General features: G+C 39.1%; 2 protein-coding genes across 2 annotated transcripts in view; one reads left to right on the top strand and one right to left on the bottom strand.

The window, feature by feature from the left end:
- Positions 1-17,690, bottom strand: part of FHL2 (four and a half LIM domains 2) — a 105,271-nt gene extending 87,581 nt beyond the window's left edge. Inside the window, exon 1 of the mRNA XM_083855510.1 lies at positions 17,658-17,690. The gene's annotated coding sequence lies outside the window, so the exon portion shown is untranslated. The remainder of the gene's footprint in view (positions 1-17,657) is intronic.
- A 35,661-nt stretch (positions 17,691-53,351) lies between these two features.
- Positions 53,352-138,031, top strand: NCK2 (NCK adaptor protein 2). Its single transcript, XM_083884686.1, has 5 exons — positions 53,352-53,629; positions 85,375-85,446; positions 105,664-105,905; positions 124,317-125,038; positions 134,291-138,031. Exons 3-5 carry the CDS (start codon positions 105,680-105,682, stop codon positions 134,483-134,485), a joined length of 1,143 nt encoding a protein of 380 aa, XP_083740812.1. The 5' UTR covers positions 53,352-53,629; positions 85,375-85,446; positions 105,664-105,679; the 3' UTR covers positions 134,486-138,031.
- The last annotated feature ends 6,148 nt before the right edge of the window (positions 138,032-144,179 follow it).

The following is a 144,179-nucleotide window of genomic DNA, read 5'->3' as shown; positions in this document are numbered from 1 at the left end:
GCTTCAGCGGTGTTTGCGTAATAAGTTTGCTCAATAATTTGTTCTATGTGCTGAAGTTACATTTTTTGAGCTCTAGCTCCTCAGACTGTTCTCCACCTTCTAAAAAGGTATGCCATATTACCATTTTACCTTTTTCTAAGGCATCCCATAATGGCTTCAAGATAATTGTCAGAGAAACACAAATTGCTTCAGCAAGATCTGCAAGTTTGCCAATATGTGTTTCATTGGGTGTTACCTATTTGAATGATTCTGCTTATCTAAATGTTGTTTACACTGTTCTTTGAAAGTGCAGCCTGCATTTCTGATCCGTTATTAAAATAGTGATAGATATCTAGTCTTAATTTACCTTGTTTAGTGATGAGTGAGGCTGTCGAATGCTTCCATCCTTGTTGCTCTTCACCTTTGTGACTTGGTGAAATTCTGATTTTGTTTGTTCTCTAGCTTTCCTTGTGTTCCTCAAGGTTCCCTCTGCTCCTTGCTCTTTATAAGGCATTTTACAGCTTGGCCATTCTGAATTTAATATTACATATTGTGGATGTGAGGAGAGAAAGATTGTTTTTCCTTCCTGAGAACGAGACGCTGGATTCAGTTACTATTAATATTATCTGACAACAGTATTGAAAACCAATGATGTCAGGTTTTGGCTTTAGTGTATCAGTGCTATATTGCTGCTTGATTACTTCAGTCTTATGAATGTAATGGTGTAGGATTGCTTTTTTGCAGGCTGTTTTGAAGCAGTCTTTATGTAGCAACAGATGATATGAGACAAAATTAAAGGTTGCAGGCAATACCCCATATATAAACATATTTAGTTTTGGATCTTTGCTTCCAGCATGTGCTTTCAGGTCACTGAGATAATTTTGCTCTCATGTTTTCTCTTGTACTCACCTCAAATAGGAATATAGACATTAAGCTATTAAACAAGGTCATTTAAGAAAAAAATATTTAGTTTTGTTGAGGGGTGTTTTTTTCTTCTCATTGATTGGTTTTGGTTTTTTAGTTTTTGATCAATTCCAAATGTTTATTAAAATTATAGAATTTTTTTGACTCATTGAAAATGTTGAGCAGCAAAGGAGAGACACATTTGCTAATGGCAAGTAGCCCATCATTCAGCATGGTTGTGATTAAAGCTTAAAATGGTCTTGGATGCAATCTTTTGAACTCCAAATTATGGCTCACATGGCAGATTGATTCAGAAAAGGTTTATACTTCATTATGCTGTAAGATGATGGATAAGCTTGCAACTGCATTTGATCAGTGAAGTGTAGGAACAGGTCAGATGAAGTAGCAGATGGAGCAGGTTGAGAAATGAGGATAGAAAGTTAATTGTGGCCAAGATTAATTTCCTTTATTTGACTATGTGGGAGAAAGGTTTGAAATTGTTTCAAAGGTGTTTCTAATTTCAGAAGACAATAGAAGTATTTAGCACTGCACATGACTTTAGGCACTAAATTTAATCTGTAGATTTCAAAGCACTTCACAAGCACAGCTGTTAATCTACTTGCTTGCATCTAGAAGAAGAGGCACAGACAATTTACTGAACTGTTACTCCACTCCAACTTTTCCACAGCAGGTTTAATGCAGTCTGCTGTCCCCAGTTAACACATCCTCAGACCACAGACCAGGCATAGAAAGCCAGCTCCTCTCTTAATGTCCTTGGAGAAAATTGTAAATGGGGTCAATTCTTCCTGGAATATCCTTTTGAGTCCCAAGGGAAATCTGCATGCAAATGAGTGGAGACAGGAGTGTCTTTGACCACAGCTTGGTGATGTGTCAGGATGACATCCTAGTACTTAACAGTTAATGAACTTGGTGGCACCTTCCAACAAGGGGCCCAGTCTGGACAGCTGGTTTGTCAGGATCTTAGAGCACACACATGCACCTGGCATGCAATTGTTCTTGTGCATCTCCTGAATGCAGAACATACAGCCATTTGTACAAAAGCATAGTGAAAAAAAATTAATATTTCCCATTAGGTATGTGGAAACTGGACAACTTTTGTGCATTTTTCCTAAGTTATGTATTGCCTTCTTCTTGCTCTTATACATTGCAAGGTTTCCTGCATGTCACTGGAGTTCTCCGTGCTCTGTCTCATAAATGTACGGGCAAGTCCAGTCTTCCCAAGTGTAGTTTGCAGTCCTCTGTAGCTTGTGATTCTCTATGCCCCTTAGAAATCACTGACTGATTTCTCATCCATTGAAATCAAATACCAAAATCCTTCAAAACTTCAATGACGTCAATGCTTTTTGTCTGTGAGATAGTTAAGCAGAAGCCATTTGACTTTAGATACTGGGTGTGTCATCATTCTGAATAAGCTGCCAAAAGGAAGTGAAAATGAACAGTTTTTCAATCATTTTAGTTCTTCAGCAAATCTGGAGTTGTACACAGACCTTTCAGTTTTCTCAGTATGTGTCCTGTCAGTTTGTCTCCTCTTGAGAGAGTTCAATATCGTAGGTGTCACAGTCATATTATAAAGCAGCCATTTCACAAAAAAATCTGATTTCACAATGTGATTGAAACATATTAAAAATACCATTTGCTGTATTTACAAATCCTGGCAGCTAACAGGGGCACTCACAAAGCAGATGGGAATCTCTTCAGCTAGTGTTTACCAATTTGGGGTACTTCACTGAATAAGAGATTTTTGTAAAAGAGTTTTTTATGTAGGGGTAGCTGTGTACTGATATTAAGTAGGAGGGTAGCTTTTCTTGAGCAACACAGTCAGATGTAGTTCTGATCATGACAACTAAATAGCACATCTCCTGGCACTCAGTAGCAATGCAAAAATGGCAGATTATATTTATTACATCAAAGGAACTGGAATTGGTACAGGGCACAGATCCTGCAGATATTACATAGGCAAAATAGCAGTGAAGTAAGTAGGAATTTTGGCTGAGCTGTGCCTCTTGTTATCACATGGCTTTGAAATCTGAAAATGTAAGGCTTGAGTCCAATCATTCACACTCATGCTAATAATAGGAAAATAAATGAACACATAAATAATGATATCACCTGATGGTATCTTCTCATATAATCCTGATTTCTCTGTATACTTCAGGTTCTGTCCATTTATACAAAAGAAAGTGTAAAAAAAAAAAAAAAGAGTATTACTGTATCTAAGCCCAAATTTTTAAAAATTATTGAAGGTATAGTCATGGTTGTAATAGCATCATACAGCAACAGTTTTGACAACATTTTTGCTATAGAATGTTACTACATCACAGAACAGTTACCTATATGACATAACAATGCATTACCTATTTCTTCTATAGCACTTATCACCCAGAGATATCAACATGCCTCACACAGAAGAGCAGTATTAGCATTGCTATTATAATTACTATTATCACTAGCCAACAAGAAATGTGCATGTCTGCACAGTGCAGATGAACCCAATCAATGCATGTGTACAGAACAGAAAAGCCTGTAAATATTAATGTGAAATATTATTTCAATAGCACATTTCATTGCATATCAACACAACTGAAGCTCTTGTTAAAAGGCCTAGGGAAATTTCTTTTCTACCAGTTTATTCACTCAATACAGATGACTGGAGAAAAAGATAATGACCATGAAACTAGAATTAATCTTCATATATAATTGATGATTTAATTGTAGTAGTCTTTCATGAAGCTAAATAATCACTAGTTGATACAGAATTGTTCTCAAGATTTACAGAATAAACACCCATCACATTTTAGACATCACACAATAGCCCAAGCTATAATTATCAGTTCATCATTAGTATTGTTAAACATATCACGTAGACACTGGAAATCAATCCCAAAATACCAAAACCTCAAGCAGCATCCTAATTGATATAAAACAACCTTCATATTCACGTTATTGACTGATTTAAAATTAGTATATTTAGCCAGAACTCTGGTTCTGCATTTAAAAGAGAAGCATGATCCAAGATTTTGAGGTAAACCATCATGTTGCTATAAAGAAAAAAACTGTCAAGATAATAAAACATGGGAAGTAACAGAGAGATGAAGTCCAGCAGTGGTAGTGCTAGAATATGTTATTAATTTTGGATTAGGTGTGAGTGATGGGTTTAACATTTACACTAAAGATCAGTATGGAAGGATTCCTTTCTGTCCTTCTGTATCCAAAAATGGCCCCCTTTTTTGACCTCTCTGAAGAGTGATATGTGAACAATTTATAACTAAACTATACAATGCTGCTAAAGCTCAGGCAAATAACAAAGGTTGTTGGCAATGATAAGTTGCTGCATGCCACAGAGAAATCTTAGTCAGGAGTTTGCCACCATTTTTCAAGAGATGGTGGGAAAATCTTTATTGAAATGGGGAATATATTTGAGAGCAGACCAAGTGATTACCTTGTTTAGCCAACATCTTGCCCATAGTGCAGTTGGTAACCATCTGCCTTTGTACTATTTGTCTGTGGCTCTGGCTGTGCCTGACCTACATGTGACACTTCTGAGCAGATGTGCATCAGGATACAACAGATGAGAGAATGCCAGCCCCTGCCAAAAGGACTCCACACATATTGAGAAGGATGAATACCAATAAATCAGGATCAGATGGGATGCATGGTATGGCATTTTCAGAGTAGAGAAACAGTTCAATTGTTTTATCTATTAAATTAATGGATAAAAGATTTAATAGTAATATGTCTTCCCAATGTATTTGTCTTAAGCAGTAACATAACATTTGTTATTATTTGTTTTATTTTCAGGGTATTAGAGACTGAAACACAGGTTTGATGTCTGGAAATCGAGATCCTCTAAAACTACATTAATTCCATCCTATTACCTTCCACTTACCTTCTATTCATACTTAATTTAACTTGTATGACTGACCAAGGCATATTATCAGAGTTCACAGGCTCAGAGTATATGTTTAAGATATTACAGGAAGTGGACGGGGGGGAAAAGGGGAGGAGGATACTTAAAAGTAATGAGTCGAATGCAAGTATGTTGGAAGAGGGACTCATGGAATCTATGCAGTAGCCAAGGCAGGAAAAGTGCTGTGCTGTCAACAAGCATCATGATGAAATGGAGATAACCACATGCTCAGCTAGTATGCCATATCTGTGTGATACAAAGCAGCCTGGAACCCTTTATTTGAATTGCAGGAAATGGCATTTTGTGCTAGGCACTTGTCCTTTGGAAGACGTGTTCAATTGGTTAGCCAAGGAGGGCTCATCATGAGGAATTTTTGAGAGACATGCTCATTGGTATTGAGAGTAACAGTTAGGGCTATGTATGGGACTGAAACTTCAATTTTACCATCTTTTCAATATTAGCTTTACAGTTCTGCTAAGTTATTTTCAACATTGTAGGATCTTTAATTACTACAGTATTTTTAATGAAGCCTTGACTAAAGATCTGTTTAAAACCAGACAATGTTAAAAATACTTGGTATAGTGACTTCTTTATACAAAGAATGAAAATAGTTTTCTTATCTAATGTCTGCATGTCATCCATCATCAGTGGATATATCACAGGCAATTTATAAGAATTTATAACAATGCAGTGAACTACATGATTTGAAATGTCAGAATTTTTCTTAAAGAGAACAAATGGGCAAAAATGAGAAGCAAAATTGATGAGAAAACAAAATACATTTGATTTAATAAGGACACATGCATCTTTTCAAAGGCAGATGAATAAATTTAGAACAGAGGTATTTGTGCCTTTTTGTATTATGATGATTATTCATATCAATAGTATTAATTTAGCTCTATGTTATTTTAATCCCAATATGTTTTCAGAATCAGAGATAAGTTTTAGACATCCTTGAATATACATTAAAGCTGCATATTTAGCAATAACGTTTTCCCTAGGACTGACTTCCTCACAATATGCTCTTAGAGATCTCTTTGTTTCCTGCTCCCAGTTCAGTTTTGCACCTGTTGCAGACATTAGTGAGAGCCAGAAATGTAAATGCTGTGATCTGAGGAGTGACTACTTCAATAAACTGTTACATGATAGTAAGCTGAATTAAGACTCTTTCCCTGAGGCATGCACTTTTCCAGGACCACCAGGTTTGATATGTGCTCTCAGAGTCCTTCCCCAGTGATGCATGGGAACTGAGGAGCAATGTTTCTCTCCATGCATGTGTTCAAAGAGTGGAAGAGCTTTGCAAATTGTGTTGTTTGGCTCACACTCTATCTCTCCAAGTGCTGATTGGTCATGCAGTTCTGGTTTAACCTTTCTGTTAACAGGTGACTAACACGCAGTTAATACTTGAGTAACATCACAGGTACCTGATCCCAGTTGGACAAGTGACTATCTCCCAGAGGCTTAGCTCTTATAAAGGGATAAAAACAGGCCCTCTAGAGATAAGCCTAGGGTAGCACACTGATGTTTGAGGGACTGTGTGCTAGAGATGTCTTTGGTCTGCCATCTCAGCGGAGGTAAGGGATGGAGATCTATGTGGCAGCTTAGACTGGATATTGATGTGTTAGAAACCACAGCAATGCCTGAGAATGGTCGTGTAAGGATTAGGGCTTCTTGCCCACAAAAATAACAGGATCAATAGCTCAAATGAAGTGCATTTATGCCAATGCACACAGCACAGGCAACAAACAGGAGGAGCTGGAAGCCATTGAAGAGCAGGAAAACCATGGCATGGTTGCTTTCAAGGAGACATAGTGAATGACTCACACATTTGAAGTGCTAGATGGCTTAACTGTTCAGAATGGATAGACAAGGAAGAAGATGTGGTGGAGTAGCCCTGTATGTTAGGGAGTGATTTGATTGTCTGGAGTTTAATGATGGTGATGACAGAGTTGAGTGTTGGTGGTTAAAAATAAGGGAAAAGGCCAACATGTCAGATATCTTGGTGGGAGTTTGTTATAAACCACCCAACCAGGATGAAGAGGAAGATGAAATACTGTATAAGCAGCTGGGAGCTGTCTCATGATTGCTGGCCCTTGTTCTGGCAGGGGACTTCAACTTACCAGATATCTGCTGGAAATACAACACAGAAGAGAGGAAACTGTTCAAGAGGTTCCTGTAGTGTGTGGAAGTTCATAACTTCCTGACATAGCATGTGAAGGCCCCAGCTGGGGAAGGTGCCCTGTTTGACCTGCTGCTCATGAACAGAAAAGGACTTAGGGGTGATGTGATTGCTGGAGGCCATCTTGGGCAAAGCAAAGGAAGTCACCCTCAGTCAGTTTTCAGGTGACAACAAATGAGTTAATTTCACCTTCTTGGAGAAGTAAGGAGGGGCCCAGCAGAACTGCTGCCTTGGACTTCTGGAGTGGCTGACTTTGGCCTCTTTAGGAGATGACTGAAGGAGTCCCTTGTGAGGCAGTTCTGGGGGGCTAAGAAGTCCAGGAAGGCTGGACATTCTTCAAGTAAGAAATCTTAAGGCACCAGAGAGCCCATCCCCATATGCTAAAGACAAGCTGGCAGGGAAGAAAACTGGCCTGATTGAACAGAGAGGTTTGGCTGGAACTCCGGAAAAAGGGAGAGGAGTGTTTACAGCCTTTGGAAGAAGCAGCAGACAACTCAGGAGGACTGCAAAAATGTCATGAAGTTATGCAGGGAAAAAAGTCAGAAGGGCGAAAGCCTAACTAGAATTTAATCTGGCTACTGCCATAAAGGACAATAAAAAATGTGTCTATAAATACATCAGCAACACAAGGAGGGCTAAAGAGAATCTCCGCACTCAACTGAATGGAGAGAGAAACACAGTGACAAAGGATAAGGAAAAGGCTGAGATGCCCAAAATGCCTTCTTTGCTTCAGTCTTTAATAGCAAACCCATTTGTTCTTCTGGCATCCAGCCCCCAGAGCTGGAAGACAGGGACAGAGAGCAGAACTCACATAACCCAAGGTGAAAGGCCAGAGACCTGATATACCACTTACACACACAAGCATTTGGGACCAGTTGGGGTCCTCACATGGATACTTAGGGAGCTGGTGGAAATGCTCACTAAGACACTTTCCCTCATTCATCAGCAGTCTTGGCTAACAAGGGAGTTTCCAGGGGTTTGGAATTTGGCAAATATGTTGACCATCCCCAAGAAGGGCTGGAAGGAGGATCTGAGTAACTAGAGGCTGTCAGCCTGACCTCAGTGCTGGGGAAGGTCACGGAACAGATCATCTTGAGTGCTGTCATGCAGCACGTAGAGGACAGCCAGGGGATCAGGCCCAGCCAGCACAAACATGGGTTTGTCAAAGGCAGGTCCTGCTGGACCAACCTGATCTCCTTCTATGACAAGGTGACCCATTTAGCGTATGAGGGAAAGGCTGTGGATGTTTGCCTGAAGTTTAGTAAAGCTTTTGACACCGTCTCCCACAGAATTCTCCTGGAGAAACTGGCTGCTCATGTTTTGGACAGGTGCTCTGTTCTTTGGGTAAAAAACTGGTTGGATGGCTGGGCCCAGAGAGTGGGTGGTAGATGGAGTCAAATTCAGCTGGCTCAGATGCCACTGGTATTTTCTGGAGCTCGAAACTGGGGCCAGTTCTGCTCAGTAATTTGATGACCTGGATGAGGAGAACAAGTGCTTGCTCAGTAAGTTCACAGATGACACCAAGGTGGGTGGGAGTGTTGATCTGCTGGAGGGCAGGAAGGCTCTGCAGAGGGATCTGGACAAGCTGGATCAATGGGCCAGGGCCAGTTGTATGAGGGTTAACAAGGCCAAGTGCCAAGTCCTGCACTTAGGTCACAACAGTCCAGGCAGTGCTACAGGCTCAGGGAAGAGTGGCTGGAAAGCTGCCTGGAAGAAAAAGACCTGGGGGTGCTGGTCCACAGCTGCTGGACAAGAAGGCAAATGGCATCCTGGCCTGTATCAGCAATAGTGTGGCAGCTGGACCAGGGCAGTGATTGTCGCCCTGTACTCAGCACTGCTGAGGTCACACCTCAAATCCTGCATTCAATTTTGGGCCCTTCACTACAAGATATTAAGGTGCTGGACTCCTGTGAGCGAGTCCAGAGAAGAACAATAGAGCTGATAAAGGTTCTGGAGCACAAATCCTGAGGAGCAACTGAAGGAGATGAGGGTGTTTAACCTGGAGAAAAGGAGGTTCAGGGGTGACCTTATCACTTTCTACAACCACCTGAAAGGAGGCTGTAGCCAGGTGAGGGTCAGTCCCCCCTCCCCAGTAACAAGTGATAGAACACCAGAAAATTACCTGGAGTTAGATTAATCCTGCATTGTTCACAAAAGCTACAAGGTCTTCTAGTTAACTTGATTTTTAAAGTAATAGCAGCAATTTGCAGAACCCAGGAATAAAATTACATCAGAATGATAATCTTTAAGGCTGAGCAACGAAAAATTATGATGCTTTCTTCTGCACTAATGATTTGAGATGTATACCTAGACTTTTGGGAATAAGGCTACAGAAATTAATTTTTTGTGGTTTCTATTGGCATAATATTCTTGTAGATTTTCATTATAGCATTTAAGTTCTGAGATTTCCTTTCAAATCACAGAACAATAGATTAACCTCAGCACTAAGGATATAACCATTTTTTTCCTGAAAGTTTTTTTCATAGGCTAGCTTTTGTCCTGTTAGGAGTAATATGCACAAGACAAAGCCTTGCCCTAACAGAAAATCTTTGACAGAACTCCAGCAACAACATTCAAACTATCTAAATGGTCTCAGAAAAGTGAGTAGTCCTTGAGATTTTATGCAATTTACACCAGGCACTAATTCTTGATCTTTCAGAGGCTGCAATTCCTCTCACCTAAATGTAGGCATCTACAAAAGAGATGTCTCTATCTGAGCTATTTTTTCTTATCAGCAGAAAGAAATGAGCCCTTCTCCCTTGTGATTCATCTTGTCCTGAGGTAATCATGCAAACCAGATCAGATGACTCATGAACTAGAAATGTATGCTTCTATCCATTAGTCTAGGAAGGGAACCCTGGTCTAGCTCAAGTGGAGACATCTACCTGGCAGATGCCTCAGGTTAGGCAAGATGAATGCTATCAAGTGTCTCTCCAGCATTTCTGTCCTTGGTACAGTAGACAGGAATAATTTGTCATAAAATTATTCAAAAGAAGCATTCAAAACAGGATTTTTCCATGTAATAGTTTGCTACAGGGCACGGTCCCTTTCTGAAAGGAAGGAAGAGCTGAAATAAGGCAGTTTCCCTGGAAGTGATAAAACATAAAAGGCAGAACTGGTCTCCATAAAAATTTAAGGATGCAATGAAATTGTACTTTGCTGGTCTAATGAAGGAGCCATCTTTCGGAATTCCAGAAATAAGTGAAAGGCAGCATGATAGACCAGTCCCCCATACTCTTCTCATCACTCTGCTCATTTAGGGGGTGGGGAGTGGCAGGTTCATCACCAAGGATTGTGTTATTAGAGGGATCAGGAGGAAAAGAAAGAACAATAAGACATTTAAAACTGATTAATAAATTCCAGGTGTATCTTTGAAGAATACTAAAATACTCTATTTCCTTTTGTTTGCAGTATATATCTTATTTTAAAATAGATCTGATGGGAAAAACAGAGCATAACTCCATATTTATTGCATTTCTGGAAATGTGCCTGTATTTATTACTGGCATCTGCTGTTAGTGACAGATCTTGAGTAGAGTCCAGAAGTCCTGAATAACACTTGGCTTTCTTTATTATGCTAAAAAAATTGCTCTTGCAGGCTCACTGCAATTAGCAAAGATTGTATTTTGTTCTGCATGCCCTTTACTAGCAGTAATCCAATATTGAATTGCCTCAGAGGGTCTCAGCAATAACTGGGTCAAACTCTCTCATAACTCTTTTCATTTGACCTGGAAAATTGACACTTCTATAGGAGTGCACAGTATATATTTATATGGTCAAATCACCATGTGTATTTCAATCTTGCACTCAGTTCTTCATTTATTCACCTTCCTTTTATGATTTATTTGAAGTTTGTCCATATCTCAATTTTCTTCTCAACCTATTTAGCCTCTAGATAAAGACCACTTAGCTTCTAGCAGGAGCAGAATTCATCTTCATACAGCATTTATACTGAGCATATTCTAATTAAGTCAGTTAAAGCAGCTATCTGCAATTCAGCATGTCTGAGCAGCTCTCCATTCATCAGTGATCTCCTGTAAACACTTAGGACATCTTGACCTTGACTAGTTGTGAGCGCAGAAAAGGAAACATGACTGAGATTCACGGGCTGCTTCTTGACAGTTAGAGTGGCAGTGTTTTAAGTTGCTTCTCCAAGTTGTTCCCAGTCATGAACTCAAAGGACCAGGAGGAACAGTGGCAACTCACGGAGACCACTGAGGCCCCATGGCAGGAATGCAGGGTGCCAGGAGGGGGAAATCTCTTGGTGGGGTCAGTGACATGATGTGGTATGATGTAGATTCTCTTACTACTCATGCAAGAAACTGGGTAAACCATATTTTTCCCCAATGTGAATGAAATATATTCTTACTTGGTTTTGTAGAAATCCAGTATGTTAAAACTAGGCCCGGATTCAACTGACATAATCTTTCCCCACCTACACATACTTTTTTCCTTTTAGCTGACTCTCAGAAGCTGGTACAGATATCATCAAGGTTTCCTCATTACCATGGTCTGAATGTTTCACTAATTCTATGTACTACACCCATAAATATTTTCCGTTTTGGAAACTCAATACATAAAGTTACCATTTTAGTAAATGTTAATACCTAGGCTTTTGAACCAGCAGAATAGATTACACTGAAAAAAATATGTGGTTTGCATGTGTGAAACCAGGACAGAGAAGTATTTCCACTCATGTTCCTGCATTTTGCCCAAAGTCCAAAGATTAAAGCAATCCCCAGAATATGTGAAATCCAGTTCTTATTCCTGTCATAACCAAAGTGGATCTGAGTCCACACTTACCTCCCCAGAGTGCCTAAGCAGGGTGTATAATATAAGGATCTTCTGTCAATGCCACTCCTCTTCATATCTAAAAGGTTATTGGGGTAAGAACGGGTTCCCTGGTATTACAAGTCCCGAATGAATGTCCCGACCTCTACTCCATCCATCTTTCTCTCCTGCCTCTGGCTCAATTTATATTTAACTACTAAGCCTTTGTATAAAACAAGCACTACATTCTTTACTTGCTTCCCTGCATTTTGAATGCTGTCTGTACTTCGCACTTCATTTCATGAGGGATTAAAATGCTTGAAATAGATTTGGTATGTTTTCCTTCAGCCTGAAGTGATAATTGATATAATTTTCTTCTGCAAGAGAAATTTTTTTAAGTTTTAATTTTGGCTCAGGTTTCATAGTTTCTGTTTTTAACTTTTTTCAGTTTGAGGGATGACCTAAAGAATCTTTTTTTGGTTTTTTTTTTTAGTCCGAATTTCTCTTTGTTCTGTTTGTTACACTATCTGTTGTCAACTGCCTTGAGGTTTTGGTAAAGCTTCAGACACTGGATGTCCTTGCCAGTGGAGACTAAGCTTAATAATTTAACAGCATTTTCAGTGTTCAAAGCTGGGAGAGTTTGATTTGTTAAGCCTGCTAGTTGAATCTGCTCGAAGTCCTATTACAGAGTATAAAATGCTCATAATTTTCCATCTATTAAACCAGTCTCATTGCATTTTGCTCTTATTCCCCAATGTTTAAAAAAATGCACTAATTAAGCAAAATGAGTGCAACTCCAGTTTTATTTAAGGGACTTTTCCTAAATTCCCCCAAATAAATTTTCTTAAACTACCACAGATAAAAACTTTGCAGGTGAGGTAAAGTAAGATAAATTTTAACTCTCAAGGAATGGATAAAGATATAATCAAGAGCTAATTACGACCTAGATATTTTTGGCATTCATGTATAGAAAGCAGATAGGTTTCCTGTATGTCATCCCTCTAGCAAAAGAGAGTTGAAGACACGTGGATTTTATAATCCTATCCTTACTCCACTCCCTGAAAGCAAAGGATCACGGTGAACGAAACATATTTTTCCCACAGAGAAATCACAGTAAGAGACTTCCTCTAGCAGCATGCTTTGCCTCTCCTCAATTGGCTAAGGATACATCTTCCCCTCAAGGGGTGAGGTTACGAAACAATGGGGATCCGAAGAGAGGTAGCAGCTTCAGGCTCTTCTACAAAGAAGCCCTGATGAACATCCTGTATTTTGCCTATTTTTATCTCCATTGTGCTCAAAAATTTCATAAAAACTCCTATTAAACTTCAGCAATAGAGCAGCTATAGGCAGGAACTGAAGTGTTGATGACATTAGGCTGAAATGATGACTAGACTGGTGAGGTGAGGTAACCTGGACAAAAAGCGAGTCTTATATACAAAAATAAGAAACACGCATACATAGAAGACCAAAAACCCCTCGCTGACAACTATTTGCATAAGTGGACTTTTTCCAAAAGAAAAAAGTGATGTGATTATGCTTTTGATCTCATTGAGAAGTAAAGGCTTTGGATAGCATCCTCTAAGTGCAGTAAGAAAGTAGAAAAACACCCCCAAACAAACAGAAGATGAAGGCCTGGATGAAAAGAAAAAGATATCGTGCTACCTAGAACTTTGTCACTGCCTAAGGTAGTATTTTCTGCTGCCCATGTGGCTGAGACCACACCCAGAGCATGACCACTGGCTACTAAGGAATTGATGCCCTGGCATATACATCTGGCATATACACAGGGTGTTTTTGCTATCTGAGAAGCCCTGAGACCCCCCGACACTGCTGCTCCAAAGAAGCATAACCCTGTGTGATGTCTTCCAGCCCCTCATTTTCTATCCATACAAATGATTCCAACAGTATTAGACACTTGCATTTAGTAGTAGAATTATAGAGAGGCCTAGACTACCACTGGCTGCAATGGTACCTGCATGTAAACAGTCACCTCTACATGGAGACCCCACAATGCAGTGGTCCTCAGGAATAGTCCAAACCTACTACAATCCTTAATCAATTCTGATGAAACTAACAAAGAATAGCAAGATGTTAAGGGAGCTAATGCTGATTATAAATTAAAGGGAATCCTATTTGACAACTAAATCCTATTAAAGTAAGGAGGTGGATTACAAACAGCATGGTTGATAATGAAATGGGCATGTGGAAAATGTTCTGTAGGCTAAAAACAAGAGAACAGAGAACAAGTTCTTAACACAGGATGAGTGTCATGGCTTACTAACAGTTCAGTTCAGTAATTGTGATGCCTGGTGCCACACATGATCATACAGGAGAAATTACATGGCATAAAAAGCAACTAGTCCTTTTATATGCATTTATTTGCTTTGTGATGGCAGGAGTCTGTCCACTAATCACCAAATGTAAGATTCATCAAATGCCCATGTCGCAGACAGCTGTATGTGATCTGGTCACCCTGTCATAAACTGACATGTCAAGGACACAAGTTCCCTCATTTGTTTTAGCTGTTCCTCTCAGGGTGGAAAGAAAGAGGCCCGGTCCCCTCCAGTGGTCTGCTAAGGTGGGCAGAGGGGTGCCACCTAGAGCTACCTGTGTGCTTCACAACTTGGCATCCTCTTACACTGGCAAACACCAAATTCAACAGGACTGCAAAAGCTCGAGAACTGAACCTTTATGCTAAAATGGGGCATCTCAATTTTGAGCTTAAGGCCTGTGTATTTTGGGTTCCTGGCTCTCAAAAACTGGCTATGCTAGGTGAGAAGACCTGTAGGTTCACTGAACCTACTTTGATCCAACCATCTCAGGTTGTGAGCACATAGCTGAAGTTTGGTGTGGCACTCCAAGGCACAACCATGACCATCATATTTCACATTGCTGGAGGCATCCTCACTGAGAAGCAGTGGTAGCTGTCCTGGCCTGAAGACCTGAGCATGTGCCACTTTCCAGGGCTCTGTGTTGTCATGAGTGTACACTGGTGTTCTGAGTGATGCCACACTCTCATAAGCTTTACAGACACCATCTGTCACAAACTATGTCTTACCACTATGTAAAAACCAAATGCCACCTCCAAGCCATCAGAAAAAAAAAAGCAAACCCCAGCAGCCTGACCTTTATACAACATCCCCACTTAAAAGCATGCAGCAGTAGACGAAAGGCAGGCTCAGCAATTGGTATTAAAGCAAAGGGACATTTGCAATGCAGTGGGAAAGGAAGACAGATGGGATGTCTCACTGTAAAAGGGCCCTGCTATGACAGCGCACAGCCATTTCACTGAGACAGATATCAGATGCTGAGGAGGAGAAGTTGCAGTCAGTGAAAAGGAAGTTACTTGCTGTGCTAGAAGATATTTGTTACACTATTTCCTGACTCTGTATGCACAGGAAGCACTGTTATGGGAAAAATTCATCCTCTCCGATTATATACTTTTCAAACCAACAGAGATTCAACAAAGATGGAAATGAATCCATAATATGTGTATTATGTATCTATGTTCCAAATCAATACTAGAGATGGGCTACCAGTGCGAAAAGCCAGAGATACAGGCCAGAGATGCATGCAGTATTACAAGGACAGAAAGAAATCTATATGCTCAGTGTATTTCTCTACATTCTATGCCAATATTCAAGCTAGTTTATTCATGTGAAAAATTAGTGCTACATAGTTCAGAGCGGAAGAACACATCAATAGTTGTACTGTGGAAATGTGTGCTAAATAACAAAGATCATCTTCTTGCCATGACTATCGAGTGCATCTATATTGTGCAGAGAAATTCCATAGTCCCACAAAATATTTAAGTTAAGCAGCCTTTTTTGAATGAAGGATATTTACACTTTCCTGATAATTTTTCTTCTAAACTTCATCAGGTGTGGTGAAAAGTTACTCACTCCACCTTAGTGTTTCCTACAGCGCTCATATGGTTGTCAGTGGCCTGGCTGGTGCAGCACTGAAGTGTCTGTCTCCACAGTGGCCAGACCTTCCCTCAGTGTCTTGCTTCCTTCTCTCATAACCAGCAGTGGCTTCCTCTTTCCACACTCCACTGCTTGCCCTGCCTTTGCTCCATTTTATGCAGAATCGTTGGGCTTTGCAGTTTTGCGGCACATGAAAAGGAGAGGCAGGTGAAGCCACCATATCCAGTTCTATGGGATTGGCTGTTTACCACTAAAACCTTCTTTTGCCAGCAGTCACAGCAGCATAGCTGGCACAGAGTAGGCACAGTGGGAAAAAGGTCTTCTCTTTACACAAGGCTTGCCCAGTCCCAGGTTTCCTTATCTTTGACCCTTGCACCCCTCACACACATGCTGATTTATTGCCACTCTCACAAAGGCTGCCTTCTGTGAGCACCAGGCTTGCACAAACTGCCCTGCCCTGCTGCTCTCTTTTATTCCCCCTCTGTCTTTGCAGACATTTTCTTCCTTTTAACTTATCAAAACCAGGAGGGGCTGGCTGATCTGAGCCCTTACCCTTTCTATGGCTGCGATCTTTCCCCCACCAACACCTGTCTCTTTCATAAATTAATCCAAAATCGGTCAATAACCCCATCAAATAAGCCATGTCTCTTCTTTTGCACACACTTTTATCTTGCTTTGATTAGTATCCCAACAATGAGTCACCAGCTGTTTAGCCTAATTTTGGGAACTCCACAATAAACCAGCCTTCAGAAGCTCACCGTTAATTTTCCACGTCAACAAAGGAGCCATTTCTTTAGAAAAAAAAAATACCCTAATGCTCCACTCAACACATTCAGGTCCTGATGAATAACTGTGCCCAAATAAGGCCGCTCCTTATTGAAATAACAAATAGCATGAGCATTTGAGGGCTGCTTATGAGCGACCTTGTAATCTTGTGCAATACCAGTAAATCACAGCAAATCTGTAAGGGAAACATATTCAAGCAGCCCTAGGAAACATTTCAGATATATTTTGTTGGGCATCTGATCTGGGCCTACTCCAGAACTTGAACCTGATAGGATTTGCTAAAGGTTCAGGTAAGAGTCTCCCCAGCTTGCCCCCAAAAAATTTCTTACGCCTCTAAGAATTAATACTCGAATGTAATCAAACCCCACTGTCTGCCTGGCTCTTCTAAATCCTTTTTACAATTAATTTCTTCCTGAGGGGACTGTCAGATCTGTTGTCTGGCAATGTTGCAGCTGTGAAGCCAGGAAAACTGATTTCAAAACTCCGGAAGAACAGACTCTGTTTTTATGAGTGTGGGGAGATGTGATAATTTTTATCAAGAGCTATATGTAACAGGCAGGTAGTTCATGTTTTCTGCCATAGGCACCGCAAGTAATGATGGAGAGAAGTGGGATATTGGAAAGTGCCAGACTCACGTATTACACTATTGGAAACTTGGTGATGAAGAAAACATACACCACTTATATTCAGGAAACATCCTTTTGTTCAAAGTATGTCTTCTGATTTCTGCCCATATATATCAGAAAAGAGCTCTTTTTTAGTTTTGTTTGGAGAGCATGTGATGGGTTCAGGCACTGGCCTGAGATCTGAACTCCTGGAGAGCAATTTCACATCAGATTCTCATATCTGGTAACTCTGTGGCTTTGGGCACGTCTGATCCTACAGGGTACTCAGCATCGTGCAAGACCCAGGTCCCAGTCCACCAAAGATCTTAAGCATATGATTAATTTTTAGTCCCTTCGACTTCACCCACTAAACTGCTTAGATGGATTCACTCCTAGGCACTGATCTTCCCACTTGAATTTCAATATTAGTAAAATGAGGATAATTCTTTCTTTACTATAGATGGGTACAGCGAGCATTAATTAGTTAATATATGTGGAGTGCTTTGGAGATACAAAGGCTATCTACATGTTAATTTATGCAGATATTGGAAGAAGTAGAGGGAAATAATTGCTGTCTCTCACCTGTGCAGGGTTTCAGAACAGCATTCATTCCCTCACCCGCTGTAGAACAGAAACTAAATGCTGAGACAAGCCCACGCTTAGGAGACACTCAGAGCACGCTTATCAGATTTAACACACTTTCCCATTTAAGGGAAGGCAATCAGCTCTGTATTTGCATTTCCCTTGCAAATGAGCCTCACTGACTCCTTAGGCTGGCTTTGCACTAGCTGTTTCTCGCGTCTCAGTGCCGTGGTAGCCAACTGCCTCAGCACTGTAACATGCTTTCATCTATCCTGTGTCTGTACTTAATGACGAATTTGGCAAGGAGGCTCCAGCACCAGCGATTGGCAGATTCTCACCCGTTCTTGTTTTGAGATGCTGAACTTGGGCCATGTGAGATCATGATTTGGCCACATGCTTACCTTGGATCTCTAGATAAATAAATAAAGCACATAAAACAGATTGGTTTATCTCATATCATTCTGTAAGTTGTTCATGAAAGGCTTTTTCCTAACAAGCTCTGTAAAATGGCTTTGCCAAAGATGTCTTTGCTGTTTGCTCAGGAGGTCTGTGGATAGCATTGTTATCTCTCCAGAGCTGGAAAGCCTCAGCAGCCCCTAGTTCACTTTCCCACCTGACAGAAGTAATAAACCACTGTTAACCATAGATCCAAGCCTCTTCTCTTATCAGCTGGAGAAAAGCTGAATGGCAGAGACCCTGGAGTTTCCATCAAGTCTTGGTGCTGGCATTTCTGCCTGGTGTTTGAAGTTCACTCCATCCGGCCGTGTTGCGGGTTTGGTTGTTTTTCCACTGAGAAATTATTTCCCCAACTAAAAATGGAGCGTGAACATAAATGCAAGTCTTTATACTCAGCTCTTTATCTGCTTGTGGACCTGAGGAAAGTAGGAAGAGACCTAAACAGGGCTAAATAAACTATAAGAGAAAAAAGACTGGGCAAATCCCTTGGAGATAAAAATTTCAAGAAACTCTTTCTAATCCTGAGGGAGTTAAGCCTGAAAATACCTGCTGCCTATCAGCTGGGAAACAGATTGAAATGTGAGGTTGGGGGGGGTCAGGTCTTCCCAACCCATCCTGTGGGATCAAATCATTCAGCAGGGGTTCTGGCACCTAGGGGAAGCACAGAGCTGGGACACAGACATCAGAGGGGTCTGGCTAGGGGAGTACAGGCTACAGTGAGAGCCCTTCATACATCTCTAGGCAATGTGACAGCTCTCCTGAGTGCAGAAATCATAAAATTCACCTTAAGTAAAGCTGCTACTGCCTGGAAAATGTTCCTTATATGTCAGAACAATGTCACATAAAACATCAACAGCAAATGTATGTACCTATACTCTCTGATTTATATCTTCTCTTTCCCTAATCAAGTTTTGTTGCTAGGAAGTTTGTTGATAATAGAAAACAAACACTGGATGAAAATGAAGAGAATATGTTTTTATTGTTTTTTTCTCCCTTGTTTACCAGTGCATGTTAGGTTCTGAGTAAACTTTTATTCTTTTCTAATGTGAATGCCAGCTATTCTAAATTACATCAATCATGTAGAAAATTACATTGATAATGCAGAAACTACATGAAACTTCTGACTGATAGCCTTTGGCTTCCTGGAAACTTGGACCTTGCCAGGAAGAGGGCTATAACCTGTGAGGCAATTGGTATCCAGTTCATGGAGATAACAGCCACATGTCCAGGATTATTGCTAACACAAGAATTTTACCTGCAGACAGCTCTGCTGACTGTAAGCAAAGTCACTTTTTCAGTCCCTGTGCATAGGACTTTATTCAAATATTTAAATACAGCAGACAGAGCCTGCAACTTTAAAAATATTATGTAAGAATCCATATAGTAACACCATAGGAAACTGTCAGTTAGTGCTTGCTCTACAGCCAACCCATTACACTGTTACAATGAGCCAGATTTTCTTAAAATTTATGATTGGTTTATCAGAAGCAAAGTACTTCAGTATTGGGTTTGGGTTTTTTTTTAAAACAGAAGTTTTCAAAAACTCAGCTGTGTATTTTGTTTTTGTTATGGTATCATCCATAGGCTCTGCTTGAGGTTGCTGGATACATTACAAACAAACAAATCAAATCAGAGACAATCAAATCATGATGGAGAGAAATCAAAAATCAGAAATCAGAGGCTGTCTGTCCCTCACAGAATTTATACTCTCAGGAGGTGTGGCAGATAAAGAGAGAGAAAAAGAGGCAGAGTAGTGCTAGAGAGGGTAAATATATGTAATGATGGAGGAGCAGTGGCACAGAGAGTTGAATTGACTTTGGCCAAGGTTGTATGAGAATCCTGAACACAGCCAGGAAATGAGGCCAGAGCTCCTGAGACCCTCAGCCACAAGGTAGTCCTTCCCACACTGTATATCTTTCTCTTCCTCTCTTTTTAAGGCAGAAAATGTTTCAGCTGAACATCTGCAGTTCCCCAAATTCCTTCTACTGTTTGCCAGTCTGGGATTTTGGAGCCAAGCAACCTCCTCTTTATCTGGGCACACCCTCATGTAGTCTGCCTGTGTTTGACAGGTTTGTTTTCAGGCACTGTACTGATGATAATAATCATGACAGTGAGCTTTTAAAAGTAGGCATGAGAAAATGACAATTTATTTGGCTCAGTTTCTCTGCCTAAACTAGTAAACAAATATTATCATTGCAGATGTGAGTAGGAGCGGGATAGTCTCCCGTTATGCAGCATGCAATTCCCCACCACAGAGACTGCTGCCTTTGGCAGTCTGCATGATTTCTAAATTCCAGTGTAAATGTCCATCACTGGGACAGGTGACAGCAAAAGCAGCCAGTACACTGGGTGGTGGGGGAAATGCACCATCCAGCACAGGAGGGATATTTCCAGCTCTGTTCATCCCTGCAGTCCCTGTGCTCTGTGAGCCACAGCCCGGACACAGATGAGCAACCGATAGCAGAGCAAAGGCATCCAGTTCTGGTTGACAAGCCAAGCAGTGCCCGTGCTGTGGTGCAAATGAAAGAGGCAAGCAGCCACAGCTGGGGAGTTTGGAAGTGGGACCAGCTGAATGAGGTTGACAGGTCTAAGGCTGTCTGGGAGCAAACATGCAATACCACCTGATGCACAGCAGTGATGTGGGAGCAAGATGTCACCCAACCCAAACCATCTGGTAGATGGCTTCTCAGCTTAGCTAAGCAGTTCAGAGGGAGCAATAGTGTAATGTAATTACAGCGATTCTGGGATCAAAGCTGCGTTGCACCACTGAGACATATCTGTTTGTAGCTGGGAGATCTGCAGCATGGCACGGCATGCATTGGATAGAGCAATCCCTGTCTTGCAGAAATGCATATGTATGTATGCAGAGTGAATGAAGCTGTGGAGCAAACCTTGTGAGTACCATACATGCAGCCAACACAGCTCTGGATCCCAACCCATGCAGGTGGTGCGGTCATGTTGCAACATTCACTTTTGGGATAATTAAAGGCACCAAGCGTTGCAGCAACTTGCAAGTGATTGCAGACAAAGCCTTTAGGATTCATGTTACTCATCTGTTCTAAATGCAAAGATATGTGGAGGATCAGCTCAACTAGAAAAGCAAGATATTCTCAAGGGGCATGGGGGGAAGGTATTCTAAATAGGGCTAGATAATATACAAGAGCAGAAAAATTACACTTACATGAAATAACAACTTACAATAGTGTTAAGGAAGAAAAGAAGCTTACTTCTAAATGCCATATTAGCACACCTCTCTAAGCAGTGTTGTATATAGGTTTGTTATTGATATTTGCAATACAGATGATGAAGGATGCCAAAGCAAGGACATCTATTGATACAATATTGAAAACCAGTGGAAATGAAGATCAGTAAAGAGACCACAGTTCTTGGTTCCAATAACTTTTGGATGTCACCCTTTGCCAGTCAGTCGTTAGTGTGCATATCAGTATCCAGTGACACCTCTGTCAACCTGTTTAAGCACTTGTGAATGCAAAAGGTACTTCACAGGGAATGCATTCAGTATTGCCACTAAAAGATTTGGGACAGTGTGGTTGAACAAACTCAGCCAAAAAGAATGTAATTTCTTAGGAATGTAGATGTTTGTTTGCCTCATCATAGCATAGGTGTGTCATTATAAAGACCTTTGGGGTTAGTAAATGTGACTATTTGGGTCCAACTTCATACATAGCACTCTTGATAGAAACCTGAAATCACTGAGACCTCAAGCCATCAGATGAAGTCCTTGCACAAAATGACAGTCAACAGGGGCAGGAAGGGCACATGACTATGAGTTGAACAAGGTTGTTTACACTTCCTTGGTGAATCACCTGAGCATCCACAGCTTTGCACACAAGCAGTCATTCTAACGAAATCTCACACTTCAGAAGTTCACAGGCAGCCTCAGTAGACTGCAGTTAATTAATGCATTACTGTCAGCATTACTATCATTTTGACTTCTCCTGAAATATGAGAAGATGACTTGCTCAATAATGGCTGTAGAATGGGTAAAAAGGCTTGTGAGCCACACAGGAAGTTTCCGTATACGCTCAGTCAACTAGTGGCCTTAACTCTGCAACCTGTTCTGTGGGGCTGGTGCAAAGTGCCAAACTTTCAGAATGACTCTTTTGCAAATGAACTGTATGCAACTTTGCAAACACCTGCTATGCACAGAAGGGATTATTTTGATACTGAATTTGAAGCTTCAAAAGTCAGGATGTGTCTACATAAACAGGTGTGGATGAATGCGTGTGCTTTGCATATTCTCAAAGGCAGGTGCAAGAGGAGCACATCTGCTTGCACACAGCTGGGCTACTTATTCTTAGATGTGTTCACACCATCTCCTTTCTCTTTTCCCCTCCAAAGAAGACTGACCAATGCTAGGTCAATGCTAGGTAAGTGGTTCGCTCAGTTTATTTACTATTTCACCCTCTTTTACCTCAAAAACAGCAATAGGTTTACATTTTTTCCTTTAAGCCTCCCCAAAACCAAAATCAATTTTCAGATGAATTTTCAGGCCTTTAAGGGAATATAAATGCAGGTGTTTATTACACATACAAAAATGGGAAGTTGTCTGGCAATTCTTTTGACAGCCTTAAATTTTTACTGTAAGACATAGTAAATAATGAGACAGCTGGTGAACTGTGAGGAATCTGTGGCTGACAAAACTTTGGTGCAAGAAAGCTGATTAGGTGATATTCACAGTGCTTCTAATCTTGACAGCGGCTGAAGCACAGCAGCAGGCTCAGCTTGGAGCATGGGCCTCCCATCTGTGATGACAGAGCAACCCTTTCTGGACAGGTTATTGCCCTGTACTGCATGATCAACACAGATGGGGGATCTGAAAGTGACTATTTGGTTTCCTCAGTCAGATAAACTTGCAGGGAAGTTATGCTAATTTTTAATTAGATAGATATGAAGAATGCAGTGTCATATGATGACTAGGCTTATCTTTTAGCCAAAGAAACTTCATGTGAAAAGAGGAGACTGGTTCTATTAACAAATCCCAGTGAGAGAGAGGATGGAGAGGGAAAGATGGATAAACGCAGAAGAGTGCCATCCTTCAGACCTATGCAATAGATTCTGCTTTATAACAGCTTACACTTTTGGATCAAGCTATATTTTGAGGTTTTTAGTTCAGACTACCCAATAACAAGGAGCACTAAAAAACACATCCTGCTTTATACAGAAGATGCAAGGAGAAGCTATGAAAATCCCATGGGCAAGGTATGATTTTGCTCCTGGGCTGCTTTTACTCCTGGGTTGTTTTTACTCTGTCATTTCTCTGAAACAAGGGCGAGGTACTATGGTTCAATTCTGCTGCTGCTGAACTCCTAACTCATTTCACATAACAACACTGGGACATATAACATGGTGCACAAGAAAGGGTTCTCACAGTGTCTGAACTGGATGAGGGTGGCAGTTTTCAATCCTCAGATTGAAAACTTCAGTTTTGAAATGAGAACATGACTTGAATGAGAGAAGCAGGACCTAATCCAGACAAAAGAGATTCTCACCTTCTAACCATTGTTTCTGAACACTCAAAGGTAGACTGGTGCAACCTCTTCTCTCAGTGAGCTATTGCTGCAAGGGACCAGATTGAACCAAAGTACGACAGAGTCTAAGTAAAATTTGAAAAGTTTACGCTGTCTCTTCAAGTGCTGGCAAGTTAGGTACATTCCCAAAAGGTATGGAAAGTATAAAATCAGTCAAGTTTCACTATGAATGGGTTTACTAATTTAGCAGACTATGATTGAAGACTTTCCAGTCTAATGCAAAATCTTCTCATTGCCAAATTCTTAAATGAATAAAAACAGTGATTTAGAAATAAAAATTCTATTCAGCAAAGACTGCAAGCTGTGATTCCAACTAGTAGAGGTAGGGAAAACATGGAAACCTTGTGAGAAAGGATTGTCTAACAGAACCAGTGAAATCCTTATATAGATGTGAATTAATGCTGAGTGCCTGGAGGCACAAAATGAGTGGAGGACCAATACAGGGCTATTGCAAGGCACGGGCTGCCCAGCTGCACCTTCATGCCACTTTTTGAACCACAACAGTGCCTTGGGGGTTAAACCAACAAACATGTCTATGTGCTTGTGAGCTCAGTTGGCATTTTACAGCAGCTCTGCAAGTTTGCTTCCAACCCACTATTGGATTCTAAAGCTTGTCACATTAAATGAGTCTCTGGATGTTCCATCCACAACGTGACCCAAAGCATTTTCTTCAGAGTGGCTGATACATTTCAACTCAATGCTACAGCCCTCAGTGCCATGCTTGATTGAACAACTTGTCTCCACTATTAAAATGCAGAGAGAACTTAGACAAGCATTTAGAAGGTTTGTCATTAAATAGTTTTCTTGTCAATTGATCTATCTTGTAGTGGAAAGACAACTACTAGATCCATCAATTGCCAGCAAAAAAACAAGGAACAGATCTTAGTCAATTAAATGGGCAAGTATTGCTTGACAGCTCCCTTTGGGAGATGGTTCATTTGGGGCCTGACTATTCAGCAAGATTAGCAACTTCAAGCACTGGAAAGCTGACCTTAACTGAAGGTGAGCTCACATCTACAATGTGTCTGTGGAGCAGCACTGTGCAAAGGAGCAGCACAAACCTCTATCTGCTCCCCTGCTGAGGACCGTAAAATCTCTTTGTTATTCCTTTGTTTCTACCCCTAAGAGTTTCATGCAGCTTTTAAGTGGTATAATTTTTCCGAAGCCTCAGTCTTTTCCCTTTCTGTTGGGAAAAGAACAACAGAATTCTTTATTATCACACATTTTGTGACTTATGGTGTTCATCTCAAGCCCTGGTAGCTCTTGTTCCTCCCTGGATGCCACACCTTGAACGAGCAGCAGCACATGTGGTCAGGGGAGTGCACTGAGATGGAATTGGGCACACAGACAGCTCACTGAGTTGAAATCACTTCTCATTGATGAATGGCCAAAAACTGCCACACACAGAGTGCAAGGGGAACACATGTATACCTACAGCTGTGTCACACAGGGGCTTCTCATTGAGCCATTCCCTGCCATTCCCCCTCCTGATACAGATTTTAAGCTTTCACTGTACACTGCCATTTTTTTCCCTAGAATTCCACATCTTCCAAATGTCCCAGGACACCTCCATGTTAGAAAAGCCTGGCATGGTTGTCACAGACACATTCCTGTCACTGTCCTACTCCGTGGGAAGCTATTTCCATCTCCTTCAGCATTAGAAATTCCTTGCCCTGACATTTCTAATGGCTGCTGCTAGCAATGCTGCTCAATCCCTGCTAAGAAAAGCCTCCTGGCTTGAAACAGGAGCAAATATCTTTCACCCATTTTACAAGTAAAACTCCTTAAAAGTTTCTCTGTCTCTTCACTGACTACCAAAAACTTGGTTTCTTCATGAGATTAGCTTGTGCAGGTGTGTGCAGAATGTGCTTAGAAGAAGCCAAGTGCTGAGCAGGACTTCTTGATGCACAAATACTTATAATATTTTCAACCCTGTCATCACTTTGCAGAGCTTGCCAAATCTGTTTTGCTTCTATTGCATGAAAGTAGAGTAACTCTCTCTTCCTGCCTGAGCTATGCCCCAAATGCTCTCAATGCACAACGACACTAATTATTACACTTAGAAGTAAGGCAGCCAACAGTCAGATACTGTACTTCAGGCAAAAATCCCTGTTGAGATTCAGCCACTCTATGAGAACATAGCAAAATTTAAAATGTTCCAAATTTTTAAAAGATACAAATTAATGCAAAAACTCAGATGAAGATCATGCCTATTTAGAGATGTTAAAGATTGATAAATCATATGTGCCACCCCTGCAATCAGTTCGAGTTTCAATTTAAGTAGAACTGAATCACCCAAGCATTTATTTCTATTACATATGGGTGGATTCAGGCTGTAAGGTTTACATGTCCAGATTTATTTTCCTCATGTTCTGCACCAAGTCATTCTCCAGACTAATAAAAGTTGCAGAAAATAGTATTCACAGTAGATGTGGTCCAAAAATTTTGAAGCTCTGATGTCCTTGAATACAACCAAATAATTTGGAAAAGTGATTTTCCATGTCCTAAATTAAAACTAGATTAGCGATGAAAGTTCAGTTGTCTTTCACTTAATGATGTCATCACAGACACTGAGGGACATGCTCAGCCGCTAATTACAAACATTGAGTTTACAAGGAGTCTGTATGGAGCTGAGAAATGCAATGGCCACTCTGTGGAAGGAATCACTGCTCATTTTCCCATTGCATTTATAGAAAGTGACTCCAATAAGTTAAGCAAAATGCAGAATGTTTCTCTGCAATCAGCCCTTTAACTTGTGACAATTGTAATAAATCACCTTTCAGCCAGGATAGCACCTTTTGATGTATTTTTTTACATCCTACTCAACACAGCATGGCCATAATCCAGGAGTGGGACTCCTTCAGCAATATCTGGAAGGGAGCAGCAGCTGCCAGGCGGTTGCAGCACAAGGGAAAACTTGCCTCCCTCCCACTCTGCACCTGGGGTGCTGCTGGAGGTATTCTTCCCTCCCCTAGGGGCACAGCAGACTGCCCAGCATGAGAAGTTTTGCTGTATCTCTGCTGAGGACTGCTTTTCAGAGAATCTCTGGAGAATTTTGAGGGGTTGTTATTTATTTTTTTTTTTTTTTTTTTTTTTTTTTTTTTTTTTTTTTATTTTTATTTTTTTTTTTTATTTTTTTTTTAATGGGGTTTTGGTTTGGTTTGGTTTTTTGGGGTTTTGTTGTTTGGGTTTTTTAATAGAAATGGAAAGCTCAGTAGCACTGCAGTCCAGTCAGGAGCTCTGTGAAATGTGATTGCATTCTCTGCTCAGGGATGCCTAGGAGCCCAATCACTGAATCCCATTGGATGGAGGAGATAGGCTGGGCTCAAGGTCTGAACTAAAGCCATCAGTGCCCCATTTTCTGGTGTCCTGCAGTTGGAATGTGGGTGAAGGGTGTCTTGCCACCTTTCCACCCATGGGGAAAAATCCTCAGAGTGAACGTGGGAGAGGCAGCACCCCAGTGAGACACTGTCTGTCAAAACCACTTCAGCCCTCAAGACCCATCTCCCAGGAGCTGCACATCCTGGTTGTTGGCAGCAGAGGACCCCCAGGGAGGCTCAGTCACAGAAACAGAAATGTTCCTGCTTCTCATTCAATGCAAAATAATTGCCTGAATCTGTGTGAGGAAATCTTCTCCCTGAAGCAGCTTTGGGGATATGACAGAAGGCATGCTCCACTTCTGGAGTGATAAAGCAATTTATCCTTCTTTTTGCCGTAGAAAGCCCTGAATTTCCTTCAAGACATGACAGTGGTGTATATTAGTACATGATGAGGAAAGAAATTGCAAGAAATTGTCTGGGGTGGTTCGGTGGATTATTTTTTTTTTTTTTTCTGGGCCACTGCAGGGCATTTTCTATCTACAGAGTTGTGTCAGCGATTTCTGTGAGTTTATCCCCACTCTGTCGTTGTTGATGTTGGTGGTGCTGTAAATCTGCCTGTAAGGCATGGCTTGCAAAAGCAGCATGTAAAGCAGAAATTTGTCCTTTGTATTTTGAGCAAACTAGAGGCAGGAATTACATAAACTGGCTCTCCAGTTCTGTCAGACAGTCAGGAGTCTGCTTCACTGGTCTCCTCTCCTTGCAAAAGTTTTGGGGTTGAGGTAGCATTTATACCCCGTATATATACACTTACATATGTGCATTGCTACAAGCATGTATGAAAATACAGATATATGCATATATGTGTGTGTATGCGTATATATATATATATATATATATATATGCTTCTGTGTGTACCTTTATATATGCATGAGACAGAGGTTTCAGATGAGAGGCTGTGTACCTATAATTATCTAGACTTGGTGAAACTTATTGAGCACATCTTTATTACAGAGAAAATGACTGAATGCATATTTTACATCTTCTTTTCTCCTCTTTTATATCTATCTTGTTTTATTTTTGTATTTTGTTCCTTCTTTTCCTCTCTGTTTTTTTCCCCTTTCTGTCTAAATGTATTGGGTGACAAATGGACTAAAAATTGACTTTGCAGCAATAGTGAGTTTCACTTAGGGAGGAAAAAAATCTTCTGAACAAGTGTATGTAATGAAGATGCATTTGAATATATACTGTGTCTCTCACCAGCAATGCTCATTGCATGTCTGCAGCTTAATGTAAAGATACCACTATGCTTACATGACGTGCTATGGCAGTGTGGTATGTAAGCATATATAGAAACATGCACTTGAAAAGAATGATGAAAATAATATAAATATTTGTTAGCATATTTAAAATTAACACCTACATCTCGACACTAGCATGTTTCTGTATGGCTACATGCGCTTTATTTCTATATGTATCAGCCAGCCTTCCTATGACTGCATGTGTGTGGGAGGAAAGGATAAGATTATGGATTTGCATAACATCCTGCATGAATGTAGACTGAAACTGAAAACATGGAGAAAATTATAGAATCTATTTTTAAAGTCTACATTACTGCAAATTTTGCTTCATCAAGCTCTTATCATTGCTGATTAATTATGTAGAATGAATGAAGATGAGTTCTAGCCTTATGTTCCATGTCTGCATTGGAGAAGAAATTTAAGCAGGGTGTTTTGGGACACTCACAAAGAGGTGTTTCAGCAGACAGTGGAGTACCATAACCTTATTTTTTTGTCCCCTGGACATTCCAGTTACTGGTGTCTCCCCTCATGCATGAGATTATTGATCTCCATGGTAGTAATGAAGGATGAAAAGGTCAATTTTTAAATGTGAACACTAGGGACCACTTGCTACTACAATGGCTGATGTAGGCAATCTGTGCCCATCCCTGTTGCAAAGATCTCCATTATATCAACAATATAGATCTACTGTGGGAAGATCTTGCTTTCCTATTTTTTGTCTTCATACCACTTCTGTCCAGGACTTCCAGAATGAAACCTTTTAGTTTTAATAACTCTCTGCTTCCTAATTTTCTTATTTTTCAGCATGGGAGGCACTTGTATTACGCCATCTGAAGCACAGCTCTTAGCTGTGCTGGTGCTTTCCTGATGGCTGCTGGAGGAGGTGACCCATCTGGAGGGCACCTTCCCCACTACAGCACCCCAGCCTCTCCTTGCAGCCCCCAGTGGTGCCGAACGGTGCCAGGACAGCAGAGTGTCCCTATGGCTGTTCTTGTAGGTGGGCTGTGCAGTCCAGGCTGCACCACAGGAGACAGAGGTGGGATTGAGAGCACTAATGTAGTTTGGTGCAATCAGATGAGGGAAAAGGGGAGCAGGATATGGGGAGTTAGGTTATTGTATTTTATTATTTAGGAAAAAGGAGTAATGGGTAGCAGGTACCAGGTATGAGAGCCCAACAAGAGAATCTGAGAAATCCCAGGAGTCACAGCCTCACATCTTGGGAATACAGGGACCAGGGAGCACCTCACTCTCATATCTGGGGTATGGCAGTTACAGCTACTGCAAATATAAAGGCATTTCTAAGCTGCAGACAAAGCTGCATCATGTTTCAAACAACAAACAGATTAAGTGCCTCAGTGTTGTCATCCATTTTTCCTTCCTTCCTTCCTTCCTTCCTTCCTTCCTTCCTTCCTTCCTTCCTTCCTTCCTTCCTTCCTTCCTTCCTTCCTGCCTTCCTTCCTGCCTTCCTTCCTGCCTTCCTTCCTGCCTTCCTTCCCTCCCTCCCTCCTTCCCTCCCTCCTTTTTCTCTCTTTCTCTCCCCCCCTCTTCCTTTCCTTCTCTCTCTCTCACAGATGCAGTGAAAAGTATAAAAGGATGCCTGCCCCACATGCTGAAAGAATTGGATCAAAAAAATCCTATTTTCTTCCAATGTTTTCTTGAACTCCCATGTTTTTTGTTTTTTTTTTTTTTTTAAACAGTATCACACACTTGTAGACAGGAAAATTGATCTGCAATTTTCTGGTTTTCTGAGGGTTTAGTGCAGCCGGAAATCTGTTAAGGATGATACTAGCCCACACTTATTTCTGTTCAGCAAGGGGATGTATTAGGTGTGCGAGAAGGATAGGAAAGTTTGATGCTGGTATTCACAGTGATTCAAGTTCAAGTACACAGACTCAAAAAGGCATTGTAGAGGAGACTCTCACTAATAACCAGAAGTTTTGGATTAGATGTTTAGTACAGGAGGTAAGAGGCACAGAAGAACATTTGGGAGGTGTGAAGAAAACTAGTCACTATGGTACAATGGAATACATCAACAAACGAGCCAATCCATGTGAGTTTCTGAGAAAGCTGGGAAACCACAATTGCAGCATGTCTGTCTATGTTCCCCAATACTCCCATCCCTGAAATAGAAAACAGAATAGAGGAAGAAGTAGGCAGTGTGCCTTTGGAAATCCTGCTTGTCAGGCTCTGCTCAAGTCCCTGGGAAGAGATAAAACTAGCAAGAAAACAGAAGAAGTGAAGGGCAGCCAAAGGGGCATCAGATAAGACAAGTTCAGTGCTTAAGAGGAAGCAGACCCCATTTTAAAGACAGAACTGAAATAAATTGCTGTGAAATGGGAATGATGAAGAACTATATTTAAACATTGTTTTATGTAAACTAAAATGAAGATGGAATGCTGGCAATTAGGAAGCATCGACAAAACTTTAGCTGTTGATAAAAAAGCATGTGAGACAGCATTTGGTAAATTAGCTGCCCCGACTAAATTAATCCATAATATTGAAGGGATTAATATTGAATTGCATATCATTTCTCATGTCTCAGAAAAATGGAAAAATACATTAAGATGGGGAAACAATATAAGGAAAGACTCAGTTTGCTGATTTAAGACACCCATAAGCAGGGAAGTAACTACAAACGATGGAGGCATTGAATGTCCCATTATAATTGGCAGCAATTTAGGGCTTTGTTCAGTTGCTAGCACATAGGCATGGCCTGATGGCCCCAGGGGACAGCAGACGTGCACTGGGGACTAACAGTTGTGTGACAGGAACTACAGGAAACTCATGTCTCTCTGGAGCATAGGACTGGAGGCTAGGCAGGAGAGGGCAGGCTTTGGGCATCTCAAAATGAACCAGGCACCTCTGGTTCACAGCCAAATCAGGAGCTGGAAGCAGGAGATAGGTCCAACTTAAGGTTCCATAATTTTTTTAGGTAGATTTTAGATCGCCTACTACATTCCTCTAGTGAAAAGTGGTTCAGTATAGCTATTGGCATCTAAACATCATACCTAAAGATATGTCAGCTGATCTAAGGTATGAGGACCTCAGGCCCTTGAGTGAAAGATGCAGCAGTAAACATCAGCCCAGCAGTTGTGCGATATGCGGTTACCTTCACTATCCTGGTATCACTTCAGACCTGCCCTTTAGAGAGGTTTATGTTTGAGCAAGCTCCCACCCCCCACCCCAGCTAATGAAGAAAGAGATGCATGGAGGTGCAATCCCTCTTGGCCCAAAGCAGACCTCTAAAATAAAAGGGATTCCCTTTCTCAAGTGCTTGTTGCTCTAAATGCTCTCTTAGCATTTAGAGCAACAAAGCCAGATTCCTGGCAGCACATGTGAAGGGAAAGCAGGTCTTTTTCTTCTCTCTGGGATTTGCAAGTGATTTCTCCTGAAGATGCCAGGTGGGCTCATTATATATGGCGAAATCAAAAAAGAATGACAACATGCCTAATTTTCATCCATGGTGTGTTAGCAACCATGTTGCAAAGTGAGCAGAGGCCTTGAGTCTCCTCCCTGCAGGGCTGGATCTCCTACAGAGCTGGATCTCTGCCCCAGGTCTAGCTTGTCTTGACACTCAGCATCCCATGGGTAGAGGCACCCACACCCATGGGGTTCTGCATGGGTCCCTGGTGAGGATGGGACACTCAGAGTCACAGTGTGACACCCTGAGTCACAGTGATGAGCCAGACCCAGGAAATGAGTCAAGCACTCATTTGGGTGGTGGTGAAATGAACCCCAGATTCTTCTGGGTGAGAGTTGCAGAAAGTGTGCCCACAACAACACAGTTGGATTGGGTGACGAAATGGGGGCTGATTTTTCAGAAGGGGTGTTGAAAATACTTCCTGCTGACAGTTTTGTGCCCTGGTGAAATAGGCATCACATCTCTACAACTCCAACTGCTGAAGAAGGCAAGTAAAATGCCAAGGGAAGGGAGGGAATTCCTACAACATATATGTATATATATATATCATGCAACTGGAAGGGATTCAATTTGCAGAGATTAAGGTGAACATTAGAGCAGAAATTCCATAAAGATGATGTCTATGAAATTACAGAGAGCAATTTGGGAAACTGTGCTTCTTAAGCACTAAGGGGAACAAGAATGCATTGTAAGGCACAGGATCTCCCATAGTTAATAGCTGTATTACAGTGATGTAGTGTTCATGCTATGGTTTAACATGAATCACAATGCTGACTGATGCATAAATACCATATTATTTTATATAGGCTATATATGCCCCATATCTACAACGTTATTTTTATCTGCCCTTTTAATGCAAATTTAGAACTTCCCTGAGCTAGTCAATAAGAGTTATATACAATACTGGGCAAAACCCTTATAATGTTTAATTTGACCAGTGGTTAAGGAATGTGCTAATTTTTTTTTTTTTTTTTTTTTTTTTTTTGCATTAGGATGAAAATAAAAGTTTCCCTTGACAGTAAACACAAGTTTATCTTCAAATAGTTTTGGACTATAATGCAGTATTTGTAAATGAAACTTTGGAGTTTCAGTAGTTATCTGGCAAGTGACACAGACTAGGGTTAAGAATGTGACCATCCACTATGAATAGTTCCCACTTTCATCTTCAGTATGTGTATTTATAGAACTACTTATTTTATGCTTAATGCATTTAGTGGTGGGATCGCTGGAATTTGTTCCTGGCCCCACTTTCCGCTTAGAAAGAAGCACAGAGTGCTGTCTTGCTTGGGGTTTGACAAGAGATAGTATTTAAAATTTATCTTGTTTACATAGATCTAAGCATTAGCCTGTCCATTTGCCAGCTGAACATTCAATCATAGAAGTTGCACAAACAAATTAGGCATACAGCTATAAGAACCTAGTTTGAAAAATTGGGCCATGCGTGGGTGTGTGCATCTAAATATTTTACAAGCTGAACAATTACCCTGGAGTATTTTAGGTTAGAGATAAATAAATGATATGTCCATCAAAATTTATGTTTAAGCAAAGATTCAAAGATGAATATGCATAAAATCTTTCAATTATCAGGTTTCCAGGCATTATGGGTGTCCTTATTTCAGAACAGTGCTGGGCATGTTCCATGCTTTTATGATTCAGTTATGTGACACAGAAGTAGCAAAAAGGCTACTGCCAGAATCCAGATTAAGAAAAAATATTTCCAATATCTATTTCATTGCTGCAGTATAGCAGGTGTTGACAGCGAAGAAAACACTCAAAAAGGTGAACCAATGGAGTAACTGCGAGAGGGGATGCCCAGTGCTGCCACTCAGCCACAGTGGGGAAGCTCACTGACAGGTTCAGGAGTTTGAGGGGAGTTTGTTCTCTCTCCACAGCATTACTTCAGCCCACAGGTCTCCATGCAATGCCTGGAGCTTAGTGATGTGGGACTTCCTGTCTGCTCCATGGTATACACATCCCTGCATGGCTGGACTTGGTCTCCTCTCAACGGCTTCACCTCCTCCTTGATGAGGGCACAGCTCCAGCAAGAAGAGTGATGAGCTTTACCCTCCTGAAGTAACCCTACCAAACCATTTTCTTTTCTGAATCCAGGACCTTTTCTTTTATGTTTCATGTTGTAATTACAGAATTTGAGTTACCGTCCCATGGAGGGTCTCTCAAAGGCAAATCTATGGCTAAGTCATGAGCAGAATTTGGGAATGGATTTGGAAACAGGCACTGGCTGAGACCAAAGGACATTGTTTGTATTCCAGCTGCTTAGTCTCACTGTTCAAGGGTGCTACCAGGATTTCCCAGGTGACTAACGTTACCTCCTGGCACCAAAGGCTTCCCTGCTATACTCAGTCCTACTACAAGGCTCATATCCCACATTCACTTAAGTTAATTATTACTTGTATTGAAACACTCCCTTTTAATTAATGGGAGAGTTGATGATCTCATATGTTTATCTGTTAGCAGTTTTGTTACTGTTTAATAACTAGAACCCTAGAATGACACAAACTCAACGCATCAAATGATGGTGCCTGATTGTCACCTCAAATGGTAGAGAGGGCTGTGGTTTGGGGAAAATCCTGCTATTCAGGGCCACGTTCTTCCATGTGGTGTTTAGTGTACACCATCAGCTAACAATCACTCTGAGACTCTTCAGGTCTCTTTGAAGAACAGGCAATGGAAGGGGAAAAAGAAAGTCAACAACAATAAAGTGGCAGCCTTTTACGTGACACACCTACGAGTCAGCAGTCCTCATTCCCAAGAGGCTGGCAGATTACCAGTTATTCTTGCAGCTGACTGAGCTGTCAGAAATTATGATTTTCTATTCTTTTCTTCAATGGAGTTTTTTTTATTTTGTCTGCTGACTTTAAAAAGCAACCCAGAAATATATTTCCTTTTCAGTTTCTGCTCATCAGGATGGGGATGCAAGTGAGGGGAAAGGAAAGAAAACACAAACAACTCCCCACATGTATTTCCTGGTAGTGTTGCCTGAACTGCTACATGTGAAGTCCAGAAATACAGAAGACAGAGCATACCAGAACTGCCTACAAACGATAACCTTTACCACTTTTCCAGCAGCATTGCCAACTTTACATTTCTCTGCCCAGAATTTTCCTGAACCACCAAGATTGGGAAAATCTGTGAGAAAAGTAATGAAAGCCCAAGCTACCTTATTTGCCCAGAGCAGTCCTCATGGACAGCACCTATGTGTGTGCCTCTCCTCCCCCTTCCCCTGCCCTGAAATACTGAAGGCTGGTGCCCATGGGTCTGGAGGGACCTACTGAATGGGCACTGCAGAGAAGGCTCAGCCCATTTCTGGGTGTGGGACAAAAGCAGATTGTCCAGAGAAGATCCCTCCTGGTGCAGATTTCAGAAAGTATGTTGTCTTCATCAGTAAACAAACAATGAGTCATTGGCTGTCACATGGGAGAAAATGAGATTACAAAGGATGTATAAGTAAATAAATTAGTTCCCGTTAGTCATGGCAACAGCTCAGTGTTTCCACCCAAGTGTTTTATTCCAATTCATCTTTCTGTCTTTATTTTTGTAATATAGTTACTCTTTTACTTTGGGGAATGAAATTCTAATAAGATTTCCTTGTAGATACAGTTTTTAAAATGCAGCTCTTGTGTTAGACTACTTTTGAGGACACGATCTTTATTTTTTGACATGTATGTTTTAGGATGGAGCTGTGGGGGAAGAAATGAAGCTGCACCCTCCTCTGCCCTGACAGTGCTGCAGGTTTTGCGTGTGGCCATTTGTCACTCAGCCTGCAAAAGGAGCTTTTACCATACAGGTGTCTGCTGCTCACCTCCCTGCCCCATATGTGGGTGCATTACACTTTATCTGTTTTACAGATGCCATACAATAGAGCTCTGGATGTTTGCTGACCCCTCTCCCCAGGCATCAATGCCAGAATACTGTGATCGAAAGAACTGTGCTTCTCTGAGGAAATGTCTACTTTAAAACATGCTTCTCCTCCTTTCCTTAACATCAGCATCTCAGAGTAGTTGATAAAAACTTTTTGTGTTTACCCCAGATCCTGCAGAGGTGGAAATCTTGCAGAAGAGACATGTTTTCATCTGTGGTTTTAATTTATTTTTTTTCAAAGACCTTATTTTGCTATCGATGCTGAATAATCTACAATTTTTATAGGTTGTTTTAAGTATGTATACTTAATAGAACTCCTATAATCTCTGTCTATGCCCTCCAAAGCAGGGGAAGTTGGAAACTGTCAGAGTCACATCTTGATTTAAATGTCACAGTTCTCATCTATAGGCAAAAGTGGTTGTTACTGTTTTCACTAAGATATGAAAAAGACTTCAGAAATTATTCCAGAGAATTGAATAATTTAAATATTACCATTATTCACAGATTTCCCTAAAACTATTTTCTGACTGCTTTTGTCCATTATTGTAAGATGTAGGAGGAATTTAGGGAGATGGGACCTTTTCTGGTACATTCTTCAATACATGCAACAAAGAAAATCACTTCATTTAAAATAATATCAAAAAGCATCTCTCTCCCTCTCTGAGTACAACTGCTTTTATACCTGCAGATGCTGTTAAATATATCTGTTCTAATTGTAAAATTCACTTCAAGCTATAAAGGTGATGGCATTTTCTTGGGGCAGCTGCTCAGGGGTGACTCAGGAGCCGCTCAGCAGGACTACAGAAGTATGCTCACAGCCAGCATTAGCAAAATAAACCTCTTCATACTGTTTGACTTGGTTGGAATTTTTAGGTCAGTGGACCAAAAATGTACTTGGACCCTTAGTTCCACTGTATTTCTCATATTTTCAATGACAATACTTTCTTTAGACTGTTGTCTTTAGTCACCCAGCAGAGGTGATAAGTGAGGGAAGGAGAGGAGGGAAGGCAGTGTTGAAGGGACATTAGCCCCTGTATGCACCAACAGGTGCTGCAAGGTTTGTGAATGCATCAGGTAGAGAGTCTGGAGCCACCTCTGGTGTTTATACAAGGACTCCTCTTAATTCTGTCTTACAAACATGTTTAGGCTGTAATAAATTTAAAGTTCTCTGTCAAATTCTCAAGGCTCTCAAAACTTGCAAGCAATGTTAGTACAAATTTAAAATAGGGGGCTTCACAGATTATTCATACCATCAACTTAAAAGGCTGTAGGATTTGTTCCAGTACAGCAGAGAATTTTTTCATTGTTGGTGCTAGCAGTAATCATAAGCTGAGGCCTGTGATTCAGTTGATGGTGGACTTAATTAATGATGGAAGACTTGATTTTTAACAACAAAAGTGAGAGGATAGCAAAATTCTGTTACAGGTAATAAACTCCACATATGCAGGGCTGAAGGCTGCTCTAAAGTATGAAAACAATCCCAAACAAATCTGTAAGGGTGATTGATTTTATCCTCTTTCTTTCCAACAGGTTAACGTTAAAGTATCTTTTTTAAAACTGACACTCTAAATGAAATAATTTAAATACTATAAAACTATGTTTAGTTCTGCTTATTGCTGTTGTCAAGGGCATTTCTACATGAAACCCAAACAAGAACAGGTCAGGTGGAGCAATGTGTGGGTGAAAGCACTTCCTCTACACGAAGTATAGCAAGACAGGATTGTATGTAAACAAGTACTGATTCATGGTTTTGTCTTTGAATGAAAGAGACAAATTTGTTTCTAAATTCTCTATCTTCACTTCTGACTGGAGAACTGATTCTCTGATGCTGGACTGAATAAATCACAGCTTGTGTTCTGTTATTTTGATTTTTGCTTTTATTCAGGGTTTTATTTTCTTTCAAGAATGAAAAGTAAATATATGAGTCTACAGAGAAAAAATAAATTAATTTCTTTCAAGGCAATCCATCTGATTTGAGTTGTTCATTTAACAGAGGAAAGTGAAGTTGAAAAGCAACTCTCCAAAGGCCAGCTCTGACAGAGCAAGAAGGTAAGAATTTACCCATCTCAACTTGTCAAGAGCTGACACTATTAATCTCTATGCTGCTGCATAACAAATATGTGAGGTTAACAATTAAAGGATAGCTATTTTCCTTCATTTAAATCATGGGTAAAGTAAGAAACTGAGGGCTAGGTTTATTTTTTTCAATACTTTTGAGACATCAAAAGCACTTGAGGCCAAATAATTTTGATTCTTATTTTATGAATATAAAAATATTTTTATTTTCATGTTGATACAGTGGGTGGGAGCAGTGGAATCAGGAGCTTTGTATTGAATTTCATCTCTGATAATGAATTCCTTTTTGATCAAAGGCAAGTCTCCTAACAGCTGTACGCTGTAATTTCTTTGTCCTAAATGTAGCTGTACATAAAGTATACCTGCCTCATGGGATATTTCAGCAATGAATAGAACTGTATATGTTGAAAGTACTACATAATGCCACTACAGCTGATATTTAGGTTGATGCTTCACAGCCTAGGTGCCCTAAACACTTTTCTCATTACCTCATTATTTTCTTTACTGTTTGTATGTGGTCTGTTCAGGCAGAACCCATTAGGCAGTGATAAGGAAAGAGGGAGAGATGTTTATAGTCAAATCACCAAAAAGTCTAGAGACTTTTTTCTTTATATATTTGAAATATTTGCAGCCAGAATTGGAGGGGGAGTGGGAAGGATGGGGCTTGGAGTTTAGGGGTTTTGTCTGGGTTTTTTTAAGACTCTGGTATCTGCAAACATTTGGAAGGATTTCATGGTTCCCAAGTGTTGTGTAGCTCAAATCAGTATATAATATGTAAATTTTCTAAATTTCTAAATAAATAAACATAATATGTAAATTTTCTATGCAAACCATCTATTTTCTGAGATTCTGGGAAGCCGCCGCAATATGGACAAGGGTTACCACCAGAGTCACATTGGAAATGTAAAAACTTGTGCACCCCAGAGTATTTATTTAGGTAAGAAAAGTTTATGCAGCTTATGGAAGAATTACTCTGCAGGTAAATTAAATTTCAGTAGCTTTTATATCTCATTTCCTTAGTTCCTCTGTCATCCCCTGAACTCAACCCTTTCTTTAGTAGTCCTGAGTGAGTGGGGAAAAACGTGTTGAATTTAATGGTTGGCTTGGGAAGTCTTCCCCAAAGCACTGTTTGTCCATTATAACTGGCTGTCTGCTGCACTTATTTTATTTTACTGGCTAAAAGGACATGAGTACTTACATTTGCTCTCTTTCTCAAAATATTGTGGTTTTGCTGAGTGGTTTAGACTAAACTGAAGAAATATATCAGTACTAGAGAGGATGGTTTATTTTGGTCGTTTTACCTGTGTGTTTTCAAATTCCATCTGTACTGTGTGCATCGGGCTGTGTGTGGGAGTGGTGCTGCAGCGGGCAGATGTGCAGGAGCCCTGATCGCCCAATTTTACACACACAGACACAGAGAAGAGTTTTCCCCAAATGCTCCTCTCTGTTGTAGAGATGGGAACTGGAGATGGGAGCAAGGCCAGGGACCTCCACACAGAAAGCTCAGTGTGCTGTGGAAAGGCAGATTTCACAGGGACTTAGCACCACGTCCCCCACAAGCACTGTGCAATTTAGCCGTAGGCAAGGCAGGGTTGACCACACTGTGACTTGCATTAGCACACCATCCGGACCGAGCCAGAGGAGAGATTGCAGGCAAGGTCAACCGGGGCTGTCCTTGCAGTCACCCTGGCCTCCCCCATGGCACAGAGGAGATGCTGAAGCCACTCACTGCCCCTTCAGCTTGGCTGGGGTGCACTGCTGTTCCTCGAGGACACCTTTTCAGTTGCACTGCACGGCTGTGCAGCTGTTCTGCTGAACAAAGGGACACCTCCTGTTCACCAGAATCAGTTTCGATAAAATGTTCCTTCCGAGGGAAAGTCAATATGCCTGGGCCCTTGCAGCTCCCCAGTGGCTTAGCCTCCACCTCCAGGCCGTGTGCTCTGGCAGCCTGTCTCCTGGTGCCAGGATGCCTGCTTGCCCATGGACAGCTGGGCTCGGCGCCTAAAGAAACCTGTTCGCACTCTGGCTGCAATGAGTCCAGCAGCCTATTGCTTGCTCCTTCTCTGGGAAAGACTACACTTAAGAGACTGGCAAAGCAGCCCTGAGCATGCTCCAGTCACGTGCAGAAAGGATTTGGATTACAACTCTCCAGCTGCATGCTCAGCCCAAGCATTCTGGCCTTCTGCAAATGCAGCGGACTTTGCCTATTGATCTATTTTTCCCTCTCCAAGAGGACTTTCTTAGGAGATAGTTGTTCAGAAATTAATTTGTGCTGCACAAGTAATTGTATTGTTATTCCTCCCATGTGGCTATGGATATAGATGATATTTTTACAGGAAATCATGAACAAAAGACTATTGCTTTGAGCAAGGCTGTAATTTAAAGTTATCCAGAGAACATGACCCATGCTTGTATTCTCACCGCTATAGCATTGCAGTGGTACAACAATGTTCTGACCTAGGTTTTCAACATGACCACGATTATTCTAACTGATAGGCTTAATATTTTAGACCTGGTTCATCAGCCTAAAGTATGAAATAGTGAGCACTTAAACCTGAGGCAAAATTTTCTTGTGTATGAATAAGACATGCAGGAGTCCAGTATAGGTACTCAGTGTAGAAATGCCTTCTCTCTTTCCTGCCTGAGATGCATGAGATGTGTGTGCAATTCATGCTTTTATTTTATAGAAGGTATATTTTATTGTCTCAGACTTCATAAAAATGAAAAAATCACTGATCATACTCAATTAATCTAAATAGCATCATTTCATCATTTGTAACAGGACACAACCTAAAAATATGCCCATATAAACTGTTTCTTGCAATATCTTTCTTTTATGTCATTGTAGTGTGAACATCCCCTTGAACACTTTCTTGTATTGGACATGTTGATTACACTGTTCATTTAGCAAGCAGAAAATGAATGGAAGTGCTATTAAACACACCAAATCATTTGGATCAGAATATATCAACTACCTTGGAAATGAAGGTTGGGAAGACCATGTAGGAATAACAGCAAACATGTAAATTCAGAAGATGCAGTTCAATCTGGGAGCTGAAAGTGGGGGTGATGCTCCTTGTCTGGCTCTTCCAGGGCTGGCAGCAGCTGCAGGGCAGGGTGAGCCCAGCCTTCTGCTCTCTGGGAGCAAAAGAAACTGAGTGGAGAGGATAGGATTACTGCCTGCTGTCTCTCCCAACCAGAATAAGGGTCAACCATGTTCCACCGATTTATTTGTGGGAGGCGAGTTAAAGGAATTAATTTACTAATTCTACACCCAGCCTCTCTCTTCCCTGACTGTAATCTTCCACAAATTTCCCAATATAGATTCCGTCTTCCTCTCTGCAGCTGTTTGTTATTTGCAATTTTTAATAACAAAATGCTATTTCCTAAGACTTGGATTCTTTTATTTCTTCATCAAATCCACTTCCACTTAATATACATAAAGGATTTGTTCCTAATCCATAAAAATCGGCAAACAAAAGCACTTGTAGTAGATTTTTTCTTCTATCAATTTAATCTGAGGAAATTAGACACCCGCTCTAAAAGTTAATGTATGTTCAAGAAAATTAGGGAGAATTAGAAGGCAAATTCTTCAATCACTTACAATCATGAACATATACTTTTTTGAGTAGCCCTGAAATAGCTTGCAGGAGTTGTTTTTAGGTGGCTAAAGATGGCTCACTGCACTCCTGTAATTGAGGCTCTACATGACATTGCTTCAGCTTCCTGATTGTATGACTGCAACTTAATGAGCTGCTTAGGGCTCAACCCAATGAAAGGTTTAAGTGACTAAAAAAGGGCTTATGTATTATTAAGATTCCTGTACTCAACATTGCAAATCCATACCTTCCTCTTTGATTTCATAAGTCTCTAAATGCTGCCAGCTCTGCACCTGCACGTGTCTGGGACCATCCCTGATTCTCTTGCCACGTCTGGGTGTGATTGCAACCCAAAAATGCATCACTTATTTGCCTTAAGGGCCTGTCACAGTAGGCTTGGCACACGACCATTGGATGGATACACCACAGGAGGCAGCAGTGGTTATGGAGCAGCTTTGGCTACGAATATTCTCCACCTTTGTTTTTGAAGGTAAAGGCAAATTCATGGGGCAGGAGACAGGGTGTGTAGTGCCACTGTGTAACATTGCATGGAAAAGAGGGAGTCAGTAAAATCCAGAGATCTCTATCTCCTAGTCAGCAAAGCAAGTTCAGGATCCCTTCATCCTGGCCAGAGGAACAGGGGTGGGATTTCTAAGAGATGCTCATGCACCATGTTTCTTGGCACCGCGTTGCTTCCTGAAGAAGGTGCTGGGTGAGAAAGTTCATGTTCTCATCCCTTTGCCCCAAGGATTTTGCACCACAAATCCCAGGGAGTCAAATAACCCCTTTGTGACCCCAAAAATGGAGATCCCACCCATCTCTCACACCCCTGCCACCACAGAGTTTCTCTCTGTACCTCACAGTGACACCAGCATTCACATGTTGGCTTTGTACTTGAGTCATCTCAGTTCAACAACATAAAACTAACAACAACAAATCCTACACAGCTTTATGCCACACTAGTGAGTCAAAGGGAGGGTCCAGTCAGGGGCAGAGCTGGTATAAGCAGGATGCAGGACTGGGAAAGGAGGAGAGGCACATGTTGCCTCTCTTCTTTGTCCTTAGCTGCACACTTTGGCACTTGCATCCACAGGCTCCACATGTGATCTACAAGGAACACACTGATGAGCTCTGGGTTTGGGCCCTGCTTGTTCATAGTGATAATTTCTGATGGTGAAAATATTAGCAAAGATCTGAGAAAGAAGACCAGTAAAAATTAATTAGAAAAAGATTAAGTAATGTAAGAATAGGCACCTGTACAAACAGTCACATACAGCTCAAATAGTGGCTCCCAGGGATGTGTTTGTATTAGATACATGATCTCGTAGCTTTGAATACATGTTTTCTCTCAGAGCATAAACTTTTATGATTTAATCTAGGAATGAACCTTAGAGACACCACAAATATCTAGGGTAATGTTAACCTTTGTCTCAGATAATCAATTGTTATTGGTCAGCAAATAATTAATCTGATTTAAGGAGTTCTTAGGTGACACTGGTCAAAACCACACACTCCTGCACTGCTGCAGGCAAAGAACTGTGACCAAAACACAGTTCTAAATGCGACAGGTTGCTTCCTCCTTGGCACTAGCTCAGCTGATGTATGTAGGCAGCAGAGATCAAGCTTACCAAGACCCCTCTGCCCACCCTGCTCTTCAGAAGGCAAGGAACTGCCAGATGAAGGCCCATAAGTACACCATAATTTGACCTAGAGATACATAAAACCAGTACAGCATTCACCTAACTGAGAGAAAATAATTGGTCGAGAGGTTCCTCAAGCTGCTTTATTCTGCTTATATAGAATATTACATTGATCGAAAACATAAGCCGGAAGTACCTGAGAAATGACAACTGAAAGGTGGATTTGCTATGGGTCTAAATTTTACATTATAGCAAAAAAGACATACAGGCCTATTTGAGGTAGAAATCCATTTTCATATGCATATTATTAAAGAGAAAGAAAAAGTGAGAAAAAAGGAATCAAAAGGAAAACAGGAAAAGGAAAAGGAGGAAAGAAAAATGTCTTTTGAGAGTTAATTCTTCAGCCATTTTCCTCTGGTTTTGAGCTGGCACTCCATGACAACGTTTCCATTATATGATGTCTCTGGTGTATTGCTATCGAAGCATACAGGACTTTTCCATTGAGTGGAAAATTGGCGAGCCTTTCTTGTTTACAACTGCAAAAGTAACAACTCTAATAAAGTAATGGACATAATTATGACACTTTTAGTCAAATTGTGGGAAAAATAATGTTACATTCTCTTAGCCTGGCTATTGCACCTGAATGTGTTACTCTTAAAATCAACACTGATGTTGCTTGTTAACAGCATCCCTGTTCAGAGAGCTGTGCACACTCAGTGACCTCCTGGCTTCAACAAATCATAGTAAAAACACTCTCTTGCAAGTGTAGCTTAAGGATTTTCACAGCAATTAGTGCTCTCAATAGGCTCAGCTTTGGAAGAAAAGTGTGAGATTGATTTCTAGAGGCAGCAAGTGAAGCCCTGGGCTAGAAGGGGACTGACTGGGCAGTTGTATTTATCTCAACAGAGTACCTCTGCAGTCCTTCCAGGCTCCACTGTGGACTGCTGCTTCTTCCCAACTGCCCTTAAAAGATCAAGTCCCATCTAAGGCTGAAATATAAAGGGGTAGATGCTGCACTGTTGTAGTGACCATGCCATCCCCATTATAAAGATTGACAGGCAAACCAATGTAGTGCAAGCCTCATTAAGAAAAACACTCTGAATGCAGTGTAAAGTAGATCTAAGCTGTTTAGAAGCACTTAAAAAACTATAGGATTACTATTCATAGAATCACAGAACCATAAAGTCATAGAATAAGTTGGAAGGGACCTATCAGGATCGAGTCCAACTCTTGGCCCTCTGCAGGACACCACAAGAATCCCATCATGTGCCTGAGACATTGAGTCCCTTCCTGTTCATCTCATAGTGCCTCAGGTATTGTAGGCTCTCTCACCACACCACTCCCTACCCATCCTCACAGCTCAGGGAGTCAAGCACTGCAAACTTCCCTGAGCATCAAGCTCCAGACTCCAGCAAACCCCTTGAATTGTCATCTTTTTAAGGCAATTCCCTAGGAAGCAGCCTATTCTTTTAATGCTTTACCTTTGTGGTTCTCAAAGCGCTTTATGAATGTTCACAAAGCTTATAACACCTGTGAGGGGTTAAAACATTGCTACTATCCCAAGGGTGGATAATGTGATTTTTGGGAATTCACATGGAGATGTGTGAAAGTTTCAGAGATACAAAATGCCCAGAACTACCAGCTTCTGGTACACATAACTTGTGACCCGAAATAAGCACTATTAAAAGTGCAGCGTTGGGCTTGCTTTTATTTACCTTTTAGTAAAAAAGAGTTTAGAAGTAACAATATTTTCAAGTGTGCCTCCACAGCTCTGAGAGTAAGAAACTTTTTATTTGCTTGTGCTTTTTTGCTTGAAGGGAGCTGAGACAATTTAACTAAAGATGCAATTCAAGCAATTTGGTCTGTAAGTAAAACAAAGTACACACCATATTGGATGACTCATAGTGATATTGCAAGAGCAGATGAAATCAGTGGGAGCCATGAGCTTTTCCGTAAACAATTTCAAAGTTACTGACACCAAAGCATGAGGCAGTGCAGTGTTAGACACCTGTTAGGGGGTGATACAATTAAAATACATGACATTGTGAGGCAATGTGTTGAACAGACAAACAGTAGTGTGGGGACTAGCACAAAACAGCATTCGTAACATCTTTAGACCAACGTGAACAACAGCATGTCAACATAAAGGTATATTTCATTCCCTCTAGATTGGATACTTCCCAGGAATTCCCCTCCTGGGGGTATTTCGGTGGAGAGGGCCCAATGACTAGGAGGTTTGGGACAGGAATGAGGAGAATGCAACCACTCCCCGTTATCATTTTCCCACCCACCCTCCCACGGTGAGAAGCTTTTCTCCCTCCCAACACTTTCACAGGAGCTCCGAAGCAGCTGGCAAGGGGAGGCATGCCAGCTACAGCTCTGCTGGCAGGGGCCCTTAAGGGGGGCTACAAAGGCAACTGACCTCAAGCTCTGACCCTCTGCAGAGTTCCCTGTGGTCTGCTAGGAAACTCCTAAGGTAACTTAAACTGTTCTTTGGGGTGAGGGCAGAGGAAATAGTCTTTTCCTGAGTGATCTGCAAAAGGACTATCATGACCTACCAGCGTCAATACAAAGTAAATGAGTTGTGATTAAGTTTGCCCTGTCAGCTAGGGACCTCACCTATCAAATTTTAAATCCCATGAGAGCATGTTACTGCAGCATTGAGCTCTACAGAAAGACAAAGTGTAGGTGATTTCAAACCTAGAATAGACATGATTGTTAGTATTGGGTCACATAACTCATTGATTGGACTGCTACTTTTTTTGTATGGCAGCTGAACAGCACTGTGCCTCCTGCCTGGCGTGCATTCACAGCTAAGGCAAGGAATCTCCACTCAGGAGAGGTTTGGCATTGAAAGAGATGCAATATTTTAAATTGAGATTTGAGGAATCATGTGGACCTTTGGTCTGAAATAGACTATTTCTTGCTGAATAGAAACTGGTTCTGTATTTGGCAGATGGCACTGACTCAGGTGTTTAACCAGAGTGCTCTGATGCATATGTCCATGCATGTTCACAGACTACAGGTAAACATGTAGTGACTTAGGTTAGTGTGACAAAGGTATTTGGCTAATGAGTGTCAAAACTACAAACACAACCAATCCTCTCAAAATTTGTTGAAGAAAAAATAGCACCTGATAAACTTCAGTTGGGTACTGGATTTGTCAGCTAAATCAGGACTTTGTTGCTGCGAGCCATAATAAACCACTTGTATAGGATGCCCTTTGTGCTTTACATCTACAAAATATTCCTCTATCATTCCAGTGAACTATTACTATAATCGTATAAAACTCAGGAATTCTATCAAAGCTTTCCTGACTGAGCCAAAGCTATACAGCACTTGGGTGACAGTGATAGTTGGAAAACAAAGACTAGGAACACTGACTTTGGAATTATTTTTCCTGTCTCTAGACAATTCTTGTATGTAATAGAGATCAGGTAAAAGAATGGTAGTGATGCACATCTGAGTTTACATACGCTCAGCCAGTTGTTATTGCTATGTTGTTGTCTTTGCAGTAGCAGCTTAGAAAGGGATTGCTCTAAAAAGCCCCATCCAAAACCAAGACACCTTAACTGTATTTTGAAACCCGATTATTTTGTCATAGCTCCTTTGTCATTACTAAAAAGCCTCTCCCTTAAAACAATTGTGATAAAATCAATATTTAAAATAAATTTTACTTTATTTCAGTTGACAACCCATAGTTATGATTTTGTATAGTTAAAATTTTTCTCCATCTCTGATTTAAGAATTCAATGTTTCCAGATTTTTTAATGTAATATCTGTATTTGACCACTGATTTTTATAATGCTGTCTGGTATTCAGTTTTTCTGTTATGTATAATCATTCAGCAATTTCAATTATGACTGATGGAGTCAGGAAAATTTCACTTTCAACCATATTAGTTCTTCACACTATTTTTCTCCCAGCTAATTCTAATTTTAATTAGATTGAGCAGAAATTGATTGTACTGATGTACTATTCAATTAATTCCACAGTGATGACTGAGGTTATTTGCTGAGTGACAGCAAAATACCGGAGTACACCAAATTTTACAATAATTATGTACCAGTTCTACTGGAAACAGTGGTCCATCATCTTGTATACACAAATTTTGATTTTAAAGTCACAACTATTTAGGTATTTTTAACCTATTTTCTATTAGAAAATGAAGATTACTTCATTTGTTAAGAATAGAGATCATAATCTCTGTAACATTAAGAAGGAACTTTAAAAACTGACCACAGGAAACATCTCTAATTTAAATTTTTCATCAGAGGCAGGTGGAGTCTTGGTTTGTTGTGTGCCCATTGTTCTTTGCCTCCCATTATTGTAGATCATGTAGATACAGGGAAAATCATCTAGTGATCATGCTACTTACGGTCTTGTCTTTTAATTCAGGATTGAAAAGTAAAATACAGATTACGCTTCTATATTTTCTGAACCAGAAAAAAACATATTCGACTATGAGCATTGTAGATGATGTTTGATTTGCAAGGATTGGACAACTGTCTAGACTGTAGACTAAAACCTTGTGCACGGATCAGTAAGAGTCTGCATTACCCATTCAAACAGGAAATGTTGCATGAAGGTAAAATTCAAGCCAGCATATAATAGCAGAAAATGACTTACACTGTCTGACCTAATTCAGAATCGTCAACCTCAAACACTCAGAAATTCAATCACGACACCAATCATGGAACTAATGTAAAATGCTGATTTAAAGCACATTGATTTTTCTTTTATCTACAGTTTTCTAAGTTCACAGAGAGCACACTTCCAGACTTTCCCTGGCAGTCACGAAGGATGAAAACATTGTTTTGAAGGTTGCACTTTTTGCACAATCTTATGCTTCTTGTCTCTCAGTGCTCTGAGAAACACATATATTTTGAATGACAATTAAAATCCTTGGCAAAACAGTTTTCAAAGGCAGGGCCTATGATTAGTCACCAGTTATTAGAAAGTAATTGAGAAGCCTAATGAGGAGCATTTGTTTCCTTCTCTGCAGTTAACTACAGCATTGCCAGTTTGTGAAACTGATACCAGTCAGACCTCTAAAGGGTGAAGTCAGTCCTTCGATATGAAGTTGATAATTAAGGCTGTAGACACATAGTAGAGAGCCAAGTAGGAACTTGAACCCAAGTCAGCATAATGTCACAGGATTGTTGTGCTGTCTTCACTCACACCTGCAGCTGCTTTTCCAACCCCTTGGCCCAACTCAGTGCTACCATCCCTCTGCTCCATTTGCCCAGGCTCTTGGGGTAACATGGTCCAGTAATGTATCTACGGATCTGCAACACATCCCTTTGCCACTTTTTCAGATCATGGCTGCTGGACCAAGCTGAGATGGGCCAGATAAGTCCTGTCCAGGCACATGAATACTGCAAGGTTGTGGCCGTGGGTCCTCAAGGAAGCTGCCATGGTACCTGGCCCATGGAGTTCAAGGGCCCATGGGATGAGCTTCCCTGCATCAGTAAACAACTACATACACTTGGAAAATGTTCCTCCCATGTAAAGAAAGCACTGCTCCCTGGCCTTATATAACTCATAAATTGGTCATGCAGTCTACTGGATCTCCAGGTAAGACAACCTGCTCTGTTTCTTTTCTGTTGCCTCTCCCTACATATTTTTTCCTCATGAGAGGGGAGTATCAGCCTGCAGTCCTGAGCAAAGTCCAGTGTGGGCAATCTCATTTTGCTGACATAAACCTACCACAGCAGTGGAATGCTATATTTTCACCACTGGCTCTGAACTGTTGCACAGCTGTGGCAAATATCAGGGGGTTGTGCTCCTCCCTTGAAATGGCTGCATCTCACGGCTGGAAGATGCAATGCCCATGTCTCTGCACTGTGCAGAACAGCCAACTCTGGACAGAATTTGGTATTTAAGTGCAAAACGGAGATTACACAGCAGAGTCGAAACATTTAACAGCAGTATTTTGAATTTCAAAACTGTATGAAAGATCAGGTTTAACCTTTGAATAGAGTTCAAAAGATGTCCCTCAGCACACTTCCACTTTTAAATAAACAGGAGAATCAAGGGCCCTGACATTTCCAAAGCCCAAAACACCGGTTTGTTTTCCTTACATAAATACTTTGAATCTCAGCAACTGTCTACAAAAGATAACGATAGAATTTGTCATAGTTAAATGTGATCTGCTGATAGATTTAGCTTGCAGTTTTACAGCACCTTTGGGGAGCTTTGGTCCATTGAATAGAAGAATTTGGATGTATTGTGAGCTCTAAGGACACGTTCTTCCCCTCAACGTTTTTCATAAATGTCATTGAGGATGCAGCAGCTATGCAGTAAGTAAGAAAAGCAGCTGCCTTACCGTCAGGCTGAATTAGAATCATAGTGCAAATATACTTAAGTGACTCAGCAGTAACTAAGTGAGTATTTGGTCTCTAGTCTCCCCTGGCAGTGGTCATGTAATTCCCCTTCATCTACATGGGAAAGGAGTATATGTTTTAAGCAGAAACTAAATGTGTAGTAATCTAAGCCCTTCAAGATTTTTTTGAGAGAAAAGACACTGACAGAAGCTTTCTGTTGTCTTCTGTTATTCTGTTGTTTGTTATTACAATGAGCATTCTTTTGCAGGTTAGGGAGAATCAAAAATCACTTCTTTTTTTCTCCAGAGTGTCCAGGGTTTTTTTACCTTTCCATTTGTTAGTGACACAGTATTAACAACCCCACATGTATAAATGGAGTTTATTAGATTATTGATACCTTTAATAGGCAGTTTTGAAAATCAGGCTTTTGAAAGAAGTTAATCACAGAATCATAGAACAAATTAGATTTTGGAAAGACTTCTCAGATCATGGAGTCCAACCTATATTAATTTAGATTTGGTATATTTCTCCCCAATGGAGTAATAGTGAGCAAACACCTTTGCTGTCCATCTCTGAACTGGACAATGTTGTTTTACAGATTTTCAATTTACCAGTCCCTCTGTCTCACATCCCTGCTAAAATATCTCCTTATGGGTATTAGCTCATATTCTAGGCAGAGCAGCTGGTGAGAAAACATGATGCATCTGGAGAAAAGATCAGGTATTTGCGCAGAAGGCAGAAGGAACCACATCGGGGAGGTGGTTCTTGTCTCCTGCCACAATGTGTGTAAATACATTAGTGTGGCTTGGATCTGCATGGCTGGGATCCATACGTTTGCATGCCCATCTTGTGGAAGTCATTGCTCTGCCAGGCTGGTGGGAAAGCACAAGCAGCACATAGGGGACAGAAAATGGACAGTCAAAAAAAAAAAAAAAAAAAAAAAAAAAAAAAAAAAGAACTATAAGCTAAAAGACACGCTATTGTTTTTTTAGCATCTTGTGCAAGACACAAACATCAAGATTAATTGACTGACATTATGTAATTGCAAAATAGATCTAGCACACAACCTCTGGGTCTGGGGTTTGCATATAACCCTGTTTGAAGCAGCACTATGAGGCATGCTGTTTCTTTGCCAAAGACATAGATATGTATTTCTATTACTTACCCATTTTTTTACTTTTTAGTATATAGTTATGGCCTTAGGCTGGGAAAAATATTTATGCTCTTCTCTCTGGTGTATATATTTTCTAAGGACAGCACCACTCTTATGCATATGCAAAAGTGGATGCTTTACATATTTACTTTCTTTATACAAAACAGTGTGCCTGCCACATCATGTACTGCTTTCACTTCTGTGCGTATTCCCTCAAATTTATCATCTTCTCATATTTAGAATGTAATTCTCACTCAAATCACAAGCAGCCAGCTCTTCTTAATAACAGTTATTTCAGAGATAACAGCTAATTATGACATTTTAAAAGGCATGCATTAATATTTCAGTAGGCTCAATGTTTTGAAATACTACTCAGGGCAACATCTTGGTTGTTTTTGTGGGGAAACCTAAGGATCCATTCAGCAAATAGGCAGTTAAAACATCCTTCAACATACAAACCCTTGCAAACACTTTCTACAGTGTCTTCTGTTTGTCATAAGCCACACTTTGGAAAAAAAAAAGCTTTAATGGATCGCTTCTTAATGTAATTAAGTATATTTAACAACAGTATGCTTCAGAGTCCTTAAATTAGTCCTTTGCCTCAAGACAATGTATTCATCCAAATCCTTCCCTAAAACATTCTTATTCTGTAAATCCTATTAGCATTAATCTGCTAAAGTTAGGTGTGTTTTATCTTTTTTTTTTTTTTTTTTTTTTTTTTTTCAGATACCTGGAAAGCTTTGAGAGCTACTGCTCATTCAGCAGCTTATGGTTCCTTCTGGAGTCAAAGTTTCCAATCTGGAAACTTTGAAGGGTTCATGTCACCTTTCCTTGGACATCCTCAGTTCAACAACACTATAGGGAAAAGAACAAAGTGAAGGATTTATTGTAGGATGACATTAGCAAGGGTGTGGTAAGAAGGGACAAAATCGAGACTGAAACCTAACTGTGTACTATAAATGCAAAGGAGAGAAGGGATAATTCACCTCTCTTTTATCACTTCCACAGTGCATTTTGTTCCAGAAACAACAGAGACTTTTATCTGAAAGTCCTTGGATGACCGATCCCATTTAAATTCAGCCTAAGCCTCTGCAGGCTGGAGTGAGGCCTGACCATGCTGTGAGGTGGAGCCAGCAGGGACCCCAAATATTTTCCAGCTCTAAAAAAGCATGGTCAGATTATTGTTTCAAAAGGAAGATTAACACCGCTCTGAACTGAAGTAAACGCATGCACGGAAAGCCAGGAAAGGGGATTTCTGTTCCTCCCTGAGGTGCATGCACAGTCTTTCTTGGAAGAAAGAAGTGGTCGCATTTTCCTTTCAGGTTTATCTCTCCGGCACGTGAAAGGCACTTGGGGCTTCCCAAACCATCAATTAAAGGCTGTGAGAATTTGTAAAAGTTAACAACAGGAAGAGGGAGTTATTTGAGGATTTCTAAACCATTTTAAGCAGGAACATGGAAAGACTGCTGAGCATACATTTTTAAATCATCATATTTCAAGGTTCTAAAATCTTTGTCGCAAGATCTCACTGCTAGATTAAGTTTGGTCACAGAAAACAAGACAGCAGGGCTGCTGACTTTAATTTGCATTCAGAAAGAGTGGTGTTGCCCAGCCTTGCTTGCCAAGCCAAGAAATGTCTCCTAAGAACCAGCAGGGCTAACACTCCAGCCTCCTCTCCCTCGAAGCTGCCCTGTTGTAAAGGGTTTACCATGTTTTAGAGTGGCTTCCCCCCTTCCCCCCCAAGGGATGATCTTTCCCTACAGACCAGGGAAATTACTGGAGGGAGCGTGCCAAGGGGAAAGCACTGGGGCTGGCAAGTTGGCTATTCCCACTGGAGACCAGGGCCACCATGGGGAGCTTCTGTCCTCTGCCTTTAACCACTTGTGGAGGTCTTTCCCGGGAGTGGAGCGGCGGCTGGCACGGCCTGGACACACACTCAGCCACGGGTCTCTGCTTCAGAACTGGCTTACCCCAGGGACTGGCCTCAAGTGTGTCAGGGGAGGTTTATGTTGGGTATTAGAAAAAGATTCTTCACGCAGAGGGTGGTTGGGCACTGGAACAGGCACTCCAGGGAAGTGCTCACAGCACCAAGCCTGACAGAGCTCAAGAAACATTTGGACAACGCTCTCAGCACATGGTGGAATTATTGGAGTGTCCAGAGTTGGCAAAGAGTTGGACTCGATGAACTTTGTGGGACCCTTCCAACACAGGATATTCTTTGATTCTGTAGCTTGGGGTGGCTGCCTTGCCCACCGCCGTCTGCCGAGGGCACAACACCTACCCCGCCCGACCCGGCCGATACACGGGGCTGACACTTGGCCCCGGGCCGGCGGGGAAGAGAAGGGCCGGGCAGACCTGGGGCAGCAGCCCCGCGGCCGATGGGCGGCGGCGGGAGCACCCCAACACCGCGGCGGGAACAGCCCGGCGGCAGCGGCCCCGCGGCCCGGCCTGTGAGGCGCCCGGCCCGTGAGGCGCCCGGCCCGTGCAGCCCCGGGCGAACCGCGGCGCGCCCCTCCCCGCTCCGGGGCGCCTTCCCCGGCCCAGCCCCGAAACGCCCGTCCTCCCCAGCTCCGGATCTTTCAGCGTTCGCCAGTGCTGTTCCCAAGCGCTTCCGCTCCCGGCGGGGCAGCTTGTCCGGGAGCGCCGGGTCTCCCGGGGCGGGCAGGGGGAGGAGGTGTCAGGGCGCTCGGCCGGGCAGGGCCCGCTTTGCCCCGCCCCGCGGTCCGGAGCGGTCCTCCCGCAGAGGGGGGGGAGCCACCCAGGCTGTCCCTGCCCGTCCTTCCTGCGCCGGGGCGGGGGAGCGGCGGCCCTCCCGGCGGGCAGGGGGGAGCCCGGGGAGCTCCTCCCGCGCGATCCCGGCAGCGGCAGCGGCAGGAAGGGCAGGGCGGGGGCGGGGGCTGTGCCTGTGCCGGGGGGGCGGTTCGCGGAGGAGGGGCCGCCGCCGCCGCCGGGCGCAGCAGGCAGAGGGAAGGCAGAGAGCTGCCGCCGCCGTTGCTGCCGCCGAGGGCCGGGGCCTTGGACGCGTCCGGCGAAGAGCGCAGGAGGAGAAGGAAGGGGAAGAGGGGGGAGCCAGCCGGCCCCTCTCGGAGGACGCGGCCCGCATCCGCCTGGGGAAGGGCAGAGGGAAGCGGAGGGGGAGCGAGCGGGCGCCGCCGCCGCCGCCGAGGAGACAAAGAAGCGGAGCCCGCCTGGGCTGGGAGACTCCCCGCCGCCGCCGCCCGCCCCGCTCCACTGCCCGCCGGCCGGCCGGAGGTGAGCGCGGCCGCGGCCGGGACCGGGACGGGGGCCGGGGCGGGGGCTCGGGCCCGCTGCAAACTTGTGGCGGCCGCGGGGGGCGACGAGGGGAAGGGGCGCCGGGAGCGGGGAAAGGCGGGTGTCACCGGGGCGGCCGAGGCACCGCGGCCGCCCCGCGCAGGAGGAGGGGCCGCTACCTGCCGGGGGCAGCACGGGGGGCCCGGAGCGGGAGGAGGTGTTTGTGTGCCACGTCCAGTTGCGGGGGGGGCTCGGGGGCGGCTCCTCCTCATCCTCCCGAGTTGCTGCTTGTGTGTGTGTGTGTGTGCGTGTGCGTGTGACAGCCGCTGCTTTGTGCCGCCCGGCTGGGGGGCAGCGCCGGCCGGGACGCCCCCCCACACCCCTGGTGGGGCTCCGGTGACCGGGGGCGGCGTATCCGGCGGCCGCGGGGCAGCGCCGGGGAGGGCGGGCAGCGCCTCCGGCCGGAGCGCGGCGCAGCCCCAAAGTTTCCCGAGCGGGAGCGCCGCGCCCCGCACCGGCCCCGCGGGCGGCCGGGCACCCCGGGCTGCGGCGGGACACGGCCCTCGGCCCGCGCGGCTCGCCTTGCTTTCCGGCACCGAATTTCCACTTCAGTAGGGCCGAGGCCGGGGGTTTTCTCAAGGAGCGCGGTGCGCTGTGGCCTCGGTCGATGCTAGTGTAGGTAAAGGACATAAAGGTAAAATTACATCTCGTGTAATGAGTGTTCGGTGAAGCGCATCCCTGCATGTTTTGGGAAGAAAATCACTGAAGTTTTTAAGTCTTCTCCCCCTGTTTTTAATTAAAAATGTGCCCAGGCTAACAGCTACCGCTTGCTGGCGGGGCAGGGACTTTGGCCTATCTCCGATCAGGTTGTCAGATCGGGATTCAGGTTTGTAATTCAGGTCTGACCTGCAGCTGCCTGCTGGTGAGGGCTCTCGGCTCTGGTTCCTATGGTAGTGTCTTCCACTGTTTTTTAGCAGTGAATGTGGCCCTCTGCGTGCATCGGTGTTACTCCCTGAATTCTGCGTAGTATTTCACTCGGAACTGTCGTGGTTTTGTAAAACAAAGAGAAACCTTTTGTTATTTTAAAAGTCGAATGGTGACTGAAAGTCGGCGAGAATTTAAAGCATTCTTCAGCTTGGACAGTGTTTCTTCCCATGAAGCACTTTTGTTTCTGAGGAACATACTGCTGCTGTTCTAGCAGCTCAACGTGGGAGAATTAGACTTTTCTTTCATGAAGTGTGGTAGTGGCCTTTGTAAAAACAAATTTTCATGGCCTAACCACGCGTGGTTTATCATTGGGAGTTTGGACTGGTAAATTAATATGGAGGAATTTGAAAGGACTCGCTGGGTAGGAGATTATGAAGAATTTCTGTTTGAAAGTACTTGTTTTGGCATTGCTTTTTAGGAATCTGAAGCAGTCAGCACCACATATGATGTTAATGGTGCTGTGTTTTCATTTTTAGGATTATAATTTCTGATGTAATGTTGTTGCTTCTCTGAAATATTGATTTCACAACTCCGGAGATTGAAAGCTTCTGTCTCATCCAAGTGTGTTTAAGAAGTTAAGCAGATCACTTTGTCTTTGTAACTGACTTTCTTCTTGTGACTTTGAGAGAAGATGCCACTTTTGGGAACAGTGAATAAATGTAGCAGTAGAAGGCACCTGTACCATGAAGATCAAGGCTGTAATTAGCAAACATTTTTATATAGGCCATGAAACAGATATAGATTCACTATAATGTTAGCTCTTATTGCTGTTGTTCTGTCATTGCAACATTAATTGTTGCATTTGCTTCCTACTTCTACCACATTACATTTCTTATCGCTTTTGTAGGAAAAAAAAAAAAGATACAAAATCTCTTTTGCTATATTTTCCCAAAGCTGACAGCAGAGTTTAGCCCTTGATAGTCTGGATCCTTTTTGTTGCATCCTGGCTACTAAACATATGATAAATTCAGAACTCCAGCCTTTGCCTTGTTGCCGTACAGAAGGAGAACTTACCTCCTTTTCCTCTCTTCTGTTTTCCTGGCTAGCTGTCTGAGAGCTTAAGGAAAGGTGTTTGCTCTCTTCCGAGTCACCTTCGATCTACTGTTAGCTAAAGAAGAGGCACAAGGTCAGGAGTGTCTGCTGCTTTTCCAGCCTTAGTTTTTTTGTGCCTTGTGTTGCTGTTGGTATGTTAATCCTTTGCAGTGCTCATGGCTTTCTCAGTAGAAACTATAACAGTAGCGGCTCGAAAAGTGATACCCAGATAGCTCGGTTTGCTGGTCGTGGTCTTGAGCAGCAGCAAAACTACCCGGAGTATCTGCATTTTTCATGCTCCTTGAGCATAAAAGCTGCTTCCAAACTCATGGAGACAGGTGCTGTATCAATTTACTTGCCGCAGGTTTGAAATCAAAACCGAGGCATCTTTGAATGTAAAGCGAATGTTCTAGAGAAATATTTTCTGTTTGTATTGAGGGACTGATGGTTTCTAAGTCATGGGTATTCCCAAACCCCACTCCCACTGTGTTTTGGGGAAGGAGGATTGCTGATGTGGATTTAGTAGAGGTGTTTGAGGGAGTTTTTAGATAGCTAAAACTGAAACCAGCTGCTGCCGTGTTTTGGTTAGTTTAGTCAGTCCAGGGTGAGGTGCTGGGTGCTCATCGCTGGGCACTCTGCTCCCCCAAAGTAGGTCATTGGTGTGCCAAAGAGGCAGAGAGTTGGGCACTCTGCAGGAGGGCTTTCTGCTTCTCATGAAATCAGTACGGTAGTATGCTTTGTCCTTGTGTTTACTAGGTATACAGAAATGTTGTAGAACAATAGTTTCCAGGGAGTGAAAGTCAGGAATTCTTGCTAGTTCCTGAAGTGAACGATGTTTAGAGAGCTGGGATGGTGTTGTAATGTGGGAAATAGCATTGTTTTGCTGTGCTGAGGTGAAGAAGTGAGGCCTGCACTAGTCATTTCACCTGTGCACCATTGCCCAGTCTTTACTACATGAAATCCTTGTACACTTCTTGAGAAATGACTTTTCTGTTTGTTTTGCTTTGCAGATTTATGCATGTTGGCCCAGGAATCCAAAAGTTATTTCTGTTTTAGGTAGTTCAAATTTAAATTTTTCCTGCAAATTAATTAGGCCCATTAGTTTTCTCATAATAGTGTAGTCAATGGTGTTCTGCCCAATTAAACTGTTGTTCTGTTCAGTAGTGGGTAAAGTAATTCTTCCAAATGTTAAGTTTTTGTTGTTTTGGGGTTTTTTCCTTGAAATAATCCTTTTTCCCCATCATGAGAATTCTTAATTGTTTCATAAATGCTAATGACATGAGTAAGTTGAAAGTGCATTGAAACATGTATTTTTATATTCAATTAAGTATATGCAACACAACAAATCAATTTGTTTCTCGCCGTTAATGGAGTTCATACTTTAAATTCAGCACAAATTATATCTTTGTGTGCAATGAGGTGGCCTGACCATGTACAATTTTAAACTTTCATAGAGTATTGCAAATTTTAAGAAATCAGATGCAGAAGAATAAATCTTGATTAGAGAATAGCAACCCATTGCATTTTAAATTACTGCAGCTATACACAAAACCCTGGTGTCAGTAAAGTTTTAGAAATACTCATACTATGAAAAGCATTTGTTAGAGTGGAAGCTCAGGCATGCTGGTATAGCCTGGTATTCGTTCACAGTTGTAGAAAAAAAATTTGTGGCTTAGAGGCTTTTTTGGTTCTGATCTCTTTAGCCAGTATTAATATGGTGACATGTAACTACTATTGATTGTTTGGTGGAGCAGACAGAGTGATGAACATGGGACACTTGGCAGATCCCTGAATTCTCAACAGTGTTCTTACACTTACAGTAGTGACAAAATTCTCTTTTACAATTGCGACAAAATACAGGTGCAAAATAAAATGCTATACGGGTGGATTTTTACCTTACCAGTTTTCCTCAACTCATATCAGTTACTGTATCAGTGCACACAAGCATAGAAACGTGTGAAAACAGGTAGTGAGATACACCACAGATAGAATATAGCAGAATTTTTATTAGGAAAAAAAGGTAGATGTAATATGTTTACAGAATCAGGTAGTAACTGGCTTAGGCAACCTCCTTTTTTAAATCTCTTTTTAAAATTAATTAAATACACACTTTGTTTCAAATAAGATGTCTAATCAGAGGAGAAATATAGTTAGGTAGCCTTTAGTGTTTCAGCAGTTGTACTGTTTGGATAGGTGGGACATCGATAACCAAAAATAAATGAGCAGGCCTTCAGTTTATTACCTATTTGATAGAAAGGTGGATTTTAGCCTTCTGAGCTGTTTGGAGTTTCTGCATTCCAGAAATGATCAGAGTATTTATGAGGGCCTTAATAAAGAGAAGTGGCATGAGTGTGAAAGCAGGTACTGAAGTTTATGGAGAAGCTAGAGGCTCTGGATGCTCGTCCTGATGCAGTCCTCTGAGTCTGGGTCACGTCCTCTTACAGTGCAAGAAGCTGCTTTTAGCTGAGTGCTGTCTCTAGGCTGTCTTTCCCTACGGGTTACACTGGATCAGCTCTGTGCAAATCCAGAGGAGCCATCAGACCCTGCAGGAGAACAGGAAGAGGGTTAACAAAGGAAGGTGTTTTTTTGCTCATGCTGGGGTGGATTATTGGTTCTGCTAGCAGTGCATCATTTAAAAAGTATGTTTTTTATTTTTAATAAAATAGAAGCAAGCTCTTGGAAAAAAAAAAGTCCGTTTCACTTCGGATTTAACTATATTTTTTATTTATATTATTTTCAAAAAGTCATTAAACATGGTCTTACAACCTTTCCTTCAAAATAAGATTAGATCCTTGCAAGGGTGAGAAGGTTTAGAAAGGAATGATGATATGCATTAAGCATATAAACTATAGATAAAACATAGTAGGGTTTTCTAACTCATCCTTGTCAAATTTAAGTGGCTGAAATAATGCTTTTTGTATACCAATTAAGTATTAGTTAATTATATAGTGAAATAAAACACTTCGTTTTTTTCAGTCCTTTTCTAGGATTGGGAGAGAAGAGGAACACTGTGTCCTGTTAAAACTTACTCTGTATATGTATATTATATAAAACTTAGTCTGTATATGTATAATGTACATTACAGAGTAATGTATATTACTCTGTATATATAATACTGGTGTATTGCTCTAAATTTTTTAGAGCGTTCTGGACTACTAAACATTCCAAGGAGCAGCAATAAATGAAGCCTCCTGTTTAGCAAAATCTAGAACTGATACCAAAGAAGAGTCTCAAGCATTGATCATACTGACCTCTTGATTTTAATGTGGTGAGAACACCCTCAGCATAGCACTACTGCAAAGTTTTTCCTTCCTGTTCTTAATAGCAATAATCTGTAATAGTGTATCCATCACACTTGTTTTCTCCCAGGTGTGTTGTGTATCGGACTTGGCTCCCAGTGCCATCCTGGACCACTGCTGTTTCAGGAGAGCTGACTTCTTAGTTGACATCCTAATGATGTTTTGGATGACGACAAGGAAAGTATTTTTCAACCTTTAAACATGGAAGGAGAGATACGTGGCTCTATGATATGCTCTCGGGCTGAATTTTGATAGCTGTCATGACAACAAATGACGCGTTCATTTCCCTGAATGCATGGTGTCCTTCCAGACACACACAGAGTGTTATCAAATTTGACAGGTCTTGAATGATGGCATGTCAAGCATTCTGGGTTCCACCACAGGGCTGCTGCAAGTGCACACTGCCACCTGGCTTAGCCAAACTTACTTTCGGCTTTTTCTTGGGTTTGAGTTTAGGGGGTTTTTAGTTTGTTTTTACAAGTATCCTTTGAGTTTTCATTTTAAATAGATTTAATATTGGTTGAAAATATAGTTAGTAATTTTAGATTGAAAATTTGTTTGCTAAATAGTAGAAGAGAAAAAAAGGTATTTGGACTTCATCCTGACACTTTAAAGATGCACGTGTTTTAAATGCCTTCAGTATTTTTAATAATAATTTCAGCAAAATCAGAAGGATAGGTTTTGAGTATTTGTTAGGTTGGAAATGTGCACTCTGGTCACTGATTTTTTTCATTTTGTGTTAGTGCTGTCAGTCAGTGATGGTACAATCACTCCATGGTAGTTCAGCTGTAGAGTGCAGGGCCAGGAGCTGACACCTGTGTAGATGAGCTGCAAACAGGGGCAGTCAGTGGCACAGATGGCTTATTTGGTTTATTTATAGGACTGGCTGTTGTTTATATGTAAGGTTGCAGTCTCAGTTGGCCAGGTGTTTCTGGTTTAACTGGACTGAAGAAGTCCTGTAAGTTGGGTAAAACCCTCTAAGTGCTGGGTTTTGTGTGTTTTGTATTGGAATGTTAAGCTAGATTACAGTCTGTTAGTATCTAGTGCTCTGGTAACTGACTCAAATGACCTGCAAATAGCAGTTTTTCATGCGTGGTGGTGTATTTATTTATTTATAGTTATGAAATACTTTTATTAGCAATACTGTCTGGCTATACCTGTAACATTAAGTGAAATGATAACTGGTACCATTTAGGTGCTGGGAAGAAGGTACCATGTTTGTATCTTTAAGTAGTTCCTCCTACCAGAACTTGGAATTCTGTGTATGTAGCTACTTTGGAAATGTAAGTTAAGACATAGCATTTTTCCCAGTGAGTATTGAAATTTTGTAGGAATCCCTGCTATTTTTTCAGCTTTTTGGTTTTAATTGAGAATGCTTTTGTTCCAGTCATAAAAGAAGTTGATTATGGTATATCTCGTTTAATTGTGCTTTCCTTTAATTATTGCATGTTGAATGCAAAAAATGTAAGTGGCATTTATAGGTATAAAGATGGGTATTTTTACATCAAAAAAAAGAGTGAAGCCATTTAGAATATAAACATCTTGAGCTTTACCTTTCCCATCTTTCAGAAAAAAGATGAAAAGAAAAACTGATGATCAATCTCCTTTCTTTACATTTCAGGTCTGTAGGCAGTCTTTCTGCTAGTGCTGCAGGGATAATATAGAAATAATTGTATTGTGGACTATTCATAAATTCACACTGTTTTGAATTCCATTTAATTCAAATAGAGAAAGAAATTAATGCTAATATCCCAAATAATTAATGCTATAATAAAGGATCTGCCTTCCACTTGACACTAAATGACTTATGTTCTGTTACATCAAAAGACCTAAATCATTTTGAGCATTCAATATTAAAATTCTAGTTCATGAATATTAGAAATTTAATCAGATATCTCAGTAAGGACTGTGTGGATTGTAATGGGTTTAAACACTGGTAATCACAAAGCTTGTGTTTAGCACAGGTATCAAAATATGACACATCATTTTTATGAGCTTTGAGGCTTGTAAAGGATGCATGGGGAATCATAATGAACTGAAATGTTATAGACTTCCTATGGCAGAAAACTGTTAGAGTCTGGGTAATGTCGTTACTGTGACAATGTGTGTCTTCCTCGGTTAGTCTTGTCTTATAATACTCTTGGTTCTATTCCTTTAGGATCTTTTGTGGTTTTGCTGACAGGAGATTCTGGGTGTTTATTTTATTTAGGTATTTCTTTCACCTCTCTGGAAGACACAATGTCAAAGCTTTGCCAAAGTTTCATTCTTTGTTTTGTATCCCAGCTTCTTCCTCCATTGCCCTGGCCCTGTGCATGTGCTCAGTACCACTAGTGGTCCTGTTGGAGTGATGGTCTCTTATTTACAAAACATTAAGCTGAGCCATATGTATATCTTTTCCAAGGCAAGGACCACTGTTACATTGCAGGTCAATTCTTTTTTAGTTACACATTCTTTACTTGTCACAATATGTATATTGAACTACGGAACTTCTGCTGTAGTGTCACACACCCAGCTTATTTTTAGAGACAGACTTTACACCTATACATTGTTTATGACATTACTTTTCCAGCAGTCCCATAAAGTCAGTGTGGCTCCTCATGGTTAAGGATTGTTGAATGGACAGAATACTGAGCTGTTATAGAACAGGTGTGGATAAGGCAGTGCTTGATATAATGCCTGCTTAAGTTGATGGAAAAGGAAGTTAATCCTTTAGTGGGAAAACAAGGAATTAGTTAGTTTGGTGTTTTATATAAAAACATGGAAACCTAGAATTTAAACCAGACAACCAAAATTAATGAAAACAGGAAAAAAAAGAAAAAAAGGGTAAAACTAAAATGTGATGCAAGAAAGGCTCTTAAATGCATTGAGGGTTGTAATTCCAGTTTTGGAGGAACCAAGGTTTGAAAACAAGTAAATTAATGCAGATCATGGAAATTTATATCTTTTCAAATGCTTTGCCTGCCTCCCCCCCCCCTCCATGTTTTTACTGTATTAGGTTGTTTAATGGTGCAGCTAGACCTGATTTCAGTGTTCTGTTATAAAAGTCTTTTCAGCTTGCCCTTGTGATTTGTCTGTTCTGTTCTTTGATTTTTTTTTTTCCTTCTTTCTGGATAGATAATTTTAGTGGTTAAGTAGCTGGTCATTTGGATTCCTTTGAGTTAATATAAGTGATATTCTTGTGGTTACAAAAAGATACCATACATAACTGCAATCTGAATTAATGACTATTGACTTACTCTTCTGCAGCAATGGCATACATACCATTACTGAGTGTACATAGCATTTGAAGCAGTTTGGTATTTAGTAGATTATACTGTGCTTGCTATGCAGGTAGTAAAACTTTAAATGTTTCATTCTTCAAAAGTAGCAATCTGAATCTGATGTCAGTGAGTCATGAATGCAGGTGAGTCAAGGTGGGGTTGTGCTAGAGAGGAGATAATTTTTCCAATGCCACTCCCTGGTCAGCTCTGCCTCCCTGGTGCCCACCTGACTGGTAGCAGCCCTTGGCTCTTTCTCCTGTGCCATTTTCCTCCCACAGGCTTTTTTGAATGTGAGGGATGTGGCTAGTTTGCAGGATGTCGTGACTGATGTGTTTCAGCAGCTGTATTTCAGTGAATTTTTAAATTGTCGGTACTGTTGTTCTAAAATTGTGGCACTTACTACATATTAAGAAGACTCCTGCAAAACCCAAAACCAATCAAAACTCCAAACCTCAGTATTAATACTTGCACCTGATATCAATATAATTCATAGTTTTGGCGGTTGCTGTGTACATGCACTTTTAGATTTTCTTAGGGAAGTACCATTTTATTTTATGAATCTGTAAATTCTTAATTCAAGAAAAACTTTGATATACCTTGATTTTTGTGCCATGTAAACTGATGGTGATTACCTGTGTCTTTGCTTTGCTAATCTTTTCCCTCCTCCTTTTCCATTACATACTATTTTGTAGATAATTAGGATTGGGAATAGCCTTGATTGTGAGTAGACGTGTTTTTGGGTTGTCTGTAAGCCATTCATATGGCAGAAATATTTAAGCAAAGAAAATAAAATATTAGATAAACTAGAAAAAAATGTATTCTGTCTAGTGTGATTACACACATTTGGGAATGAGTAAGATTTGACTGGAACATTCCAGTTACATGATAGACAGAAGTAGAGTTGATGAGATTTCTGAAATGAGGATACACTTGAACTGTTGCTTACAAGATTTCTGTATAATTGTTTTTAACTTCCTTCTTCTTTGAATATATTCTGGAGTTGTGTTAGGGTATTAGAGTTGTGTTAGGGGTGGGCTGCCACATGCATCAATCAATACCTATCTTTCCTTAAATAAGAAGAAACATTTTTGCGTTCAGAAATGTAGCAAATATTTTGCATTATTTTTCTAGATTTTTCAGTGGCATTGATTTGAAGTACTGTAAATTTATGGCAGGCAAAAATGACCGTGTGTAACTGTTTTGTGGAGAAATCTGTTTTCCTGCAGCTGCTGTGTGTCACTGATCATTGTATGTTGTCTTGCATCACGCAGCCCTTTGCTCTAATACCTCTATCAAAGCATCCAAATCTGCCTCCTTACCCCATCTCCCTTGTGTTTCCTTTGCAGTACGAGGTAGCACCGGTCAGTGCCTCAGAAACCCACATCCTGTGGTTAATGCACTCTTTCCAGGCAGCACAGGGGCTGTCAGGTAGCTGAATGGCGTCCAGCTGCTGTGTTATGAAGCCCTTTGTCTAACGATCTGCTATTAAAGTTCCCGGGGAGCCTATTACTCACGTATTCTTCATGCCGGAAGAGTCTTTCCATTAAATTAACAGCTGTGAATAGGATTTGGATGAAGATATTTTTGTTAGTGTTCTGTTGGCTCTCTATTCTAGCTAAATATGTAGTTGCACAGAGTCACAGAAATGAGAGGTTGTCTGTTTGCTTATGTCTGCTCAGGATAGGAGGAACTGTAGGGTGCTTTATGGGTTATTCTAAAAGCATGTTCTTATTTTCTACCTTCATATGTATATGCTTGCAACTTGGTATTTGGGAATGATTAATTAAATCTGAACTTAATGTGGCCCAAATTGAGGTAGGATTTACCAGTATGAACTGGCTTTGGGCTAAGAAGAATTGTATAAAAATAACACTGTACTTTCCTTCATTATGCATCCTCCTCTTTCTGCTTGTCCACTCTTTATAGTGTGGGAGAGCTGCCACAGAATTGTGTGATGAGATTCAGCACTGGATCCCAGTGTCATAGGGTGTTGGGGGAATGGTGGAAACGATATTATTTCAAATTTTTCTGTTTTCCAGTAGCTGGATATTCTCTTCTTTTGTAATATTTCTTCAAAACATTGCTGTTGTGGAAAGTCTGTGTTGTTCTCTACTGAAATGAAATGTAGCCTGGGGTTTTCAGCTTGTAGATGTACTGTAATATACTTACTGACAGTTGCTGATTCTGAGGACTTTATAAGCAACACTGATCTGAAACTTAAAAATTTTAAGGGCGGGTAAAGGAAAGAGAGTTGGAAAATAGAAATCTTGAGTTCAGAAAGAGTTAGACAAAGGAAGTATGATTCACAGTTAGTAGCCTTAACTGTATATGAACATTTTAAAAAGTTTCATGTAGGCATACTTCCAAGATTGTTTTTTAAAGTAATTGTTTTGTGCTTATCAGCTTTTGCTGCAAAGAGGACATAATGCAGTTTGCTGAGTCATTGACCCTTGTAACCAACAATTTGTATATCTTCAACTTGTTTAGCTTCATACCAAGAAGCAGTAGAAATGGATTTTTATATAGAATCACTAGGTGAATATACTTGTTCACAAAGGAAAGATTTAAATTTTTCTCCAGTATGTCTAATTTTTTATCCTTATGTATGGACTTAGAGAATGTGCTTGGCTGAGATTGATCACTGGTGTGTGAAATGACCAAATTATAACAATGGAGGGTTTTCTGAGGTGGGTAATATATTTTCATATGTAGCTTCCAGCAATGACTTTAATACACTGAAGGCCACACTTTCAATGCTTCTGTTATTGAAATGTAGCGCTCTGATCGTTTTTCTGCTGAACTTCAATTTAGAAATTCATCTGGAAAACATCTAAGGAAAAAAGCATCAAAGCAAAATAATAATTGTCTCACAATGCAGGAATATCTTTAAGTATAGAATTAAAATAGGTAGCAAGAGCTTGAAAAAGTGCATTGGGCACCTTAAAGTCTAAATCTGTAAGTAAGAAAGGAAAAGACTGGCATGTACCTTGATGTTGTAATAGTTTGCTAACCCTGCATACAGGAAGTAAACTTCTGCATTCTTACTGTTTATAGCTTTGTTTCCCATTTTAAATCTTTTGGCTTTGCTTTGCCTAAAGGATTGTTACCACTTTACTGACAGATCCTCAAGAATTATATTGCCACTCGCAGAGCCCTGAATTGGTCCTCTGCTGCACTTCAAAGCCACCAGGTGAACTCTTCCAAATGTTTAATCAACTGAATTATGATACTCAAGCCACTTATGAATGTGTTTAGTTAACTTTTCTGAGGTTTAGATTTGAGACTTTGTAAGGAAAAGCACATTTGGTAAGAAGAAAATGATGATTAAAAGAAGTATATGCACAGTTGAGAATTGTTTCTGGCTCTTCAGCATTTTAGGTGTGCCAGTGTGAGAATGGTTTCCCTAGCTCTTCTGTCAGTGTAGTAATAGCTGTGGGAGGATGGTGGTGTGCATGAGGCTTCAATAGCTGACAGCTTTTCTGCTTTCTACAGCTACAATTAAAAGTATCATAAATGTTGAATTTCACACTGCTTTTACTGGAAGAATGATCAAAGAAGAAATGCAGTCTGTATTATCCAGGAACACCTCTATGTACCACGCTGAAGTCACTCAGATTTTCCTTTCTTTACAGTAGGTCTGGACTTGTCAAACAAAGATTTTGGTGGTTCTTGAATTGTTCTGGCAGCATCAGCAAGATGGTTTCAATGTCATCTGCAAAATATATAGAAAGTTCTGTAAAGTGCCGATTTTCTAGGGTTTTGTTTGGTTTTACTATGTTTTGCAGTGAATATTAAAGTGTTCAGGGAATTTAGTGTACTTTGTCTGCTGGGTGCAGTAAAATCTTGCTGTAGCATGTGGAAGTCCCTTTTCATCCCACCCACAAACTCAATGTACCTGAAAAACCCAGTTACTGGCTGTGGAGTATGTGGGGGAGAGATCTGCTCTTCAGCCTAAATCTTAGCAGACATGAGGATTTTCTTCACCTCTTGTATTACAGAGGACTCTTGTGCTTGCTTTAGTTTCTACATTGTCTTTTCAGCTCAGCCCACATATTTTTCTTGTTTTTCTAGGAATAGCTTCCATAGATGGCAACACCAGCTGCTGGCAGCTCTGTGCTAGTTATGCCTGGGGAAAAAGCCCTGGCTTTCTCAAAGCCCTCTGCCTCTAGCAGCAGTGAGCAGATACCTGCCACTCACATCTCCTAACGATAAGTGTATTTGGTAGTCTTGTCTCTGCATGGCTGAAACCCTCATCAGCTGGAGCATCTGAATGGATCCTGGTCTGGGATGAACTTTATGGATTAGTGTAGTGGAAGAGTGTCTGTGCTATGTTACATATCCCACTTGATACTGCCATGAGCTCTTTTAGGTGCTTGCAGCTATGCTCTCCAAGATATGGTCAAAATGCTCTTGATTTTCTTCTTTATTTGTAGAGATGTTACAGTAGGTCTGGATTGCACTCTGATAATAAAGCCACCTGTAATTTCCTTGCTATTTTTTTAGAAGTCACCTCTGCGTACTTGGATAAATAGCACACATACACTGTCTCCAAAACAGGTGTTTCTATGGAATACGCATATGGGAAGTTTGTTGCAGATTATGGGATCCTCAGGATCCTGACGTGCGCCCCCCACCCTCCTCCCCCCCCCCCTCCGCCCACCGTAAGATTATTTTCTTTATTTCTGTGTGTGTTTAAAAACATAGTATCGCCCCTAAAACAGGTCTTGTCAACAGAGTTACTACTCCTTGTTAATTTTCATCTTTGGGGTAAAAAGATGTGTGTTAGGATAACATAGTTTCAAGATGCAGTATGAAGTTTAAAGATAGGAATTGTGCCTGCCTGCAAAAAGGTGACTGATTCCGTTTCTCTGCAACTGCGATTTCATCCTTGAAAGAAAAAAGCAAGGAGGAAAATCATTGTGGTCATGGAATGTTATTTGATTTCAGCTTGCTAGTCTGAGCTTTCTTTCTCAGAAAAGAAGGATCATTTAATCACAGATTGCAAATAGTGGAAATTAGACATCTCTAGAAAGTAGAAATGATAGTAGAAGGATGAATTAGTTGATTTCTACCTACAGCACAGGATTTGCTCATTTTGGCAACAACAAGTTGTTTAGTTCAGCTCCACCAATTTTTTTTGGAAATCTCGCTCTAATTTGCTGAGCTTGGAGACTGTGTGATTATTTCAGCCAGCAGGAGAGCCTTATTTCTTTTGTCAGGTTTTTTTTTAAAAAATCTGTTTGCTAATTCTTTGGGGTTTTGTTTGGGGGTTTTTTGGGTTTTTTTTAATGTTACTTCATGTGCACCATTAAGCATTTTATGCAGGAATGAGAAGTAAATTATTTCTTCTTCAGTTGCTTCACACTGGAATAGCCATAAAACGCTTGATCCTGATTCTCCACTGTTCTGCAGCTTGTAAGTCATTTACTTTGTGCTCCAAGTGCAGTGTGTTTGTATAAATCTACTATTGATGTTGATGCGTCGTTTCTACTTCAGTCTCACTTAAGGCAAGTGTAAATAACTTTTCGGAGTTGCAAAACAGTAGGGAAATAAGCCTCCACAAGCTAAGGCAGCAGATTTATTTTCTGGGGCGAATGAAGAGGTTCTTTGAAGCCTGATCAAAGCCCAGTTGTGCGTGGTATAAAGGTGGTGGCGTTTGAGCAGAATTTGTTGGCTTCAGGAGTTTTTTTTTTTTTTTTTTTTTTTTTTTTTTTTTTTTTTTTTTTTTATTTTTATTTTATTTTTTTTTTTTTTTTTTTATTAAGGCTTTATATCTCTGGAACTCATATTCAACATATTTCTGGAAATGACAAGTGTAATGCCATATGGCATACCAGATTTCAAGCCACTCTGAGGTGCATGTGTGAATTTTAGAGTGCCTGGAAGAAATGAATGAAAACCATATTCTCAATTTTATCTATTGCCGAGCACTGTAGGCAAGAGGAATGGGAAGGCTTTGAAGTAAATTCTGCTGGAGGGATTGTGTGCTTATTTCTGAGCCACCATCCTAATGCAGCAAGGTGTAGATGTAATTTATGTTTCAAAATATGCACTAATTTCAGCAGGGCTGTCGGTTTATGTGCTGCTGTGCTGTTCTGGGAGATGGTAAGAAATACTGAGCATCTTTTTGCTACTGGCAATGTTACCATTTTCAATTCTTCATTTCCAACCCTTTTGGTGCCTAAGCCTCTCTTTCAGGCTTTAATGCCTGAACTTAATTCTTAAATATTGTTGAACTGTTATTCCTGTATATGCTCTGCTTCCTGAAAAGGTATTTCAAAAGTATTGATTATACTTTGAGTAGATTTCTTAAGCTTTTGTTGTTTAGTAAAAGCTGAGGAAGCATTACTGAAGGCATTTGTACCAGGGTTATTTTTCATTCTGGAGACTTCATGTAAACTTTTTAAATGCAGAAAAGATGTTTGGGGAAGTTGTGTCAGATTTTGGTTATAAAAACCATCTCCACTTTGCAGCAGGCAAGCTATTAAGGTAGTTCCTTAAGATCAGTTGTGTGATCAGCTCACACAATTCTGTGAATTTTCTTCAGAATCAAAGAAAATTAATTTCGAAGGGGTTTTTATGTAAAAAGAGGGAAGAGACGTACTTGTGAGATAGCCAATTTTAGTGATTAATATTTTACCTCAATAGTTGCTTAGCTGGTAGAATTTGGTCAAATTAATTCTTTATTCCTCTAACAATACGAGTGTCTTCACAGGGGAAATCACGTTATGCTACTAAATCCTTTCCCCCAAATTTTCTTTAAAAAATTGTACCTTGATAGAGTTTCAGCGCTGCCTCATGCTCTTTGATTTGTGTGAAACCCTAAGGCTTTTCATAAGATTCTGAGTTTCCACTATGTTAGGTCATCTCTATGATTCAATTTAACTTGCTGTGCGCCAGTTAATTGCTGTTTCTGACCTTGTGTGTTCCAGTTGTTTCAAAAAGGTGACGGCAAAGGAATGATCTTGCAGTGGTGTAAAGCAGCACTTTTACAGGTGTTTATGGTACCAACATTTCTGATGTTTTCACACACACGGTGGAAAAATGTTTTCCTTCTTCCTAGAAAATACTGATTTTTTAGGTCTGTGTTATTAATGAATCAGTTTGCCAAAGTTGGATGTCCTGAAGAGTTGGGAAGCAGGAAGCTGTGGTTCCTGCCAGTGGCAGCAGGAGGGCCAGGAGCTGCCCTCAGCGTCTGTGTGTGTGCGATTCCTCCTCTGGCCCAGGGGACAGCTCTCCCTGGTAGGAGGTCACAGTCAGGAGCCTGTGCAAACAAAGTGGAGGGTTTCTAATGCTGAGAATATGTCTGTCCTTTTGGTGACAGTGGGAAACTGTTGAAAAATTCATGGAGTTTTCAAGGAGTAGAAAACTATATCCCTTCTTTCTGGATATTTTTTGGTTTTGTTTTTTTTTTTTTTTCCCCTTGGTGTGTGATATGTTTTCAAATTATATTCCTTTCTGATACAGTGGATTTTTTTTTCAACAATTTAAGCACGCTTTTTTTAATACAAAATCTTAGTTATATCTGTATCCCACTTAAAGACTTCTGGAGTACAGAGATCCTCACAATACTAATAAGTCATTGTTCTTTGCTTTTGAAGTTCTGTGAAACCATATGTAGCACCATATATATATTTAATGAAAAGTTTTTATTTGAAATCAAGAATTTGGAATTTCTGAAATGGAGTTTCTGTGTGTTTTGGTAGGAATAAAATAGAGGACATTCTGGAGTTTGTAACTTTACCTGCTTTATGCACAAACAATTTTGAAAGATAAGATTTTGTGTCATAATGACAATACACTTCTCAAATTGCCATCCATATAGAAACTGGTTTTGGAATGGTTTAAGAGGGATATTAGTACACTGTGAATTTGTTAGGTAGTCCTTTTTCTTCATAAATTTGTTTCTCTCAAAACTCTTCTTCCAATTTTTCTAGAAGTTCTGTGTATATTCATATCTTTAAAGAAACTTAGGTAAGAAACTCTTGGGAAAAAATTACAAAATGGAACATGTAGTCCGCCATTCGAAGAAACCCTGTATGCCGAACTTTTCATCATGTGTCTAACTTGGATCAGAATTAGAAACAAACATGTCCTGCCTTGAATTTGTTAGCATTTTATTTTATCTTTCAGGATTAAAGTTTAAGATGTCAAATACAAAATCCTAGCTAAAACCTGAGCTCTTTTGGTGTAATAGACATTGCAGGTGATATGTGTTTCCTTTATTGTGTATAAATGTTTTTAAATTTATTATCTCTGAAATTTCAGTGTATCAAAAACAGTGTTTGTTCTGAGGCCATTACCAGCCAACCCTTATTTTCTATCAAATTGTTCTGAATATTGTGATGGTTGGTGGTTGTCATCAGTTGAAGTTCAAACTAAGCTCTGCATAAGTCTTCTGTGTGTATTTTTCCTTCCCTATTTGTGAAGGGAATTGCCGATTGCTTAAAACCTTTCTGCATCTCTTTCAGTGTTCCTCTAACATTTTGGCTGTTCTTGTCTTGTTTCTTCTTCTGCTTTTTCGCTGGTTGACCTTCCCATGTGAGTTATCTTTACCAGCCACTTACTAAAAAGATACATGTGCTATCCATGTTCTTGTTTTGAAAACACCATCAAAGAGCAATTCTGAAATAAAACTGTTTGCATGCCCATCCAAGCTTTATTGCTTAGTAGATATTGCAGGTAATGGCACTAAGGAAGACATGATAGCATGCATTAGCAATCAAAATGTAGCCCTGGTAGATTTGTAGTCTCTTTTACATGTTTGTACTGTTTGGAGAAGCTCTGTAGACCTGAAGCAGAACTCTTGCTGCCCTTAGGCCATCAATTTACACATACTTCTGGTTCTGCAAGTTTTCTTTGAAATCATAGATGTGTGTGGCTGGCTTGTTTTGTTTTGGGTTGTTTTTTTAAGTGAAGAATTGTTTCATAACATTTGGTGGTAATTAGCCTGAGTCAGTCATTTGAGATGGGGGCAGGGAATCCTGCCTTGCTGAGAATCACAGAAATCTTGTGATTGTGATTTTTGAGGACCCCACGATCTGATACCATTTCTTGGTAAAGCTTTCGTATAAGTACACAAGGTGCCATTCAAAGTTTGTGGATATGTGTGTATTAGTCTGATAACTTATTCTTTAATTTGACATTATAAATTTGACTGAATAACATGTGGCAATAACTTTCCACAGCTTGTACTTGAGTTGGGATTATCTACTCTTCTGTTCACCAGGGTAAGTTGTCTTCAAGTAACAGGTCCATGCAGTCCTCCTGCCTCTCCCTCCCTAGAGGGAGAGCACCGATAGGAAAGAGAAGGTTTTTTGTCTGTGGGGACGTGGAAAGGCTGGACAAAGAAACTGTAGTACCACCTTTCTTTGAGATGATTCTTCCTTCAAGCTTTATTCAAACAGGAGGCATTTTTGCCCTGTGGCAGTGTGGAGTTTAGTTCTCAGACCTAAATTCTCATTTTGAAGCTCCCACCAGGTTGTATTCTGCAGAAGAGTCATGTTTCTGTGGTGAAGCCAGCTAGCTTTTTAAGAAGCAAAGGTAAAACTGGCTTCTGAAAGACAAGCTAAGCAAAGTGTGTAACATTTCTCTTTAGTTGTGGCAGGATCTACTTCAAAATTTTGTTACATAGGCATAGAAACCCATGCTGGAAATTTTGATTGGTATGTCCTCTGAAGGGCTGCTCTTTTTTCTGTCTTCTGTTTCCTTTCTATCTCATAAAGTAAGATAGTAATATATCTCTAGTAAAAATAAATTGCCCTGAGTTGCTTTGCTTTGGGTATTTTTTAAATGTTGAATATTGATTGACTGTTTCTGAGCTCATTAATGCCTGTCATCAGCAGGAAACATAATAATTCTGATTATAATAATTCTGAAGGAAGTTTGCACATGTAAAGTTACTAAAAGCTGGTAAAATGCAGGGTGAGAGTAATTCTTTTTTGGCAAGGGATCGAATGAATGGTGTACCCCATTTATGGTGTCAGAACCAGATGATGCATCATGCTTTTTATCGTTGATATTGTTTTGTCGTGCTAGGTTTATTTCTGATTCCTGGAACATCACCAAAATTTTGAATCCTGTTCACATGGCATGTCTGTCCCTGAGCTGATTTTTTTTTGATTTTTTTTTAAATTTTTTTTTTTGTTTGCCACCATATGTCAAATGTGCAAAGAACATGAAGCTTGTTGTAGTGTTTTCTTAAGGTACTTAGTGCTTCTGCAAATTCAGTAGCTATAATTTGAGCACTTTATATATTCACAGTCTGTATGTAGGTTCTAGTTTTGAAAATACTTAATTCTTACTGGAAACTGCAACTTTATATTTGTCAAGAAGAAAGCACTTGTGCCATTTGTGATACTGCTGATTTAAATGAAAGGTTGCTATAACTATTCTTTTTTTTGGAGAAAAATTGTGTGTATGCTTCAGTAATTAACAGTGAGTTTTTGAGACCGTTGCTCTTAGGGTTTATGCCATAGACTTTGTGTTCTGAAGTATGTGGGATGCTTGTGCTTTTGCAGTTTGAGACATGAAACTTCCCTAATGGATCTGTTCTTGTTATGGAATCCATATTTGCCATCATAGTTTACTGAAAATTACAAAGAAAACCAATATAATTGAAATCATGCAGAAAGGAGAGGAAATTATTCTGCCTCCTTTAAAGTTAATCAGAATTCTCAACATTATTTAAGTATACAAGTACAATTTAATGCTTTCAGATCTTTATTTATTTAAAAAAACTCAGAGATGATACTCTTAGTTTCATTTTTAGGCAAAGATGTTCAGATCATGAAGCCAGTGTCTTCATATTTCTCTTAGCAAAGCTTCTGTTTCTGCAGGTCAGTAAAGCCATTTTAAAGTGTGTGCAGAAAACCCCGTGGAAATACACCAGGAAACCCCATGGGATTGAGTAATATGCATGGAAAGATGCCTCCGCCTTTTGTTTCCTTTTGTCACAGAAAGGAAAAAAAAACCAAACAAACCCCAACCTCAGGTTATTGTCTTTTAATGTCCCGTACACCGAGAAATCTCTGGCCCAGATCTTCCCACTTTAATTGTGGAATCGCAGTACAAACCTTGAAATTACTTAATTAGCCTCCCTTCCCCCCATCAACATCCTCTTTCTCTCAGTCTGGAATTTATCTGTTTCTCAACTTATCAGTAGGCATATAAAGGACCAAATTTAATAAAATTATAACTAGAATTGTTTAATGAAATGACTGAAGTATTTAAAAGTCTGTTCTTGAAACTTAGAGCCTTTCTGTACTAGAAACAAAGCATTTGGCATGTGTACTTGACAGTGGACAGCGTATGTTTTCTTGGCTTTTGTTTTTTAGCAACAGATCATATGTTTAAATGGCATTGTGACATTTTGATTTCTAGCCTGCATGAGGAAGATGATTTAGTCAGGTTAGCTATTGAGAAAGAGCAATTCAGCAAGGCTGTTGTGTACCCTTCAGAGAGAGCTTTGACTGTTGTGACTGCCTACTACAAATGAGGGATTTTTAGTTTGTTTTCTTTCGGCTTTTTGTCCCAAAAGAAAGGACAGACCTAGACATCTGTAAATGTTTGGGTTTGGGTAGTTGGATGAGCTTGGGAAATTCTGTACGAAGAGAGAGACCCGTGATTATTATACATCCGTGAATAAACTGCACTGAAGTGATGAAGTATTCAGAGCTTCTGAAAGTTGTCTAAATTTATTTTGAAATATTTAGCATTTATAGTTTTTAAAATCCAGATAGGATAAGAGCTTATTTTTTAAAATTTCATAGTCTTTTCAGGACCCTTCAGATTGATGAGGTTTTGTTTTGATCTCCCCTCCCTGTTTTCCAGCATGAGGTAACCCTGTGTCAAAAGGGTCCTTACCCAGAATATCTTTAAAAAACAACAGACCAACAAAATAAAACAACCCCTAACAAATAAGAAAATGAGAAGTGGGACATCACTGGAGTAAATGTTAAATTCATCTGGTAGTTGTTGTTATGGTTTACATACATTTTGAGCATTGGAACCAGGACAAACTTATGTGCCACAAGCAGAACAAACAGTTGTTTGAGAACTATGAAATAGCAAGTCTTCTTCAAGGGATGGTAGGAATAAGAGGCATTTCCCAAGTCTGTCTGAAATGCCTGGCAGAGAAAGGTAACTCTGAATTTGCTTTCTTGTAAATGAAATTTTATTAAGCTGTGATTGCTATCTATGTCATACTATAAAGATGGTTGAAAAATGTGCTGATTCTCATTTCATTCAGTTTATTGTCATACCGTATGGGATTTAAATGAGACCTAATGGAGTCGTAATTGGATTTGATTGGATTTGCAGTGCCTGTGTGACATGAAGGAGGATTCATGGTACTGTGCTCAGTCTGTTGTAGAGAGCAAATGCAAAAATTAAATCTCATACAAAAGTGGAAACAAATAGATTGATTGAATATATCCTTAAAGAAAAAAAAAGTAAAGTTGAGGAAAATTGTAGCTGAAGAATTTTGTTCTAAGCTTTGTCAAAATGCTTCTAACAGGCTTAATGACTGCATGATTCAGTTGGGAGATATTTTCAATTAAGTGTATATTTTCATGTATATATTAACTGTATATTTTCAGTATACTAACTGTATCTTGTATGTAAATACAATAGTTATTAGTTTAGAAGTTTAGTTAAAATTATCATATCTGATGTTCTCTGTTATGCTTTAACAGCAGAAAACATCTGGGTTACTGATTTGAATTCAGTGCAAACTGGTAATATCCAAAATTGTTGCCTTGCAAAGAGATGTCTGTGAATATCTCTGAAAAAGGATTTTGAGATTAAGTGCTTTCAGAAAATGATAGCTGCTCTTCACTGGCACTGCTTTTGAATTAAGGCTATCTTGAGTTCTGGAGTGCTACCCTGCATTTGTGTATTGGGCATTTCTTTGAATTACTTTTTGAATTAGCTCTGTCTTCTAGAATGCACCAGATTTTGACCAAGGAAATTTCTTGTTTTGAGGCTTTTTTCTGAGTATTGCTAATGACTATATTCAGAAGAAAAACAGAAACAAAAAATACCCACCTTTAATTGTGTGAGTTTTGGTGTAAGAAGCATAGACTTGGAATATGCAGTCCTAAATATAGCCACATTAATAATGAATGCTTTACTCTCTCCTGAATTTTATGCTGTCTCGATACCAGAAACACTTGGAATATATATAAAGTGAGTTATATCTTTACCACTGTAAATGTTCTGGACAGATCAGGATTAGAAACTTTGTCTAAACAAGTCTGCTATTTTTGATTGTCATTTACTTATATTTAAAGGTTTATTCATCTATTCATAATAGAGATAAGGCTTTCTAGGTAGAATGTATTTACTAACCAACATACATTGCTCCAGTTATTTGGCATGTGCAATTTTTTTTCTTTAGTTTCATAGCAGTCTCTTGAATAGCTTCATTTAAAAAATAGATAAACTTATATTTTAATATGCCTGCAAAGAAAGAAATAAAAATTCCTTGTATTATTTCTGTGTTGAATTAAAATACTATTTCCCTTTCTCCTTGATCCTTATCTGTTTAAAAACCACAAATAAACAGAATCCTGTTGCAAGGTTTGTAAACTGAATTTACCACATAATTAAGCCAGTAACACATACACTTCCAAAGAAAAAGGGAAATCAGCAGGTAAACTGGCTTAAGGAAAGCAGCAAAGAATCATACTCTTAAATTAAAATACCATTTGTCAATGAATACCATTTATTAAAATGAGGGAGAGTATTGTTTTCTTTTATGTAGACATCAGGTAAATTTATTTTGTGCTTCTGGGAAGTTGGCATGTTATACTACTGCTGTTAATGTTTTGTTGTGAAAAAGAAGTTTTGGAAAAACCAAAATGGTAATTGAGGATGAAGAGATAAGCAGAAATCTTTGTAATTACTTGAGTCAATATGACTTTTTTCAAAGAAATGGACCTGGAAGCTATTATCTTGGGGGGGCAAATTTGGACAAGGTAATTGGCTTTGACCTTTTGCCAGATGTCTAACAGTTCCTTTCCCCTTCTCCCTTGCATCCACATAAATGTCATGCCTTTAGGTTTTTGTTCCCTTGTTCTGGTTTCAAGAGTGGAGCTGCTTATTTAGCTAATCTGCGCTTAAAATTATTTCCACTTCTAACCCCAGTAGGACTCTCTTTTGGGGTATTCAGACAGAATTGACATCATTGGATTTCTGCCCAGATACTGTATTTAGATAGCTTTGGAGATGTCATTAATTTGACAGCTGCCATAGGAAATCTTTGTTTTGACTATTGTTACAGGGCCTGCAATGTTTCTATTGCATTTTCATTTGTAGTCTGCCACTGAATTGCTGTGATTAAAATGAGTGGCATAAAACACCATCAAGTGTGTACGAGACATGAAAGGGAAAAAATCAGTGCTAAAAACCTCAAAAGGTAGGCTGTTGCCAAATTTTATTTGGGTATGATGCGATTCTGGAATACCTGGTTACCTTCCAAACATCAGTAACAGCACAGCCTGTGGCTAGAGTTGCTGTGTGCTGTGGTGGAACCAAAGCTGTGTTAACTTTTTTCTTGTTGCCAACCTAAAGGAAAGTTTCTGTGTGCTTCAGGCAAAAACTGCTTTAGCTGCTTTTCTGATGGTTAATTTGGAAGAAAAACCAGGTTTTTTTGGGAACTCTGTTCTTGGGAAGTGGAGATCCTAGCAACTCAGCTATTATTTCCAGAAAGAGACATGGATCTAAGGATCTTTGTCCTACACAGTGAAGGTGGAGATTTTGGGGACTGCTGTTCTGCCATGTTTAAAGAGGATGGTCACTACCACCTACCAAGTTGTGTAATTGGCAAAACCACTTCCAAGTTCCATGTGTTTGTCTTTCAGTTCCATTTGGCTTAGATGTGAACCTCTAGTTTGGTAGTTTTGTACTTGAACATTAAGCAGGTTATTGCAACTTGCACCTTGTTTTTCATCAGTTAAATCATCAGAGGAGACTCAGAAAAACTTTAAATCCGGAATAAGTTTTTCATAGCCTTTGATATACACATAGACTATGACAAAAATATCTTACTCCTCCCAAAGAAGATAATTTTCCTCAGAGCATTACTAAGTACTAACACCAAGTATTATTTGAACCTATTCTGGTGTCAGTGAGGGGTGTTGTGTTGAGTGGTCTCCCCTCACCTCAATTTTACTATAGCATTCTTGTTTAGTGTCTGTTGTGCTTTTTGGCACTGTAAATGAAATACTGAGTTTCAGTAAACAGTAGATCTCTGTTCATCTTGGTGGTGGTGGTTTAGAGAGGTTTCTTCAACTTGCCCTCTCAGGTGAAGTCATTAGAGATTGCTTCACCTGAGGGCCAGGATGCCTGGACTTGTTTCTGCTGTCCTGTCCAAGTCAAGTGGGTTGTTCATACTGACACTGCTTCAGATGAAGTTTGCCTTCACAGAATAGGGCAGAGCTTGCAAAATCTTCAGTGTCAGATACTCCACTTGGACAGTAATGCCTAGAGCATCCATATTCCATGTGGCTGAGTATCTGGGGGAAGGGTAAAACCCAGACACCCTCAGCGAATAGGTTCAGGTGTGGGGAAGGACAGCTGCAGCTGTTGGCGATGGCAGCTTTTTCTGGGGAGTGCCCAAACCAGGCCTTGTTCAGCATAAATTATCCACTTGCCACCTTGCAATTTGACTTATCAAGAAGTTTCTGACAGTGGTTTCCTTGAAGACATCAGTCACAATCTGTTCTGTGCATTTCCTCTAGTTCTCTGTATCTGCCTGGTGGCTGCAAAGACAAACACTGACCTTGACCTATCCCTCTTAAAAATCACCATTGCCATATATTTTAGCACCAAGATGTAGTGGCAATATTATTTTAAATTCAGACACTGCTGTGTAGAATGTACACATAGGAAAATTTTTCTTCAGACTAAGAAAGAATGAATAATTTACCAGAATAGAAGCTCTAATAAGGATTTCAGTCAGCCTTTAACTTTTTGCCAGAATTCCCAGGAGGCTGCGTCTGCCTTGCTTGACTCTCTGTACCCCCTGGTACAGTCCATTTTCTGTTACATCTCACCCCAAAGCAAATCATCTCAAACTGTGTAACTGTGAGGTTTATTTGCGTATTTTAAATGTTAGTCATCTTAGCCATGAGTGGTAACCATTTGTCTCTGCCTAGTGTTTCTCTGACACTTAATGTTACATTCTTCTGTGGTAGCTAATTCATTGGGATATGTGGTTTTCAGTTCTCCAGAAGGCATCTGTGAATCTTCTTCCAGTGGAGGTGTTAATTTTCAGTAATCTATGTGTGCAGATTACTAGATCACTATAAAGAGTATATTAACATGCTGTTTGTAGTCATCTCTCACAGTCCTGAAATCCACAAATATTGAATTAAAAGCTCTGACTCTAGTAGAGAGGTTTGGAAGAACTGGTATAATTCGGTGGGTTGTATACAAATTTGCCTTTAAAATGTTTTACATAAAGATGCAGTAGGAAAAACAGATTTTTGTGAAGGAGCTGCTTGGGGCTGGTAAGTTGCTAACCACTGAGGTCATCCTCAAAGATTCTGAGCTGATTTTGTATTTAATGGACTGTTGTACGGTGTTTACAAACAAAGCATTAAATTATTGATAAGAAAAAGGCTGAAGCTCAAATGGAACCAATTATTAAACTGCATGTACAAAGCACTAGTTTATGAAATTCTTACTCTAACTGTAGATACTGAGATGTTTCTAAAAATGGTATCTGTAATTTGAATAATAAAGCATCCTATTAAGGAAACTAGAATAATTCTTATTCTCGGATCATGGCCTGAGAAACTCACTTAGTGAAGTATTACCTAGGGCTGAAGTCTAATCCTTTCCTTTCCCTAGAGACATACTGTGAGACAGAGTTTAAGAACAGCCTTGGTACGTATAGTTCAGTTTCTGCTTATCTTTTGGCAGTTAGAATGGGCAATGCAGGTTTTTCCACATACATTTGTAAGGGTTCTTGAAGTGGTTAGAGCTGTCCTAAGCATGAATAAAGACCTTTGTTGCTTCTCCAATGTGGACTTTAGGGATATTTATCCATAGCCTTACAGAGGCAGCTTGTAAACCCTTAAAGGAAGAAAATAAGAAAGGTTGTGAGCTCTGTTTTCTTATTGCAGATAAAGAAGAAAAAATAGGAGGTTCATATAAAATGGAATTTGAATACTTCACTTTTCACTGATAGTTCTTGAATAGGAATGCTAAAAAAAAATGGATCTATGATGGTGGCACAGCACCTTTGTTGTGTGCTTCCTTCAGCTTGCAGAGTGGTCACAGCTTGCACTCTACTCTGACGCTTGATTTTTGGTCTGAACAGCAGATGTGTAGGGTTTTGGTTTTGAGGGTTATTTGGTTTTGGTTTTGAGACTGCAGTATTGTATGTCTTTATAACCTTCCTGTTGGCCACCCATTCATGATTTTTCTACTGTGCTTTATGGTTTTTTTTGGTTTTTTTTTTTTTGTTGTTTTTTTCTTGTGCAGGGGCTGCCACAGAAGTTTGCAGCTCAGCCTAATTAAATATGAATTAGATCAATAGCAGCAAGTATCAAGATAGAAAATCCCGCTTAATCCAGGAATTTTAAGAATTGCATATCACAGTGAGTTTAGGTAGTAATTTGTTATCAGTATTTGGGTTTTTTAATAGCTCAGACTTTTGGGGGAGACCAATAAAATGTAAAAAGTATGTGATTTCTCTTAAAATAATGTAAATTTGTACAATATATGTTGTACAAATCTCAGCAGATGCATCTACTAACAGATGTAACCCTCCTAATTTCTTTGCAGTTTAAAAAGAGGCTAGTCATGCAAGTGATTGGAGGATATACATACAATAAATAGAAAGCTTACAATGGCAGTTAGGTTTTGAAAGACAATATTTATTTTAAACACTGATATTATTTGAACAACCAACTGCTTGTGTGTCATGAGTAGATCAGGTGGTTGTGCAAATATATGTAAAAAATATTCTTGTTTTTTGAAAACATAGCGTGTGTACTCCAGTACAGAGAATATACACTTGACTGCAGAAGTTAAATGAAAATACAGGTCAGTAAAGATTCTTTAATTGTGTGTGATTAAAGTGGGAGCCATGCATGTTTTCTCTAGTTGCATTTCTCTTCCTATTCTCCCCCAAGTATATGTTTATTTAAAATAAAAGAGTTGTTTGAAGGACCAATGATGCGTGTCTAACTGCTTCCTCTTTGATACAGACAGCATGGCCAGAGGTGCACAACAGCTCTTGCATCCGGACAGGAGCACAGAGAAGATGCACAACCACCTCCTGCCTGTCTGCTGTTCAGTAGAGACATGAATTTCTTAGGGTAGCTTGTACTGCCTCTGGTGATGGCTCCAAACCTGGACTGCTTAAAAAAGCCCATTTAAACACAGAAATTTCTCTTTGCTTCAAGGGCTAGTCCCATTTTTATAGCTGGCATACAAGCTCAGATCTTCCCAGTGTTTTTAAGTATCTCGCAGTCTTTTATGCATGCAAGGCAGTGAACCTATTCTTGTTGAGCCTCATTTCACTTGCTTCCTCACTGTTAGGGAAGCACAGTCTTAAGAGAAGCTTAGTTGTATAGACTATATAGTATGGAAGGGTTTTTACTCTTTTGTTTATTTTTAAAATGTTATACACATTGAAATGCAGAGTTGTAATTTGCTGCTTTTTGAAATTTTAAATATGATGTAAATCCACTTTTTCTTTTCTCCTTGTGTTTCATACTGACTCTCAAAGTGTATTACTATTTTTACATAACCATTTTCTTAGCTGTAGAAGAAGGTAATATTAAGTGAGTTTTGAAACTAAATATATGACTAGAAGGTTTAAAATACAAAGCATATACTAGAGTATTTAAAAATTTGCTGGGTTTCTTTTCCCTTTAAGCAAATTCAGGCATTGGGCTTTTGAGTGCTTAGGCTGATCTGTCTGCTGCTCCCTGGAACTGGATTGTGCTTGCCCAATTGTCTGCATAGTTAAAATATTTTGAACATAGCCTATTTTAATGTAACTTCTTTTGAAATACCTGTCTAATGGAGAAGTCTTAATGGAATACTTTAATAGCCCAAAGTGGTTACCTGCAATTGCTCCAGTGTATTTCAGTCAATTACAAGGGAAGGCAATATTTTATGTTAGAGTGAAGCTAGATGGTGTAATGAACTGGCAGATTGCCAACTTGATCTTCTCCACAGGAGAATTTGTATTAATGCGATGCTTTTCATTTGTTCTCCAGAAGGTCAGCAGTAATACATAAATTGGAGTTAAAATTCCCACTCTGTGCAGTACAGGTTTATGGTCAGATCATTCTTGTGTATTAGCATATTAAGTATCAAAGAGATTATTTTAGCTATTTCATGTCAGAATTTAAATAGGTAGTGGTTGGGTATCAGGAAGAGGGCTGGAGAGAATTGTCATCGAAATCACTGCTGTAAGGTTGCATCTGGATTTTAGCCATGGAGGGAGAGAAAAAGGGGCACATTAGAGCTATTAGTGAAAGAAGAGGTGGTTAATAACTGTAGCTGTTACTTTCAATGTAATCAAGGCCACTAATTTATTCTGTGAGGTAATAACCTTTATAATAAGGTTCTTATCATATTAGATGTTACTGATATTTACCTTCTGGTGCTTGTTTGCAAGCATCAAGTTCAAATTTTTATTTCTGACTATTGACAGGAGCTTTTTACTGTGGAACTTTCATAGTCCTTGTGTTTGGAAGACCTTGATTTAGAAAGCAAATGAGTGACTAAAGTTACTATTGAAGACTGGATGAATTTGTCTTTTTGCTCTGTGTGTTTGTAATCCGATGTTCATCCAACTCCTATGCTCTACCATTCCTATGCCTTGTCATAGTCTTCTGTTCCTCTGCTCTGGGCCTCAGGGAAGTGTAGGGTATGAAGAGACTCAAGAGTGGTAAGGAGCTGTGGCATTTTACATGCAGCAGGGCTGATATTACTCTAGCAGTAGATGCATTGAGTGAGGTATGGCAAATGGATATTGTGCTAAAAGGTACAGAAGTGATGGGCACTGAGGATACCATGGGAGAAGACTGCCCACCTCTGTGGCTCCATTTTCTTTGCTGACTCCCCAAAAAAACTGACTTGATTTCCCAAGTTTTCCAATGTTGCATCGGTTTGTCTTTTGGGTGAACACTAAGTCCTGTGTGTTGCAAGGCTTTTGAAGGTAGTTGGAAATAATTTTGTACTCTTTAAAATTCATTCCCCAGAATGTCTGTGCTATCAAATATTTCTTTCTAGCCTTAGCTGGTAGGATATAGGAGGAGAACCAGAAAACTCCATGTGTGATGCAAACTCTGTCTCGGGGCAGGTAGTCCCAAACCCCAAGTGCTGTTACAATTTTTTGACCCTTGAAAAGAATGGTTCTGAACTTCTGTAACTGAAGATTGTTTCAAGGAACACATTTTAAAGGAACATTTTAAATATAAGTGAAATGTTTGAGGTCTGGATTTCCATGCTGAGTCTGTGTCCTTTGGCAAATCACAGTGTTTTGGGCAAAGTTTTGGGCTGTGGGGGTGTGTGATGGAAATTGGCTGCTCCTCTGGGGAAATGCCTGTTAGTGTGACTCTAGCAGAAAACTTCCTCTGGCTCTTCCAAAGCCAAGGGAAAGATTTTTATCATGAGATAAATAGAAAATGGGGTCACAGTGTGGAAAGATTGAACCCAAGAAGGACAGAGACCAGTTTGCAGCTTGTGCTTGTGTGTCTCTTAGATTAACAGAGTGTTAGGAGTGATGGGTTTTTGTGCATCTTCTTCCTTTGACTATTTGTACGATCACCATTAACATTCCTAACTACTTTCAATGTGTGTTAATTGAGCTGCCAAAATAAAGCGATTCTTGCTCTACAGAAGGAAATTAGCATTGTTATGTTGAGATAAACACATGACTCATTCCTTTCTTATGCGTTTAGATGAAATTTGGACTCTTTCTTTTCCCAACTGTACTTCTCTATTTGACTAATAAAATACAGGGCTAGTTTTTCAGGTATTGATGATGAACAGTGCTGTTTTTCATCTCACTTTCAAACACATATTCTATTTGCAAGTGTGCATTTGTAAAGGTGGGAGCAGTAATCGAGGGAGGTACTGTGTTTCTCTTTAGGGAACAAAACAAAAATACCCTACCAAAATCAGAGACTTGGTACAGCACTTCAGTGATAGATGATAATGAGCACTAGATGATTTGTGAGGTAGGTCAAGGAAAGATAGTGCTATTCAAAAGATCTTGTACCAAAAAAATGAGGAGATTTTTATTTTCTCATTTTTATCTCTTAATATTAAAAATGTCTTTGTATTATTGACAGAAGAAAAACACATACTACAAAACATTCAGCCAGCAGGAAAATAGATCTGCTCTGCCTCAGGGTTTTAATGTTGCTTCATTTATTAAAGCATCTTTCCCATTTACTTGATAAGTTTCCACAATTTCAATAGAGCAGTTTTCAGTGGGAACACAGTTAAGGTCTATAATTGGTTAGAAAAATTGATAGAGCGAAGTGTTGTTGCCTGTGGTCTGTGTCTGCAGAGCACTGAAAACCCAGGTGGGGCAGCAGCTATTCCAGCCACCACCTGGCAGAGGAGAAGCAATTGGTCACTCTCCAGTCCCATCTCCTTTCTGCTGTCACAGGCAGATACTCATTCAGGTGCTGAACTGGATCAGGAGGCACTTCTGTTGGAATAACATTTCCTCATAATTTGCCATCATCCATTATTCATGTATTTTTTTAATCTTGCGTGCTCTTTAGGAGGGCTGGCAACAATTTGTCTCCCCTTGCAGCTTCTGGGGAGCAAAGGGTGAGCTTCCAGGAGCTGAGGGTCAGGGAGAGTCTCATGTTCTTTACCCCCTAACAATATGTTTAGGTTTAGATGTTTGTCAAACTGTGACTTAGTAGTTCCGTTACTCCACTTATTAATGAATGGGAGAGTAAATCTCACTTTGAAACATTTGTGTACGGTATTTATAATACCTTTGTCAATAATTTTCCTCCCCTCACTTCCTTATTGTGCGTGGGATCACTGGGTGATGGTCCTTTGAAGTTAATTTCTTCCTAGGATGCTTTTGTGGAGTCACAACTACTTGGAATTTGTTCAGAAAAGACTTTTACAGAAACGTTTGTGCATGAGTGGTCTGGGGTTGTATAGGAGTTTTAATGCCTAGTCCTTATGAGGTAGAGGCTGCAGCACAAGTTGCTGAGAATTTTTTTTTCTTATTTTTGAATGGGATCTTAAGGGATTTTCAGTGCCTGAATTTGTCAGGCATCCTGTGGAGTTAGAAGGGTCATTATAAAACAGAAACAAGTGTTTAAATTCTCTGACCCTCTCTTCTGAACAGTAAGTTTTGTGGCCAGAAATACTTAACAGAACAATGGAGGCCAGGAGGGACCTCTGGACAAGCCATCCACATTCTGTCAGGGCTGAGGCTGCCCCCAGGGCCATGTTCAGTAGAATTTGAGACTCTCCCAGTGAGAAGGCCCATCACTTCACAGAGGCTGTGCTTAGTCACCCTTGTGCCTTCTTGACATCCAGCTAGAATTTCCCTGAATGTGGTTCTCTGACTCTTTGACAAGTTTCAGCACTGCTGTCAGAGCTCTCTTGTTGGGTCACCATCTCTTATGCCAGAAGGCTCCAAGCCACATGTGGTAGTAATCCAGCTGAATTACACATCTGTATGTGTGTGAGTTCCTTCTGGATAGAAATACTTCACTACCTCACAAAACTCCTGGCTATGCTTTTGTTGCTGTATGTCTTTTCCACATGTAGAGGCGTTTTCTTTTTCTTAGAAAGTTACAGTCAAGTTAAACTGACTAAGAGTGAAGGAAATAGTAAATAATAGTGCTTTGTAAGATATAATCTTTCTAAAACTAGGCTGAATTTTTAATTCCATTTCTTGATTGATTTTTCTCTGTATTATGACGGCTTAACTTGTACATGGTTTGGATTGTTTGGGGTTAAAATCACGTATTCACTGAGAGAAGTTAAATATGAAGATGGGGTCTGTTTATGCTAAACAGGTGCATTGGGTTCAATCCGTTCTGCCTGCTCTTCAGCATTTCATAGGAGGTTTTGGCAGCTTGAAAGCTAAATTACCTATTTGGGAGTGTTCTGAGTTTAGTGGTAGAACTGAAGTATATGTTTGTTTTTTCAGGTGGTGGTGCATATAACTTTGTTGGAGAGTCCTGCCTTTCACTGCTTGGATCCTTTTAACAGTGTGTCAAAGGTGAGTGGTTCAAGTTCAGTGGTTATTTTTGTAACTTAAGATAACTAGTAAACTGGATGTATCGCTTGGTTTTAGCTTTTATGTAATACCAGTGTAGTTCTAATTTTTTTAAAAAAATTTTTTGACTGCTGAATGAGCGATTAAATAGCATGTCTTTTTCTGTCAGTGATCTGAGATAAATCAGTTCTAGCTCTTAACTTTCAAAAAAAACCCAAGAAAAAACAATAGACTCAGAGTATTGATTAAGAACTAGATATACGCTGTTTTGTGGCTCCTATCTCCTGCTATTCACTGCTTTGACTTGGGATGTTTTCCCTGAAGGTGCTGCCTGAAAGCACAACATGATGGTGAGGGAAGTATGGAGGAGACACAGATATCCATAAACCATGGTGGGCAGGCTTCGTATTATTCTTTGGTTGAATTCTAAAAACTAAGTAATAGCTTTGAGAATGTTGAGTATTGAAAGTATTGGGTGGAAAGAAAGTTTTTGTGAGAGCAGACAAGAATTGCCTTCAGTGTATGGAGAGCATCTTCCTAGGCTGACTCTGAAGACCTAAAATAATCTAATGAAGCTGATGTTTCTGTAGGAGTTTTTTAGAGTATGAGTATGGCTAATTTCTTTAGAGTATGAGTATGGTAGAGTATGGCTAATTTCTTTCAATTTGTGTACTCTCTCAGTTTCTACTAGCCCTAGTTGATCTCCGTGGCTTAGTAGAAATTCGTTAACAGAAACCTTTAATAAGTAACACCTCATTACAACTGTACCAAAAAATAAAGGCAAAATGGCAGAACAATGAATACACATTCAACACTGTAGTAGCTGCAGCATGAAATCTTGGTTTTATTCAGTACTTTACCAGGTGGATTTGTTACTTCTTGCTCAAATTCTCCGTTTATAAAATAAAAGTAACGTGACCACCTTCAGGGGGAAGTTATAAAGTCCAGTTATTGTCATTTTGGAATGTTCAAATGGAAAGCAATATATTAAGTTGTTGTGTGCCTTGATATTTGCTGTGAGTTCTGTTAAATACTTGTTCAATTAAGTGTTATGAGATGTTGAAATTAGTTTTATTTATTCAATAAAGTGAAGGTGAACAAGTTAAAATTAAAAATGCAATCCAGTCTTAACTATAATGTCTCATATGTTTTTGCAAATTATTAATTTTTCTTTAAACTGAAAAGGAAATTCTGAAATAATACTGAGATAGTGGGCTTTTGCACTATATTTTCAAATTATGTGACATATGTCTTTCAATATACTGAAAGAAATTTAAAACCTTGGTCTTTTTAACAGATCAGTGTAACCTTGAACACTTAGATGTCTAAAGACTAATAGTGAAAAAGCTTTTGTACTAGTTTTCTGGAGTAGAAATTGCAATAAGTTTTCTTTAGTACTTTTTCTATGATGTATAAATAGCAAAATCAGAATATTCTTGAAAGAGCTATTGATGTGAAAACAAAATAAATACACAATCCTAAAGCAAATGATTCATCAAGCTGTTAACTTAGTCATTGTAAAATTATTTTTCTGCAATAATTTCTTCTCAAAATTAAGCCAGTATTTTATTGACTATGGGCTAAATTATGTATTTATTTCAAGTGTGTAATATAAAACACATTAGAGTTTTATCTTGTAATCTTTCTTGGCCTTTTTATAATAATTTTAAGTTAAGTGTTCAGTGAAAATAATTTTAAAAATGGTCCATTGCTCACTTAAAGGAAATAGGTGTCTGAAATCTTGGTTATGTACTTAGTCTTCTTTATCTCGTGAGCTAGTTGCTGTGATATATGGAATATTTAGTAAGTTGGGTTTTTTTTACTCTTTAATCCAATAAAAGTGGAGAGTAACCAAATATGCCCAAAGTGGAGTTCTTTACATCAGGTGAGGGTTTCTTGTGTTTCGCCAAGAGGCAGTAAATAGGTAACAGCTCAGTGAAAGGAGGTGAGGAGGAGCTACCCTGGACATGTCAGTTAGTGGAAGGTGTAAGGAGTGTTTCTCATTTTGAATCTCTTTTTTTTTTTTTTTGCTTTTTTATTGAAGAATAAATACCCAGGATATTTGCTGTGTGCAATTAGACCACACTCAATTTCAGTAACAAAATTAGATCTAAATGTACTAATATTTTACTCTTTTTTCCATCCCTTGTGTACTCGTTTCTGATGGACTGTATTCAGCTTGATAAATATGTCAGTCTGCAAAACCTGGAGCATTCTAATGCTGTTCCCAAAAGTAAATGAATATATAAGTGTAGGTTCAGTAAAGCCTGCATTTGTAATGCTTTGTTGAACCAACGCACAAAGTGCTTTTGCACTTTGAAAAGGAAATGAAATTGGCAACAAAGTAAATTTTCAGAAATTGTGCAATGTCCTTAAACTTCACCAAATTGCAGGCAATCATGTATCCTTACAGGATTTTTTTCTGGTTATCAAGGTCTGCCAGGTCTTCTTTTATGTAGCTGGGCAAGCTGGCTTTTTTCAGTTGTTTGCATTCCTCTCCCTCTCCTTTAACATCATATTCTGTGTAGTGATATTCTGTACTTTTGAACTTGTCCCTCATTCACTTCTAGTAATTGAATCAAAAATAAGATCTCATATTGTATTTTCACAATAAAATATTTTGAAAAGTGGTTGCAATATTGATATGTGCATTAAGCATTTTGTATTTTAGATTCAAATCTTCTGAGAAATGTTCTGTGATTTTTTTTTTTTTTTTTTTTTTTTTTTTTTTTTTTTTTAGACTTGATACACTTGTATGGAATATTTGGTTCTTTAGAGTTACCTCTGTACATGGGAGGGAGATTGTTTGATGCGATCAGAAGCAAATAGGTATGAGCAAAGTTATCAATGTCTTCATACTCAGCAGATTTGTCAAAGGCTACAGTACCACAGCATAGAACAGAAATCCTTGTCTGTAAAGATTTTCAGAGCTACCATGAAAGACAAGCTCTTCACATTTTGAGACTGGGAACCTGCTCGCAGCTTCTGACAGACTGATCCTCCTCCTCTGTTCAAGAGCAAAAAGCACCATAGACATTTCAATTTGATAGAACTGTTTGTGATGCTGTATCAAAATATTTCTTGGTATTTTTCTGTGGTTTAGCATTTTTGTAGTTGTTGATTTTGGATATTTTTTAACCCAAGGAAAATGATACCTATTTTCAGTGTTTCATATTAGTTGTGGGAAACTTTGATTCTATCAGTTATGAAGAGAATGAAAGGTATGTGCTGATTGGATGTCTGGATTCCTTTCCCTTAAATAAATATCTATGTAATTATGCCAATTATCTCAGGTGCCCAAAGTGATTGTGAGACTTTGAGTGCAACTTCAGTATTACTACTTAAGTATATTTACAGACATTTAGTATAGAAATGAATTTCTAGAATTCTGCCTGTTATGTTATGCTAGTGGCTTAATACTTTCTAACCTATAATTGAGGACAGTGGGGAAGAGCCCTTTCAGCCCTTTCTTACACTTCCATTACCACAGGTATACACTTTGAATAAATGGATCTTCCCTGATAACATTATTTAAATTGGTTTTTTATTATTATTTTTCTTTACTGCATTTTTTCTGTTTCTCTTTGTAGTAGTTGTAGTTCTTTGCTTGAACTATAGGCATGTTTTAGTTTACTAATAATATAAAGTTGAATATGAAATATGAATCAGTTGTCTAATTTTTTTCCAGTTTTGATAGTTTCAGGTGCAACTCAGGTTTTTAGGTATCAGCAGTACCTGTTAGAGCCTAAAAATGTCCTTTGCAGTGTGCTTTAACTGCAGTCCATATGGATTCCTCATCAGAAAACACTGTACAGCTGTCATCAATGCAGGAAAATTAATTTCAGTAAAAATATCACAGTGACTACATTTTTTTTCATGATGGAAGTAGTTTTGGTGTGTGATAGGCAGTGTGGACTTTGTCTGTCTTGTCATCCATCATGTCAGTTTTTCTGAGCCAAGTGGTTTGGTGTGTTATCTAGATGGTGAAATTGGTGAATTTCACTCAAGAGAAGAATGTTTAAAAGTTAGTGTGGTATATTTCTTGTAGAATTCCATTTCTAATAATATGGTTAATTAATCTTGGATTACCATTACTGTTTGCACTGTAGTAACAAAGCTCCAATTCTACTAAGCAGAGAGGACTGAGAAAATGAGCTTTCCCTGTTGTTTATTTTTAAAGCCAGTAGTAACACAAAGCATAGAATACCATGCATACAGATGCAAGCCTTTTACAGTTTGTTTTTTTTCTTTCCCTGATTTTGAGAGCCTTATTTTAAGACATCACAGGTTCCTTGCCGTCTTGTGGATTTAAACCCCGCTTTCGTTTCTACTGTCTCTTCACACCCTTTTGTTTCAGGGATTGACTGCAGCTCTCATCTCTCCTTATTTTGGAGGCTGTTGTTTGTGTCAGCTGCTCTTGGTTTTTCGCCACAGTAGAGCCTTGGTGAAGCCTATTTTCTACCTGCCCCATCCCTTCTTTTATCCCTCCACCTTTCTTTTAAATTATCCTTCTGATTTTTAATTCAGCAGCTCTGGGTGTAATCCTTCCAGGTACTGATATTGCCACTCCGACTGGTTTTTTCCTTACTGGTTTGGGTCCTTGAATTTTTGTAGCCTTTTCCTTGTGACTACTTTTTCCACCTCTTTCTACTAATACTTAAAATTTACCAGTAGCCTGAATTTTTTTAATGTGCAATACCATCATCTTAACAGACATGTTCCTGTATGTGAGCTAGAAATCTGCCTCATGCAAGCAGCTACAGCAGGTGATGTCAGAGAGATTATTTCCCTGAAGCAGCAGGTTGTTGGGGGATCCAGATTTTCCCAAGAGGCTGATTTTAAATTCTCTATCTTGTGCCGAAATCCATAGCTCTTAGCACATTCCCTGATAAGCTCAGTTGTCTCATACCATTAGTTCTCAGGTTATCACATACCAGCCCCAAAAATGCTGTTGAATGAGGGTTAGACTTCTCTTTATATTTGATCTCTGTATTTGTTTTTCAAGATTAAACAGTCAGTGAATTAGTTTTCCTTGCTTAGTTCTCCCGGAAGATTACTGAATGGTATTTTCTGCCAGCTCTGGATTTGCATGGGATCTGGAAAGGTCTGTTCCTTTATTGCTGGAGAGAGGGCTGGTTTATGATGATGAAGATCTGGATGCATGGTAGTGTGAAATATTTATCTCAAAATGAAAAGGTGTTGACATCCCTGAGTTTACTTGGATGTTTTTTACTAGAGCTACAAAAAGTGCGTATGTATGTTTATAAAATTGGTTTTGAAACTACCTCATAAGCAAGACTTTAACAATTGTGCTCCATAGAATTTGAATTTACTGTCAAAAGGATGACGGAAGCTACCATTCTCAGCTGCTGACTTGCACTTCAGGCACTCTTTGGATACTTGGCTGCTGTAACATGCTTTCTGACTGCAGTAAATTACGGAAACTTCAGGAAGTCTTGAGCTGTGAGCTGTAAGTCTTCTTCCATATGACTGCTCACACATCATTATGTGGCCAACATTGGGATGTCCCATTTGTGTGCTGGGCTTATGTCTGTTGTGTGAAGAGCAGCTGCTGCTTTGTATCATTCAGGAAAAAAGGTGGCAGAGAGATCAGAAGCCTGCTGATTGTTCTGACCTGCTTCCTGCCTGTGGTTTAGGAGAAGGGGAGAAAAATGACAGCACAAAGTAGGTCACTGGTCAGCTAAAGATTCTGGCCTGTAGGTGGTGGCTGGGCATTTTGGCATTCCCACATCCTGAGTCAGTACCCTAATTAATCCTACAAAATTCTTGAAAATTTGTTCCTCAGTTTAATTTGCAAGAAGCTAAAGAACAAATCAAAAATGCCTGATTCACTTGAAATAGTCAGGGATTCTGTGGTACAGGAAAGGAAAAGGGATGTTTCTTCTGTAAGTTCTCCCTGGGGTCTAGAGAAGGAGGGGATGAGCATATCTTCCTACGTGTCCCTATTCTTTTTTTTTTTTTTTTCTCTATTTTCTTTATATTCTATTTTTTTCTCTGTTACCTTGAAGTGATTTGTGAATTTTTACTTCCTGGCCCCTGTTTCTTTTCAGTCATGGGATTGTAACTTGCTGCTCCTTTAATACACTGCTCTACAGCTCCCAGTATTTGTGTATCAGTTTTCTACAGAAAGCCTTTCATTGAGGCTTGATCCCGATTTGGTAACACTGTTGTCTTGTTTGAGTAAGGTCCGAGTTAGATAATGAAGAAATTGTCTACTTCTGTTGTGACATTACTTTTAACAGGGTTATGGTGTGTAGATCTTGGGTATTGACTCCAAGTAACACTTAGTACTTGACAGCAGTGTGTAGCACCTTAGTATTTTGTATGACTTCCAGCTGAACTGGTGTGAGAGCAATGGCATAGTCATTTTTATTGAAAATCAGTAGCAGTATAAATTTTTTAATTATTATTAATCTAGAAGGAACAAGAACTCTGTGGTTAAAGTTCCACATTTCAGACCTGTGGTTTTGAACCTGTTTTTTTCTTTATTTAATCTTTGTTCTTGTACAGATGTTAATCCTCACAAGCTCTCTCCATGTTTGGAAATTATTTGGCTGCTATTATTTCCCTTTCATTTTTGTTGATGCATTTTATTGTTATCTAGTGGGAGTAAGGAAGAAAATGCGTCTGTGAGCATGTGAGGGTAGCGTGTCTCATCAGTGCAAGAGTACGTAACATTTCTGGATGAAAGGGAGTGCAACATAGCAGCCAAAACCAAATGTTTAATTTTGAACCATGTTATTGCAGGGAGGTTTTATTCAGGAAAAGCAAGCTTTGGAGAAATTTGACAGAAGATAAAAATAATAGGAGGAGATTTAAAGGCGTTTGGAGGTACTCCATTTTGTTCAAGTACTGAAGGTGAGAGTAGGAATAAAGGAGGGTGAGAGTCCGGCATCCGGAGGCGATGTTGGTCTGTCTAGAATGTTGTATATTTTGCTTCTAGAAATGTAGACTTTTCTAATTGCTTATTTTTGGTTTGGGGTAACTGTTTCTATGGAAGAAGTCAGATATTTCTACAGTGAAAATTTACTTTCAGAAGCTTATCCTTTTGAGCAGCAGATCTGGTGCAGTGGAAAATTGTGTTGGGATAAAAGCAGTGGAGCAACTTTTGAGATTGTCTGTGTAAGCTGTCTTAGAGCAGCTGGCACCTGAACTGCAACATAAGAGCTCAGAATAAGGAGCATCTTCCTAACATACTTACAGAAGCATGTGTTCTCTGGAGCACTCCTGGGGTTTTAGAAGAAGGGTTTTAGAAAATCCCCTTTCATCCTCTTCCCTCTTCTGTGAAAGGTCTTTTTCTCTTGGCTTTGTGATCCTCTCCATCAACTGAGGAATTAGCAATAGCTAACTGCTGTAATTGTGTAAGCAGAGCACTCACAAGTACAATTTTTTGGAAGAGGTCCTCATTTAAACTGGAGGAATATATGTAAGAAATAAATGAATGCTACCAACCATCCAGACCAAAAATGTGGTCTTGGTTTTAAATTTAAATAAAGTTATAGGACAAGTAATTTTAAAGCCTGTTTTGTTTGTTTAAGTTTGAGGGATCGTGTTTCCTCTGCATTTGTGTTTTGGGAGCAGTAAGAGAGGATTCTTGTATTGACTCTGAAGTGCTGTTAGATGGAAGAATAAATAATTTTACGGGGAGACTGGGATTGCCATTTCATGGCTTTTACTTTCTTGGTTAGCACAGCCGTCAGTGTGACTGATGACAGACTTGTGAAGCTGCAGAATTCACTTGCATTTCATAAAAGATCCAAGAGTGTTTCTTTATTTAAATTGTGCTTTCACTGGGTACATGTCCTATCAGGAAATTAAAAGCATAGCTCTCTGAGTAACTATCTCATGTTCCAGTCTTTTTCAGGAAGATGTACAGATTTATACAGGAATAAATTTAATACTGTTAGCTGTCTCTTAATGAAATCAATACTGCATCTTTCAAGCTGCCTCTTTGGTTATATGCATAAGCACAGAATCAAGAATGGTATCTTATGTCCAGTGATTATTTTTACCTGTACTATTCAAAGACCCTGCTTCTAGAAAGCAGCTTTTTGCCTGAGAAACTCTCCTAGATATTAGAAATAGGTGTTCATTAACCCCAATTCAGCTTTGGAACTTTGCCTTGAGATTTAAATTGAGAAGTATCTTCCCTCACCCCCACCACTGCTACATACATCCTTTCATACTGGACAAAATTTTGATCCAGGTGACTTCGTAAGAAAATCCAGAAATCTAAGAATTTATTCAGCATTCAGAATGACAGTAAACTGGAAAGTTTATGGGAGCAGAGTCTGAACAGGACCTTTAAATTATTTAGTACTGCGTGAACTAGAAAGTTTAAAATTATTGTAACAATTAAAATTGTTTTCTCATTTTCCTATTGTTACAGGGTAGATTGATGGGGCGATATTTGGAAAAGCAAATTATGAATTGCTTAAGACTATGGAGTAAATTTTGTCTAGGAATGGATGATATATTCTTTCTTTTTCCTCCCCCTTAAAAACTTTGGAAATAAATGGGGTTTTTGAACTGAACAAACATCTCTTCCTCTTTCTAGTTAAAAAGTGAATATATGATTTTTCCATTGGGGAACAGAAGGTCAGCGGTTCAGTTTTATTTTCAGCATTTTATAGACAGTTTAAAGTGAAATCCCTTGAAAAGTAGGTAGCAGTGTTTCAAGGGATTAGCAGTAAAACGTAGCAATCCTCAGTGATTCTGAGCTTTGTCCTTCTGTGCGAGATCAAGGTTAAACTTCTTATGTCTGAGGACTGTTCTTTGTTTATACAATACATAAATGTCCTAATACTTCCAGAGAAGTATAACTCCTGCAGACCACTGAATGTTTGAGCTATGGGAAAAGAAGCAGCAGTGAAGCAAATCTTTCAAACACTTTATTATTTGGAATCTTGAAAGAAATTCAAGGATGTTTCCTGTATAAAATCTTATGGTGTTCACCATGTCCTGAGTGGCTGACTGGTTTAATGTTGGGAAGGAAGGTTTATTGATAGTAAGGATGAAAGTCTGTGGACAGGGGTACACTTAATTTGTTCTTTCACAGAGCATGTATCACCAGTCTGTCATATAGCTAAGCTTACTGAAATGTCCTCTCAGCAGAGCATCTGGTTTTATTTTCTGACCTTATGCGCTTGGCTCCCTCCTACTCTGTTTTTGTAAAGAACTGTGGAGAGGTTGGTAGGTGTGAAATGATTTGTAATTTTGTCTTATGTACACCTAAGGTATGTTTTATTCTTCCTTGGCTTTCTCTTCTCTTTTATCTTGTTTGTTTTTGGTTTCATGCGTTTCTGAATAGAGAGGTAAACTTAAATGCTGTCTGCCTGGGGTGGAGAGAGAGCCATGCAGTGCAACAGCAACAAACCTTAAGCTTATCTGTGTTTCTGACTATGCAGAAACACTGAAACACCCGTAAACCAACGCAGAGATGTAGTCATTAATCATTGCTGCTGTTTTAGGGGTGAGATGAGGTCTCTTTTCCAAAAGTTTTCTTTAGGGCTGCAGAGTTTATTAACTGCATCATTTTTCTGGAACTGCTTTTATAAGAATTTAGGAAAAGGTAAGCCAATGCTCTTTTCTGGCCCTCTTGCTATATCTAAATGTGAGGCAGTTTGAGATTCGGTTGCGTTTACTCTGCAGCCAAGGAAAATGGGCCAAAAAAGCTGCCACCTTTTTGTTTGTCTTGTGTTGTTTGTAGTCAAAAGGTCTGAAGATATTCCCTCTGCACAGTCTGAGTTTCCCCACTGCTGTCTAGAATGTACCATTGCTCTTTATTGCCTTAAAAATAAAGCAAGAAGATTTTTTTCGCACTAACAGTGGAAATAGTCACCACAGGTTGGTCATTCACAGTCGCTGCATCTGCATTAGGTGCTGATGGAGGCAAAAAAAAAAAAACAAACCTTGCAGCTGCTGCCTGTACTTGCCTAAGCCCTGCCTGCTGCTGGGGATTGCAGCAGCAGGTGCAGGAAAGAGAGGTTGAGGGCAGATGGCACAAGCACAGGGAGGGTAAAGGCTGGAGGAAGGGCTTGCTAGGAAGTGGGATATTAGCCAACTGTCTGTCATTGGAGTTGCTTTATATTCAGACATTATTTTTTTCTCATCTTTCAACAAATTAAAATCAGCAAAGATGACAGTTCACATACCTTGTGTTTTCTGTTAAGCATATGATAAAAGTGCATGAAAAGATGTATAGTCTTCAAGATACGGGGAAATACCTTCTTCCAAAAATACTGTGAAGTGAAACAGTAAAAATCTTCTCTTCGTGTTGTTTTTTAGGTTTTTTTACTTGGTCTCTAGAAGGCTGCCAGTACTGTCTGTTAATCTTTGTCCTGTTTTCTGAGTGATGTACAGATACACATTTCCTAAAAACAACACATGCCCCAAACAAACTGAAGCACGTTTATTTGGTTTTCTTAATCCCTTAAGGTTGTCATCCCTTATTTGTGGAAAGATTTGAGCTAGGTTTTTCTTACAAGCCCTTTGCCCTGTCTGTTGGTGACTATACTAAGCTTAGTTAAAGATGTGATGAAGTGTTTTCTCTGTAATTTCTATTACTGTCGCTATCTATCTTCTAAGCATAGGTAAGTTATAAGGCTTGTAGCTAGAACTGTGTAACTGTAACATGAGCTGCTCAAATACCAGCTTGTTCCTGTAGAATACCAGCTTTTTGTCCTTCGAAATAGAACTTTAAATTTAAATCATCTGTCAGAAGCTGAAAACGAACACTGCCTACTTTATAACAGGCATACTGTTCCAAAAAAGGCTATAGAAATATCCTTTTCAAGTAAAACATCAAAAGCGCTTTAAAAACTCAGCTTCCTGAAACAGCAGGGCACTTATCATGTAAATAGAAAAGATTGTACTTAGTATTGTGTTTTAAAGTCTGCCACATTGATTAAGCATTTGTATCTTGAACTGCACCAGATGAGAAAATTTTGTGGTATAGCAGTATTACTAATGAAAACGTGAAAAAATACTGGATTGGAAGGGTTAGCTTGTGTGACAGTCACAACATGAAACAAGAGCAAATAGCGCATAAAATTAGAGTGGTATTGCATGATTAGCAGGCCAGAACTCAGATTTGTATTCTTCTGATGTTGCAGCAGCAGGCTACCTTATAAGAGCCTGGATGGCTTTCTCTTTGTACCACCAGAGAGTTAGCAGCCTAAAGTATCTACTACTTTTCATAGAATCATAGAATATTTAGGGTTGGAAGGAACTTCTAAAGGTCATATAGTCCAATCCCTCCTGCAGTGAGGAGGGATATCTTCAAGTAGATGAGGTTGCTCAGAGCCCTATCTAATCTGACCTTGAATATTTCCAGGGATGGAACATCTTCCACATCGCCGGGCAACCTGTTCCAGTGTTTCACCACTCTCATTGTAAAAAAAAATTCTTCCTTGTATCTAGTCTAAATCTTCTGTCTTTTAGTTTAAAACTGTTACCCCTTGTCCTATCCCAACAGGCCTTGCTGAAGTTTGTCCTCACCTTTCTTATAAGCGCCCTTTATGCCATCTCTTCTCCAGGCTGAACAACCCCAACTCTCTGAGCCTGTCTTCATAGAAGAGGTGCTCCAGCCCACTGATAATCTTGGTGGCTCTCCTTTTGATCTCTCCAACAGGTCCATGTCTTTCTGTGTTGAGGGCCCCAGATCCAGATGCAGTATTCTGGGTAGGGTCTCACCAGAGCAGAGGAAAGAGGTGTAATCACCTTTGACCTGTTGGCCACGCTGCTTTTGATGCAGCCCAAGATGCAGTTGACTTTCTGGGCTGCAAGTGCTGGGTCACGTCCATGCTTTCATCTCCCAATGCTCCACAGTCCTTCTCTGTAGGGTTGCTCTCAATCCCTGCATCCCCCAGCCTGTACTTATATGGAGTTGCTCTGACCCAGGCACAGTACCTTGTACTTGGCCCTTTTGAATCTCTTCAGATGGCCATGGGCCCAGTTCTTGAGCTTGTCCGTGTCCTTCTGGATGGCATCCCATCCTTCAGTTTTGTCAGCCATAGTTTGGTGTTATATGTAGGCTTGCTGAGGATGCACCCCATCTGTGTCACAGATTAAGACATTGAACAGTGTTGATCCCAGTATGGACGCCATTTGCCACTGATCTTTGTCCATGAGAATTTTTTTTTACAAACATCATTTTATACATTATTAGATAAACATACAAAGATTTCCTTTTCGTTGAATGCTAAAATGCTGTTCTGACTCCTTAGCAGGATGGATGTGTGACTGGGTGTTTATAATATATATTCTCCTTTTTTTCTTTGTCTTTTTAAAAGATTTCTAAGCTACTTACAAGACAAAAAAAAAATTGCTCTGTTAGAGCTATGCAGAAATTCATTACCACTAAACTAGTCTTGAGGTTTCCTGTTTGCAGTTGTTCTGCAATGTGAGATACAAGGTGCCAGTACATAGCCGCAGCTGCGTTAGAGGTTGGGGTTTCAGATATGTTGTGGGGCTGGGAGAGGCCAACCTTGCCTAGCAGCTGTCAAAAGCATTTGGCTGCAGAAACAAACCTCAGCCTCACACTACTGTGCCCATAAGTGGCTGGCCATACCAAGGGGACAGTCAGGTCTGAGGTGTGTAGGTAGCAACATCAAGTTAGTACAGCTCTAAATTAGTGGTTAATTATGAGTGATTTTTTTTTTTTTTTTTTTTTTTTTTTTTGAGATACACCTGTTTATGTTAATAAGAAGTATCATCTAAAAGCCCCATCCTTTCTGTGCCTGTAGAAGGGGGCAGTGGCAGGGCTGTCCTGCCTGGGTGCACAGGCCGTAGCGCCTCTGGTGCCATTAAGTGTTGCACTGGCCTGGATTGCCCTCACCCTTTCATCTATAATTATGCCTTTCTTGTTGTTTTTTTAAATTTTTTTCCCCCTAAGTGACTTGAAAGTAAACCAAGTGCTTTTTGTGCTTTAGAACAAATGTCCTGGTGCTGCCAGGAAAGCTCATGGCAGCTACTGAACTTGCCCTTGAGTCACTCCTACATTGTGGCTTGGGCTATCCCTCAGCTGATTGTTAAATCTGTCCAGTTTGGGTGGATGGGTAGACCTAAACCAGGATCTCAAAAGAAGCTGAAAAAAATAAATAGTGAATAGCTAAAACTATAATAGCTTTGTGGATGTTTCTGATACATTGAGGTGTATTTGAACATTAAAAGTGCTTTAATTTTTCTTATTACTTTTCTATGTTAGTTAATGACAAAGAAGAAAATGGTTGTCTCTGTAAAATAATCCCATGTGTCGAAATAAGTGTTAAACTTGTTTCCTGCGTCATGTGCAGTCAACTTAATATTCTTTCTACTTCTGTACTTATTCTTTTGCTAATATTTAAATTACTGCAATGCAGTTTTAATACCATTTTTATAGTTCTTGATGAGCTGAATTTTACTTCTTTCAATATTTCCAGTTTGCATTTCTGGACTCAAGCTTATTGCTATCAGCTTTTCCTTTTCACAGAAAGGCTCAGGGAGAGGGGACACAGAAAACCTATAGAGCTTTTTACCTTGTTTTTTAACAGGTTATTTTTTTAACCAGTTCTTTTGAAAATGCTAAATTTTGAGAGTAGGTTGCAAATTGTAATAAAACATTCCTACTTTGCAGAGGATTGATTTATTGATATCTTTGTTCCCATTTATTTTTTAAAGCCTTCCACTCATCTTTGCTTTCAGTTTTGGAAAACTAACCCCTTAAAATACAGACAGCAGCATCTATTGATTGTGACTGTGTCTTCAGTTTGCACATCAAAGTAAATTAGATAATAATTACTTGCACTTACTCAGCTATCACTTTTAGTTCTGTAATCAATGCATCCTAATGAGACCTAATAGTGAAATACCCTAAATTAATTGTGAAGCTTGTGCTAAAACAGTCCACTATTTTAGGTTGCCTGGTTGTGGGGGGCTTTTTTGCTCAGGTGTTGGTTTGACACCCTAGAACCACGTAGCTGGGTGATGAATGCTTGTTCACTACAGCGATTTTAGTTAACTTCCTTTAGAAGAGAGAGAGAGAGTAGTCTTACAGTAGTTTTTGATGCAGTGACCTCTTTCTGAAGAAATGTGTCTCTTGGGGTGGGTTGACACACATTATGTGAAGTATTAAAGTGTTAAATTGCAAAAGCTGTTAGACAAAGTGGCCTTTATGTGATCCATCTCTGTTTTTCCAAGCACCAGCAAATAGCCCAAGTAACAAAGCATGGAAAGGGTTTTACTAATTATAAAAAGGGTTATAATTATAACAGCTGGTTATAATTTGGATCAGTTTGTTTATTCTTTTTAAACCTCTGCATTTTGAGATTTCCTTGTAATAGTCATTAGAAATATGTCTTTCTTGGTTTAAGTTAACTTTGGCCTTTGAATGAAGGAGGTGATATTTTCTTGTTTCTTCAAACATGTTCCAGTGGAAATGCCAAAAGTAGATCCAAAAGGTGTATTCTTTTTCACAAGTGTTTGTTTGAATTCACATTATTGGTTCTTTTTAATGCCTTCTGAGTCCTGTCTTTGTGTTAGTGTTTTACTGGTCCTCAAGAACTGAATGAAACAATTTCAAATGTAAAGATGGGGGGTTTTTAAATCTTTCTATATGTCAAAACTATTCATGTAGGCTGATGTAAGAAGGCTAACCACACACCCACACATGTAACAAAGAAAAAAAAAACTGTAGGTGAAACAATACTTCAAGTTTCCTGAAACTGTAGGCAGACTAACCAGAGATTGCATCATTGTAAACAAGAAAGCTTCAGATGAAGTGATCTAATAGAAATTATTAATTGCAGAATGCAGTAAGCACATTCAGGTACCATGAAACCAGTCTGTATGAATGCAGACTTTTTAAAATTTATTTTCTGCAACTGTATGACCTTAGAGGACCAAATATTGCCTATTTTCCATAGCTTATGAAGGATTAACCAGGTGGGCACCAGATAGCCAGCCTGTCAGCAACCAATGCTGCATGGTTCAAAACACATTGATTTTTCAGAGTTTGGGGACAGGAGGAGAGGTTGTTAAGCCTTCAAATCTTAGAGAAAGCCATGATATATCATTAGTTGATTTTCCATTCTTCCCATATAATTAACTAAATACCATGTAGTAATTATATTTTACTTAATACTGTATAGCAGTTAGGTGTGTTATGTACATCAGTGTTGTGTATAAGCCTCTGTATCAATTCTGTCCCTTTCTTTCAGTGTGTCTTAGGAAGACATCTAATTCCAGAACAGTCTATTATATCAATTGGCACTGTCTATTGTTAGAATTTTTGCTTGTTCCCTTGGTGAGGGATTAAATTCCAGGCATTACTGTCAATCATTTTTTTGTCATGTTCCTTTTTGTAAAACAAATTTTGAACAAAGAGAGCAACTGCTTCCTTTTTCACTGCATCTTTACCTTCTGTTTGCACTGTCCTAACTAACCCTGTGACATAACTGTGAGCCTTCCTCTTGGGGGCAAGAAAAAATGCTGCTTTTCTACCCACTGGACCAGGGCATTAGACTAGTCATAGTGTTAACTTGTGTCGTAGGAGAAGACTCCAGTTCAGGTGGCATGCTGATAAGAGTCCTTTCCTATTTGTTGTTGTGGGAGAAATATATTAGTTGTATATGGGGAGGGGGAGACAGTGAGGATTGAAATCCCAGCCTGGTAAAAAGAGAATGGGATCTGCATAACAAATCTTTGTATTTTGATATTTGAAATGACACCATCTGAATAAACCTTTAACATGAAGAATCATTAGTAGATTTACAAGCTTGGTCTTAAGTTCCTCTATGTTTTAAGTTTCCATCATCTCAAATATTACTTGCATGGTTCAGTTTTAAGCATGGTTTCAAAATGGCATAGGTGTTTCTTTGTTTCATTTTTTTCCCTTCCATTGCTGAGTTGTTGGATTGTTGATAGTTTATTGAACACAGCCTTCTCCTTTCTGGACTTTCTTCTCATAAAGTCATACAAAAGTTACAGTACTAGATTTTCCACCATTGTCTGCATTTATTCTGCCATATGGTTAGTTAATGTTCCTCACCTGTCTGATCAGACTTTCAGTACAGCCATAAATGTCTTGACTTTGGCTTAGTTTTTGCTCATTGCCTTCTTGGCTGGGCAATTGTTCAGTTTTTGCCCTCTCTCCCAAGGACAATTTTGTGTAGAAAAATTTTCATGTGTGCTTCTGCAATAGGGCAGCTTCCATTGAAGACAGGACTTCCCTTCCTTGCAAAACCTGCTCTGAAGGGAAGTAATGAAGTGGCTGAAAATACATGAGCTCAATCTAAGCTATATTAGTTTTAATATTTCAGAAAAAAAACATTGGTAAAATAAATCAGTTTTTAAAGACTGATAGCAGTGAAGGAATTGATGGATTAAAAGGAGTTGCAGTTGTACATTGGTATTATAAGAATTATCTTTAGAAGGTCTGGGTTGTGGAGTTCTGTTTGCTCTCATTTAATGTGGTGCCTTCATTTTGGGTTGTTTTTGGTTTTTAAGATTAGAAGTTGGATTGCCATAGAAGTAAAGCAAATGACCCTTGATATGGTAAGGTAAAAACCAGGGTCATGTGAAACAGTACTCTATGGAAAAAAGACTGTTGCATTTCATGGATTGTATGGAGGAAAGACTGTTACAGTTCCTTGGAGAAGTATTTCAGAGGTTTTCCACTGGTGCTTTTTAAAGTGTGGAATGTTGTTCTGTCAGGTAGAGAAGACAGTATTTCAGCACTAGGACTTCTGAGCATTTTGAGAAGGAACTTTCCTGAAAGTTATACATTTTTAGCAGTAATGGATTTTCATTTTCTTGATGTGAAGGAATCTTATGTTGCCATTAAAATCTTAGTGAACTGTGGTATCTTTTATTTTGCAGTATGTAAGCAGTACACTAAAGAAATTTCATGCTTTCAGTCCGTGTCAAGATTTTACGGTACTCTCAGATGCTTTGGGAGGCTGTTACTGTGTTTTCTTTTCGTTTTCCCCCAAATCTCATTGTGTTGTCTGCTTATAGTCTTTTATTTGGCACATGGCTGTGTTGCAGAAGCATTTCAAAACTATTACTTCTACAGTCCCCTTTCTGGGAAACAAATGTGTCCTTATTTACGTACTAAGAAATCTTAGCTTTGCAGATGTCACAGGAACAGACATATTGTCCTTGATGGAGACAGTCTAATGATGTAATCATAAGAAAATAGTTTTAAGACTGTTAATAATTTCCCTACATTAAAAACAAACAAAATAAAACAAAAAAGCGAACAACTCCAAAACACAAAACAAAATTCACTCCCAAAGAACAAACCTAAAACTAAAAAAATAACCCAACACAACTAAATTGTACACAGCTTTAAATGGATAAATGTTTAGCTGTGATTACATTGTGCATTTTGACTCTAAATCCTGTCTCCACTTGGGAAGGAAAGCTTGTGCTACTAAACATTTAGTAAAACCTGGACTACTTTACTTAAAGAGGTTATCTGTGAGCATGGTGCTCAGGCAACTTGGCTTCTCTATACCTGAGAAGCATAACTTGGCTTCTCTATACTTCTGCCAAAATTGCATCATGCAAGGGGTCTGCTTGTGAAATTACATCTTTATTCAGACATGTCTACATTAATGGGAATTTAAAAAATCAAGTAGCTTTGAGCATCCTGTCCTGGTGAGTTTCAGAGGACTACAGTTGAGGCTGTCAGCCCTGGTAAATAGCTTCTTCCTGTGCTTCTGTCCTTGCCCAACACTTTGGGGAAAGACTTGATGACTCTTACAATAAAAGGTCAATTCAATTTTTTTTTTTTTGTTCAGAGGTATAGGAAGAATTTAATAGTTTTTCACCAGTCACTACTCAAATAGTATTCCTAATGTGGGGATTTTTATTATTAATATGCTGTAATACTGACTATTTAAACTTGGCCTGTATTGTGAAAATAACATTTGTTGGAAGGGGGAGCCTATGTAGTGGGAACATCAACCAATTGCATTGTTGATGTCCTGTTTCTTCATGTTCTCCATGTCCCCAGGAATAGTAGGAATTGACCATTTTACAATTGCTGAGATAAAATAAACCAACTTAAATTGGAGAGATAGATTATATTGACAACACCAGCCTCCAAAACTTGTTTGATTGCAGTCCCCTGTGGCTACAACAGCTTATCGACCTGTAGTCTCTCTGTCCATTTTATGTCAGTCAGAAAGCAGGGCAGTTTATTGGAGACTGAGGTCCAAAGTTCAAGCTCTTCCTCTATCATTGTCAGATGGGATTATTGTTTTAGGGGGAAAAAATGGTTGAATAGTTACTGACTTGCTTCTTATAAAACTATCAGTTCCATTGCATAAGTCACAGCCTTTTTGAGCTGTAAGGATTGTGATTCTCAGTTATTCAAAGCATCATAAGCTTCTTTTTAAATTCGTCTTGGGGACCTCAGCCATGCAAATGCATATTTGAATAATGTTTTAATTGTTGTATGTTCTTTGTGGTTCTTGATTGGAAAATGAGAACTTAAACCTGGTCAACTCAGCTTCAGATTTTCAAAAATCATGTCCTGCCTTGGCCATGAGGGTTGATTTTGCTGGTGCTTGCCAGAGCTTCACTGTCAAATGGTTTAGCAACCATAGCTCAGGCCTATATGATGTTCTCCTGGAAACAAAATTCATGATAAGAGGAGCCTATTAATTTATAATAGGGTCCACTATTATATATCATGATTGTAAATGAAATAAGGAAAGCACTTAGTTTTCCTAGAGTAGATAAGCTGGGTTGTCTAGCATACAGTTTTCACAGTTTGTACTGTAGCTAAAGGAGAAAGTGTGTATATGTGTTTGTGTGTGTATTTATAGACTGCAGAAGGAACCCTTTTTGGAATGTAGGTGATAAATCTTACATGCTGAACAGAATTTCTGAATGAAGTTTCATTTTTAATTACCTTTCTGTTACATAAACTACTAGATATAAGAGAAGATAGAGTTGTGGACTTCCAAGACCTAGGCAACAAGGTCAAATATTACAGAAATCTTTGGGCATTAATAGTTTGAAATACTTTTGCATCTTTTTCTACTCATCTGTAGTTTAAATGAAATTTACACCTTTTATTGAAAAAAAAACCCAAAATCTGCTACATTGATTTTCAAATATGTTCTCACCTCCTACTCTTTGTCCTCCTCCACTTCCCTCTTCCCCAACCCCCATGGCAGCAATTAGAACATTTTAGGTGACTTTTCAGAATTTAGAAGGCAAAATCAACATGTCTCTGTTGGCGTTATAACATATTTGAATGTCATTGGTACTAGCGTTGGACTTCTCCTTGCACGCTATTGTGCTGCATCACATTGTTCCTGGTAATTGCTGGGATGCGTAGGAAAACGTGGAGGCATGTGGCTGTCTTTGTGCAGCTGACAAATAGCTTTGAAAAAGATTGTTCTTACAGGTAGGTAAGTGAGAGGAAGACAACTCAGATGCAGTTTTAATGGAACTCTGGATATGTTTCAGGTAGGGAAGAAATGAAATCCAGTGGGTGCTCTTTTCCACCCCCCTTAGTAATGCCTGATGCTGGAGTCTGCTGAGCTGGGATCTTCCTGGGAACAAAGGGAGAGGGAAAACTTAGAGTCAGTTTTGTGCTGCCTGCACAAAATGGTGAACAAAGGCTTGCTAAAAGACAGTACCCTCTTATGGATGGCAGATTTCCCTGCTGGCTTGTATTACTTATTGAATTATTTCTTAATTTTTCTGCTAAATAAAGATGGACAATTTTGTTTAAATGCAGAAAACTTATATATGTGATATTAGTATGAGGATGCAAAACTACTGCAGAAGGAAAAGACATTTTTGGAATGATGCTTGCTTTTTTTTTTTTTTTCCCCAGAACATGGAATGCCACATGTGGGCATATAAAAGCATACATTTATAATGCTATATGTAAAAATTAAACAGATTTTATAAATAAGCGTCTGTTAATATATATCCATATAACATTTTATATACATTCTGAGGAAGTGAATATAATACATTATGATAGAATTTACTATCGAGATATATTTCAGTGACTGAAAAACCAAGAAAAGTCATTATGACTTCCCTTATTTTTAAAAGACGGTTTTCCCTATATGGCATTCTCATTTTGCCATAGCCTTTTTCTTGCTTATTTTACAAGAATTCAAAGGAAAAAATGAGTAAGAATTATATGACATAATTTACTGAGGATAATGTTTTAATATTTTGTTGCAGAAGGACTCCATGAAAGATGACAGAAGAAGTTATTGTTATTGCAAAGTGGGATTACACTGCACAGCAGGACCAAGAACTTGACATCAAGAAAAATGAGCGTCTTTGGCTATTAGATGATTCTAAGACATGGTGGAGGGTAAGAAACGCAGCCAACAAAACGGGATATGTGCCATCAAATTATGTGGAGCGAAAAAACAGCTTGAAGAAAGGTTCTCTGGTTAAAAATCTAAAAGACACATTGGGTAAGTAAGTCCTTTTGTATTTTGGAATAAATTTAGTAGACTTGATGAGTTTGGGAATGTAATGTGGATGTAAATATTTTTTTAGCATGCATGTTTGGATTGTCTTTATGCTTAGTTTGAGGTGACATAATGGGTAGATGATTGAGGGAGGGAGAGACAGAGAGAGTGGGTGTGGGTGGAGAATCGTGTAAAAATCTGTAATGTGTTTTCTTGCATCACATCCAGAAAAAAATATATTACTCTTGTTCCAGTTTGTCAAAGGTTGTCTGTTTTCAGTGACTGAAGAACTGTGAGTTTCATACACATATCAACTGCTGAATCCTCTCCTTTCATGCCAACTCATCTCACATGAAAGATGAGGGATGTAAACTGGATAGTTCAGCATAGGTATCACAGCCAAAGCTAAATTACTTTATGAATAGGATTTTACAGTGTGGCTGTGTACCGAGCCAGGGGTTAAGTTTCTGTGGTGTGAGATGTTCTGTTGACTTTCAAATCCTGAAATATGTATTTTATACTTGCACATGTAGTCTTCACAACAGTATCTCATACATATAAAATAATCTGGCTTTGAAAAATGTTGTGTGTATTTTAAAGAAATCTATTTGAAAGTCAAGTGAATTTTTTTTTCTCTCTCTTTGATTTTTAGACTGATTAAAAAGGTTATCACTACATAGTGATAAGTCGTTGTTTTATGCCAGGAAAACCTACTAGTGGTATTTTAGGATGCTATGAATAAAAAAGAAACAGGCACATTAAAAGTGTTTTGAGGGGTTTTCTTTTGCTTCTGTTTTTGTTTTTTGCCTGTTCTTTATGAAGTCCTACATAGGGAAGATTTGTTCTGTTGCAGACTGCTGTACAAAATGACTCTTCAATAGGAAAATTAGGATTTGGGATTGGATTTAGTAGAAAGTTAAAAGGTTCACTTAAAAATTCCATGGCAATAGCTTATGTGGGAATATCCTGTGCCAAAGTTGTTTCTAACAGGTTTTGTTTCTTAGTCACTCCCTCATTACCATGTCTTCCACTGCTGAGTTGCCACAAAGTACATGGAAACTAGGGACTAGAGGATGAGTGACAGGCAAACAACATTATCATAATATTTACCATGGTAATGTTTAGTACCACAGTCCTTTCTACAGATACTCTTGGAATATACTGATTAAAGTGCCAGGAAATGTGATTATCCCTTTTCAAAGATTTGCGTGGTTAAAATCAAAGTCTCAGTTGTAACATTAAGCTCCTTTTATATAGATTTATGTTGTTTAAAATATAAATTTAATGTATACATTTTGTCTGAAAGGTACCTTAAGAAAGGATTTCAATCCTGTTGTAATACTATTTCAGGTGTTCATGTAAAATATGGGCAGTATTTGCATGATGTAAACACATTTTTATATATCTCCAACAGAAATCTATATACGTGAAGGGAATAGAAGTGTCTTCTAGCCTATGTGTGTGTTTATTTTCAGTCTTAACAAAGCTGCATGGTGCAGGGTGCTTCCCTTCACTCTGGTGATGAATGATGAAAAGGTGTGAGAAAAAAGCTCGTTGGTTTCATGGCTGAGCCATCCCTAGGTATCACATCTTCCAAGCCTCAGCCCTTTGCACACACCTGCATAGGTTTTTAACTTCTGAAGCCCTGTTATGACAAGTTACATGTTCCCTGTTCATTTCTAATGTTTTTCTCTGTGTGTTCAGCTGAGGTGGAAAGTGCCTTATGATAGTCTGGATTTTTGTGTGCTGTCACCATGCTTACCTGGTGAGCAGCCAGAGTGTAAAGCGCTTCTCAAGCTCTTATAAGCTCATACATCCTGTGACAGTGAGAAACTGCCTAAGGCATACCGAACTCACAAATGGATTCAGAGTATTCTTAACATCCAGCCAAAAGGGCTGGTGCTTAAGAGTATCCTTTTTTTAATAGTTTGGGTGCTGTGCACCACAAATCTGTACAACTTTTTAACTTTTCCTGAATCAGAGTTCTCAGCTATAGTCTTCAAGCCTTTCCTGTCTTGCTGTACAGTCATTTCCCATTCAGAACAAGCAGAGCATGTGTCCTTCCTTAGAGGATCCATTGTTTTGAGAGGCCATCAAAAATGCACTCCTCCTTTTTAAACAAAGGCTTGCAAATTGCAAGACTGATGTTTCATCTAATGAAACAGCTTTTGAAAGTTTTGCTTTGCCCAGTGAAGCAAGTTCTTAAGTTCTCTTTATACAAATATGTCTCATATATCATCATGCCTGCCTCTTCAAGAACCATGAGAAAATTCTCATTAAAATAACTCCTAACCCAGCACAGTTGGGAATGATAGTTATAAGTCTTTAAACCAAATCTGTTTCCAACTTTGATGTTGAAGCTACTGCCAAAATATCAGGTACTGAACTTAAAAAAACCCCAACAAAGTGTCACTTAATAGTCTGTCAATAATTAATCATGAATCTTGTGAAATCTCAGGAGATTTCTGCCTGGGTCAGTCTGTAGATCTGCAGCAGTCCCTGAATGCCACATATACTGATGCTTCCAGGAATCAACACTTTTATATCTCTGTCCTCTCCCCAGTTATTTTTATGAAAACTCAGACTCATATCGGCTTCCAGTGGTATACCTGCACCCCCATTCATACTTGTGTCGCTCAAGCAAATGGTTGTTCCCATGGAGATGCCCTTTTTCTTGCCTCTTTCTTAATAGATTACATTTCCTTGTGTTAAAAAACAGTTAATCTGAAAGCATCTTCATGATGCATATGATGTCACGTGTTGTCTGTGTGATTACCTGGAGCTATCTTGCCACTCTTTTGCTTATCCACAGTAATTACCAGTGCTTGATTTATATTTTTATATTCAATAAATATGAAAAGTGCCAGCCATAGTTCAAATTATGGCAGACCTCATAGGAGCTATAACTATTTAATTAATAGTTCCCCTTGTTTGCTGTTGAAGATCTGAATAGTTCATCATTGACAATCTGTGTTCTAATGAAACTTTATGCCACCAGTTATGTTGGTGTCTTGTACACAAAAACCAAATACACCACAAAAGTTTACTATCTTTACTATCTTACTAAGTTGCTTTTGTTAGGAAAACTTACACTCTTATCAGAGAATTGAGTCATGCCTATTTGATGCTAAAAACTAATTTTCCTAGAACTGTTGACTGTCATTAATTATATCTCAACCCTTGAATATTTTATCAATAGAGTCCTATCAACTTTACCCTTTTTTTGACCCACAGTTGGTGGAAGGTTAATGGACATATGGGTACTTAAAACAGGCAGTTTGATGTTTTAAAATATCAGTCCAATTTTAGCAATGTCTTAAGGCTTCTTGAATTTCCATTTTATTTTGGCATTTTTTGAAAATGGCATCAAATAAAATGTGTTCAGAGACAGCTCTCCTAAATGTGTTGGATACTTACTAAAATGCTGGTTAATGCTTTTTTAGCATATGTTCATTAAATCAGTTCCTTGTGGACTGAAAAACAGCTCACCTAAAATCTCAAATGATCCCCAGTAATTTCTGAAGAGATACTTCAGAATCATCCTATGCCTTTTTCAAAACAATAGCCTTTTCTACACCATTCACTTTGTCTTCACCTTTTTAAGGTCTTGCTCTATTCTATTGTATTGTCTTTTAGTCCATATATCAGGGAATTTTCCATAACTTTTAACTTTCCTTAAATGACTTGGAGAAACTTTGGGTCTTGTAATTCTTCAATTGGTGTATGTCTGGTTTTGTCATTTTTCTGTTTGATGTATACTCCTTGTGTCTTCTTAAATCTCTTTCTTGAGTGAGGTCTAATGAATACTCAGCTACAGTAGCCTAGTTTTAATTACGGAAATATAGTGTATAGGCCACCTATTGAGTATTTTAAATGATTCATCTTCTCATTGCCTTTTTTGTCTTAACTGAGTGATAACTGCAAGTAAAAAGTTAATGGTAATTTGGCCATTTCAAATTGCTGTCTTCTGTTTGCTCATATTGAATAAAATCTGGTAATTACTGCTATTCTTAAGGCAAAAGCCAGCTTCCATGCCTGTGATTAAAATTTCATCTTCATTCATTATAACGAAGTTTAAAATAGTTTCCTTTCTTTTGCAGGGAGGGCATTTTCTATACATTTTGCATGTCTTACTAAGCAAGAGACCTCCAGCATGCATCTTTTAAACTGTAATATTCTGTAATATAATTCTTCCCATGTGCTGGGGGGGGTGGAAAGGAATTCCCATATCCATTTGGTCGGAGTGGGTGTTTGCCAGCACCACCCCCAGAGCTGCCTCTGAGTGCAACTCCGCGGGTTTCCCCTTCTGCAGCAAAGATGATCTATGCCTGCTGGCTCATCTCTGTCATGCCAAACAGAAACCTTATCTGAAGGAAGCCAAAATAATTGAGAAGTCAGTTGTTTGTGTACTCAAAATAAAACTTCTACATTTTTTCCATCCCTTTGCAAGTCATTTTCCTGGCAGCAGCACAACTCCCCAGGCAGCAGCGTGCCATGAGTGACTGAAGCGTGTGATCCAGCAGCAGGGTGACATTTTCATGGGAATCCATGATTTTCTGAATTCTACTGCTTTTTGCTTCACAACCAGTGCTGCATATAGGCTTTTATCAGAGGTTTCTGGTCTTATTCCCTTTAGTGAACCACTACGTAAGAAACCTTGGGGACATTTTTACCCTACTCTTGGTGTGGGTTTTTGAACAGATGCCCTGCAAAAGAAAAAGGTTTAACAAAATGGGTATTGAAAGGGAGATCGGACACCAAGAATACAGGAGAGGAGTTCACAATTCTGTAGGAACAATAGAAATGGATGAGCTTTGGTGGTGATGGCAAATAGCAGTAACCTTGATAATATTTCACATAATATTTCATGTTTGGGTTGCATGAGAGACATTTTAAATGGCTCTTTTATTAAGTTTCTGGAAACTTGCAAAACTTTTCAGTAACTTTTTAGTTATAATTCACTCAGTATGGCAGATTCAGAAACTAAGAATTGCCAAGTGAGATGTAATGTAGAGAAGACAGTTCTTGCTTGCATCAGTGTTCCTAGCAGTAATTTCCGAAGTGTTATGAGCATCCAGGAGTATTTCCTGTGTTCGTTAACCCCTGTGGCGTATGTCTACCAGAGTCAGTCTGTAGATCTACAGCAGTCCCAGAATGCCATATATAGTGATGCTTCCACGCATCAATAGTTTTATATCTCTCTCCTCTCCCCAGTTATTTTTATGAAAATGCTGGGGGTTTTTTTCAAATTTATAACTTCATATTACATACGACTTCTCCATTTGAGAGCTACTTAGTACCACTTTCTCGGTGCTCATTTGGAAATTGACTGGGAAGTTAGCCCTTTCTTCTTTGCAGAGTCGCTGCCTAGTAAGAAGCAAAAATGAGGAATTGGTCCTTCTTTAATGCAATGGTTTTTTAGCAATGGAAAACTGTTCCTCTTTACTGTTGGTTAAGAGGCTTGGTGTACTTCCTTTTTGCATACAAATATTTCAACTCAGATTTAAACAATTACCATCAAAGTTCTGTATAACATGATTATGAAATCTCATTCTCTATAAGTTATCAACCTTTATGTTCTGGTGTGTGTTATTGGTCTTTTTTGTTTTGTTTTGTTTTGAGGACTTTTTCTTTTAAAAAATATATTAGTGATGTGATTTTGGTACGATATGTGTGGCAGATTTAATTGTATAAGGTGGTATTTGACATTCATCAGATTGCTTCTAAATCTTGTTTTAAGTATTGAAATTTGATTACTAAAGTCTTTTACTGGTGAAGGTTTGACTCGATGATATGATATGACTCTAACATTGTGGATTTTAGCTGAATATTTTCCAGTTATTCCACACTAATTTTTAAAAGGGCAATCATAAGAAGTATGCACAGTATTTTTAGCACAGTCAGAGCACTAAATTGAGTCTTCAGTGCTCTTTGCTTGATGAATTTGCTTGTTTATCAGTGACCTATCTGAGCCTCACCTGCAAGATCACACAAAACACATTAAATTGGTAATAGAACCAAGTACCGGTTTGAAAATATTTCTGTTAGTTCTTAATTAGTTATTTCCAATTCTGGTCTTCTCTGGACACCATAAGGGTATAAAATTTGCTGCAGAATGAATTAATGGTGTAAATAAAAATAAATAGGGTATCACTGTATAATGGGTATATTGTTGTATAGCACAGCCTCTTAAGCCTTATAGCTCATGTTAATAAAAACAGGTCTACCTTACAAGACAAACTGAAGTTCTTTTAATCTCTTTAGAACTTTAATTTCCCAATGTTTTTGGCCTTGCTTGTCACAGACCTGTGAGAAATTCTAGTCTTTCCATTCAAAAACCAGCATTTAATAAAGTTTAAAAAATAAAAAACTTCTTAAAGTATAGAACTACTTGTCAAATTATTTATCACATATAAAAATTCCTAAGAAGGAATTACATTAAGTTTTTGTTTAGCCAAACATCTCTAGCTGAAATTAGTGATAAAATCAATCTCCTCATAGAAATTCAGCAAAAATGAAGTATTTTTTCTCTGTCACTTATTGTTGCTTTGAAGCTTTCTAGCTTGTCAGAAAATGTGTGCATGGCAGTAGTGGCATGTCTGTTGTGTCTCTTGGAGGATTGCATGAGGGAATTTAAGTTCAAATTTAGGGAGAGGAACTAGAGGAAGTGTTTATATGCAGCACATACTCTTGCTCAATTTCCTAGAATCCTAAAATAGCTCATTTCATGGTTGAATTTGGTCAACAGAAGCACTTTCTCTGCTGTGCTTCATCCTGCTTTGTAGTTGCATTGCTCAAAGTAAGCATGTTTGTTTGTGAGATAGTGTGGCAACGGTGGTGACTCTTCACCAGTGATGAAATTGAGGAGAACATGGTTTTGTGGTAGTGAGAGCAGTGATGGGAACTCCTTTTAGGTGTGGTGTCTTTAGTTTCAGGGGAAAAATGAGCTGACACAATTGTATTTCTTCCGTGTTCACAGTAATAATAGATGATTGTGGTTACATAGATTGCTGTGAAAGGAGAAATGGGAGATGTTCACAATGATTTCAAAACACAGGGAAGAGATTTCTTCCATTCCTATGTAGAGCACATGGAGTTAGGTGCTGGCAGTGCTGATGCTACTGGAGTGGAGGCAGATGATTAGTATAATATGTAATTGAAATACTTTACTACTTTCTGGAAATATGTCTGCCTCACAATCAACATTAAAACTTAGACTTAGTTAAGGTAGCCATTTTTACTTTATTGATGGTCTTTGAAGATATGGAGACATAATGACAGTAGTTTTGCATATGAAAAATAACATAAAAATACACTGGTGACAGGGTAGGGTCTGCTTTCTCACTATCAATTAGATACATAATTGCACAAAATATATTAATTTTGAATTAATGTTACTATAAAATGTTAAAATATTTATCTAAAATGCAAAACAAACTCAGGAATTTATGATTTTAGACCTGTCATACACTTGCAAACATTTAAATAATTTTAATATCCATATCAACTGTGTTCACTGAAAGTAACATTAAAGGAATCCAAGTCTCTGCTTGGTGGAACTAAAATCAGACTTTCTAAAAAATACCGTGTTGTAATTTCTAGAGAAACATCTGCTTGAGAAGGAAAAAATCTGAAGTTGCAGAGCAGACTAATGCAAAACAAACAAACAAAATCGCAACAAAAATGAAACACAAACTTCATTCCTTTTAAAGAGCTGAAAGCAAAGAATTTCTGTGAATATTCTGGAGAACTCATGGTACAGAATAATACTTCCTTCATTGCTTGATAAGAATTTCTCTGCTGGATGTATGTACTAGGCCCTTTACCTGCTCCAAAGTGAAAAGCCAAAAGCAGCAGTGAATGCAAAGCCTGAAGCTTGTTGCAGTGCTAGCTTTAATGGTTCAGGAGTTTGTTTTTTTCAGTTTACAGTTGTAAATATTGTATTGTGTTGAAGTTCTAGCTTTATTGGGGTAGATCATTTAAAAATGCTGCTTCAAGGATTTAAAACAAATATATAATGGAAACCATGATGTGTGCTACTTTTCAGCAGATTTTTCTACTGTGATGATTGCAGTAAAATATTGCAAGGCTGAAGGAATAAAGAAATCTTCCTATTTTTAGTATAAACTGAGTAAATAGTTCATTGGATTAGAAATTTTATCTAATAGGTATACTTTTTCTAAAAGTATAAAAAGTATAAAATTTTATCTAATTTCATCTAATAGGTATACTTTTTCCCCCTTTCCCATGCAGAATATCTGTGTGTGCTTGAAGGTACATTGACATTTACAGATCAAAGAATGAGCCTTTATTTTATTCATAATTACGTGTGAAAAGATGAAAGGATCACCTTAACTCAGTGTGGCTGTGCGTATTGATGTCTTTGGTATTAGTTGCCTCAATTGTCACCTTGGAGTACCCTTGGTTTAGCCCCTCTCTGAGCCAGTTATGTTTTAACCTGTAATGTCTGGCCTTAGAGCAAGTCCAAAAATTAGCTCCCAAGGTAGTTTAAAAGCTCACTGTTAAAGAGAGTGACTACATTGCCGGCAGCTCTTCCTACACCCTGTTCCAGCTGTGGAGGCAATCTTTTACTTTCTTAGCATTAAAGTTTTGTGTCTGAACCCTCAACTCTTTTGATGTTTCATTTGTTACATAGAATAAAATACTTCAATCATTCTGATAATTATGTCTCTTCTTCTGAAGCAGTGAAAATAGAGTATGTTTTTTTTTTCCAGGTACTGTCTTGTACTGGCTTCATTGCATAGTGTTCCCTTCTTTCTTCCTTTCCCTCGGGTTCCTGGGAGAGCCGAAGTTGGCTGAGGCAGCAGAACTGGGGCTGCAGTGTGGGTCACTGCATTGTACCTATCTGGGTTGGGCTTTTGCCATAAGCACACATTTATAGGGTATTTGTATTTGTGTGCTCCGCATACTGTCATCCCCCTTGGCTTCACGTCCTAGCACGTGAAGGTGGTAGCAGAGAGAAGAAACAGATGACAGTAGCTGAGGTATTAGAGGTACTGTGTACCTTGTTTGGTGGGTGGAGCTGGGTCACCGTCCTAAAGACCAAACTAAGGTAACTGGCAAAAATCAGTAACCAGTGTGTACTCTGGGGGACACCATTTTCCAAGGAATAACAGTGACTCAAAGGACCAGACATTTTTCAATACAGAGATGGTGGTGGCTGTTCTTCTTTCTCCCACCTTAGAATCATTGGGGAATTCTTTTCCTTCAGATGTGACTACTTCCTTCAATATGCAACCTTAAGTAATTCTTTCAATATTACTGGATGGATCTCTTTTTTTTTGTGGGTGGCCTTGGGCTGTCTTCAGGTTTAATGTTCTAGGGTCTTTTTAAGTATTAATTTGTTTCTTTTTCTCTGCTTGTTTCCACTTGAGTTCCACTGCTTTCTGTTTCTCAGGTTTTTTGAAGACCTGAACAATAGGTGGCTATTCTGTGACATGTTCTCATACCATGCAAATAGAATTTGTAAATTAGCATTCACACCAACTGGGCTTTGTCTTAGAATATGTAAGGAAAGGTTTCTTTCTATTTCTGAGTCTGAAAAGTGTTTTGTTTTGTGGAGTCTTTCCATGAAACAGGAATTGACATGCATGGAGTGTATGTAGACATAAAGCACAAAGTTGCAGTGCTGGAGAGGATGACCCCCTCCGTTGTTTTAAGGGGAAAGGTTCCACCACAGATGGCTTTTTTTGAGAGTTTCTTCAGTGGTGAATGTGATTGTTTACTGACAAGTTATTTTTGTGGTCTCAGCAAGTTCTTTTGGACAGACACCACTCTTAATGACTGGTCAGCTTGGACAGATGGACTTTTAAGGGTGGTCTTTCTAATAGATGACTATTCGTTAGCTGTATTTTGCACTAGAAGTTGATTTTGGCTATAGACTGTAAATTGTATGCAGTCATTGCCACCACTCCTGTTTGCAGTCTTTGGGATTTTGTAAATTAAAGGAAATGGAAAATGAAAGAAAAGAGAAAGGAAAAATGTATTTTGATGTGTTGGAAACATCATTCTTCTTGTACATGGGCTCTACCGGTTTGCTAACCAACTTGTATGATACTTAAATTGTTCATTCAGGAAATTGTTCTCCAGAACAGGAGATAAATATATTACTTTACTTTGAAATTCATTTTATATGTCTTCTATTTGAGACCAAGACAGCTGTTATCCTGTTATATAGAGGATTTAAAATTCCAAGACCACTTAAATTTGCCTAGTGAGTCTTCTACTTCATTTTGCCACTGGGGTAAGAACATACATGTTGCAGTTTATGGAGACCTCCAGGGCGTGTGTTTGTCACATCTGTCCCTATATTACATGTTTATAATTTTAACCTTTTCCTCTAAAATGTTCTGGGTACAGAAAACTCTGATACTAGAATTTGAGTATATCTTTCCTAATCACAAATAGGTATGTGTAGCACAGTGTAAATTACAGGAATTAATGCAGTTGTTGTTTTTAATATAGTTGTTGAGTTGATTTCTTTACAGAAGGCTCCAGACTGAATAGTGTTTGATGCATGGAAAACTTCAACGCTGCTTTTTCCTGTATTTAAAAAGCAGTGATAAAGCATCCTGGTTGTCGAAATGTCAGAGTTTCACTTTGACATTTAGAGAAGAGTTTCCATTTTCTGATTTGTTCTAGCGTGGCTTTTTTTTGCTATTGAGCTTCTTAGACAAGATACAAAAAGTCATTAATTGAGCTGTAAAGCTTCATTTCTGTATCACAAATGCAGTTGAAGATTTCTGGAATTTATAGCAGTGTCCTTTAAAGAATGCTTTTGATGGATATGTTGCTTCTAAAACACTATCCCATATGGATCTTAGCCTTTGAACATTTTCTTGGAAACTGCTAGTGTAGGTGGAGGGGGAGAAGAAGTGGGAGGTTGCAGTCTGAAAATGTGCAGAAATGTTTGATTTTTCTTTCCGTGTAACAGAAGAAACTTTGGTCTGCTGAATTTCTCAGTAATAAAAAAGCAAAGACAAGTTAATTTGAAATTATAAAAGTAATAATAAATAACAGAACTACATCAATGCCTGATTTGAATATTCCAGCTGACAAGAAGTTGTGTTTAGCTCTGTACTGAGTGGATGAATTACTTAATTTACGTTGCATTATGGTGAGGTTTTTTTCTGAAGAATTTTCCTGAAAAGTTAATTGCTTCTTTCTTAATACAATTTTGGTTTATTTAAAAACAGACACTACACTTTGCACTCTTATTAAATGTATGCATAAATATGCAATATAATTCATTGTCATAACATTTAGAGATGAATAACTTATTTGTTAAACAAGAAAAGATCATTGTTTTTAGCTGCATCTGTATGAAGTCAGATGGAATTGCAATTTTGTTAGAATACTCAAGAAAAATAGTTTTAGATACCTTAGGGAAAATTGGCTAAAATATCAAAGAAATGTTACTTCTAAATAAAAGTTAATTTTGAGAGATTTGCTTGTTTCTGTTGCATCTAACAGAAAATACTAGATTAGTAAATTGAATGAAAATTTCTTGTTGCCTTGTCTTTGAAGACTTTTAAAACGAGGAGAGCTGTTCCGTAAAATTTGATTGAATGTTTATGGAAACTGAAACATATCTCAATTTCAGCTGAAATTTATTTCTTAACTTTTTATGTAACTCTGACATTATCAGCAGTTATTTTAATTTTTTTTTCTGGGTATTTATATTGGAAGTTCTCCTAGTTCATTTATTTGACTTCCTCAAATTTATCAGCCCCAAACTTGTTTATCTTGAATCTTTCAGCTCTTAAATGGAAGTTGTTTAAAATATAATAAGGTTAAATTTTTCAGCATTTGGGAGTGCTTTGTTTCAGTTTGAATTGTAATGGGGTTATTTTTAAAGAACAAAAGCCATTGCCGTAAAAAAATGGTTAAAATGAAAATATTTCCATTAAAATTGTACTGTACTCATGTTCTTTTTGTGGCTTCTGTGATTGTATGGGGTTCTTTGGGGTTTTTTAATAACGGTAAAGCAAGTGGAACTGTTAAAAGCATTTCACTCTAGAGGGAGGGTGCCTAAATTAAAATGCATTAAAATTAATATGAAAAATTTTACAAGTAATTGCTTTGTTGTTTGGGGTTTTTCTTGTTGTGGTTTATTTTTTGTTTGTTTGTTTGGTTGGTTTGTTCTTGGGGTTTTTGGTTGTTTCGGGGTTTTTTTGGTTTTGTTTCTGTTTTTTTTAATTCAGAGAGTAATGGTCAGTATTTTTTAAAAAAATTTTAATTACTGGGTAATTAATATTTCCCATGAAAGATCTTTTTTTAAATTCTTTTTTTTTCCCCCATAAATTAATTTTCAAATATTCATGTTAAGTTTAAAACCCATACTATGACAGCCTGTATGAGAGTTGTGGATATACATATGTCCTTTTCAGCTCTAGTATAATTTTCTGTGTTTTGGTTAGGTGATGCAGCATATTTTAGTTTTTTAATTGAGAAAAAAAAGCTTGTTATATTTGTAAATAGACTATGAAAGAGAGTACCTGTTGGTATTTGATGCACTATTAATTCAAGGTATCTATTTTTAGTGACTCTTGCTCAAGTTACTTTTTTCCCAATTTACAGCTTTGTAGTAATATATAATAACTGATCAAAAACTAATTCCAAACATAAAGTTTGAATACATTATAGAAAAATAAGTTCTGACTTGTTATGATAAAAAAATCTATTAAGATATGTAAATATGGCAGTAGATGAAAGTGTACAAATAGTTGACTTTCTAATTCCCATGGGGAGAACTAACAGCTTTACTCAGCAGCATCCATTTTTATATTTCCAGTGGCATATTTAGGCTTAAAACTCGCTTCTCCAACATTGATACAGGATATTTGAAGAACAACATTTAATAGAACTCTAGTCTCTTAAAGAGGAAGTAGTTTTCAAAACTCAGTTGTATTGAGACACTTTTGTTGGTTTTGCAGTATATTCTATAGTTTAAAGGTTGCTTTTGGAGGAGATTGTCCTTCCTTAATTGTTCTTGAGATTTGAATTAGAAGCAATTGGAGGATTCTTAAGGAGTTGTATCTATTGTATTTAGTAGTATTTGGTCTTTTTCACTGAGTTCTGAACTGAGGAACGCTGTTGAATTTGGTATTGAATTGAGAAATTATGAGAAATTTAGTATTGCAGTTATGACTTCTCAAAGCAATAGTTTTCTTATATTACAATGTTTTTCTGAAAGGGTTTTTGGGTTTTTTTGTCCTGTGATTTTGATTTGATGTGGAGGTAAGCTGAAAAAAAATCTTTGCTAATCATTTGTATATTAAATTACATATTAAAATCAGAGAAGGTTTTACAAAAGGTAGGTTGGGAGAATTCAGATGACACTGACTTGCCAACAATATCTCAGAAATTGTCATTTGGTCTGAATAATGATTTTTGTGTATGGAAGAGGAAAAAGTAGAAAAGACAGTAATATCAAATCAAAAGACAGTAATAGCAAATCAACTTTAAAAAAAATCAGGTATCAAATAAACTTAAAATTTCTTCAAAAAAGAAATACAACTGTATTTAGTCTACAGTTGAGCTACATACAAGATTTTGAAAATATAGTGAGCAGTCTTGGGAAGGGGATGCTAGAGAATTTGACTGCAAATACTTTTAATGTTTGGTTCATGTTTTTCTTAAGTAAAACCTAACTGTGAGTATGGATAAGCCTGTGGAGATGTTTTTTCATCTCTGGGGATGATCAAATGCAGTTAAAATACAAAATGTGGTCACTCACAAGGACACCAGCTTGCAGGAACATGGAATGACTTGTCAAATAAAACTTTGTAAAGTTAGGAAGTGGCCTGTTTTGTAAACAGGCTTGTTCTAGTACAGGTATTGTGGAATATTAAACTATAATTAGCAAATGGAATACAAGCTTATACTAGTGGCAAAAAATCCCTTTTTATGCAAGTGTTACATATGTGTTTGATAAGGTATGTTTTAAGATCATGTTTTAAATATAGTTAAACTTGTTTATCCTGTGAACCAATTTTCGTAGAAGCCGTAGCTGTGCAACCTTGTTTCAGTGCCATCGCTGAAGGCAGAAGAGAGAGGAATCCTTTTCTATTTAGCAGGAGAAGGCTGGGCATTTGGGGCCTCTGTGCTGACAGGCAGCCAAGCTTTGGCCCAGGAGTGTAGCCAGCAGGGCAGGAGACACACGTAGGGGTAGGGGAACTGGCACTGTCCCAGCGTTGGGCCAGAGGAAAATGACCAGAGGGAAATTCCACCGCTCTGAGCTTTGGGGCTTGGAGGAGTTCAAGGCATTTCCTAGGGAAGTCTAAGGAGGATGAGGTGGGAAGGCTGGAAATGCTATGAGGAGAGGAATTGGAGGTGCAGTCTCGAGGACCTTATAGCTACAATGGAAAGGCTGTCTCAGGGACAAGCTGGTAATGAAGGGGTGCTTGCACAATGGAAACTTAAGTGACAGGAAGCAAATTCATAGGAAACTGATCTTCAGCCTGCTGCTCAAAAAAACAAGCTATTCTTTAGAGCCACAGCTGAGCTAGGGAAGGAAGGACAGCACATAGTGATGCGACACATTTCTGAGTTTCCCTGGGACTAACTGTGGGGCCAGAGGATTTCTTTCACTGCTGAGATAAGGAGGATTTACAGTGGGTCCCTTCTGTGGAAATGTTGCTACCAGTTGATTTTTTTTTGTTTTGTTTTGTTGGGGTTTTTTGTCTCTGTAATATACAATAGTGTTACTTCCTACAAATTGCAGTAACAAAACAAGTTCTCTGTTGCTTTGCAATGCTTTGCAATCCTTCCACACTTTTCTTCTCACTTGAAAGCAAATCTCTTGCTTTAGATTACTCCTTATAACAACTATTTGTGTTACAGATGAGCTGTAACCAATGAGTCAGAATAGGAGAAGTACAGTTGTAGTATATAGATAGATAGATTAGTAGATAGGTTTTCATTAGAACAAAGACAATAAAACATGCTAAAACTATGACTGGAATTGCAAGTATATTCAACTCCAAGTGCTTGAATGTTTTGTTTTCCATGAAATCCTTTTTATGGGTTTCATTCCATTCGGACATAATAAGGATCCCCTTACAAATAGTAGAAAGTGAACATTTCATTTAGTAAAATGGTAGTGTTTGCTTTTCTAGAGATGATTTATGTAGATTGTACTTTTCTTTTTTTAATGGAGTTGTGTTTTTTGTTATAGATGCATATACAAAGTTTATAATTGTCCTAACTTTATTCTTGCTTAGCTGTGATGAGCCATCTAAACTGTATTTTTAGACTTTCCTAAGGAAATGAAGCTTACACTAGTCATGCTGTCACAGTCAGCTGTCATAGTCCGTCCATCTGTCCATCCTTGATAACTCAGCCAATTTTAGGCAATCTTGACAGACTGGCAGAGATAAACTAGTTTTTTCCGAGTCTGTGCCTGGGAGAGTCATTGCTGGTGTCCCTCACTGGAGAAGAAGGCAGAGCAACCCCAGCTCTTTGCTCAGTCCAGGCAGGGCTGAAAGGCACAGGGGTACCAAGCACTGTACTTGACTGGCCAGCCCAACAAAGGTAGGGAGGAGGGCAGCACCAACGGGAGATGGAGTATGCTTTGGAGGCATTTTGGAGACGGCAGTGGGGAGCTAGAGATATAAGAAGGACCTGGGTCTGTGAAAACAGTCATATGGTAGGGGGTCTTACAGGAGATGCGAAGGATCTTACAAAAGTTCCTGTGAATCTTGCAGGAGATGCGAAGGAAGAGGAGGAATAGCTCAGCAGGAGGTATAAAGAGAAAAACAGGGAACAGATTTCCTTCATTCTGCTCATGGAACAACTTGTTTCCTCTTCAGTAATGGACACAGTTATGAATGTTGCAGCCTCACATAAGAAATGATTCTTAGATAATGTGCATGCCCTTCACTGTGCCTGACTGCAGATGGGTCTTTGAATAGTTTGTTCCTTTGGTCAAACCAAATGGAAAGTCTTCGGTGCATATTGCTGCTATTCCAAAAGGTTAATCATCACCATGCTGTTAGCCTTAAAAAGTTTGTTCACATGAAGTGTTAAGCTTAAACTGAAGAACTCCAATAGAGTTGATAGAAATAAGAAGTTTTGCTATGGATTTTTTTTGGGATTTTTTTCCCCACATTTGTAATGATTTATATTTAATGGGCATGATAGGAAGCAACATTTGAAATGTCAGATGCACCGTTGGAAGGTCTGTGGAAAAAAAAGGGAATTTATGAAACTCCAAATGAAAGAAAGTGCTTGAATGATAACTTTTTCCTAAATATTTAGATACCTTCATCAGATTTCAGAGGGGTTTTTTGAGAAATTTTGGAGTTTTACCTGTTTGTCAGCAGGTTTTTTTTCTAGATATTTAAGTTTATGGCATTTTCTTGTCACACTACATCCCCATTTCTCACAGTTATTTCTGTGCTCTGAGTTTCAACTAGTTAGTTTCAACCAGCTACTTCACCATCTATTGCTTTTTTCATTAGCTCTTTTGCTGTAATTCCAAGAAGTGAACTGTGTATCTTCATTAGTGAGCTGATAAAAGCCTAAGTTTTTAATCTGGAAGGTTCAGTCTCAGTGGAGGACTTTATGTAGAGTGAATCTATTGAAATACAGTTGCTTGTTTTCCATGAATTTATAACAAGTAATTTCCCCCTTTTCTTAACAGAACGACCCTTAAGTTGTGTTTGTTTATATCACTGTAATTTAATGCTCATTAGTTCTGAAACATCCTTGTCTTTTTGGTTTAAAATGATCTCCAAACTGATGAAAATTTCCAGTCTTGGCAGAGATCAGAGCCTGCCCAGCTTCTGATTAGTGCTCGCTTGTACACTCTTTTCCTGTGATTGTCTCCCCTAGTACAATAAACTGTCTCCCTCATTTTGCCTGATAGTGCAGCCACTGGCTCTTGGCTGAAGTGATGTACTTAGAATGACATTAGGATGTAGCAGGCTCCAGCAGGAAACAAGGCCCTGCTGGGGAAGGTCAGGAAACATTTTAAGATCATCAGAATTTTCTGCCATCTTCTGAGACCATAAGACCATGTATTAATTAATGTATTTAACCCTTCTAGACAACGATCCCTGCATTGTTAGTCTGTGCTGTACAGCTATGTGTGAAATAAGCATGAAGTTTTGTAGTGAACAGACAGCTTTGCTGAAGATGTTTATTGTATATGCAAGTACATATATATTTAAATATATTAAAACACACTTTAGCAGTGGCTGGATTGAATAGGCTTGAATTGTTAAAAATTAAATAGCGTGCATCTCCTTATTTCAGATTATTCAAAGAAGCAAAAACAAAGTACCTTTATTTATATTCCTTCCATTAAGTATTGCATAATCAGCATGTGTGCTCTTGTGTCTCAACTAAATCTCTCATCTGCCACCCAGGTTCTAGGGGTATGGAGAAAAGAACAAATACTCCTATTTCTGTGGTGATTTTGCTTTCTGTCCCTTGCATGACATTTTGGGTGTTGATTGGTTGTGCTATACTGAGACGTAATCTTTTGTTTTTCAGAAATTTTATAAATGAATTTCACAAGAGAGTGCTACTTGTTCACTTTATTTATTATTTTGTTTATATATAAGCTTAAGCAGGGCTTGCTGCAAAAATTTGAAAAGTACCCCAAGTATGTTGTGCAGTTTTTCTGTATTTAAACAGACACATTAGTATGGTTTCTCTAACTTAAAAAAAAAAAAAAGTGATGTGTCCAATGTTATTGTTGTTTCTTTTGTACGTTGTATTTAACACTATAATTAAAGCCATGGCAGGACATCAGAATTCACAGATTATAGGGAAACATATGCAAATGGTCTTCCTCATCATCAGGTTTCTGCTGTTACAGTACGTGATGAAATGTAGGTGGAAGAGTTGTGGATTTCAGGTGGGGGGTTGCAGTTGGAAGGAATTGCAGCTGTGCCTCCTGCCTGGGTACTGCCAAAGCAAAAAGAGCAATAAAATCTGCAGAGAAACTTGAGTGTTCTTGTTAATTTTTTTAGGTTTTCTTTCACTTTTTGTTTGAGCCAAATTGAAGTCATCTCTAAAATTAAGAGGCATGGTCATTTGGCTGGAATTTAAAGATACATAACAGCAAGCTCAGAAACGTTTCAATGATTAGCTGTTTTAGTGAAGAAATCACTGTGTTTAAGTGTGTTTAAACTCTGCTACTTCAGAGAAGAGAATAGAAATCATTATAACACAAATTGCTCTTTACCTAACGGTGCATCAGCTGGATGTTAATGAGAATCTCTTAAGGGTGTTGCTATTTCCTGACTGTGTAGTGTTACAGAAGAGATCTCCATTTAGCAGTGTTGTTGAAGTGAGGGAGGGTACAGCATGTCATCACATCCAGCTTTCGCAGTCTGGGGACAAGCATTCCAAGTAACCACTTTACATTTCTGTCTTTAACAGGCTTGGGAAAAACCAAGAGAAAGACAAGTGCGAGAGATGCCTCCCCCACTCCCAGCACAGACGCAGAATACCCTTCCAACGGCAGTAGTGCCGACCGGATTTATGATCTGAACATTCCCGCCTACGTGAAGTTTGCCTACGTTGCCGAGAGGGAGGATGAGCTGTCCCTTGTTAAAGGGTCCCGAGTGATTGTCATGGAGAAATGCAGCGATGGCTGGTGGAGAGGTAGCTACAATGGACAGATCGGCTGGTTCCCTTCGAACTATGTGGTAGAGGAGGTTGAGGAGGCAACTGCAGATTCACCCAGCTTTCTCAGCCTAAGGAAAGGCGCTTCCATGAGTAACGGCCAGGGCACCAAAGTACTCCACATCGTTCAGACACTGTACCCATTCAGCTCGGTCACAGAAGAAGAACTCAATTTTGAAAAAGGGGAAACGATGGAAGTCATTGAAAAGCCAGAAAATGACCCAGAATGGTGGAAATGTAAAAATTCCAGAGGTCAAATTGGTCTTGTTCCTAAAAACTATGTAGTAATCATTAGTGACGGTCCTTCCATGAACACTTCCCATCCACCTCAGATAAGCTACACAGGACCATCTTCTACCGGACGATTTGCTGGAAGAGAGTGGTATTACGGGAACGTTACCCGGCACCAAGCAGAGTGTGCCCTGAACGAAAGGGGAGTGGAAGGAGATTTCCTTGTTAGAGATAGTGAATCTTCGGTAAGTGGTGCTTGGCCTGCAGGTTGGTAACCCCCCGTGCATGGGTTAGCAAGCACGGCTCTTAACAGATTCCCTGTCTTTTCATCCTTAAAGAAGCGAGCAGGGCTTCAGCATTACCAGCCAGTACCCTCCCTGCTTGTGAGAATTGGTCTGTCAGTGAAATGCAGTGACATTTACACTGAAATTTAACAGCTGTGGGCTGTTTAAGTTAGCGGACAATCAAGTAAATATTTCAAGTTTCCATTTGGTTTTTCATGTGTTTCTCATGCAATCCTCAAATCCTAGCACTACAAGATAAAATAATTCTAGTTGGTTGAAAATTTGGTTATTGAATTGATCTTAAAGCTATTTTCAAATAGTCTTTGCATTGGTCAGTTCTATTCTGCTTTTAATTGAATAATTACATATTTTCTTTACTAATTAAAACCTCATTTAAATGTATTTTCAATTTACTTAGATCATTTAGATTGTAATAAGGTAAAGTTATTATTGTATCTAGTTGTTAAGATTGTTATATATAACAGAGAGGGTCAATTCAGCAGCTCATATGCCTTGTAAATTGAGCCTTGATGACATCAGAGGGATCTGAATAATTTTGATCATGGTTCAGTAATTCTGAAAGTTCAGATTTAAAATTCATCTGAAAGGACTTTCATGTATGCTGAGACCAGAGAATTCGCAGTTAAAGCACTAAAATGTAATTATCCTTTGACTGTGATTTTGAAAAGGTGACAGATTTTAATCTTACATCATACATAACATTGACAAAATTGACAAAGTGCAATTTTGTAACAGTCCCAGATATTTTTATCTGAAGACAGTATTGTCTGATTAAATTTCAGGCACCTCTCCTTGATGAATTTGCTCTGCAAAAAACATGCTGGCTATCAAACTGTCCTTTATTTGAAGCTGTGTGTCATTGAATTCCTATTTCTGCTTAATTGTAATCACTAAACAAAGGCAAATGTAAATAAACTACCGAAGGAACAGGAAAAAAATTGAGAATTAAATAAAAGTAAGCTAGTGGAAGTTAGGAAGAAAAATAGGAATTTAGAAATCATGACTGATTTACAGAGGCTGAGAGGAATCAAGTTTGTTTAGTCAACAGAAGAAAACACTGGTGTGAGACATACAGTCTTTTAAAATGTAGAAAACCACTATAATCATTAAATTAGCGTAGTACATTTTTTTTCCTCAAAATTCCTTTTCTGTCAACCTCCTGTCTGATTAGGGGCATTCTGGATGTGGTGGATTCTTGGCGTGTCTGTCCAGCAGGTAGAAGCTCACTTTCAGATCTAGAGGCTGCATTGTGATTTATCCTGAGACTGTAGCCATCAATTTCCCTTCATCTCTTGGGAAAGTGCCAGAAGGAGAGTTTGAAAATTAATACATTACTTAAAATACAAAAATGCTTACCAACTTCTCAGTGCATGACATGTCACAGTGACCACTATGCTATGGCTTGGTTTTTTTTCTCTTAAGAATCTGCCTCTGTCTTTGGAGTAATCGAACTACCTTGAAAGAACACAGTAACCTTTTAATTTAATGTGACCTCATAACACTAAATCCTTGTATTCAAAGCAGTTTCAAACTTCTGCCCGCATTGTTGTTGGAGAAATCATTGCTTTGGAGTACGAAAAGATTAATTCAGAATGTGATCTTCAAACTATTTCTAGCATCTAACACTTAGTGGGATAACAAAAAATTTATTCAGTTCATATCACAGCAAGTTTTTTGCACACCTGCAGGAAAAAGAAAAGCACTGAATTGAGGAACTTACCTTTTTTTTTTCTTTTTGTACTCTTTGGTCTTGCAAACCCTGTATTTGAGACTATTTTTAGCAATGAGAAAACTGCAGGTATTCATGTAAATGCCTCTCTTTTATTAGTACTGCATGAGAGTTTTAGTTCTTATTAGGTTTAAAGAAATAATTTACGGCATCTCAGACTTTATCTGCCCTAATCTTTATGTATCATTCCATCATATAGTGTGTTTATGTATGTGAATTATAAAACACTAGGAATTGCTAGGTTTTTTCCCTGGAGTGCCACAAGTGATGTAATAAGTGAATGGACATACTTGACAGCACTGAGAAATAGATCATAAAAATCTATTTCAAACTTGTTATGTAAGGAATAAAGAAAGAGTTTAGCAATAACTCATGAATTTCTGACAGTTGCTGTATTTCACACATGTGACTACAGAGGTTATTCATGCTGTGCTAAAAGTCACCAGGAGTGTCTTCACAATCTGAGCAGATGGCCTTGATTAGAGAGAACAGACTGAGCAGAGCCAAGTTGTCAGCTCTCTGATTTGCTCATCTGACCACCAGACCAGCACTTCCCATTAACTGTGTTGTTAACTCACCTGTTAAAGCTGCGGATGCAGGGGTTATTCCTTTCTAGAAAGGCCCATAGATCAAACTGTGAGTCATGTTACTAATCCTGTGCCTGATTTTTGACCTGTTTTAGAGTTTCCTGTAGCCTTCCATCACCATAGTTACAAAAATTGGTCTGCATAAAAGTTTTCCATAGTTTCAGTTTTGCTCTTGTTACTGAGCTACAAAAAGCTCTCCTTGGATAAGTGAAGGTTTGTATTATTCTGTATTGACTTGATGAGACTCTCATCTTTTTGCATTTCAAGTGTTAGTAGCTGCAAGATTTTACAGTATTTCTCTAGATTTAACTTACCAGATGTTTGTCTCACAGCTACATTACTTTAGCCAAAAATATTCTTCTCAGTAATACTTAGATCTACAGGATGCTACCATAGAGGAGAATAACCTGGGATGAACTCTGTAAGGTAGATAGGAGCCTGATTATCTTCATTAATTACGAAATACTATTATTAGAACCATAAACTTGTTTGAACCATTTAAGCCCATAGTTTATGTAACAGGCACAGTTCCCTACTGATAACATTTTCGCCAAGTGTGTTATACCTAGGTAATGTCACCTTAGTTTTGGAGATCTAAAAGAACTGAGCACGTGCCTAGTTAGAAATACTGCTAAATAGTTGTTCTTTCTATTGCAGTCTACTAGGTTAATGAAACATGCAGTTTGTCTCATTTAAGTAACAAAACAATGGGAAAAAAAAATGCAGATTTAACCTATGCAGTCTCTGTAGAGCCACTTCTTGGATTGCAGGCTTTTCAGTAGACACATTTTTGGTCTCTTTGTGTAGTTCCTAACCCAAGACAAACAAGTCTTAGCTGATACTGGTGGTCTTGGTTGGACGGGTGATCATCGTGCTTTGAAGATCTCTGATTTCACTGGGTACAGAAGCAAATTTGGGTGGGAGAGGGTTGTTTTGTTCAGATTCACACCAGGAGGCAAGTGTGTTCCCTAGTACTGTAGCTAACAGGAAGTAGTAGTGTCTCACCTCCAGCTTCTGAGCAGACACCCTTAAACTTCAAAGGGAGTTTCTGTCAGAACTTGCAGTCCTCTGCAGGTGGGTGCAAAACTGTTGATCAGGAAAACACCAGTGCTTTGTTGTCCTATGAGGTCTTCTCATGAAGCAGAGAAGGTGTTATTTTTCTCAGACTATGAGTGGGCTAGGCAAAATTTTGGATGATTTCAGGAGCACTTATTCATTAGGAAGTAATGGCTACCTTCTGCTGGTAGCGTCACAGCATTCAAATTACAGTAACCCATCCTAAACAGGGTTGCAGGGTATAGTTTTAAGATGATACTGATGATTTTAGGTGTATTAAAATGATACTGAGGCTTGTAGGTGTGACTGGATTTGTCAATTTTTTGTGAGATCATATTTAGCTTCTCTGTTCTTTGTCTAGCAATGACAATAAAGGAAAGGTTGAGGGTTTGTATGGTTTTTTTGAGGTGCTAATTCCATAGCATTCAGAGTGTCCCATGTTTTCCTGAGGTTTTAATCCTGCAACTGTTGATAGAAACAATGAAATCTGGCAACTGTCTAAAAAGTGAACATTGGTCATGTTATGTGACATGTAGTGATTGGTAAGTACAGCAGACATGAGGAGAAAGTTTTTCTTTGAAAATAGACATAAGGCAATATCCTAGTGGCTTATTTTAAATGGAAGAACAGAAATCTTACTAGAGCTACAGTTGAAGATCAGTGAAACCAGTTCATGTTTCTGACCTGTGTAATGTTGATTTTGGAATATGAACATTACATAGGGAGGAGAATGGTATTTGGTTATATCCGCATGAAACAGAAGGGGTAGAAAAAGGAATTAACTCTCCAAGATGACTCTTTCCAGCCTGACCATAGATTTTTGAGCTATGCCTTCAAGTTTTTTGGGTGGGTGACTGAGTAAGAGGAGAAGTGAAGGAAAACTTGGGTATGGAAGTGGAAGGAGTTGGGGAGCCCCAGGACAGGCTCACTGATGGGAGCTCTGAGTCTGGAATAATTTGAAGAATGAATGCATGAGAAGAACCTTTCTTGGAGAAAGGACACTGGCAAATGGAATTGGATTGAAAAGGAAAATTTGAAATAAGTTAGAGGATTAGTAAAAGACTGTCAGAGGGAGCTGTTTTTCACAACCTTGCCATTTATAAATTATAAAATTATCATTTCATTCTCAAATTGAGAGTGTGAAGAGGGAACTCTGTTCTTCCCGTTTCGCTTATTTTTCCTTATATTGCTTTATTGCTTGTTTTTGTGATAGTTTTCAAGTTTTTTTTTTTTCAAGATCGTTCAATTCCTCACTAAAGAAATAAGGAAACAACTTCCTACCTTTTGTTTTCCACATGCTGTAGGCACCAGCTAGCTCATGGTCATCTCTAGATATAAGCAGGTGTTAAAATAAAGGAATTGAAAACAATTCAAAGTACTACTACACCTGGACTGGTGCATTGGAGGTAACCTTTTCTTTTCTGGTTTAGGAATTGATTTAACTTCAAGTTGGGTTTTTCAGGTTTAGGTCATTCCAATTACGGTGCTGCAGAAATATTCAGTTTCCCTGCCACAAAGCTATACTCTGTAACTCTGTTGCAGAATCATCAACTTTATTCTATAGACTTAAGGGATTAAAGTTTACTTCTGATATGCCTTTATTTGGTGTAAAAGAGTCTTTTATTCCTGGAAAAGTTACTGTGTAAACATCCAAATGTAGCAATTAATTTAAGAGAGAGAAGGGAGAAAAATTGGCCAGCAGTTAGAACAAAATAGCCCAAACAGTAAATAAAATAAACAGACTTGGAGCAAATCCAAGGAGGACAGCAGGGAACCAATTCAAACGACATTGAACCAACATGAAATGGTAGCGTTAAGAGCAATAGTTTATTTAGATTTTTTTTAATAGTATTCTTCATGAATTTGCATTTGTTAGGGCAGGAAGGAACTGAAATATAAACAAAAACAAGCCCAATTGCTTTTGCTGTTCATTCTTGAGTCCTATAGAAGTTACTACTCTGAGACCAATAAAGGGTTTCAGGATTCTTGCAACAGCTGTTTGAGCTCTTCCATCTCTTTGCACCGGATGGTGACTCTCAAAAGAGTTAGATCAGCCTTTCCGCTTTTTACATTTTTTTTAAATTATATCAGATAATGAAAAGAATAAACTTTGTAACGTATTCTGCAAGAAAATATGATAACGTCTTCTACTTATGTATCAATCTAACTAGCAGGCTCCAGGGCTATGGAGAATAGACAATAGTTCAAAAGAAATGGTTATTCACTAAGGTTATAATTAAACTGGCAGAAAGAGTATTTAATGCATTGTGTGGATTGCCTCACAAAGATGAAGTCTGGCCAGTGCCTGGGTCATAGGGCAGTAGGTCAGAGGTTCAGCATCTCTCTGCATGTCATTAGCACATCCTTTATGGCCTAGAAATAATGATTCTTAACAAATACAAGGAGCTTTGAAAACTCATAATTTTGACATGCTAAAAACAACTGTGCTTTGTCAGAAAATACTAATTTTTTTTTGAGAGCAAAGTAGTTATTTCACTTATTTTTAAACTTCTACCATAGCATTGTTTCCTGTTCCTAAAACAAACAAACAAAAGATGTTTAGTACAGATTATGAGCTTCCCATTTGTAAGTTCTTCTGTTTTAATTGAGAGCCTTTTGATTACTGGTTTTTATTTGATGTAGATGTCACTCACTGAAGCAGCAGAACATAGCAAGATTTGATACTGTTTTTTGAATCCTAACCAGCTAATCCATACTTGCTGCCTCAGTCTGTCCTTGGTGAGACCCTACAGACCTGCCTGTGTTCAGGACACAGTGATTAGCACACTGCCCAGAGCCCATGCTCTGAATTTCTCCTCCATGTGTCCAGGATCCCAAAGCTTCTGGAGAGCTTTGTGCAGGGCCTGTGCTTTGTTATTGTTTAATGGCTGCTGCTTGGAACTGTGGAGATTCCACTGGAACCAGGTCCCGGGCCTGTGTGGCTATGGCTGCTGGAGGGTTTGTCCACACTGCATTCAGGGCTTTAACCACAGCAAATGTTTGTAGAGCCAAGTTAGCTTTAATTCAGTAGGGTAGGCACTGAAAATAAGCCGGTCTCGGTGTGAGTTCTGTGCAGCATTCTTTGTGATGCTGCTGAGGCAGGGGCTTAATATCAGACATAGCAGGTTTAAAATAGCACTTTTCATACTCGGAGTTAGGGATGGATGACAGAGCACAAAATGTATCTTGGGTGGAGCACTGGAAATCCCAAAGATACGCACTTATGCACATTTCTTTCCATCACTTTCTCCCACCCTTCCCAGTCCCCTCTTGGCAGTCACAGAGAGTGTTCCATGTTTCTTGAGCCAGTGGCTGCTCAATGCCAGAGGAAGCCTTCCTGATGGAGCCTGTGTTGACCTGGTCAGGGCCCAGTGACCCTGGATTGTAGATGGAACAAGTAATTATCCTATGGGTGTTACATAAAATAATTTTTAAAGAAGTGATGTCTGTTGATCTGGAATCTAATGGCTTGAGGTAGAAGAGGGTTGGGCCAAGGGTGTGGGGTGCTTGCTGCTGCCTTTAGCAGTACAAAAGGAGAAGAGCTGCTGCCCAAAGCCAAGCCTCGAGTCTGAGGAGTTGGACCAGAGCCAGATCAACAGGCATGGCAGGAGCTTTGTTTGCTGTGGGCAGGGTGCATAGAGTCAGAGGGAAGACAGAGAAAGCATTAGTGCTAAAACAGGTGAGGGGGAGATTCAAGAGATGAGATTTTGGGATAGACAGGATGTGAGGATGTGTAGGCAGAGACCCATTTTATTGCAGGAATAAAGATAGCATGTCTGAGAAAATGCTGTCCTCCAGCTTTTATGTACTCAGGGTGTGTTTGACCCCTCATAAAAGCAGTGTAAAGGACTCGGGGTGTGGTTTTGTGAGCTGAAGTCTGATGTCAGCAGTAACATGTGAGGGCTCCTGACCCCTCCACTTGGTCCTCTGCTGTGCCACAGTTGTACTCAGAATTGTTCCTAAGGCAGTGCTGTGAACCAGGTGGATTTTGTTTCGCCTGAGCACGCACAGGTTTGCAGTGCTGGCCCAGCCAAAGCAGCACGTGGTGGGAGAGGACCAAGGGACACAGTAAGGTTGTGTGAAAAGCCTGGGATGTGCCTTCAGCAGTTTGTGCTTGAAGCCTTGCCTTCAGTGGGCTGAGGCACTGCAGCCATATTTCCACAGCAGCACCAGGCATTACTTAATTCCTTTAAGTGCTTGTTACAAACTCCAGTGTGTGCTTTTTATTATTCATTTTCCTGCTGGCTGGTGACACCTACTTCCATACATCTCTCACACGGCAAACCCATACTCCCATCTGTCATATCCCACTCCTACGTGGAAGGGAGCACCCAAGATTCATCAAAGAATGGCAAAAACCACAAGGATCCAAAATAAGCTCATGAAGTTTTATTAGCAAACTATACAGTTGGTATAGAAATTCATGTTTTGCCCCTACTCTGTAATAGTGAGAGGAATAATAAAAGAAAAGAGAAGGTGAAAAGGAGATCAGATTGCAGAGGAAAGGAGATCTGCAGTGCTGGATCCAGGATCAGTCCAGCCAACAGGGTGTCCAGGGCCTGGGGGGTACATCACCAAAGCTTTGTGGGACTACCTGGTTGTAGGTAAGTTTTCCCCTCCTGGATTTAGGTTTCTTGCTCTTCATGTAAATGAATCAGCATATGTACTCTTCTGGACCTTTATGGAGATGGGGGAGTTTTGAGGGTCTTTTGGTGGTCTTGATCCCCCTCTACTGGACTTGCCTGCTCCCATTCCTATGCCTGCACTGTTTTGTGTTGTGGTCTCCATGGACCAGAACAGGAAAATTGGCCCTAGAAATGTGCTGCCCTACCTCCCCACTTTTCAGCCACATCCTTTTCTAACTTGCCTGCTTGAATGGTTGTTGGTATTTGAGGCATAGCAGCACGTTAAATCCTTATTGTCCAGGTTTCTACACCATCTCTGTGGACAACCAGCAGCAATAGGCGGCTGGAGACAGAGTTCTGCTGGAAGCAAGGGACACCGTGTCCTTTCTAACCTCTTATGGTGGTATGTGATGAAGAAAGTGGAATGGTCTCATTCTGGCTGTTTGGATGACAGTGCTCTCCTTGTTAAAGCAACTGATTGCCAGAATGAAGAGATGTATTATTAGAAATTGTTACATGCTGAGTAACTTAATTAGTGCATAAATTCTGTCTTTTGTGGACAGTGTGATGGTGAGCTTTGTACTGTGTTTTTCTTCTATAGAAAATTATATCTATTATGTATATATATAAATCTTTTTTACAAATAGTGTACTCAATGGGAGAAATAATTCCCTATACATATGGTAATGAAGCTAAAAGGTGCATGTGGTTTTGTCTTTTGCAATGCAAAGCAAGAATGGCCCTCTAGTGGTCACGGCTTTAAAAAAAGAAAAATGGGGAATTTTCTTCATCTCGCCCAAGCAATATTGCAGTAATTGTTTCCTCCAGGGCACTCTGGTGAGGAAGACATGCATGATAAAAATACTTCCCTTCTCCTTAACATTCTTGTGCTTCTAGATTGAGTAACTAAGATAATATTTGCAATTTAGTCATGTAATTGGCAACTTCAGACTGCGCATCTGGGGAGCTTTCACTTAACTGACTGAACTGTGCACGTTAATAACAATGGCAATTATTTATTGAATAATAGACTTTTGGGTTTCTTAAGTAGCTAAAGCATCAAGCTGTGGAATAAAGACTAATGTAAATTACTGTCAACTATATGACCCAGTTTGTTCCTGAAACTGCAAAATTATGCCATAATTTCGTTCACTTTTATGTAATTTTTCTTTTCTTTTTGAATTCTTCTCAACAGCCCAGTGACTTCTCAGTATCTCTAAAGGCGTCGGGGAAGAACAAACATTTCAAGGTGCAGCTCGTGGACAATGTCTATTGTATTGGGCAGCGACGATTTAATACTATGGATGAGTTGGTGGAACACTACAAAAAGGCTCCCATCTTCACCAGTGAACACGGGGAAAAGCTATATCTTGTGAAAGCACTTCAGTGACGTTGAAGATGGACTTGGCCACCTGGGCCTCTTATAACTTACAAGCCTTAGGTCCTAAATTCACTTTTATAGAACAGAGCAATATCTGAAGCAGGCTTAAGGAATAGGCTCTTTCTAAAGTGTTTGCTCTGTCAGTTGCTGTTTGTCCTTTTTTTTTTTTTTTTTTTAATTTGCCTCTTTTTGGTTCCAGTTTTGTTAACCTCTGACCACCTCTCTTAAGGTTGAGAGTTTGCCTTGGGTGGCCATGGCAAGCACTCACCTTCCCGGCAGAGTTCAAAACGCCCCTCTCCTGTGTACGTTTACATAGTTAGCTCAGATCAAGGAGGGGTGTTTTCAATTCAAACCAGTGTTAATCTGTTCAGACTGCTCATGCAGGCAGAACTCTCCATCAGAGACATCGGGCACAGTTTGAATGCACTGAAGCTGCAGCTGCTTAAGTGAGAGAGTAGACATAACGGTTGTGGCTGTGAGTTCTGTAGCTATATCGCTTACCGAGTAGGATAATACAAAACCTCCTAGTTCCTAGAAGCACTCTTTACACTGTACTCTGCTATTACATTGCCTTTCTGACTCTTTGTAAAGAGTACACTAATTAAAAGCATTTTGTAATAGTACTTCTTAAACTACTATGGTAAGATTGTAGTAAAAGAAAACTAGTGTATTTTGGTCTGTAATTGCAACAAAGAGAAATTTTATTTGAAAGTTGATTACTAGAGAAAGAATAATTGAATTGTAAAGACTGAATGTTTTGGTAATCTACAACCAAATGTGCCATCCACGTAATGCTTTTTCCTCTTGCCCTTCTGCTTGTTTGAATTAAACGATTATGTATTTAATTCTCAAAGTAATATGTATCTGTAGCTGATTGTTGACACTAATACAGAAGATTAATAAAAACTGATCTTGGGACAGGGTGGGGCGGGCTACCAACACTATATATATATTTGCTTTACAGAAAGAAATCTTCAGGTTTTACAGAGGATGGCGTGGTTGGTAGGAAGAGACACAGAATGTTTATGAAGAAAATGCATTTTTCTCTTTTCTTTACATTTAAACTCCTTTATGGTTTAAATATACAGTCTTTAGATGGCACATTCCTGAGATTGAAGAAGGGATCATGAGATCTCAAAATCTTGCATACTCGGTTTTTTGGATATTGTAATAAAAAAGGTATTACGTCATGATGGAGTACTGGATTTATCCTTGGGTGGTAGTCCTGGTGTTACTTTAGCAAAGTGAGATAGTGAATAATGAATTTGTTTGTCTTGGAATTTGTGTGGCCTAAAAAGAAATCATCTGCGACTGCAGAGGACAGTTTTGATATGAGGCAGTGTCTAATGAGCTCTGTGTTTTTTGTTTCTGTGATGATTAATTCAATTCATAGCTTTAATGAAAACTGCAAGATGGACCTATTAAAACACATTTCTTACCTATTCTGTGTTTCAACCAGTAGAAGTGCAACTACCTCTGTGTATAACTCTAGAGCAAGTTAAGCAGATACGAGCACTGTCTCACTTGCTTTGGGGTCAGTCATGCCAGTGCCAGGAGGCTGCACTGGCACCTTTGCAAATGAGCTGCAGTCTCGCTCAGATCCAAGAGGCAAGTACCATTTTTGAAGTTCTATGCACGTACTATTTTTCCACCCTCTTGAAATCTTATTTCTGTAAAGCTTTCTGAATTGACAGCTTGTATTGGAACTTAAAAAATTTATTTTTCTGTATGTGCATTAGCTAAAAATTGGGCAGTGACACTTGTGCTTGGTAAAGCTTAATGAAAGAAAGCAGTGATTCAGAGCAATCCAAAATGATCATGCATTATCCTGAAGAGCACCTACCCACAAATGTCTTCTAAGAAGATAAAAGTTTTCCTTAGGAAGTTGGTGAGAAGTACTAGTTGTTTACAACTTGCCTACAGAAGGACTCCACAATGGGCTTCTTAAACCTAATGAGTGAATTCTGCAGAGAATGTAGGGATTTGTCTTCTGATATCTAGTTTTTTCTTTAGGTGAATCTAAGCATGTACCAGGTATGGCAATAACATTAAGAAAGTGAGCTATATGTTGTATGAGCATTTTCAGTTTGAGTGGATTGCTTTTCAGTCTTACTGTCTCTTGGTAGTATTTGCAAAAATTATATATAGGAATGGTTTACCTTTTCGGTAAACTGATTACTCTGCTCTTTCATGCCCTCTGTTCATTTTTTTCCTGAAATATTCCCTAGGTTTCCTGTTTCAAGAGCCTTCATATGCCTCTTGCAATCTTTTTCACTTTTTTCTAGTCCATTTTTACAAGCTCTCTTAGTACCTAACTCCTTTCTAGTCTTGTAGCTTCAAACTAAATCAAATAGACATCTGAATGAAGGTTTTACTATATGCTTTATATTTTAATGGATTTATCAATTTTTCTTGCTTGTTTTTGTTACCTCATCATCTGTAAACAGCTTCTGTGTCTTGAGGTGTGAATTGTAAAGTGCTTTGTTTTGGAAGCAGTTAGTTTATGACCTGTAAATGACTAGTTCAAGTAATTTCTTTTCTTTTTTTTCAAGTAAGTCTCAACTTGTTTTTTCCCATGCTGTATTTTATCAGCATGCTTTCTGTTCAACAGGCTCATTAATAACTCTTCAGTTGTTCCCATCATTATTAAGCTATGTTCATATGAATTTTGCCACCTTTTCCTGCCCTTTTGATCTCATTTGTTGGACTTGGCTTAAGCATTAATAATCTTCAGTACTAAGTGCTTCATAAAGGGCAATAGACATGGATTTTATTATTATTTTCCTATTTTATACACCTCATTCAATTATTTGACAAAATCTCACCTTTGTTTTTTGACTACTTACGGCCTCTTTGTCAAAGCTTGGCATGGGGGTGGGATTTATTTTTTTTTTTTAATATGAGCAGAGTTATGGTGACCTGAATTTCTTTGCTTCCAATATTCATTAAAGGCTCAAATAATTTCTGATGGAGTAGAAGTTGTGATTTTTGTTTTTGGTATTTAGTCTGGCTTTTACCATCCTACCTGATTCATACAGGTGCATAAGTTTTACTTTTAAGTACTATTCCTGTGTAGCTGTTAATATTTTCTTGCCTTGCTGGTGTCTATGGAGGAATGTGAATTACTTGTGAATCTATAACAGTTGCTGTACTTTCCACACAGTGGCAGAATTTTTAGATCCATGTTTTTAATTTTAGCTCTGGGAGCTTGATGACAAGCTCCCGCTTGACATTATCTTGACTGTTGGTAGTATCACTCCTTTTTGGTATCACATATTAGGTGGGGACAAATTAGTAAAGGGTTAATATAAGAGTGCACTGTGAACACGCCAGGTAAACTCATATGGACCTACTGTGTTATAAAAGCAAAGGATTTGCTTATTTGCTTTCAAGGAGAGATGAGGCAATAAAGACATGCAGTTGCGTATTTAAGGTCATTGACTCCATGAACTCTGAAGTCCCACAATTGAATGGTTCTGCTTAGTGTTCTCTGTTCAGATCTTCATGTCTCATAAATGTATATTAAATCCTGAAAGTTTACAGCTGTTCCTCCAAATCTTTATTGTAGCTTTTCAGTACTGTAAAGTTTGGTGTCTAGTTTAATGGTTTCACTATGGGGAAAGAGAGATATTCCACATTTAGAACAATAATTTTTGTTATAACACAAAGTTGAAGTACTTTCAGAATGCCACCATACAATTTTCATATAAAAATGAGTCAGATTTTTGCCTAAATTATATATAAAAAAACTAGGAAAAGGATTACAGGTCCTTTGAGTTAGGTCTGACAATTTACTTGGCAAAAGCTACTAAATAACTATAAGGGTTTTCATTTCTTCTTGGTCTTAAGATAGTTGAATTCAGTTCTTTAGGGGTAAGTGAAACTTGGGCAGTCTCAGCAATCTGAATCTGACAGGTTCTGTTTTCTTACTTCAGTGGGATGGGGTGACTAATTTTTAAATGGAAACTTGTTAACATATAATAAGCTGTGAAAATTGTATCCCTAAAGTAACACTGATGCCTTAAAATGCTCTAGGAACTGTGAACCTTTGTATTCCTTTCTTTTCAGTACATTCAAAATTCAGTGCCTTTTTTATTAAGTGGAAAAGTGCAATCCAGCAAGAGTACAGCATGCATAGTCTTGAAGTGCATTACAGATCTCCTGTACCATGTGAATGAAAGGGTGCAAGTAAATGCTGCCATTCATTCATTATTTTGACTAACAAGTAAATCGGTTGTGCAATACTCCTCTAGAAAGTATACTGCAATTGCAACCCAAATGTACACTGGCTTTAGTATGTGATAACAATGCCTAATGTGTGTTCTCGTGCCAGTGTCTTGCAAAAGCAATAGCTTGCTGTCTTTTTCTCTTTTTTAGGTGGGCCTTTGTGTTGTTGGATATAGTTATAATTTGTTGGAGAAATCAACACATAATGTTTTTTGACCTAAATTGATTTAATGTGAAAAATAACTTATATCTAGTATACTTAAAGCTGTAGTATTTTCTGGTCTTTTGCATGCTGCTGGAACCCTATGCCCTTTTTCTATTTTAAAATGTAATATTTTTTTTCTGGGATATTCTTAGTGTATCTTTTCTTGTTAGAAAATAGGCTGTTTCCCCTGTTGTTACTTGAACTATCCACCCAGATTGATACAGAAGCTGACTAATAGAAGTGGCATGTAGCCATTGACACATTAGACAAGTTTTTCTTTGCATTTTCTTTCCCACGTGGTAATAGTAAATGGTTTAAGAGTGGGAGGTTAAACAAAAAGAAAGAAAAAAGAAGACACTCTTAACTTGACAGATCGTCTTCAGCAGTGGGAGTCCACAGTTGTGAGGAAAGAGCAACAGGTAAGAAATGTTCTTTCCTATTTTCTTAAATGGATTTAGTTTGGAATTTAGCTTGACATCATATGGCATGAGTGCATAAAATAATGTAAAGGTTAATTAATTAATGCTGATTTAGTCCATTTTATTGAAGGAATGGATGGATAAAGTTGTTGATCTCAATGTCTTACTATAGAAAATAGTCATCTTTAAAGGGGAGAACTCCGATTTTGAGGTCTTCTTTGTTCGTGGTGGGGCTTTTTGTTTTGATTTTTGAGGAAAGAATTCAAAAGAGGTGTCTTGCTCCAGTTTTTAAGCCAGATTTTGCTTCTAAGCTTCTTCCCAAAAAACATCTCTTGAGTGTGGGCCAGGCCACAGGGAATGTGTTAAGTAGAATTATTCTCCACCTGTAATTGAAACTGGTGGCAAATAATGGACTACTTTTAATTTTGATCTCCATTAGATTGGATACATACATCTATATGGTAATTAATTAGTGGGTTCTGTGGGTTACTGACTTAGTTTTTCACCTGGGTTCAACTCTCTCAAGTTGAAATAAGCTTGATGACTTTTTTTTTTAAATTCTTTTTTTATGTCACAGAACCAGTAGTGCATTCAATGCAATTATAATTGGTAATGCAAAGAAGCCCTTCAGTTGTGGGCAGCTGGTATGTTTGGAATACTAAGTCCAGAGATGATGATGATGATAATACAGCCTTAAAGAATTGCAGATAAGGGCACCAGCAGACAGTTAGAGAGAACAGGCTCTGGCATCATTAACCAAGTGTCTTGATGGTTTCTCTTTGGAGAATTAGGATGTTTATTTTCATCTGAATATGCATAGCTAATTTGTAGAAGTTAAACTTAACCCTTTCTTGGTGTATGGTGTGTTTAAATGTTAAGTAAATTTGCAGAAATTAGCACTGCGGGAGAGAATGTGAATGTTGAGGCCCCAGGAAAATTAAGCATACTGATGTTTATGACAGTTTTCCTGATGAATTTATGTCCCAGTGAAAAGTGGGGTGCCACTTCATGTTCCTTGGTTTTGCACTGGCATTGCCCTAACTTTGTGCTGCCACAACTTGTCTCCACCAGACAGGGCAACTGTGATTATGTTAGAAGGGGTTTCCATAGTGTCAGGGCTAGTGCAATTAGCTTGGGCTAAGCATGGAGTGCAATGTGAAGGGAAGAGCAAGGTGTTGAAGAACCCACCAGGAATGGGTCAGTGCCACAGAGAACTCATTAAACCTAGTTATGTTTGTCCTTTGCCCTTACTAGTTCAGCAGTGAATGCTGACGACATCAGTGTTTGATGTTTTGTGTTAATATGTCTCAGGGTTTTTTCTTGTGCTAACAGAGATCAGACGTGCCACTTCTCTGGCTTGTCTCTGTGTAATCATTCTGGTATGAAGTTCAGAATGGTTTAAGAGAAATTATATCTTCCTTTTAGCTGGCATTTCTGGTGCAGTATATAACCATACCTATGTCATCATCCTTTTGATGTTCTTTAGTATTACTTTTTCTGTAGAAAATAGAAGTCTGAGCATGTTTCAAAAGTTGTCATTCCCAACTTAGTCCTTTGCCATGTAATGACCATTAGATTACCAGTCATGGGCTCCTCCATGGCAACAACTCATTATTGTTTAATAGTGGTCTTGGAGGTTTGTCTCCCTAAATTAACATCAGATTTGTCTTTTCTTTTTTTCCTAAGAAATACATATGCATCTGTCTTTGCAGTCTTGTTAGTTCCTGGAAAGTCTTCTGGTCCTTGGCTGCTCTCCTGGAACTTTGTGGATCGTTTAGAACAATGGCCTTTCCATCCAGTGTTGGCTTCTGGGGAAATAATACTCTTCATGATGAACTGCATTAATCTGTGTTGGGGAAATAAGAGCCAAAGGTGCTTTCCTACTTCATGGTAGTTCTGGGAAGCACTTTGTTGTAATAGAATGAACTCTGGCCATTCTTTAGAAAAGAAACAAAAAAAGAGGGAACAGGTTACCCTTCCAGTTTAAATCAAATGCTCTGTAAAAGTTTGCAAATCTTTCTAAAACTGGAATAGTGGAGGAGCTCATTATATAATGCAATGTCAGGAACTACTTTGGTTACTTATGGAAGGAAAAGATTGCTTTCCTCAGGATTAGCAGGATGTTAATTCAGCAATAGTCTTAGAATTTCTGAAGAGCAAGAAAAGCCACCTTCAGAAATATATATGAAATCAAGCTGTGCATATTAAAGTTCTGAGTCTTTGAGGGTAGGGCACCACACAGTCACCTGGCTTGAATATTTATTATTTTACTGTTAACTGCAACGATTTTACTTTTATGATGATTCAGATGAATAATTTTTCTTGTGTTTTTCCTAGTGCAGTTGCATGTGGTCAGGCATAATTTTCATTTAAGGTGGTTGAGCTTCCAGGAATCCTGCTTGTTCTATGCTTTGTTCATCTGCACTCCCTGCCTCATTTGTACTTGGTCTCCTACTCTTCTTTTTTGCTTTTCTCACCTGTCTTCTCTTGCGCCCTAGAGCTTCTTCAGTTTCTCATCTCCTTCTTCTTGTCTTCAAGTATTTCTACTCTCCCTTCATTTTTCTCCCTTCAGTCTTCAATATTTAGAGCCTGCCTAATTAAGAGGAATGGTTTTCTTTGCTCCACGCTTCTCCCTTACACCCCAAAATTGCAGGGGAGCAGGCCCACTTCCCTGCATGGAACTGTATTTGTGCTGTGGGAGCATCAAGGAACAGATCATCAAGCAAACAACTATATGACCCGAGCAAACCTGTTTTTACTAACAGAGGGGTTATTGGATGGTGCAATGCTCACTTGAATCAGCAGCTTGACTTCGGAGCTTCAGTGCATGTGTTCTCACTGTGGAAGCTGCTCAAACAGCCTAAGCATCTGCAATTCTGAACTGGAGAGTGGGAAAATACATAGCCAGTATTTCTGCATATTTACCACAAATCCCACACAGCATGCTCATCAAAACAGGGGCAGTGAAATTCTTATGTTGGTATTTGGGAGTGTTGGCCCATCCCTCCTTTCTTCCTTCCTGAAGTTTCTTCTTGACCTACTGGCTGGTATTTTCCAGCACTGAACAGCGAGAATAGCAAGGATTCCTCCAAGAGAGTTGCAGTTCAGCAGTAGCAGTTTTTGAGATGTGAATTGCATCAATCCATACTTAGGCTGATAGAGTGGAGTTATGACACTGGAATATAACTATAACACTGTGTTATAGCTGTAAATGCCGTAAACAGTTTGTGCTGTTTATTGGGACTGTTAAAATTATGGGGTGTGCTATAAAATCTTAATTCAAAACCTGATATCATAAACAAAGCCCTTTAATTAAAAAGAAAAAAGAGCCCCCAGCCCATGTACAAAGGAAGGAAGAGCTCAAACTGAAAACGGGAGCCAAAATAATTGTTATGTACTGTACAATGATGATGGAGAGCAGACAAAGAGCATACACCAAGGAGCCATGGAAATGAAGCAGCATAAAAGGACTGGTGACAGCACCATTGGGAGTGTGCTCACCCACACAAATAGTGATGCATTTGTTTGGACCAGTGAGCAGGAGCGGAGTTCAAGATGATCACACGAGGCATTTGCTGAGGGACTGGGCTCAGCAGGCCCAGGCCTGAGTGAACTTCAGTTTCATTCTAAAGAAGTTCATGCTTTTTCTCTCAAGACACAGAGGCAGGATATAAATAGCAGTGGGCTTGAATAAGCAGTCAGCCTCTCCAGCAGGAAATGAAGACATCTAAGAAATCCCCTTTGTCCCAGATAGATGTGTGTGTGTGCGTGCATGTTTACTTTCCCTCCGTTTAAAAGACTGCTTCAGATTTGATTTGTTTCAGAACTAACTCAATTCTCTTGGAGTCAGTTCAAGCCTTTCTGTGGCAGACTGGTCACCAGGGAAAGGTTTGATTACCTTTGAGCCAGAGTGTAATCTATGTTGTCCTAGACTGCACATGGTTGCCTTAATCCTTGGTGAGCTCAGTACCTTAGGAAGGGAGAACCAATACTTCAACAATTTTAGTAGGGTGCATAATTGCATTAAAACTCCTCTGCTCTTCCTCCTTCCCCACCATACCGATGGCTCGGGGACACATACCCCTTTGGCTTCTATGATATGTTTTGCAGCCCTGATACTTGGAGTAAAAGCACCTTGAACTTGCTTCTCACACCAGCTTTGCCCACTGAATATGAAAAACATTTGCACTTATGTAGTCATACCCATGCCAGGGAACCTCATTGCCCACTGCCACAAGAAGAATGTGTTGCTTGCCATCAGTACACAGAAAATACAGGATTGCTCCATCCCCAGTGGAAGAGCAGTATGAGGCTATCTGTCAATATTACATAATTTCACTTCAACATGGATATGAGTTGGATTGGGAGCTGGTGATGCATAAAACCTAATGAGGAGAGGTAAAGTATGGTGTGTTTCAATTCTGAATCATCTCTTTTCAATAAAGAGGTCTTAATGTCTGTGCTGGCCCTCCTATTTATACAGTTGCAACAGTATTCTTACCAGTAGACATATATTAGGAGCATGCAAAAGCCTTAAAAACACTGACTGACTGTAATGCTTCTGTTTTTAAAGAAAGAGAACATAATTGTTGCAAAAGCAATGAATCTGAGCTAAAATTCACCTTTCTTAGTGATACTGGCTGACCTGGTCTCTTTGCTGGTTCCTCATCAGTCTTTTTGTGGCCTTGTACTTTTGAATGGGACCCATCTCCCAGTCAGGATGGGTGCAAGTGAGTTATGAACTCTTAACAGAGGACTCTGAACTAATACTCCCCTGGACTTTCAGCTGCTCTTCTTTCCAGTCATGAAAGCCACCTTTTACTGGCCTGAAAAAGAGAGGTTTTCCCAGAAG

Source organism: Zosterops lateralis (assembly GCF_965231275.1).
Source record: "Zosterops lateralis genome assembly, chromosome: 2".
Classification (NCBI taxonomy): Eukaryota; Metazoa; Chordata; class Aves; order Passeriformes; family Zosteropidae; genus Zosterops; species Zosterops lateralis.
Note: the sequence above shows the minus strand (reverse complement) of the source record. Positions and strands in the feature narration are given on the sequence as shown.

Bases quoted from the DNA above. Each gene is read 5' to 3' on its own strand.
- NCK2 (XM_083884686.1), top strand. From the start codon at position 105,680: ATGACAGAAGAAGTTATTGTTATTGCAAAGTGGGATTACACTGCACAG. The intron at 105,906-124,316 runs GTAAGTAAGTCC...TGTCTTTAACAG, and splicing joins AAATCTAAAAGACACATTGG to GCTTGGGAAAAACCAAGAGA. The intron at 125,039-134,290 runs GTAAGTGGTGCT...TCTTCTCAACAG, and splicing joins TTAGAGATAGTGAATCTTCG to CCCAGTGACTTCTCAGTATC.